This window comes from Camponotus vicinus, unplaced genomic scaffold (assembly GCF_025532165.1).
Source record: "Camponotus vicinus isolate PSW18456_S1 unplaced genomic scaffold, iyCamVici1.0 SCAF_2, whole genome shotgun sequence".
Classification (NCBI taxonomy): Eukaryota; Metazoa; Arthropoda; class Insecta; order Hymenoptera; family Formicidae; genus Camponotus; species Camponotus vicinus.
This window is the reverse complement of record NW_028141956.1, coordinates 15303322-15447500: the sequence shown is the minus strand read 5'-3', so window position 1 is coordinate 15447500 and position 144179 is coordinate 15303322. Positions and strand designations below refer to the sequence as shown.

General features: G+C 31.4%; 1 protein-coding gene across 1 annotated transcript; it reads right to left on the bottom strand.

Moving 5' to 3' along the window:
* Positions 1-41521: 41521 nt before the first annotated feature.
* Positions 41522-122660, bottom strand: LOC145967536 (cytochrome P450 4C1-like). The gene is made up of 13 exons (XM_083092531.1): positions 122380-122660; positions 47266-47568; positions 46709-46818; positions 46371-46461; positions 45651-45836; positions 45349-45442; positions 44771-44873; positions 44478-44580; positions 44013-44119; positions 43871-43939; positions 43429-43597; positions 42928-43107; positions 41522-42724 (listed from the first exon to the last, which is right to left on the bottom strand). The coding sequence occupies exons 2-13, from the start codon at positions 47417-47419 to the stop codon at positions 42531-42533; spliced, it is 1560 nt and encodes a 519-aa protein (XP_082948657.1). The 5' UTR covers positions 47420-47568; positions 122380-122660; the 3' UTR covers positions 41522-42530.
* Positions 122661-144179: the final 21519 nt, after the last annotated feature.

Here is a 144179-nt window from a genome sequence, read left to right as displayed (position 1 = left end):
ATATAAACATATTTATGTACTTGCATGTCATTTTCCTTTATTCATGAGATTGGTTGTTAAGTTATATAAAATAGCCAAAAAAACCAATTAAGTATAATAATTATTCCTTATTGTAGCCTTAATAAAATTGTAGAATCAAGACTAATGCAAGACAAGATAAGCGCAAGTATATAAAACATAATAGATTTCTCTTAAAATCTTCCCTCAGGAACCATGAAAGAACAGAATTTCCGAGAGACTGTGCTTAATGGATGTATTGTCTTTTAACCTGGGATCTACTTAAACTAATTTGCCTATTAATTATAGTGCCTTGAAACACTGGCTGTGTCTCTAAGAGCAATGCACTCAACATTCAACACATCCAATATATCTTATGTCAAACTTAATCCATGAAATAGCCTGTGTTCGAACGATATCATTTAAAGTGTTACTACATTAAATTTATAAAAATTTAACAATATGTAAGAGAGTGCTTGATAATTTATACTGCAGAAGATTGTGTGAAAAGCGAATATTTTTATAAAACAAAAGTATCTGCCTGCATTGAATAAAATAATCGTGTTACAATAAATAAATAAATTCGTGTATCAATTCAAATCCTACAAACTTTCGTGATGTGCATGCAATACATTTTGAATTAATATGTAAAAACAATAATACATTCTTATCTTTTTGTATAATTGAACATAGAATTAGAAATAAAAATACCATGTGTTAATAGGTGGAATTTAATAGGTGGAATATCACGTAATTGTTAATTAAGATAAAAATCTTTTTCATTTTAGATTAAAGAAACAGAGATTGCGGAAACATGTTTCATGAACGAAAACAAAACGTGAGAATAAAATATCACATTACTCTTTGTCTCAAACTTTCAGTGACGGTTACGGAACGCTCCAATAGTATTGATCCAGTGCAGTATTTCATCACGTGTAACTGTCTGAACGAGATCTACGGCTCCTCTTCGCGGAAGGCAGTTTTATGCGAATGTATGTCTCGAGCATCACGATCTCATTACAATAGAAAATATGGTATGGCTGGTAAATACAGTAGGAATACAGCATACATAAAGATACGAACTGCAAAGAAAACTGTAACAGTATTGTAATTTTGACCATTCTATTAAACGTATGTGTATGATGTAAAGATACATGTATGATGTAAAAACAATATTTTATATAAATATCAAGTGTTAATGATAAAAAACATTAATTTTAAAAATATATTATAAATATGAGATTACACAATATGATATAATATAGTTCTCACACACAATTCTTTATATTTAGATAAAACTTATAAATAAATTAATAATAATAATGATATTTTGACTTTTTTGTATTTAATATCAATAATATTCTATTACAATTCAAAATTAAGTAAAAAAAATTCTTATTAATAACAGTATTATACATGTAAATAAGGCAGAAAAATGTTTTTCCCTTGATACAACAACATTTAAATAGCCATTAAATTTTACAAGAGACACCGCTATCACATACATCAAAATCGATATTTCATATTTTAATGCAAACAACATTATTTTTACATAACATCCAATTTTCTGCATTCTTTTTTATTCTTTTCTTATTGCGTAAACATTTATGGGACAATAGCATGTGTATCATGTCGTGGAAAAAAATCATAAATAATTAAGAGTACTGGGTTTATTTCCAATAATTCTTGATCATTTAAACATATAGTTCTGGCCGTCGAACCAAACAGATGCCTCAGGACAAACTGCCATAAAATGCCAAGTTCACACCTTCCTGTTTTTTTATCCAATATTTTCCTTCCCAATTTTCGTAAAATTTTAAAAAATTTATAGTTTTACGGATTCTAAAAAAATTATATCTCTTTTAAAAGCAAGATACATCTATTAAGATAGAATAACGCAAACGCATATAAATATTGATATAAGATACTGGTCGCTTTTTAATAGTTTTGTCCAGTTTAAACTAGTTTTTATATAGCTTTAAGTATATTTATTCTTTTTTTATCCTTCTCTAAAAAAAGGGCATGTTATTGACATTGTTATCGCTTTTCCGAGATACCGATTGGATGTTGGTTGTCAATGACAATTCACTGTGACTTGCTACACTCGTGTTGCTGCAGTTGTTAAACTGTCAATTAATTAATAAAAGTTAACTGTCAAGTAATTAGTAAAAGTTTTAAAAAGTTCAAGAAAACGAAGAAAGAAGGAAGAGAAGAGAAAAGAAGTAATAGAGAATGGTATGTACATAAAATGTATAGATACATAAGTACAGATATGTATAAGTATGTGTGTATGTATAGAAAGAAAGAGAAAGAGAGATATTGAGAGAAAAAAGAGAAAAAGAGAATGACATAATGAAAGGGAAAAGAAAGAGAAGGAGAGGAGATGATAATAGAAAATAGTAAATTAATAAAAGAGAGAAAGATAAAGATTAATAAGAAAAAGATAACGAGAATGATAAAGAAAAAGGTTAAGAGAAAGAGAGAGAAATAATGAAATAATAGGAGAATATTGAAAAAATATAATTAATGTTTTTGCTTTTTATTTCTACTTAAAGAAGACGAAAAATTGTCAAAAAAAGAGAAAGAGACAGGAAGAGAAAAAAAAGAAAGAGAAGGAACAAAAAAAAGATTTGTAAAAGGAGAAGATATAGAAGAGAAAAAGAAGAAAATTGAAAAAAAAGGTTGAGAAAGATAAAAAGAGAGGGAAGACACAGAAGAGAAAAACAGGAACGGAAAACAAATAAAAAATCAAAAAAGATAATAAATAAAAAGATGAAACAATCGTATAATCTTTCTTTATCATCAATCTTTAACTCTCGATTCAAATTAGAAGATGTAAGAATATACTTAATATTATACAAGAATTATTTTAAAATAAATATAACTCTTGCAAATCGATCAGTGTTTCATATAAATACATAGCAGTATGTATGTCCTTTAGAAATAAAATAAATTAATAAAAATTATTTACTACTGTTAATAATTAAAACTTTTGAAAAATGCATGAATATGCTTAGAACTATAAAACAGAAATACAAAAACTGTTTTAAAACAAGACAGAATTTTTGAAAATCGAGCGTTTTATTTCAATATTTATATATATGTGTGTGTGTGTGTGTGTGTGTGTGTGTGTGTGTGTGTGTGTGTGTGTTTTATACGCATAATTATTTTATCTTAATTGATGCTTTTTACTTGTAAAGATAAAACTTTTATTTTTGCATTTATATATACAACTATATAACTGTAAATCTTTAAAAATCTAACAAAAAATGAGAAGAAAAACATCATAGGATGCTTCATGAACTTTACATTTAAGTTTTATGAAAAATTTTTTTAATTTAACGACTAGAACTAAATTATGAAGATTATACTATAATATTAATAAAAAAATGAAACTAAAATTTCTAATTACTTATGAGTTTCCACGAAATAATACATTAACTTCATATATAAGACAATTGTAATGGTCTATACCTGAGGCTTTCTTTATCTCGCCAGATGATGTCGATTTTCTAAAGAATCCTCGAATAATCCTGCGTTTGCGTACGTGGAAGTTGAAGGGTGACAAGGTTTAGCTGAGACCGTCGACTCTTATCGAATTTTCTTACCGTCTTAATATCCTTTTGTAAATTTACTCGCGAACTCTCCGACTATTATAATACTTCCCGGCCAGCGTAGAATATTTCAAAAAATCAACTTATGCCACGAGTTTGAGGCAGAAATATTCGCGGGCAGAACGCGCCTTCATGAACCAACAGCCAAACATTTAAATAGTCGAATCGTGCTTCGCTCGGACAGAGAGTATTGTCTCGCTTCAACTTTTGTTGTGAACGTACTTATCTAATTGTATGAGCAATACACGCATACGTGACAGAACGCGATGGTTCTACGTCGATGTAGATATTCAAATCACAGCTTGTTAATTCGCACACCTTCATTTGCACGGCGGAGAGCGAGAAAGCGAAATGTGTACGTATCACGCGCGACAGTACACATAGCTTGATAAATTAACAATAGTCCACAGTGCGAGCGCATATATCCCGCTTGGGCATTGTATCTCGATTCCCTTCGCGAATTATACTTCGCATTCGATATACGCTGCGAGAAATAAATCTGTAATTATTCATCATTTTGCGTATCATAAAATAAAATAAAATATTAAAAAATAAAATCAATTATTTAAATATTATTTTTTGAACGTGTAAATGTACAAAATGTATTCAATAAACATCATTGTAATACTTATTTTTTGAAGAAACTTAATAATAACTTAAAGTAAACTAAAAGTTGAAATAGATAAATACAGAGTTAAAAAGAGATGATTTATATCTGAATAGAGTAACAATCAAGATTCTTCTTCGTCGCATAAGTGAGTTAATTTCTTTAATAATAAAATTAGTAATCTTTATAAAAATAAGTATCAAGGAGAAAAGTGTATTTAATATTTATCAAAAAATCACGCATTAAAAAGCTATTAATTTTATTATTAAAAAAATATTATGTTATTTCATTTATTTGAAGGTTTTATATATATAATTATTTTATTATATTACTCTTAGCGAGTAATAAGAGTAATAATATTCAATAACTACAATATAATATTTACATAATATTTAGTACCGCGAGAGAATCAATCAACATCACTTCAATGAACTTCCAGATATTCGAGTAATCAACATGTTTTCTTTAAGAGAATGCATCTATTAAAAATTTGAATCTATTAAAGAGCATGATCGAGGCTTACATAAAATCGTACAATCACATCAAGATTCCAACATTTACTTGAAAATTACAGTTGCACGACGTTTTCAAGCAACTTCCGTCGTGCAATTTTTCCAACACAGATCACCTATCTTTCCATGCGAATTGACCCAAGTCCATTGCATTATTCACGATATCGAATGGGTACGATGGAGGCGACCGTACGCGGACTGTCCCACATTTATTCATCGTAGGAAATCTTTCAAAAAGGAATCTTACTGTTTAGAGAGAAAGTTTTGTGCCGTCTATTTCGCGATTTGAGGGTGCATGCTGTTTTAAAACACACCAAAATCTCCATATTATGAAGCGAGATGAACTTTAATCGCGCACAACTTTGACCTTTAATCCACAGGAATTGGCGTATGAGACGCTTTGTGTTGATTGATGAACGTTCTATGAAAGGAGAGAAAAAGCCACAAGCTTTGCGCATCTAGTTAGTTTACGCAATATGCAAAAAGTAACATCGTTTGATGTTGTTTGGCGAACTTTCTTTTTATATGTGTATACAATAAAAATGTGTTAAAAATAAAACTATTATTATATGAAAGCAATATAGAAATATAATATAAGGAAAAAGCCGTTGACAAATCGTATTAGTAGAAATCCAATTTATATTTAATATATTAAATCAATAAATTGCAAATATATGCTAACAAAAACAATAATGTTAAAGAGAAAAATCAATGCTCAATATGCATATTTTTAGCCACTGTAAACAAGAAATATTAAATTACTTTTATCTCTCATATTATATATATAATATTTAATAAAAAATTCTTAAGTTTTTAAACATAATGCGAAAAAAATTGTTTCTTCAAAGATTGTTTCTTCAGAATTATTAATTAATTTATTTACAAATTCTCATTATTCAGAGCTCTCAGATATTATTTTGAAAATTTTTTATATTTTTTAATTCAAGGGAAAGATTTAATTGTGCTATTATTATTGATATAAATGTCTCTTGATACTTCAAGATATACAAACATAAATTTGCAATCCTTATGAAAGCATTTATTGAAAGAAATAATTATGAGAACAAAGAGAAAGATCGTAAAAGAAGTTTTATAAAAGATACATATTTTATCTTTTTTGAAATAATAATTAAATTCATTTTTTCTTCTACATCGCCAATATATCGTTTGTCGCAACTAAATCGCATTATAGGCGTTTGTCCTAAAGCTGTCGCAACGTTGTAAAGCGTCGACCATCAAAACAGCGTGCCTCGAATCTTGCGTCGGACTTCGCCGGCAATTCATGTTAGAAGTCTTAACGAGGACCCATAAAAACGCGCTCAGTGAATGTCAATCCTGCAGTCCCATCTTCCGCGTTTCCATCCCGCTATCTGGCCCTCTCGCTCTCTCCCTACCCGTATCCTCTCGTTGATAGCTGTCTTCCTCCATCTAGCTACTACCACGCAAACAGAAATTAATTAGAAGTAGTAGAACGTTTGCTCTTCTTACGACTCGCAGCAGTTCGCCGGCGAGTCTGAAACAAGATTACCGGATTTGCTGTTTTTGTTCGGCCGCGTAACGTAATTCGTTTGCAGGCACTCGAATCGTCTTCGTTCTCTTCGTCGGCGTCGGCGTCGTCGTCGTCGTCGTCGTTGTTGTTGTCGTCGATGTCGACGCCGTCCTCTACAACATCCGTCGACGACGCCCGAATGTCGACGGCACCCTATCTCGCCCCCGCAAGATAGTATTCTACTTTCTGCCACACTGCGCGAACGCCGTGCAACGCGGGGCACGATGCCGGATTACAATTTGGCGAAAGAAGCACCGTGAGAGTTAAGTTTCAGATTTCTACGAAACTTGCAACCGGTTAATTGGTTTACTTCCGGTGCATACCAGCGGCCAAGCAACTTCCATCTTGGCCTGTTTTGCTCGGCGAAAGCTGTAAATTGTCGGCCCGTCCGTTTCTCTTTCTATATATTATTCGTTTCCCTTTATGCCAGCACTAATCGCAAAGTAAACGTCATCGAAATGTAATTCATTAATAAATTTTCTTTATTACAATTATATATAAACATTTAAGAATTTTCGAAGAATTTTTATCAGAAATTAATAAAAATTTTTCATGAAACAGAATATCTCTTTCTCTTTATTTTTTGAAATTAATTATTGATATTATTGTTATTTTCTTTGTTCTTCTGTTTTTTAAATAATTATATAAAATTTAATATTTAGTAATTAATTTTATAACATGTTACTTTAACCTTACAGAATAAAAAGAAATTGTTTCCGTAAACCGTAACAATATCCAACTGTTAACCACAACCGGCCAAGTACTGCAAAGTATAATTAACGTTAATTCTGAAATTAGTATGAAAGAACTTGCATTTTGTAACTTGCATGTTCGTAAAGCTTATGGAGAAGTACATGCTGTGAAAATGTACATGTTGTGATGAATTTGTGCATGTTATTTGTACGTAAAATTTTTCAATCTAATAAAATAATATTTACGACGGTATAATATTTTTACAAGTGTTGCTTACGCAAATCCATGATTGTATCATCAAATTAAAAACAAGCAAATATATTTAATAGCTCTTGCCTCATGTCTTTACATAGCCAGAAGAAACACTATGTTTTTATTTTTACAATTTATTAAAAATAAAATTTAAATTACTTTTTCCATATTATTTTATTTCCATTTTATTTAATTTCTCTTATACATATGTATGTATATATATACAGGGTGTCAGGGCAATCTCTTCCCTGCTCTTGTAGCTTACCTTGAGAGCTTTTCAAAACACTGTAATAAAGTATTTTCTCATTGAGTACTTTTCGAGTTATGAGACTTGAAATAATCTCTTAATTTTACATAAACCATAAAATATCTAGTAAAATATTCATTTTTCAATTATCTTACCTTAATACTTTTATGTACAAAATAATGAGAGGAATCAATTAGTGTAAAGAAAACACATAATCGTTTCGAAGAAAAAATATGTAATTTGCAATTAACAGTTACATATTTTTTTCGTTCTATCGTATTACTTTTTTAAAATTACAATTAATGTTAATCTATAATATAATATTGTTTATAAACAACAAAATTTATTAAAGATTTGTATTTATATTTATATTTATATTTATATTTATAATTATAATTTATTATAATTTATATTTATTTATATTTATATTTATAATTTATATTTATTTACGTGTCTTCCTCTTTCTTTTTTCTCTCTATACATTCATACTCGTATAGATTCATCAGATAGCATAATAATTAAGCTGTCTGTTGTAAAAACTTCTCTATATGATTACGATAATGCGCTTGTAGCGAACTAATTATCTGTATAATGAAGCGTATAATAACCTCACCAATAATAATCTTCCGCGTTTATTTGCCGGAAACGTGAGTATCACTGTATATAAACAGGCAAACGTAAATGGTGCATTGCACGCTACGAAACGTCCGTTCGCTTTTCTACGACGGAATACTCTTCCAAGAAAGTTCAATTACGTAATATAAAGTTGTGGGAAATTTTTTTGTTTAACCTCGAAAGCATTATACCTCTATTTTGCGAAATGCTAGATATTCACTTTGAGGAAATTTGCCGCGGCACCCACGTGAGGGTGAATGAGTGAAATGAAGAAAATCAATACCGCCGAAGAAATAACATCCGCGGTATAAGGGAAGAAAGCCGCGCCATCTAAAAATATTGATACTTTAACTAAGGAGGAAAGTTTTGGTCGCTTACTGCCGAGCAGTATGCCGGGCGGAACAGCAGTGGCGGCCTGGCATCTGCGGCGGCTGGTATTGACGGGTCTCCAATTCTATCAGGCTCCAGGAAAATATATATGTATTGGATGGCACATTATCGCATATTAGTCATAAAACTTTTTTTCTCCATGATATAAAGGAGAACGAAATAAATTTCGCACGCGTGTCCACGCGGATTTTCATCGTGCGGTGTGAAATCGCATCTCAGATCGCATTAATCACATCTGATTGTCATTTATATTGAAAAAGAGAGAAACGCAACGAATTTATTGTTACGTTTTATGAATTTCAGCAATAATTACCGCTGTATCCTTCAAATATTATTGCATTTTCATTCTTTTTGAACAACTGAGCTATTAATCTCTGAATATCGTTTTTGGCAAATTTAATTACTTAAAATAAATAATTAAAGAGCAAGATTCTTAAAAATACAAAAATATTCTTTTTTTTTTCATTTTACTTCGAATAATTTAGGTTGTAATGTAAATAAATAAGTTTATTAATATATTATATTTATTTTACTTTATGTTAAACTAAATATTTATATTTGTTTTATAATTATTTTCCATAATAAATGTACGTATTATTATACTCAAAATTATAATAAATATATTTATAATTATTAAACTCGATTTATTATAACTATGACCTTATTAAATTAATAATTAACGAAAATAGTTTAACACGCGCAAAGTCATGTGTATAACACAATATTTGATATGAAATAAAATTATTATATTATAACAATGATGCACTCTAAATTGCATTAAAATTATTCAACAATTAATAGTTTTTAAAAATACAAATTAAATTTGGTTTTAAAGTGAGCATATTACTTGTCAGAGAAGCTATTTTAATTATATTTATATTTATAATTATATTTTATTTTATAATTGTTATTAATTATATATTATAATTATTATTATTTATAATTATATTTATATTTATATAATTATATTTTTCGGCGAACCAATTTAGAGCATTAGTACTTATTACTTACATTCAGCAATTTATTTCAAATTGCTCGAAGCACTTTTGTTAAATATGACAAAACGCTATTATAATTTTACATCGTTATTAAAGATAGTAGAATAAGCTAATAAAGTAGAAGATTCAAAAAATGAATTGTTATAATAACAAAAAGGCGATCAGAAATATCATCGAAAATACTAATAAACAATATTATTTATTAGAAATATATAATAATTTTGGAACGCGCAAGTTTTGAATATTATAGAAATTGTTGTATGTCGAGTATAAAGACATGACAGTAACCGGGTAAGAGGCATAACTGTAGAAGATAATGATTGACAGGTATCGACAGTCGGCGCTAACTGGTCGGCGCTAACTTGTCAACGGTTGACAGCGATCACTTATCCCGCTGTTACGAAGTTTATCGTAGTGATGAGTCGCGTGACGATGCAAGATGTCACAATCCATGTATCGGCACTCTATTCGTATAATACACACAATGGAATCAAAGCATTGATAACATTACAAGATATTAATATTAATATGTGTAGATATATCATATGCATCAATAACATCATTAGCGGTAACGGGTACGATAGCTGCATAGGCAAAACGAAATTTGCATAAATTATGACAACTGCAAACATCGAGCTTTAAGCGAGAGAATGAATGTAATAAATGACATATATCCGGAATATCTCCATCGAAATGCGGCAGTGTATCAGAAATCATGGAAGTTATAATCCATACACATTATCAACGCATAAAGTGGTTCTAACACAAACGATCAGTACGACTCGGATACAAATGATTGTATTGCCTCGTTTGTAAATGCATATAAAATCATTTTAATAAATTATAAGATGAAAGATGATTATGATACGCAGATTGTATCCGTTAAATTGTTACTTAATTATCGTTAAAATTATTCGTATTAAGATTACAATGTCTATATATATAAAAAAAGATTTTAAAGAATAATCTAAATTTCAAAATTATCCTTTAAAATGGGAGTATATTTTCACGAAAAATATGAAAAATAATTAGTTAGATTATTAGGATTTCCGTCGATCCAATGAAATGCATTTCCGCGTTATAAAGAGAATTGAAGTCTGCTGATATAGGTAAAGTCTGCTCTCATGGAACGAGACGATAAATTTCGCTGTTTGTTAGCGCACCGCTGGAGCTGGTTGCCAATAGATTCTCCGTTCCTCCGCATTTCCGTTCAAGTTCGATTTTCGTGCACCTCAAAGAGAGGACGAGAAGGGTGAGGAAAGGAAGAAGAGAAGTCGGTATCGCTTGGGCTATTATCCGCAGCCACGAAAACTGTATTCCCGCTGCATGAACTGCATGACACTCGATGGGCTACACTATGAATCACCCGACCGTGGCATGCGGGACATCGGATTTCATTTATAAGGCAAATAAATCTTTAAGGCGGAAAACTATGCGGGTTAGTAGCAATACTGCCGACGAGAGTCGAGTAGCTTCACGAGAGTAAACTCGAACGTGCGCAACAAGATCGCAGATTAACACTTAAAAAATATAATAATTACGAATCGTCTACGTACAAACCGCGTATGATACAATTTTTTTTAAGTGAACAATGTTTATGAACAATAGTACATTAAATTAACATGTGTTTAATTCCCAGCGTAAAGCGTAAAGCTTAGAGAAAACTTTAATTTTTTTCTCCCCATACCGTTCACAAGTTTAAGTGTAATTATAAGTATCTCTGAGAGAATAGTTTTCATAGTTAATCATAGTAAGTTAATCATAATTGTTTAAATAATATGTCAATATTCATCCGAGTGATCTTCACTTTTATACATATAATGGCCATATCATATGCATATATCTATGCGACCGTGTGATATGTTATTACGTTATATTCAAATGCTAAATGCAAGAGACCATAACATGTAATTATCTCAACATAATAACTACGTCGGTAATTTGATAGAATAATTTGACTAATGTTTAGCTAATTTTGTTTATTATTAATCGAACTTTATTGACAACTCAGCATTATATTCTTTTCTCATGATTGTGCATAATTAATAATTGATTAATAATGCCGTTACTATCAATGGCAAATTATTCTATTTAAATTATATTTAATGACGTACCAATTCTGTTCCGATTAATATAGTTTATCGCGCGATAACATCTTTCGCCTAATATTCTCTTTGTATTTTAGGCAAACAGAGAATAAATCTGGTATAATAGTACTACATTTTACACGAGAATTATGTGTATTTGTTTCGGTATGTTGACTTACTCTTTTCTCCTCCCCTTCGATTCTCGGACAGCCTATTGATCGTGCTCGCATAATCACAATATCAACATAATCAGGCATTCAGATAGTAATCTCATATCCGAAACATTATAATCATTCAGGCGATTAATTAAGCAACAAATAACAATCGTAAATTAATTCACTAGAGATGGCTTAATTAGTAAACTGATCGATGTGTTATTAATTTTATGTATTGTATATATATAAGCTTATTTTTAATCACCTGCTTTCTCATTTTTAGGATTATATTTTTTAAATTAATTAGTTATACTAATTATAAGATATCTAAATTTAATATAAACTAATATTTACAAATTCCATCAAATACATTTTTCTTTCTTTTTTCTCTCTTTCGCAAAAATAAATTTTTTTAAATGTTACACGTATATTTAAAATCATCCAACATTTTTCGATTATAAATATAAGTTTTAAACATTATTATAAATATCTTGTATATCTAACGATATAAAATATTTGCTACATTATAAAATAAATATAAAGCATATTTTTATACATAGGAAAACATTCGTCTCCTCTCTCTCTCCCTCTCCTCTAGTATATTTAAATAATTTTAATTTAATTTTATAATTTTATTTTATGTTTTAATCATAAAAATAGCTAACGTAGTTTATTATCACAAACAATATATGTTACTACAATATAAAATGTAGGAAAGACAGAGGCTTTTAATCGCGAGTTAAGATTGTTATACTTCTCGATTGTGTCGAGCGGACGGCGTCCAAGCGTTTCGATGTCACTTTACCGCATCCAATCAGGCGTATCCACGTAGAAATAGCTGATTCAGCACGCTACAACGATTGCTGGTACGTGAGGTCGTGCTGGTACGTACACATATACTGTCGGTTCACTTCTTGAGTTTGTAATATCCCTCTCTCTCGTTCAATTCACGTCCCTAACTTTTCCTTTTTGCGCACCTCTCTCTCTCGCACTTCCTCAAAATCTAGTTTCCCTTCCTTTTTCTCGCCACACGTAGTCAGCGACCTCCTCTAAACTTTCACGATTTTCAATTTTCGTGGATATATTTGTCCGCTTAAACGATTGTAGGATCAAAATTGTCAAACTATCAGAGCCAATGGAAGAGAAAACCACATGTCCACTCTTTCTCTTCTATTTTCAACACCACCCTTAGCTTCGCAGTCTTTGTTCTTTATGAAATCGCTGTTGAATGCAGTACCGTATATTATGCTTTTATTCAATGCTTTCGCTTAGAATCGACCGCGAAATTACGCGGTAATGGTTTTTGCACAATGCTATTAACGTTCAACTAACGAAGGTCGTCACTGTGTTGGCTCGACGTTAAGACGGAAAAGTTGATGGGGTCACCACCGGTTCGCGTCATGTACCGGATACAATGCGAACTCCTGGCGAAATAATTGAGTTCCTCATTTTCCAACGACCGCTATCCTTCACGTCGCCGAACTGAAATCCGAATTAATTGAGGAGGTTGAGAAGGAGGCAGCCTTGGCCGAAAAAGTTCTTTGAACTCTCTCTTCTCTCCTCATTTTTTTAAAGCTTTTCATTCTTTCACAGTACTTTTCTTCTTGTCTAATTTTCACTTTTAATCAAAATTATACATTATTATGTAATAAAATATTTATATTCTATTATATATATAATATTGGATAAAAAAATTAATATTTCTGCAAGGTACAAAATAATATTTTCTTGTGAATATTTAACGAATAATTTATCATAGTTGTTGCGCGCGATTTCTCTCACAATGTAAGAATATACTCTTCTTCAACAACGGTTTATCTTCAGAAAAAAGAATGTCTCGACATGAAAATGACTTAAGAAATAGTAGTATACGCTACAGGCGATATCATTTAGCCATTTATTCAGCTAGATATCCTAATCCGACTGTAGAAATCCCCTCGGGGAATTCGCCTGACGCCAAAAACAAGCTGTTCCCATCTGTTGAATATCCGCGAAAAATACCGTAATTTTAGCGAAAACGTGCCGGAGAAAGTATAAACGTTGAGATTTTGTACACACTCTCCGCTTCCGCAAGGCTCATGTCAAGGGATCAACCTCTGACCGCCGGTTAGCAAACGATACGTGACGTCGGTCCTGTGTAAAGAGCACGGAAATCCTGAAAAAGAGCTTTATCTCCTAAAGAACCGCGGTGGTGGAGAAGCTTGATGCGAGGATAGTTTCTACAGCTGAAGAAAGAAAGAGGGAAAGGATAAAAAGCGGAAGAAGATTCGCGGTCGGCGTCGAGTCTCGCCTCGTTTCCATATCGAGCGACTTTCGGAAGGGTAGCAGTGACATCGTAACTCAATATTCACCCTCGCGCTCTACGAAACGGGATGCGAAAAGGGAAGAAGAAGGGGGGGAGAGAACGAAAGTTCCCTCGACGCCGACGACGACGCTAAAGGAACGTCGTGAGACGACGAATCGATCGACTGCTCGTTGATGCTCGATAACATTTCGCGCCTCTATGCTCTTGTTCCTTTTCTCGTCCCCTCTCTTTCCCCTCTGTTCTTGGCACGGCGATGCTTCACCTCTCGGCTTATCCCGTTCCGGAAAGTCCATTAGTTCTCAGATCGTCGTTACCTGTAATTCAATTCCGACGGGTTTTCCAGGTGAGGCAAGGTGAGACGGCAAAAGTTACAACGAATGACGGCGAAACTAAGAGGCGCAAAATAAAATGCGATGCCGAAACGAGCAAAAGCGCGAGGTGGAAAAGTATTTGAGCACGTTTAGAAGGTTTTTCTTAGTACTTCGATATATTGGAATTTATCGGCTAAGAAAAAAAAAAAGAGAAAGATTTTGTAAATTTTCTCAGATACACAACAGTTTTGTAACTGGCTCGTAAATTTCTTTTATATTCTCCAGAGATATGATTTACAAGAATACAAAAGTGTTGTGGTTCACCTACTAATTATGAGTTCTTGTATGAACATTGTTCCGTATTTTTCTAAAGTTGTAAATCTTATCATGAGCCACGAACAAATTGAGTTAGCCACTGAAACATTCCTACGATTTCCTCGCAAACTTTTGAAGTATTTGTGGTATGCATACTTTTCATGATTTTCTTTCTGCGAGAAAAGGCGTTTTTTTAAATTAATTATAATTTATATCCTCAGAGAAAAATAAGGAAACAACTTTTTTATTTAAAAATCAAGCACTTTATTTAATTTTAATCAGAAAGCTTCCTCGCTTTCTCTTCTCTAGAAATATTTTTCTTTAAAGAAAAAAATTATAATCTCTCTCTCTCTCTCTCTCTCTCTCTCTCTCTCTCTATATATATATATATATATATATATATATATATATATATATATATATATATTCATATATTCTTTTAAAAAATATTTTTTTACAGCACTTAATATATCGATTATAAAATTTCGCAAAAACAATTAAATCAAACCGGAGTAGAAAGTAATTCAAGATGTAAACTGTAAATTGTAGCAAACAAGTTAAAATGCAGCAATCTACGGAAAACAGGATACATGTTGACAACGAATTTAGATATACTACAAATTTGTTACCATACGAAATGAAGGGTGAACTACGCATCGTCGACCATTCGCGATATAACACGATAATGATTGCCGGAACTTCCATCCTATCGCGAAATTAGATCGGGTCATATCAGATTCTAACTTTATTGCCCGGCCGTAAGCTTTCCACCCGTCTCGTCGTCACCACACACCCACCATAGTTTACGCTCCATACCCGTGGTACCTCCTTCCACTAACATCCGTAGCCCGTCTACACGCAGCTCAGTACCACGGTGCTATGCTGCGCCATGGTATTAGCTTAATAGTTTCTGGCCAGCACGCCATTACGAAGAAAATCTAATTGTTTTGCGGCTCCACGACCGGCTGAGCACCCTTGCGACTGTGCGTCTTAATACGCGCTCGCCCCGGATCCCGGATGCGGGACACGAGCGCATCGTGAAAATTTTACGAGCTTACGGCGATAGATCGAAAGTTCCATGACTTTTCACACCTCGACAAAAACCCAATCGTATTGCACGTGTACCTTTGCGACGCCTTTCATCTGGCGTGATTCGGTGCGAATGAACTTTATACTTGTCCCACATAAAACATAATAATAACATGGACTGTTTTCCGCAAGATATGTCATGAGTTTAAATACAGTGAGCATACTTCTTCCTAAAGTGCATTCTAAATTCTCGTGCAATCTGGACTCATATGTAGAAATGATACTATTTTCTGTTTTATAACTATATGTTAGTGCTGCAAGAGAGAAAATGAATATGAAATACTAATTACATACTTGTCCTATTAATATGGATCAGAATTTAAAATGCAACATTTAAGTTTCCATTTATTAAATTTTTTCATGTCTCATGTTCGCTTGTTTCTATTTACTATACAATTTAGCAATGCTGAGTTGTTTCGCAAACACATGAATATTCATAATTTCCTAGATGCTACGATAAAATTATTGCTTATGTCACAATTCTTTTATCAAATTGTGTGAATAGTGATATAAAATACATAATAAATTGATCCTATAAGTTTTCTTATAAGAATAAAATAAAAGAATTTTCTTTTGTTTCTTGATTATTTGAAATATTTAAATTCGAATATGATATATCAAAAATTTTTCCCTATAATTATGTAATAATATATATTTTCTCGCTCTTCACATTCTCCTATTTCAACCTTTGCACATATTGAATGGGAATATAATTTAAAGAATATACTGTAAAAGAGATCTTTCGCATGCAAGTTGCTGCGCTGATGCATTCTGTGTTACTATTTTTGCGTGTTTGAAGTTACTTGTATAAATATATGTGTAAAATTTTTTTATATACACAGAAAAAATTTCTAGATATCTTGTACTGAGTTATTTTTATAAACCACAGATTTTCCTCATTAATTCTAAATCGATTTTTTATTAAAACTTGCTAATTATACAAATTTTTATTACTAATATTGCATTACTAAATAAATATAAAATTATAATAAAAGATTTTGAAAATAAAATTTAAAATCAAACAAAATATAAAATTTTGTGATTTACGGTCAAGCTTTTGAAATTAAAATTTTTAAGATGCCTTAATTCTCATTCTTAATTAGGAACTTTTATCTCGATATTGAACATGTCATATTTTCTTTAGTCTCTGGTATCTATAGCATGATGGATTTGACATATCCTGCATACGTATCTAATGAACTAGAAACATATCTAATGAACCATATCCATTCTATGGACACGGACGTAGTACTGTTTCATTGAAAATTTCAGTGCATTGCTAACGCATCACTGATGCATCTATTCTGCAATCAATGCACCAATTATAATTTCATCAAGTCGTATCTATGTTACAAATTTGGCAGCTAGATAATGATTATATACAAGCAACAGGATGAAAACAAAGCGAGAGAGATGCATAATATTACAGACTACAAGAAAGAGAAAGAAAGAGACAAAGAAAAAGAGAACGAAAATGTTAGAATTAATTTAGTATTTATTATTATTGTCTAATAATTATCGTCTAATTTATTATTATTGTCTGGCCACACACATAAATGTAATGCGCAAAGCGTGAGAATTATTAATAAAATTATAATTTGTGTTGTGACCCAAAGAGTTAACTTTTGAGTAAGTTGCTCTATAGCGTGTAACACGATAGAAAATTCGCAATAAATCGTCGATAACGAGCTATTAATAAATATTTTAACAAGCAAATTCGAAATTAGATTCTGCATTAAAGAATAAAATTTACGCAAACATTTAACGTCAGATTTTACAATAAATAACGAGATTCATTAGAATGATCGTCTGCTAAATGTACAATCAAAAATTAAAAGAGTAATTTCAAATTAAATATTCTTATTATGCTTCAAATATTTTGTCTATAATAAAAAATTTAAAAATAATTACGAAAAATTTTAAAACTATGTTAAAAATATAATCTCTCATTTATTGAAACTAAGTATTTGTTTATCATATATAAAATATTTAAGTATATGCAAGTTAAATTTACATACACATTTTAAATTATTTATAGCATTATTACATTTCATACGGATAATTGTTTCGAATATTTACTAAAATATACAGAATATTAAGAGAATGTCATAAAGACGCAAGATGAAAAATTTTTTTTAATTTTTAAATTTGTTTTAATCTGCTTGACATTCCTTAGATTCTTTTTAAACGTCTTTTAACCTTGAAAGACTTCAAAAATTTAAGTCGTCTAACATTACTGAATTTCCTCGCATTTTTCGAAAGAAACAGTATCTCTCGTAAAAGTATTCTCTAAACCTGCAGAGCGCGTCAAGATCATCTCAAGTGGCTGATGCATCTCCTATCCGCTCAAGCCATGATATCATGATACAACGATGTGCTTTACTACCACCTTTGACACGTTCCGCTAGTAATAAAGTACTCTTCGTATGAACAGGCTAAACTTGCCTCGAAAAATATCATACTATATATTACATCTCATCCAAGATATATCCGAAGATAAAATCCAAAATATATCCGAAAAACTTGATAAGATAAATTTTTAAAAATATAGGCGACACACTTTTTATGTTTTATATTATTGACGAATCTACTCTCAATCGAATAATTTATACTTTTTCGATATGCATTGATAATATTTTTGCTATTATTATTTATGGATAGATAAGTTTATTTCTACAACTTTATCTATTTAAAAGCAAGAACTCTTACTATTCTTGTAATATCTTTATGGCAATATTATGTCTAATATTGACAATATTATGTCTAGTGTTAACACAGTTAACTCCATATGTAAGACAATCAATAAATTAGATTATTAGCATATTTACATCAAGAATATAATCCATAACATTGATTCTCAGTGGAGCTTCTAATTTTATCCGCTATATAATCAAGCCTGATTAACGATTTCCGGCGAATTACCTCAAATTAATTGATTAACTCTTGTACTATTGCGTGGCACAAACATATGCGAATATTTATCAGATATGTATTATTCTAAGCACTGGGCTCAATTCCCCACATACATTTCATGATTAAACTTTGTTATAATTATGCATAAGAAGATTGAAATTATTTATATGTAACTAATCATTTCTATAAATTTTCTCAGTTCTAGATTTATCTTACATTTTTTCAGGATAGAGTGTAAGAAAAAAATGACAATTTATTTAACAACAGCATTATATGATTTCCTGCACATTGATAACAAATTTTATCCAATTGTTTATTACAAGAATCTAATAGAAAATGTTATAATACTTTTGTAATAATTTCACTTGAAAATATGCACCATACATTAAAAATGTTTAATTTCTTTAAGCAAGCAGAAAAATATAAATTGAAGATAAGATATGTATAGAAAGATACATACATATATATATATATATATATATATATATATATATATATATATGGATTGTTACAACATAATATGTGTCTATAAATATAGTATGTTAATATATTAATACTTACTTTATCTAATATGTAATATAATTTTATAATAAATTCATTTCTGATGTTCAAAAATATTTGATAACAATACTGATTAGATTATTGCTGTATCAAAATTGCGATGACGATTGTCAAAGTTACATTTATTAAATGGAATATCCATTCTCGAAGATGTATGACACGATCATAGCGCAACACTAATTTATATATACATAATATGTATGTAATATAATATAGTATGATATCAATTGAAAAGATCATGTCATACTTTTTGACCAGCTTATATCCCTCGAACAGAAAAATCACAATTTTTTATAATTGATTATACTTATAATTATAATTGATATAACTGATTCAAATAGCTACAGTGTATAATGTAATTTATTAAATGTAATCTCTTGAGAAATTCACAATTCTATCAAATTCATCAAACTAATAAAATAAATATTAAATGTATAAGAACTATCAGTTTAAATTGATTAAACTATATATTAATTTCATAATTTCAATGAAATCTTTTCATAGAAATAGCGTATCAGAAAATAACCATCATGGTTAATACCGCGCTCAACCTTTTTTCATCTGTAGGTCTTGCGAAAAGATATTCTCAGTCGCTTTTCCCACAGGCTACCGCACTCTTTAACTTCCGGAGACGGATCGCGCTTGTTTTTCCAGTTCTTAGTCTTTGACATCAGAAACGGACAGTTAGATTTGAGTGGACAGAAATGGGTATCCTAAGAGGATAAAATGGTCGGCTTGCCACGAATTGGATCACTCACTCTTTAAACATATCTTTGTCGGAGTGTTCTCGCAAAATGCAAATGTATATTTTTATTTCCGCAACCGCTCAAAACGCGTGTAAAATTTAATTCCTCTCTTTGAGTTACTTCCGGATATAATATCATACATATAAGGCATATACACGCAACTATTTTCGTTCTATAGTGGACTTATCTTTTGACGAACAGTTATTTTAAAATATTATATTATATTTTATCTAGCTATACTTTTGTAAAAAAAAGTGAAAACTTTTCTTTTACATGGAATATATAAAACTATGTAGATTGAAAAGTCGAGTTTAAAACGGCACTATAATATCTAAATTTGTTCAATTGTTTTATTGAATATAATAGAAGAAAACAAACAAATGCAAAAACTCAGTTTGGAAACAAGAAATTTATTATTGTTCGTTGTAAATACTGTTTTTGCAGGATCTGATCACGTTTGCCTCACGTTTGTACAAATAAAATTCCGTTTTACTAAAAATTTTGTCTGGTTGAAACTACGAGGAAAAAAATTGATAGATATGTCTTGCTAAAATTAAGGATATAGTCCAAATACTGAAGTTTTATTAAGGGAAATCTATATATAATATTTCTTTATTATTCTATCATTATTAATTTATAATTTTTTCAGTATAAAATAATTAAAATACATTAAAAGTATCGATGTTATAAATTCTAGGAATAATCAGGCCGTTAATAATATCAATTTGCCTTTGCTCTTATATATTTTCTCTAATGATACATATACAAACCTAATATATATCTAATATATATACCTAATATATATATACATATACAAGTCGAATAAGAATATGGTATTTCATATTGACAGATAATATGTTCTCAAAAGAGCTTAATGAATGCTTTCATGAATATTTAGATCTCAGATGAAGAATTCGCAATCGTACAATTTATCAAAATAAATGAGTCATCAAAAAATTGGAATACAAATATCTCTCATAAAAAAGGTGATAATATAAGCCAATTTTCTCTATACGTCGTCTTCGAAAGTCTCAAAATATTCCAAGAGTTCCAACATTGCGAAAACACAAATGCATTGGATACTTTCTTCGCAAGAGAACATTCCATTGCAAAAATTTTGAGTGTTCAAATTTGAGCGTTTTATACGTAGCTTGGGAATATCTTTTCCATACGCGCATTGGCGAATCTTCGGAAAACGGCAAATATGCAGTTACAGGTTTTATTGCAATGGTTTTCATCTCGAGTCTATGCGAACATACTATTGGAACTTTACGATGCCCGCATTTTATGAGTTTGCTTTAATAAAGACGGCCAAAATCTTTCGTGGCAATTTAATATTACTTTTTAAATTTATCGACAGAATTATATATATATATATATTATATAATATATATATTATTCTCATACATAAGTGTTGTACAGTTGTGTTATACAAATATTTTGCATGTTAATATTTTATTTAACAAAATATAATCTTATTACAAAATAAATTGTTAAAATTTATTTGTATATTTAATTTTTATATATTTATAATGCGAATATATAATAAAATATTTTTTGTAATAATAAAAATTTTTATTTTACATAAATATAACGCAATATGTACATATGTATATTTAAGTAATACTTTTAAAATAAAACACATACACATACATGTAACATTCACATCGTACAGTCGAAACGCGATGATGAATTATGACCTATCATTCTGTGCGAAATAGCTTACATGAAAATGCGGTTTTTCACAAATGAAAGTATTCCTACAATTTCCCACCACGTGCACAATGAGCACCTACACATTCCTATTTTGCTAATCTTTTCACAGATGTTTCAGAAAAGACATACGCGAGTGACGTATGTGTAGTTTGATGCTAGTTATTAATTATTAAAATGTGCATGGATTTAATTACTTTTTAATTATGAACTTAATTTTAATTTGTTTATAGTTCTTATTATAACTAATATTATTTATTATATTATAATAATATTTTTAGAACAGTTCATGAAACCAAACTGTAGGAAAAGGAAATATTAAAAAAGTATTGACATGTTTTTTTTCTGCAACGCACATACGTAATTATTTAATTCATATATTTGTTTCATATGTTTTGATCTAAAATAACTTGACTTATATGCATAAGTTCTTTGATAAACAAGTCAGCGCAATACCGTAAACGTGATCCACATTAAAAAGCAGATCGCGTCGCATTGTTAGAGAAATACTCGTAGCTCTGAAATATGCGCGGCATGTCCTGTCGTTCGTTTGCCCGGCATGTACCAAGTGTCCTGAGGCCGATATCGATTTTCATCGGTAGATAATCCTATCGTTGGAGAAATTCACGAATTTAGTAATAGAAGTATCTCTTCCCTTTCCTGAAACAACTATGCTTTTGTGATTTGCCAAATTTTAATTGTGACATCAAATTTTTACATTCACGTTTTATTTTTTTTACAAGACTACTAAAATACATATATTGTTAATGCTATATATAATAAAATCCAATTTCTTATATTACATTTTTTAAATTACAAACACACTCATATATCCTATCATTTAATAAAAGTAAATACAAGTATAAAGTATATAAAATAATAAAAACACTTTATCTATAAAAACTTTATCTAAAAACACTATAATCTATAATAGAAATCTTTCATAATAATCGATATAAATTATTTTAATAATTTTATTTTTTCATTCTTTTATTCCTTTTTGATATCATATATTTTTTATTATAAAGTATAATTATACAATGTAAATTTTATATCTAAATTTTAAATTAAAGATTGCATGTAAGAACATATTCTTGTGAAAGAAACGAACATGAAAAGTTTTCCAGTATTATTATAAAGGATATTTGTAACAAGCGTACATGTGTTAGTAATAATAAACAAAATATTTTTTACTGCTTAATCTCTATTTATGAACTTTTCAGTAAACTTTAATAAGCTTTGCTCTGCTTGAACGCTTTGTGATCTGACAACTGAAATTGAAATTTAAATTGCTTTTTATATAATAAATACTGTACATATATATGTATATGTATATATATAGCAAGTAAATATAAATATATATATATATATATATATATATATTTTTTTTTTTTTTTTTTTAATAATGTTATTTTCTGAAAGCGAGATAATACATGTATATATATATATTGTATACATGTATTATCTCGCTTTCAGAAAATAACATTTTTAATTAGATGATTTTTATAAAATCACGTAATTAAAAGTGTTATTTTCTGAGCTTTGAACTTATTAAACGGTTAATTGCGCAAGTAAAACTAATTATGTAATCTCCACTCAGCTTTTGAAAAATCTTTACTATTTATCTTTATTAATAAATTATTTAATTATAAAGAGCATAGCTCACACACAAAGAAGTTATTATATTTTTTCTCATTTCGCATGTGTATCATCTTTTGCACTGCATTGGCATCAAAGTCGAAATTTAATAGAGTCAGCTGCTAACATCTTCTTTTTCTCGTCGCAATCTAACACATACCTAAAGGCGTTAATCGAGACTAGCCTTGATGGCGTATCGTGATTGCAGACATGCGTGTGTACTGCTGGAGCAATTAAAAAAAAGAGGTGTATTCGTTCTCTGTGTGAGAAACACGACGAATATCAAATCGATACAGTGACCCGCGTTGCGCGCGCATCCAATAGTCACGCATACTTTACTCGCACTTAACGCGTATTGGTAAATACTCAAAGTGCGGTATATGAATTATTTGAATTCAAGAAGTTATCGGTTAATGTATCTGATAACGAGGCAGCGTCTTTCTTATTTTCTCCGAAAGTACATCTGTTCTTTACAATATTAATGTTGCATTAATAAATAATATGATTTATCATTATTTCTTCTTGGTATTCGTTATATCCTAAGTTACCCCATTTGCCATTTCTTTAATTGCGAATTTGCATTGCAAAAGTTTATTATGTCGATATGAGCTATATTGTCCTGTTCCATATATATATTTGAATATAAGCATTAGCAAAAATTTTATAATATTTCAACGAAATAACTTTCCATTTTACATGATAATATATAAACTAAATTAATTTAAAATGTATTTAAATATGAGATTTTAGTTACATATACATATATATTTATATTATTAATCTAGAGATTTTTTAAACATTGTATAAAGTGTGCATATAATTCCTCGAAAAGTCAATAAACCTTGAAAATTTGTTAGGCATATGAGGTAAAATTTTTTTAAATTGTTTATTGTTTGTTTATGAAAACAGTGAAAAATTATGTATTTTATATACAGCTAGCTTATTCAGCTAGCAAAATTTATATTCATGAAAGTATAAATGCAATTATGGATATATATATATCTTGTCTATATATTTAAAATATGATAAACAATAACTATATTGTTAAATATGATGTGCCATATCAGAAAAATGCGATGAAAAAGATAATTGTACCTATACAAAACTAAATATAAAAGTTTCTCATTTGTTCTTATATTATGTACATAACTGTGATATAAAAAAACATATTTTTATTGCAGAAATTCCGCAATATATTCAGTGCTTGTTCGCCATCAGCATAAATTAACGTGAACGGGAAATAAACGAATCATGGAGATGCCAAATTCTAGTAATTTATATCCCTAAAGCAATCCTTTGTATACTCGTAATGCGCTTAATTTAGCAAAATACCCATTCAAACACTATGTACGCTCGCTCCTCTATTCATAAAGATGCGACGTATATATAATTAAGATTAAACAAAGCATTGCGCGTTGTCTATATTGTAGAGAGGCAGCGTCTGATGACTTTTATATATCGTATTTTTCCAAATAACGTGTTATGCATTTCATTCATTAATATTATGTAAAAAAATTTCCATGGAGTGCGCAGTTGCACAATTGCTTGTAATTTTAATTAACTCTGGAAGATGCGATCAGAACGCAGAAAATGTGCGTACGTATATGTCAGAGTACAATACGTCGCGGTGCAGACGTCGTTGCTATTATCGGCGTGTCTATCGAATATGCAGCGACGCGCAAGCCTATCGGCCGGCTTTTTGAGATGCAGATTTCATGCCTGTGCTCGTATATTTTGTCGTGTTTTGCGATAAACGTGCCACGCAGCTATGCGCTTGCGGTATCGCCCGAGCGTGCCGCGAATTTGCCGGTCAACGGTGACGACTGCAAATAAACGCATGTGTCCATCGAATCGACTCCATTGAACATAAATCCCCTATTTTCACGACGATAGAGAAAGAAAGAGAGAGAGGGAAAGAAAGAGAGAAAGAAAAAATGTCATCCCAAAGAGCACGATGAGACTGCCCCCAGAAACTTTTCCAATTAAAGTACTCGCTATCCGAAACGATCGACGGGATACAACACCGATCTGCCCGGTCTCATTAACGCTTTTCCAAGGTGGATACAGCGCGACAGCCGTGGAAAGGGCAATAGGTGGATAAAGAGAGATCGGTTCGGTCGGCTATTTTTCTTGGCTCCGACCATAACGTCCCAATCGGAATGACAACACGCTTCTCGAGATACGTAGCGAACGTTCCGATTCCTATCAGCGATCGGGCTGCTGGTGTGTATCGCGAAATCGGTGTGTCGGTTAAAGGAAAAGGGATCGAATAGACCACACACACTCTCTTTCTCTCTCTCTCTCTCTCTTTCTCTCTCCAAGGCTGAAGCAATTTTATTCGAAATCGTCCGAGTGTTAAACTATGCTCGATTGAAAATCGATATTTCATTCCGGTCGAGCTGCCGACACGCCGAGAGAGTAGACCGGCAGATTTTATACGTCGAGTGGACGGCACGTATGCCAGAACTCGCTGGCGCAAAAATTCTGATGCGCCGAATAGTTTTGCCGTCTGGCCGGGATTAACCGCGCTCAAGACGCGGCATGGTTGTATTTCCGTGCATAGCCGCAACCGGCTGAATATTTTCTGATCGATCGGTGGTAAAAATATCGACAATACGAGCAAAAAGAAAGAATACGCATAGAGAAGGCAGAGTTGAGTCGTTAGAATTATAATGTGCTCGTTTATAAGCAGCATCTTACAATTAGATTTTAACGTATCACAGATCGTAATCATTTGTTATAAAAAGATGCTTCTTTATTGTTTTATAATTGTCGAGTATCGTTTAATTGCACCTTCTTCCGATTACGATAAATCTGTAGTAAATTTATTCATTAATTAATTAAACCATATTGCAATATAATATCCATTAGTAAGTCTATGTATTCAAATGCAAATGGGTTAGATACTTATGGTAAATTATTTGACAACGAGAACATGCAGCTCACTTTGTCAGCGTCGTGTTCGTAGTATCCAAGGGCCGACCTTATACACGAAAATACGGTAGACAGTCTTTTAGTGCGAGCACTAAAACGAAGTAATAAAACGTGTTACAACGGGGGTTATTTCGCTGTTATACTAACGATAGTTAGCTTTCGCAAGATTTACAGCTTCTAGAGAGAATGATTCTTCATTTTCTCGCGCTTCGAACTCTCGAATACTTCTCGTTTATTTCGAGAAGATGAAAGATGAAGACATACGGCGGAGTGGAAGAGATTTATGTTGATATTTAATGCTGGCTACATTACCGGCTACATTACGAGCATCTAAACAATGAATAGCTCAAGCGTGTACCATAAAACGGTTTTGCATTTTTATTCTCTTAAGCTTGGACGGGATTAAAAAAATATTCTTAACAGCAACTAGTATTTCGAGATGCTTTATTTTTATTGGATATTGTGTTAAAATTTATATCGAAAATATTAATACACTACAACGCATACAATAAGTAAAGAAAATATAACATTGATAGTAAGTGGAAAACGTTAACACAAATTGCTTAATACATATTTATTGGTCCTCTCTCTGCTGACGTATACATGATATAAGTTGCATTCTACTGTAGAAATATTTTCGTTATTCACAATGTTTATTTTTCGCATATACTTTAAAAATACGCTGCATGCAACAAATAATAGATTTTGTGCCGCATCAAATAAAATTACTCTGTACCGTGCGATCTCCTCTGATCATGATAAATTCTTTGCGTTTACGAATGGTAGGTACTGCTGTTACTTATTGCTTGGCGAATGCCACGAGTGTCACTGTGCCGTAAATCGGCTAGACTTGCACAGAGCGGATGCAATTACGGATCTCCTATGCTATGCAGTGCATCGTAAGATATTAACAGCCGCGCGCGTGTAATTTTTGTTCCGACGCGTTTTATCCAGACACGTTATTGTCTCGCTCGTGAGCATGCAAAGGTAAACAAAATAAATTTAAAAAAAAAAGGAAAACGCGATGCCGACATTGAAAAATTTACGGCTTGTTTGCCGTGTAGAGTGTAATTTTCTTAATTTCGCTTAATGTATACACCTCACTGTACCACAATAGCCAGATATTTCAAGGTTCTAACTACTTTTTTCGCACGCTCTGTAATCATGACGGACAATCAATTTCCTTCGTCTTACTCTTCGTGTTCACAATTGCCACGATATCCATGTGAAAATTGTTTGATGATATAGCTAACTTGCGAACAGCTAATCTGCGAAATAATGTGCAAATTTAAACAAGGATTTATTAATAAATTTAATAATAGCGTAAAATAGTAGTAAAACATATAAAGAGGCTTTTAACTGTAATTTGATGAGGATTAATATCTGAGAAATTTTATTATAAAAATTTAGTACATCAATTTATATATATATTATTAATATTCATGATAATATTTTGATGTAAGATTTTATTAAACTTTAATTTGCGCATTTATATATTTTAATCGAAAAATAAAGAATCTATAAAAAATATTTTTAAAAAATATTAATATCTTTTCTATAATAAAAATCTTATGTTTTTCATAAAAATATTGAATATCAAATTTATTTTACTTCTTTAACAATTTTTCAAACTATATTTTTAATATATACGTAACATATTTTGCTACGTGTTTATATTTTCCTCTAAAAATAAAAATATTTATTCGTTTATATTTCTAGATCAAGTAGACCTTGTTAATGACAGTAAAATACGATTTTTAATTTAGTGAGATATTCTACCAAAGGGATATTGTGCGAAAGCGACTTGCATCTCCCCCTCTCCACAAATAAAATATACCAGACATATGTGTTTGCTAATCCTTTGAAATATGTAAAGGAAAATACCAGGATATCTGTCATAGCATAAAGCTTGGATTACTAATGAGTGTAAGAAGACACAAGGCATAATTTTAGATTTGCACTTTTGGAATTAAAAACATTCTTTAATTTAATACAATAAAAACAATAAGACAATATTAAAAAGCAATTAATTCAAAATAATAACGCTTAAAATTCCATAAATCCATAATCCACTGACTAATAAATAAATTATGATGAACTAATCGTCTGTGTAACTTCGAATAACATAATGATAAAAATTTTTGGAATTGATATGAGATATAAAAAAACTAAAGCCTGCGAGAAAGGAATGGCTTCCCAATGTTACTAATTGCACTTTTGCCAGAGATTTAAATCAAACATATGATTGATAGAGGTGCGCTTTTTGGTCGAGCGGCAACAGAGAGACAGCTTCATAGGATTCCAGTGGCTATCGCTTCGTACCAGTATCGAACCGCAACGTCACGCGGTGATTGACAAAGGGGTCCGAGAGAGAGATGGAGGAGAGAGTAATTAGTCGCCCCTAACGAAAATTATCTGCTCGCGTACGCGTGACTAATTAATTGTGCATATGTTTGTCTTCGCAACACCTTTACGAGAAATGTGAACTACAATGTATGCTATTAATAATCATCGCCGAATATTGTATATGTCATATTAGTAAAGTGCAATGCTATTATTCACTTATTTGTATAAATTGAACACGAATATACAACATTACTTTGAATTATTGTTAATCAAAAAATGAATCATGTTGTCAGGATATTGATATATGTATAAAATTAAAAATAATATCTCATTTCCTATAAATAAAAGAGAAACATATATGCAGTTAAAAGGTTTTTCGTTTAAATTTGTTTTATTTTGCTACAATTAATTATGAAATTTTTTTTATTTGCGATCGGCTCATCTCGTAAAATCGTATCGCTAAGAGAACATTTTCTGGTGGCAGGAAATGTTAATGTAACGAGAGCGCTTTCCTTCAACGTGAGAGCTTGACCTGTTTAACCTACTACCCCCTTTGAACGTATCAATCACTGACCAAAAGCGAAACGGTGGCAATATTACTCTCTCTATTGCGCAAAGAATCCTTATGTCACACTCATAACTAAATTGGATGCATCATAATCAACATATTGCGCCTCGTAAAGACAACATTCTTTGAGGTATATGTGAGAAAAAAAGAATATTATAAAATTATAAACTATAAATTTCTGTAAACGCAAGTTCATACATGCACTTCCAGAAATATTTTCTATGACAATTCTGGATATATTAGTTTCGGTTTTACCTTTTGCGATCGTCACGATAATAAGCGTTAGCATAGACTTCTTGTAACTTGCGGCAAATGCGATAATGCAAAGTAGAAAGCGGGGAGAAAATAGCGCTATAAAATACCTTCGCCTCACCAACGACGGCCCGCGGAAACAACGACGGCCCGCGGAAATGACCTTCAGCGAAGAGTAAAGAGCCTTTTTCTTCAGCAACTAACGTTAAATTGCGCTCTAATTGCGAGCACGCGGCGTGCCTTGGATGCCGACAGAATTATGAAAATACGTTTTCTGATCCTTCTTTGCATTTTATCACGAGCCGTTGATTCTCGGTACTACGTTACAATCTGCCACGTCTATGTCAAACGGGTATAAGCGCGTTATGCGCAAGAAAATATCGCGGTTTGCCGACCCACGGCATTTAATTATATTTTCGCAATTCACCGAGCGCGTTCAAACTATGTAAGTAAAATATCTAGATTGTGACGCAATTGCACACGGGTTGTGAGAGAATTTTCACGTGTATATACTTTTTTTCTCCTTCGTCACTTTTCTCGATGACGTTCAGAATACACATAAAAACGAAATATACACAACAGTCCTCATTTTCACTATACATTTAACGTTAAATGTAACTGTCCAAACTTTAATTCGTGTTAAATCTTTGTATTAGAAAAAATTACATGGCTACATTTAGCAATTAATAAAACCATAAACAGAAGTGAATTTTTTAAATAAAGCGAGAAATTAAAAGAGAAACAGAAAGAATGATAATTAAACAAAATTTCCAAACATATTATTATTACTTTTTTATTTTTGTTTTATTATTTAAAAGAAATTACTAACATATTTTAAATAATGAAACAAAAATATCTATTAATTATGAAATAACATAATAGAAATTTTTTTGCTAAAAAAATTGCAGAGGTATTTTATTTTATAATAAATTATAATTAAAATTGTAATAAATCATTTTGCGTATATTTAAATAATGAAAGTGAATACAATAATACAAAACGTTAGAGTTACAAACAGATAATAAAACTATTTCCTTTTTTAAATTTAAATAAATTTTGCTATAATATTTGTACATAATATTTGAAAATTAAATATTTACAAGATATTAAAATGAAAGTGTAAAGAATTATATTTTCGACATGACGATATGTACGATTATGTATTTTCATTAAAGAATTGCTCTTTCGAAGTATGAAATTGAAACTTAAATGCGATAATAAGATAGCATATCATAAGCGCAATTAGTAGATCTGTTCAGTCAGACTCCAAGTAGAAATTTCAGAGTTTAGTCTGGCGCGTGGCATAGACTTTGGAGCGTACGTGCCCGGAACTCTTTATGAGCAAACGTGGTCGGCTCGATTACGGAACATCTGAAGGGGTAAAGAGCGCAGTCACCCTTAAATTGCCCCGATGAAACGGCAAATCGTCGGAGATACCAAGACGGAGAGCGGGGGTAGAGGAGAGAAAAATGAGCCGGCCATTTTACCGGCTTTTGCGCGAAGCATCGTGACACAGAAGACGAAGCGCAGCGTTCTTCTCGTCTTCTCGACGTGATAATAGATCGAAGGACGCGATCCCGATTCTCTATCAATATCGAACGGATCAAGGAAGAAGTCCTTAATTTCCTATTCATATCTTCTGACGCGCGCCAATCTATACGACGGAAATGTAACTGCCTGTGATGCATCTGTTCTATGTCGCGCGTTGCGAGAGAGCTTTGCAACGTGACGATGTGATGTGTGTTGGTTGGACACGCTATTGGCGAGTTCATCGGTAGGATTCAACGTCGGGCCACGCATCCGTTCCGATGCCAGCGGAAAGCAAACGGCGTACAGAGACGGGACATACCGGCCCATTCATGTTTATGGAAGCTGGTCCATTTGCCGGGATCACCGATGGAAACTATCCGGCATAAGCTTTAACCTCGACGCTGAAACGCCGAGCTGTGCCGTTGCTTGGCGATAATACGTTCATATTTCGCTGGCAGAGATGCACATCTTATCCTAAGAGCCGAGAGGATTACAATTTTCTCACCACTATAACGGTTTGATTGTTGTCTTTACAGCATATTTAGAGCTGTAAATATTAATTTATAGAACTTCGTAAATGTATTTTACGTGATCAATTTTTTCTATTAGAATTATATTGTATTTTATAGAAATATATACAAGGCAAAACTAAATTTAAACAATTTTCTCTTTAATATCCTGTTAAATTTTTTCTATTAAATGTTCTATTTTATTAATAAAAGTACATGTAATGATTTAACGTAAATATCGAAGGAAGTGTAACTACGTATTCAATTAAGAATATTGTGTTATAAATATTAAAAGCAGAATCGACAATTTTGCCATTTATTTTAATACTGCTAGCCAGTCGCGCTGAATTGATCGAAGTGATTAACATTGTCCGAACGCTAGAACGTTATTATAACGATGTCGTGATATTATTACCGCAAACTTGGCACAAATATCGATTAATTTAACGGCATCGTCGTATAGTGTGAATTATCGACTGGTAGCTTACCTAAGAATCAATTCACCAAACTATTATAGCTACGATTACAAAGCTATCTAACCTCTCGTGAGAGAGCGGAAGTTGATTTGGCTTGAGGCAACAGTGCGGTCATAGATCGTCCGCTTGCTGTCTCGACGGTCTAATTAACGAGACTAATTGATAAAGTTCCTCATGAAAATTGTCTTGTCGATCTGGCGTCCATAATTGGAAATACATTCCGCAACCAAGTCGATGTCAAACCACCGGAACACCCATCGATATGTTTGCTTTTCAATGCCATTGTAATAATATCTACACGTGTTTATATGCTTCTGTATCAAATTCAACGATTCATGATTTCTATAGCGGTCTTGTATCCACATTCTCTATGTATATTCTATGATTTTGCAATATTATATTTACACCAATCACTGATGAGAGACTTGCGCATATTATCTGTGATCGCAAAGGATATAAGTATTAATTATACAAACAATATACGAAAACTAACATGCAATCCGCTGTTCAAAATATATTAATTAAATGGATCGGATTGTTCTAATTGATTACCTAATTTGTACATGTGTTGATTGATGTACATTTACACATATTTTATATAGATAAATACAGAGATGATTTATGTATTGTTTAATACCGCTGCCATTTATCGACGAATAAAAATGCAAGTAATTGTTGGAATTCTCGTTAAAAAAAATCTATATACGGTTGATTTTATCTCAATTTTACAGATCTACTCATAATAAATCATACACACGTTCATAATTTATATGCACAATAGAAATAAAAATGTCGCAATGCATATTTACTATAAAATATCATAAACCATTTATTTGATGACTTTATAATACGGGTCTTTTTTCGCAATGTGATATAATTTATCAAGCAAAAAAGTTTTGAAGAAAACGGAGCAAATATCGCCTCTTTTCTAGAATATCAAGCAATGATTTTTCATGCATTACAACAGTCTATCATTCAAGAAATCATTTTTCCTTAAAATTATCTTCGTCTACTTTTAATAAAATTTTAAGGCTTGGCCTACATTGAAGGTGACATCAAACAGCTTTGGAGAAACTTCCGATTTTCCTGTCAGTCGACCTATTCGCCGGGACGTAGCAACGAGATATGAAAATTGCTCGGCCACTTTGTCTCCGTGCGAAAAGTAGCTACGACGGCGTAGACTGCTGGGGGACACGGACCGTTTCTCACGTCAAGACGGGCTATAACATATGGACACGAGGCGCGGAATAGTGTGTGCGGAAGCCTTGCAGAAAATAATAAGAACCCTCACGTGCCAAGGGGAGTCAAGGGGCATTTGGATTCGCGCCACGCCACGCTGAAAGAATAAAGCTGTTCACTTTTGATACGTACACGAAATCCATTGTAGAGGTGAGCGCTATTGACAAAATGAATGATGGTTATATGGCGCCGAACGTCCCCGCCGTCCCCTTACCGATGCTATAAATCGTCCCTTGCAGAACCGACCGTTTTCAATGTGGCGGATACGCTGCGCGTGCTGCCTTTCTTCGTTTCCTCTTTCGCGTTATCATCCAGGCACGGCGATCGATGAGATAAAATCGCGCCGGCTCGGCAGATTCGGGCTGGAACCGATAGTTTGTTAACAAACTAGCTGAAGATATACTTTTTATCAAGTCTGATATTTGTATCTAATACACGTACTTTTATATATGTGTCTGACAGTTCTAATATTACTTTTATATATTCGCGATTTACACGGTTTATTACACATCCACGTTCTAAATCTTGCCTCTTATCCTATTTATATGATACGCACGCTCTACATATGTGTTAATATAGAATTAGATGCGGCCAACCACGTATACACAGACATTATGAGTTGCATACTGAAATTGCTGCTCATTATACACGTAACAAGTGTAGCCACCGGAATAAATTGCCATTATTTCAGCAATTACATTTGTGGCACAAGTAATTGTATTTGTATACCGCGCGATTTTACTCTGAGAATTTGCGAGAGAGAGATCTGCATCGGCCCGAGAATCGAAAACAGACTATTTGCCGGCCACTTGGAGAATCCCTGAGCTAAGACTATGTCATTCCCTCCACAATCAGTCTCTCAGCTCACAAAACAGATCGCAATGATATAGTACAGATTCGCACGATGATACGATCGATGCATCAGAACCCATCAAAACGCGCCATCGGATCGTTTTACGATCATCGTTTACATTTCGAGGTGCTGTGATAACGCCCGCCGAGGAATTGTCAAAGTTACTAATGTCAGGTAACAAGCGTAATACGCGTTCGTACACCAGGTGCGCAGCGACGAGCCGATCGATATACGTGTAACGGGGAACAGCCAGTGCAAATAACAATCCCGGTGGGACTCTGAAACGTGGCCGTTGCAACGTCTGTCACTGATATTTGCCCTGCGGTAATCCTATGTGCGTGTATTTGCGTTCATATCATTTCGGAAATGATTGCCGCCAAGAACGGATATATCTTTGCGCGTCAGATGACTCGTCACCAATTCGTATTTAAAATACCGTTCATTATCCTACATTTTTCCGTGTTATTCTCGGATTCTCCTTTTTATTCGCTTTCTCATTGTTTTTCTTTTTTAATTTCTCGCGTGATACGTCGTTTCAATGCGCGAAGAAGCCATTCCATTTCGTAAAATGCATGTCTGCTTGATAAAAATGATAGGTGTGCCAGAGTATATGTATATATACATACTATTCAAGAATCAAAAAAGATTGCGAAAGCATTTTAAATTGCATTTTTATTTTCCTTAAATGCTTTGAGGGAAATAGTTCCCATTGCGCGTATCCTATATTAAAATTCCACGCGTATACTGGCAAAAGTATGTAAGTAGATATCAAAATGTAGTTATACAAACTCACGGAATGAGAAAGCATGATGCAGGATAAACTACTGACAATTTGGCGCGTCGTAACATAAACATGACAAAGAATCATACCATCACGATACGTACAAAATTCAGTTTATACTTTCGTAACCATTAAATGGGGTGAAAATCATTGCCTATAATGCATATAAATACATAAATTTGCAATATTCATAAGTACACTTAATATATAATGGCGTAAAAATTGAAAGCACATTTTCTGTATTAAAAACTAAATTAAAAAACGGTTGTAAAAATATTAAATAATATATTGTGTATGTATATGAGTGTACATATGTGTGTGTGTGTATTCGTTATTAAAATATTCATAGCAATTTATGTAAAAGCAGAAAATAAGAAATTTTAACGAATTAAACAATAAGAATATAAAGAAATAATTCTATTATTGTCAACTTTACACATTTTAATAAAAATTTAATTTTAACTTGATTATTAAAACAATCAGAAAATATAATGAATATTTATAATAATAATTTTTTTCTTTTGCAAGAGTTTTTTATCGCATTGATTATTAATGACAGTTTACAGAAATATAAACAAAAATAAAATGTATTTAATATTCGAAATTTTGTCGATTTAATAGCTAACGTTTAACATTAACCATTAAGATCTATTATTTCCAATTTTAATTGAAGAGACATTAACTATAAATTTACTAGTATATATAAATTTACAATCAAAAAGAAATATGCAGTTTTCGAGGGGTGTATCAAATTCATCGCCGCAGATAATAAATTTTGACGCATTTCAATACCGCAAATATGTAAATGGAGAAAATGGGACGAAGAATAATAATGTCGAAAAGAGAAGAATAGCTGATTATTTGTTCGTCGTAAATATCATTACCAATACTATCGAAGAATATTACTATATGTAATTCCGCGCAATCATAAAATTTTCAACGAACGCTAATAGCAAATATTTGCACGAATTTCCGATTTCAAACGGAACAAAAGTGTTACTGCACGATATCATCAACGGAGAACAAGAATCGCAGTGACGTGGAAAATGTGGGGAACTTCAAAGTGACAGAAGCGCTCGTTTTATCTATGGCCTCTGTGCCTCGGTTCTTTCTCTCTCTTTCTCTCTCTCTCTAATTTCATTTCATTTAATATAATTACAAGAACTAGTGTGTCATGGACATCGTACACATACGACCTCGCGGCTGCAACCTGAATTGCTGAAGAACACAAACGCGTTTTATTATAAGGCTAATTTGCAATCATGCAATTTTATATATTATAATAAAAAAATAAAAAGTACACAAGTAGTTAATAATATAACAGCATAATAACATTATACGATGTCATTCTTCTAATATCTTACTAATTGGCAACAGCAGAAAAAAGTACAAAGAATTACAAAAGAATTAATACTAAAATAAATAAATCTAGGATAAATAATTCTGTAATAAAAATGCATGATTTATAATCGTATAAAATAGTTTATACTATAGTTTATAGTTTATGTATTATGCATATTGATTAGTACTGCTAATAAACATTTGAAAACGATTAACTCTTGTTCACTGCAAAAAAGTTGGTCTCTTTTATTTTAATTTCTTTTTTAAATTTAAAAATATATCTTTTGCGCATTCTGCTAAATCTGACCTAAGGGAAAACATGCATCTCACAAGTACTATCCATCATCCAAGACGGAGAGAACTTTCTTGAAAAATTCGTGAACTATAAAGTCTGGCACGTCAGTATCACACATTCGCGTATTGCATTCGTTTGGAGATGCACAGAGCGTCGATGTATCGAAACATAGAAGATCGCATGTAAAACCACAGATGTCATGATAAAACTACAAACAGAAAAAAAACTTGAATGCAAGACTATAAGAAAAGCTCGCACAAAAATAAGTACAGAGCTTACCTGTCGAGAGCAAATGTATATGTAATATTTAAAGATAAATTTTTCGCTCACAATTTTGACCGATTATACGATTTGTGTCACTTTTGTAAGCTTTTCATTTTTATCAAATACTTAATGCTAAATAAAAATGTATTTCCCGATCATTAAACGTGATTTTATTAAGCAAATAAAATGGGAAAATTAAATAATATTTAAAATTATACAGGGTATATTGAACTCGAACATGATGAAATTTTAACAACGGAAATATTTCCTAAATAAGTCCTAAAAGTGTAAAAACATTTTTCGCACTTAATTGTCATGTATATGACAATGTCCTAATATTAGGAAATATTTCCGTTGTTAAAATTTCATCATGTTCGAGTTCAATATCCACTTGAACATTACATTATATATGATGTAGATATTGTAAGCAAAGTTCTAAAAATCAAAGTAAAACGACATCTCAGAAGTTTGAAAATGCCGATCGTGGAAGACAGCAAATCAGTTTGAAAAGACCGCAAGTTTGTATAGTGAGTGTCGACTATTCAAGTCGAGTGTATGAAGTTCACGTTCGAGCACGGCCAACAGAAAGATGAGCGACTGGATTTTCTGTGATATGACCGATGCTGCTGCTCCCGTTAACTGTCAATTTTTAATCTTTTCCATAAGAAAAAAAATATTACACATTAAATATAAAATATTTTGTATTGACTTATGAAATAATATACTAAACTATTTTAAGATTAAAAAATACAATTGGAATCATGTCTAATCACATCTGTGATATCATTCGATATTGAAAAAGTTGATCAATTGTTGTTATGTGTTTTAAGATATTTTAAGAATAAAATAATTTTCTTACAAAAATATATTTTATCGTCTGATAGGATAAAATAACGGATCCAATCATTAATTGTATAGAGGTCAGAGTTAGAATATCCTGTCTGAAGAAAGGGGTTCCTCGGCTATATGCTGACGCATATCGAAAGTATCTCGATATATCAATATCAGGCGTGCCAAAAACTTTGAATACACCGCCCATCTTGACGACGTGCTATGTACGGCGGAAGTTTTCCTCACTTCGAGAGTGCTATCCGCAGAAAGGTATTCTCGCTAAACTTCTTCCTCGAACGAGATAAAGCGATAGCAAAGTCGATAAGCTGATTTGATCGTAACAATAGAACCTGGCTTACAATGTACATATTGTGTGATAACCAGCAGTTTCTACTACAGTTGCGGCATATATCGATTCACGAGAAACGTTATAAGATAAAGTACACGCTTGGGACCAAGACGATCCCATATAAATATGCAAACACATGAGATGAATAAAATGACTGAGAAATCTTTTGTAATACAAAAAAAATTTATTTTTAAAAATAATTTAATTTATTTTATATTATATATATATATATATATATATATATATATATATATATATTATATAAATCGTAATATAATGATATTTGTGTATATGTACTTTAAATAATATATGTGTACACATGCGTAAATATAATGCAATACATATATTACTCAAATTATATTTGTTAAAAAGAAAGAAAGAAAGGGAAATTAACAAAATAATTGTCAGATATACCTCTATATATTTCGCATAATTAAAATTTTATATGAATGCACATCTTTTAAAAATACTGCTTAATTTAATTTGAAATGTCATAAAATTATATATTAAAATTATAACAACACATAATATTAAAATTTGTGAAAAGTAAAGCTTAAAATGTGATAAAAATATAATCGTAACAGTAATAAACATTTTATTGCGGATGTACATCAAGGATATGTTTGTGTGTTTCATTCATTATTATTATTATTTTATTCATTATTACAATAAAATTGATTTTAATTAAAATTAATGTCGAAAATCAAAAAATATGTTACAGTCTGTATTAAAAAGAGAGTAACAAATATAAATATACACGTAAAGAAAGATCATCGAAAGCAGATTTGTCAAACATATTAAATTAATTATTGACTTTTCTCAGCGGATGCAACGTACTTTTATCACGTCAATATTCAGCGATATAACCGGCATAGTCTACATTATTAACACCGTAAATGTGCAACGCAATGTGCTACGGTTGGCTTGCGAAAGCCTCGCAGTCTACGTAAAGTTTGCGCAGAGAGAGATGTAGGCTCGGAAAGTGGAGAACTCAGGCAGGTACTTGGATCTGGTTTCTCGATCGTCTTGTTCGCCTGATGCAGGCGAGAAACCACTGGATCGTGAATGTACCGGCGATGTCGCTGGTTTAACGGCATCGTATCCAACGGCGGCTGTGTAATTTAATGAGCATAAAAGCCAGAGGCACGATTAATACGCGCGCCGAAATGGGGACGACAAGGACGGCGTTGTCGACAAGACACGGCTTATATGTGCAGCATCGATTTAGAAGATATGCGGTACTGGCATAAGATCGCAAGGAAAACTGCTTTTGACTTTACGAAATTTGATAGTATATTCTTTAACTTATTTTTCACCATCGACGCAAATTTTCATTAAACATTAATGAGAAAGAATATCTTAAAAATAATGATATAACTCAAGATAAAATAAAAAAAGTTGAACTAAAAATCGTATAAAATTGCTTTTCTTACTTAAGGATAAAAAATATGAGAAAATCTAATATTATTTTCTTCAAAACAAAATAACGCTTTTAATTAACAGAGACATCTTTTTAATCACTTTATATAAAAAGCCTGATGATTATTATGCTTCTACCTTTATTACTTGTATAGAGAAGAAAATACAACATGTTCGTTTACTGTAGCTTTATTACATATATTTGAAAAAAAGGAGACAGTAAAAAAATATATATTTTATAGTAGGTCACTTAAAAATCGAACATACATTATCGCTCGACATGAGCTGAAAAAAAGGACGATACATCTCACAATATCACAAGAGTGCGCGATCCTAGCTTGCTGCATGCGAAACGAAATGATGTCGCCCCGACTTGCAAGTTTGCGCAACCAGTCGGCCCGGAAAGGGAGTGGAAAAGTTCAACTTCAGAATTTACGGGCTGACGCGAGGAAAAAAGTTTCGACACACATCTGGATGCGGCCGACCGATAATCGATATGTGCGGCCATTTTTGCCACGTCGCCCGCACACTTCGAAATCTAAATTTTTCGACTAATTTGGCTCCTTCCTAATGCTTTTCCGACCCATTTGAGAATGCTGCGAAAGTAGAAAAGTTGTTGCGCATGAAGAAGATAGTCACTTATATTACTTATATTGAACTTTATATTGTTCTTCGTTTTATTTTTCTTACACTTGCGATTCAGACAAGCATCATTAACCTTTCTAAAAGTTTCCATTATTCTCTCTAATCAATAAAAGTAATACACATATTAGTTTCCCTTCTTTTAGAATAAAAGTTTGATATATAAATTATAATTCTACATCAAATTTAATTAAAATAAATGTGTTAAGGAGCATTTTAAACAAAATTAAATCAAAATAAGTATAAAATTTGTTTTATATGTCTTTAATAAATAAGTATAAATTTTAATTAAATATTTACATATACAATTTGGCCCAAAAATTTCTAAAAATTTATTTCGAACAAAATGCATTATTTCTAAAAACAATTTAGGGATAATATATAAAGTAAAAAACAAAACTAAGAAAATATTTTAATAATATTTTCGAATATCTAATTCAACCAGTAATTTTTACCAGTAACTTAGTAATTTTTTTATAAATTTGCCGAGTTTCCAGAAAACCACGCACTTTTTTCTGTTATACTTCATTTCCTGTATGCTTTCTTATGTTCTTCGAGTATCCTCAGCTAGACACTTGCATTCGAGTGTGCTACAACTGTAATTTCCGCGTAGGAATTACGGAATTCCTTCTAGATGTTTCTCCCGCCGATATGCACATCTTCATATTTGTCCTCCACTTCCTTTCTGCCATTTTTCTTTTTTCTCTCTTTTCTCTCCTTTTAACGTAAAACGTCGTCCATATGTTCAAAAACTCGCTTTCGAATACGTATGTATCACTTCTCTTATTTTGCTTATCGCAAAAATGGCTTATTCGTGCAAAAAGAGAATAACAGAGAGACGAACTAGCTGGATCGCGCGCGTAAAATATACAGATAGGTCACGCACGTATCGTCGTCTGTAAATCAGTCGCAAGTACGCGCGGGCTCTCGCGAAATATTTAACGATGATTCCTATCCTCTTCATGCTTCATTCCTTTGAATTATGTCATCCCATCGACCTCCGCTGAATTTATTGTGTAATTTTAAAACAGCTCGGCACTACCGTGCCGATCGATGACTTGTTGCAAATTGCACGCTCCCAAAAGCAAACAATAAATTAAAAATCGTGACATAATGTTTTCTAAACTGCTACTCACTTATTCCATAATCTGTTCTGAATGATTTTTACGGAATAACAATAGATAAAAATGTATGCTGAGATTTCCTCGCATCTGTAATCGTATCATAATGAACGATAGACATGTAATTTATTATTAAAAATATTATATAAAAAAGAGCTATAAAATGTTTTTTTTAATATCGCCAATTAATTTATTCATATGTATCATAATGTTTTAAATTTGACATTAAATAATAATTCTTTTGCATTTTCAAATTAAGTCTAATTGTATTTAATCACTAATTCAAATTCATCGTGATAAACAATTTATTATAATATAAGCAACACGCAGTAAGTAGATTGATAAATTACAATCAAGTATTCTCATATCTTTTGTAAGATATAGCAGTAATCGAATTAAAAACTATTTGTTAATTTGCTAAAATTAATTTGCTTACGTTTCACTGTTTATATTTTTTTATGTATTATTATCTTATCAAGCAATTCTTTAATATTATCAATTATAACGTAATTATAATAATATTGATTAATATTCTGTCATTAAAAAAAATGCTAGTTTATATTTTCTTATCTCTATAATATGTGAACGGAATAAGAACTCTTTAGATTATATTATAAGCTTATATAATTTGATAAGAAGTATGAAAAGCTAAATGTCGAAGTTGTTGTAAATTATCATATAGATTTGTTAGAGTTGTTATTGTTATATTATGTACAGCTATATAAAATGTATTACAATCGGTTAATATTGTTAGACGTAATTACAACGGAATAAATTAAAGATAAAAATTTCCTCCTACCAAACATAAGCACTGACTTGACTTACATTATAAATAAAGCATACATAGCATTTATACATATATTAAGACATATTTTATTCACACATAATATTGAATGAATAATAATCATAACTAGTTTTCAATTATTTGTTACTCAGAAAGCGTACAGATATTTGAAGCAAATACAAGTTCCGAAAGTGTACAAGATCAATCTTATATACACTTTCTCATACGATTCGCTCTATTGGAGATGAAAGCTATGATAGCACCTCTGATACACAACTTTTTCTTAGAGCCTATTGATTATTTAAAGGATATTCAAATGAAAACTGATATAGTGCTTCGTTTTAGTCCAATTCGTATAAAATTTATTCCAGTCGGAAGATTAATCTTGTACACTTTCGGAACTTGTATTTGCTTCAAATATCTGTACGCTTCCGACTGGAATAAATTTTATACGAATTGGACTAAAACGAAGCACTATACCAGTTTTCATTTGAATATCCTTTAAATAATCAATTGGCTCTAAGAAAAAGTTGTGTATCAGAGGTGCTATCATAGCTTTCATCTCCAACAGAGCGAATCGTACAAGAAAGTGTATATAAGATTAATCTTGTACACTTTCGGAACTTGTATTTGCTTCAAATATCTGTACGCTTTCTGAGTAACAAATAATTGAAAACTAGTTATGATTCTTATTCGGAACTTGTATTTGCTTCAAATATCTGTACGCTTCCGACTGGAATAAATTTTATACGAATTGGATTAAAACGCAGCACTATACCAGTTTTCATTTGAATATCCTTTAAATAATCAATAGGCTCTAAGAAAAAGTTGTGTATCAGAGGTGCTATCATAGCTTTCATCTCCAACAGAGCGAATCGTTGACCTATCATTCAAAATGTATCAATAAATATGCGTAAAACTGTGTCACATTATTAGCACTTTAAAATTATAATTATTTGTTTGCGCGCCAAAAACAACATTCTGGCTCTTATTAACTTGCTTTTTTTTCTTTAGTTCTTTACTTCAAAGCCTTTCTTTTTATGTTAAAATCATGAGAAGATATAAAATTCATCTATTCAAACTCACCTATGCAATTACGTGGTCCTGCACTGAATGGTAAATAGGAATAAAGATGACGATTTTGGATTCTATCGGGTAAAAATCTATCTGGATCAAATATATCTGGATTTGGCCAAAAATTTGGATCTCTGTGAACTCCATAGATATTAAGATGTATAAATGTTCCAGCGGGTATCAGATATGATCCTGCAAAGCGTATTATAAAATAAGATACAATTTATAATTATTTATCGTAAATTTTATTAATAATTGATATGTATTATATAGATATTTACGTATATATTTACAGAATATTTACAGATATTTACAGATATTATAATAAAACTTGAAATTTTTCTTAAATAAAATATATAATAATAATCAAGTACTTCTCTAAGATTAAAGTACTGAATATATTTTCATACATTACATGCCCCCCCCTATAACGCGTGACATATTTTAATATTCAAAATATTTAAAAATAAATGTGTGTGTGTGTGTGCAGAAAGAAACTGAATAATTACGCACGTAATTGTACATCTTCTGTAATATATCGCGATATGAAATATACGCTAGGGTATAAACGCAACGCTTCTTTCAAGCATCTATCTAAATATGGTAGATCGTGCAACGATTTCATAGTAAGTTTTTCTCCATTTTTTCGCATTACAGCATCAACTTCTGTTCTGACACGATCCTGTATCATCAAATAATTAATTACAAATTATCGCTTTCTTTTTCAAATATAATTCTTTATATACACAAATAGATTCTGTGAGAATTTCTATATATATTTGAAGGATTTTAATTAATTTCATCGATGTAAAAAAATTGCAATTAAAATTTAATATATACTTTAATAAAAATTTGTCATTATTTTGATGGAAATTTCTCACAAATAATTTATTAAATTAATGAAATTAATTAATTCTTTTGTGTAATTATGATGCTTATCTATATCGAAAAATACCTGAATATCCTTATGTTCAGCTAATAATGATAAAGCGAAGCATATAGCTATTGCTGTAGTATCATGACCCTGCAAACATAATATATGAATCATTTTATATACAATTTACGTATAAAATTTACGAAAAATTAAAAATACATACCTCAAACATAAAGGTATCGACTTCTTCTCTGATGTCTAAATCAGTTAAAAGATTTTTCCGAGATGCCGCTATTAAAAGATCTAACATAGCGAGTCGCTTTTTTTGAACTAAATCGAATAAAATAGGAAGTATAAATCTCATGGTACAAGTTTTATAAATCATATATTCTGATTAACAATCGATTTAAAATTCTACTTTTATTAATATTAACATAATTGAATTTCATAATTGAATTATATATATATATATATATATATATATATATATATATATATATATATATATAATTCATATTGTAATCAATTTGATGATATTGTAATCACATAAAATGCAATATGTATATATATTGCATTTTATGTGATTACAATATCATCAAATTTAAAATACTACAAAAATAATACATGCTATCACACAAATTTTAGTTAAATTTAATACTTAAATTTAATGCTTTAATTTGTTACGTACTATCACTTCTTACATCATCATTTATCTCTGGCGCATTATTTTCAAAGCTTTGCAAATATCGATCATTAGTGCGTTCATGGTAAAGTTTTCTTTCCGCAATAATCTATATAAGAATACGATATTAACTATTTTTTAATAATTTTAATAATTATATTCTTCTTTTATTGTATTAATTAATTTATGAATTAATCTATAATTTTTTATATAAAGAAATTACATGATCTGTTGTAACTTTATATGAAAGTTTTTATTAAAAGTATAAATTAGATAACTTGATTTTTTTTTATACATACTTTTTCAGTAAATCCATGCAATATCTTTAGAATCTTTTTTTGCCTTCTCCCTTGTGGAAATAACCCAAATATGAAATCATGATGCAACCATTGTCTCATTAATCTAAATTGCAATAACATAATGAAATTTAATTCTAAAAATATAATGTTATTTTATGAAAATCTTATTTAATTAAATCACACATATAAATTCTTAGTAATCTTTATGCAGTCAAATAAAGAGAATATGGATAAAATTTAAAATTATGTAGGAAGGTGTTTATATAAAATTTTTTTATAAATGTATATATTTTTTTCATCTGCAGATTTTTTAGTTGAAAATAATTTTTTGAGATTTGATTGAACATCATTTCCTTCACACAGGTAGTTTTTCAATATCTAATATTTTCGAACAATTTCTATTTAGAAATAAAGAATATGTTGCGCAGGTTATCAATTTGTCGATTTAAATATTATCTTACATTAAGTATAAATACTTCCTTTCGTAAAAATATTCAATAACTATATTTCTCAAGACGTCATAAATAATATAAAAAGTAATAAATAATATAAAAAATCATTTCTATATTTTAAATTACCTATAAACAATAAGTTCACTAATCTGGTGAATCGCTTCTCGATATTGTTGCTGAAGAATGCCGAAGTCTTGCAGAGAGGTACCCATTGCAGTTTCTACAAATACATTTACTAAAGTTATAATACAATTAACAAGTAATATAATTAAATTTCCAAATTTCCTTTATAAATATAAAAAAATTAGATATTATCGAATTTTGGTTTATTATAACATTAATACTTTACGTAGAGATTAATTTAGTTCGTATTTAATTAATTCGAAATAGAATCCATATAATTAATATAAACACAAGGTATCTTTTACCGCATATTGCATTCAGCGTGTGTTCACTAAGAAATGGTAACAAATCCTTTACAACTGTTTCTCCTGCATTCTGCAAAATCTTTGTCATTTGATCGCCTTCTTTAAGCAAAATATCAACAAAATGTTTTAATATACTAAAATGAAATGCGGGTGTTAGTATTTTTCGTCGCAATTGCCATTTGGCGCCTAAAATAAAAACAAAACAATACAAAATTATGATAAACCAATTAAATATTGCATTTTTTTACAGTACAGTAGGCGTCAATAATACCTTAACATATGAAATTCGCATTCGGGACTAATAATAACTAGATAGATCACATCAAGCTATTCATGCATCATGACTGTTAACTCGAAAAGGACCCGACATTTTTTTGGAATTATGTCCACACACATCTATTTAACAATTTTAAATGCAATTTGTAAAAAATTGTAGACATAATTTCAAAACAAATATTGTCGGTTCCTTTTCTAACAGTTATGATGCATGAATAGCTTGATCTGATGCGTTTAATTATTACTAGCCCCGAATATGACAATTTCATATGTTAAGACATTATTGGCGCCTACTGTACATCCCACTTTTCGATTTAATTTTTTATCAGTCAACTTCTTTGAATAAGGTATTAATTATTTCTGATTCTTTTTTTGTGCATTCTAGTCAGTAATTAAAACAGAATATAATAATATATATATTTGTGTATTTTAAATCATTGTTACCTCCGCTCGTAAGAAGGCCTGTGTTGAGCCAAGGATGAAAAACATCATACACTATGCTCTTTTCAATATACTTTACACTGCTTAATATTATCTAAAATCATAGCAGATATTAAATTAGACATTAGTTTATTATAATTTATTTCACAGTTAGTTTTACACAAAGATGATTGATTAATCATCTCAGAAAATATCTCACTCAGATTTGCTTTATTTTTAAAAGCTCATTTTATAAGAAATAATTTCAAAATATTTTAGAAGAACATATGTAAAAGAAAGAAATTCTTAAATTGCTCTATAGTATGTAGCTACAAAATTAAATTTCTTTTATATTTAATTACCTCCAGATCATCTGGATGACGAATAGAAACTACGGGGATAAAGAATGCCCAGATTTTTAAAATAGGATAATATTTGTCAGTCCAAGTACACAGAAGTTTCCAAAGCACATCTAAAAAACGTATAAAATATAGATACAGAATATAGATATAGAATTATAAATATAGATACAGAAATTTTTACAATTATTATGTTTAATTATTTATTTAATTATATGTATTTTATTCAATGTATTATAAAATATAAAATATTAAAATTATTATTACCAAAATATTAAATATTAAAACAAACTGCGATAATTAACTGTGAAGATGAATAAGATTTGTATTATTGCGAAAACAAGCGTGTACTGTTGCAGAGAAAAGCGAATTGTGATAAATAATCTTATATATTAAAAATATTAAAAATAATCAAAGAGAACATGCAATATAATGTTGATAGATATACATATGTAATTTATAATATATTTAGAATTTATGAATTTAATTTGTTAGTTATATCTAGAAATGAGAAGTAAAAAATATTAATTGATATAAATATATTACATATTATTGCTTGCCTGGAGTATTATAGAGCATATACGCATTACCAACAATCGGAATGCCTGTTGATCCTGGTAAAAGATTGATAAGTCGCCCGTTTCGCCCATAATGTACATAACAATTATATACCAATAAAATGAAGATAAATAATAGCAATATAATAACGATCATTGCTTGTTGGCGTGATATAATCTAATTAAGTATAATTTTCTTCAGTTTCTTGTTTTTTATAATTAGTTTTTGAATAATATATGTTACGGAATATATATGTATTATAAAATATACTTTTTTGTGGAAAAATTATTGCAGTTTTTGATACCCTAAAAATTCATTAAAAATGCATTAATAAGTTGAAATTTGCTTAAATAATAATAATTAAAAATTAAATCAAAATTGGCAAATTACAGCCACAGCATGCTGGTTGAACGCAGGGAAGAAGCAACACTTTCTTCTTTCTGATTACGTATGTTTCAAATTAAAAGTGACATTAACAAACAAACGTTTCGAATCATCTTTTGATCCTTCTTCAGCGCGATGTTAACAATATATATTACAAAATGTTATACAATGACACATTAAATTATAAAAATATCGACGCGTAGATGATGTTAAATTGCATCCCGCAGAGATCTGATAAGTACATTGTTTCCAATAATTCTTCAAATTCTTGTAATTGTATTGTGCCAATGTGTTAAGTGAAACCTAACAAATCGAGTAAAAGTATGAATACAGAGAAATATTACACGTGAATTAATTTTTTATGTTTTAATTAATATCAATTGTTAAAAGCGCGGAATCACCAGATTGTTATGTATCTCTTATGTTGATTCGTTCAATAATGATATATATAAATATGTCTTAAATATTGTTATGTAAACGTAGACGAGGACAAACTCGGTTGATTCGATAATAATAAACATATAAATATGTGAACGAACACCTCATATTTTCGGTAAATTATCGATTATCATCGCAAAATGCTCTCTGTATAACTCTTAAGTCCAACTTATTTTTTTGTCCCTTGATAAACAGCATTTCAGAGACGAAATATACGAGTAATCAAAAAGAAGGAAGTGTTGTTTTTTCTCTGCGCTCCAATTACAGCGCTGTAGTTTTAATTTGCCAATTTCGATTTAATTTTTAATTATTAATTTTTGTATTTTATCGCTCATAACTATATATAATTGATTTTATTTATTCTATTTGTCATAATGAAGAATGCATATCTCATTTCTCTTTCAATTTCTCTCTCTCTCTCTCTCTCTCCCCCTCCCTCCCTCCCTCCCTCCCTCCCTCCCTCCCTCCCTCCCTCTCTCCCTCCCTCCCTCTCTCTCTCTCTCTCTCTCTCTCTCTCTCTCTCTCTCTCTTTCTAATAAAGAATTTTTTAATTAAAAGAAAGAAATTTTTAATTAAATATTCATTAAATATTCATTAATGTTTGTAAACTGAAAGTAGTTTCTGTGTATGCATATGCTGCTAAAATACTTTAAAAATGTTTGTATCTCTCTAAAATAATCTAAATAATTGTATATGCATATATATTTAAAATTTATTTTTATATTTAACTTTTGTAAATTGACTCTTTCAATCTTTTATTTTGCAAATTATGTAAAAGTATATAGTGCTTGCAATGTTATGTCTAACCTATGACATAAAAAGTGTAAAAACGTATAGGATGTAGATATCTACATCCGTACAGATTTTCGTAAACGAAAATATTGATAACGTGAAACGGATTTCAAATGTTATCAAGCGACGCGACGCCAAGTACATAAAGACTGATAAAAAATTGGATCCGAGCATTGAGAGTCACTGTTCTCGACGCGGCGCTACCAAGTAGCTTATCCCGAATTTTACGTTAAATGACGTCACATAAACTTTCGATTGAAATATTTCAGAAACTAAAGCCGTAATTAAAAATCTAACGGCATTTTTCTCATATAATGTGAATACAAGCTTTCGATTGCGACCAGTTTGAATAAAATCAGTGCAGTCAATCCCGAGAAATGATAATCGCATGTCAGAATTGTGACAATTTTCATTTTCCTTCATAATAAGGACTCAGACTCATGAACGTATCTTCGCACGCACACATTCAAAGCGATTTTGTCCCTCAAGCTGCGTTCATACCGCGCATATATGATTATTCGCTTTAGTGTGCAAAAATGCTTTAAGAAACAAAACCATTTATGTACATGTGTGTGCATACGTGTGATATATGTATATGTGTGTGTATACGTGTGAGAGATTAATTTATCGCATAACAATTTTCAAAAACCTCTTGGGGGTAAAATCTAATCTATCTCGAAAACGGTATCACAAAAATATAAAAACTGTGCCGTTAGATAAGACTTCTAAGGAGACTAATTTATCGTATTATAACAATATTCAAAAACCACCCCTTGGGAGTGAACTCTAATATCTAGAAAATGAAACCTTGTAAAAATACGCGACTTACACTTAGTAAAGATTTTTAAAAATGCGTATATATTTTTTGCAGAAATAATATAAATTTTTACAAAAAAAGGTGATATCCCTCTAGAAACAACCTTATAAAGGTAAAATAAAATACGTCAAGTACATAAAAAAATATCTTTAAAAAATCTAACATATATTTTCTGCAGAAATAATATAAATTTTTACAAAAAGCAGTGAGATCCCCTAAAAAAAACCTTATAAAGGTAAAAAAATACGCCAAGTACATAAAAAAATCAAAAAATCTAAAAGAGTGATAAAAATAAAATATTTAAAAACCGATATGAGATCAATACTATTAGTCAAGTACAATAAATATTTGATATTAATTCGTAATCGATACTAAATGAGTTAAGATTACTTTAATTCCTAAAGCATTTTTTATATGATGTATATAATTTAAAAAAGTTTTACACAAATTCTAAATCGCATAAATGACCTTCAGGTCGAAGTAAGATATGAAAACTTGGCGTGCCCCCCCTCCCGCTCCGTCGTTTACATATCTTGAATAAAATAAAAAATTTGATTATACAATATACATATATACAATATATATTTGTTAATCCTTTCATTTAGTAAGTACAATTTACATTTTTATAAAATAAGCTTTAGACTACGAATATGCAACAGGCAGCCTGTGAGCCAGAAACGACCTGCGAAGCTTTTCAATCCGACTTACAACAATTAAACTTTACTTGCAGAGAAAATAAAAAAACTCATAAAAAAAGAGATTTCACTTTGCCTAATCTCTATGTGATGATTTCCAAGTAATACAGAGGAGACAAGATATATAAGTTCGAAATTTAGCTACGCGCGTGCGCGATCCGTAGTGTAATTTTAAATTTTACATTGGGCCCATCAAAAATCTAGCTTTTTCCTGTTTTAAACTATATGATTTAAATACGGGGCACACCAGGTTTTCATATCCTACTTCGACCTGAAGGTCATTTATGCGATTTAGAATTTGTGTAAAACTTTGTTAAATTATATACATCATATAAAAAATGCTTTAGGAATTAAAGTAATCTTAACTCATTTAGTATCGATTACGAATTAATATAATTTATTACATAATTTATTGTGTTACTTGACTAATAGTATTGATCTCATATCGGTTTTTAAATATTTTATTTTTATCACTCTTTTAGATTTTTTGATTTTTTTTATGTACTTGGCGTATTTTTTTACCTTTATAAGGTTTTTTTTAGGGGATAAAAATAACGCTAGTTGTATACAAGTTAAAGTATGAATATTTACATAACGCACAAATGATACAGTTATTAATGACTTAAAAGAAGATGCGTGCACACACAGAGAAAAATATCATTCTACTGCCAAGAAAAGCGATTGCTTAATTTATTTTTCTTTTTTAATAGTTTTCTTCAACAAAGAAGTCTTGATAATAGCATTCTTGTAATAATATTCTTGATAATAGTCTTAAAATATACTCACAAGTGTTGAAAAATCTCATTATCATATACTCAAAAGAAGAATTTATCTTCTCTTCAAGAATATTATAAAGTTGTATCAAAGAAAAATCAAACTTACTTTACGCCAACTCTATATAATAAGCAAACCAAATTTTTGTTTTAATTTAATATTCTTGACTAAAATATCGCATTTACTAAAATTCAGAATATATTCAATTAAATTTAATGCTTGTGGTGAACTTATGATATATTTGCGGATATACAAACTTATGATGTATTTAAAATAAATAATATTTACTTGAATACAGTATACATTTTTTTCTGTGCATGTGTAATATAGATTAGCCTTTGGAATTGTTCAAAAATCAAACAATCAAACTTCAGTATGATTTCATTCCATTTGAATTGCTTGAACTTTATTCAATGTTAACTCTAGTATATACTAATTTCTAAATCATCAGTTATTAACAGAATTTTCATATACACTCAGTTCAAAAAAAAGCGGTATACTTGAAATTTGGAAAAAAATCACCAAATTTCAAATGATGATAACTTTGTAAATAATAAAGATAGAAAGGTCTATAAAAATGAAAATAAAGCTTGAAATCTTTACTTTAAAACTAGGTTCTCCGAAATGTTGCGAGATAATATTTTTAAAAATGACGGATGACGAAACGAGAACATGCAAAACTGAAAAATAATTGTTTGAGTTTGTCATGACACATGGCGAGAATCAAATGTCGCAGGTTAATGGAGTCAAAAGCATATGATAATACAGAGATTCCTCTTTAAAATGCTTTTTTGTTCATCTCGATACGATGATTTTTCACCAAGTTATACGCATTTGAAGAAAAAAGCGGCTTTTTACTCGCTGTAAAAAGCACACACACACACACACACACACACACACACACCGCAAGGAAGGTTTGGAGTCTTAAAATACTGTGGAGTTGACGAACCACGGGGTCCTTATCCTTGTGGTATACAAACACACACACACACACACACACACCACTTTGGAGTCTTAAAATACTGTGGAGTTGACGAACCACAAGGTTCTCATTCTTCCAATTCAGCGTTATTAAAAATTCAAAATTAAATGTTTCAGCATCTAATACAGCTAGCAAGATTTTTAAAAAAGCATTTTAAAAGTCCGGATGTCTACTTTTTGAAATTTTATATCGCAATTGTGTGCGACAATTTTTTAAAAACGACGGATGACAAAACGAGATCATGCAAAATTGAAAAATAATTGTTTGAGTTTGCCATGACACGTGGCGAGAATCAAATGTCGCAGGTCAATGGGGTCAAAATATATGATAGTACAGAGATTCCTCTTTAAAATGCTTTTTTGTTCATCTCGATACGGTGACTTTTTGCCGAGTTATACGCATTTGAAGAAAAAAGCGGCTTTTTACTCCAAATGCGTATAACTCGGCGAACAATTATTGTCTCTGTACTATCATATGCTTTTGACCCCATTGACCTGCAACATTTGATTCTCGCCATGTGTCATGGCAAGAATCAACTCAAACAATTATTTTTCCATTTTGCATGATCTCGTTTCGTCATCCGTCATTTTTAAAAATGTTATCTCGTAACATTTCGGAGAACCTAGTTTTAAAATAGAGATTTCAAGCTTTATTTTCATTTTTTATAGATCTTTCTATCTTTATTATTTACAAAGTTATCGTCATTTGAAATTTGGTGATTTTTTTCCAAATTTCAAGTGTACCGCTTTTTTTGGAACTGAGTGTATAAGAAATATAAATTTTTTAAATAAATTAATTAATATATAAATCTACATATTCTTAAAATTGATTTTCTTTAAAAATTAATACGCACATATGTGATATTAATAATATCCATTAATTATATCTGTCGATCATTAATACAATGTTCGTAAAAATAGAGACCAAATTTATAGAATATGATAGTGAGATCGAATAGATGAAAAATTACTGTAAATTTACATCCAAAAATGCTTTATAAGAGTTATAAGAGTTCAAAGATTCGCAGGCAAAATTCTTATAACTTTTTATAATTAGACGAAATGTTATACATAATTCATATAATAATGATAATAGAAAACGTGTAGTTGTTCATTATAATTACAAAAATAAAATCCAAATGGAAGTGTTTCAAACATTAAAATTATTACACTGTACAAATAGAGAAATAATAAATAAAATAGTAAAACCTCTAATAAAAGCAAGAACATGTGATAGAAAAGAATATAAGTCAAGATATAACAAAAGATATGAGAGTTTCCGAATCTCTGTTCTTGAATCGATTTCGTTTATAAGTTATAAAGATAATTTTGGTTAATCTTTAAACAGCTATTAATACTTATAATTCTTTAATAAAGCATTTTCAAACATAGATTTATATAAACTATTTTCATTTATTCGATCGCATTAAAATATTGTATAAATTTGATCTCGATTTTTATAGATTTAAAATGTAATAAAATAAATCTTACCCAATTTTACGTTATATAATATTGCCGATTATATAAATTCTATAATGCGATAATAAATATTGCACCATTTCAAATATTTATCATTGAAATTTTCGAAGCAATTATATATGTGCTTTAAGACAGATTCTTGTAGACTGACACAATAAGTATGATGCTCGTATTTATAGTCGTCTTAATCTCGCTTCAATAGATAAAGGAAACGAATGAACTATATAAACATATTTCTTGATTTATGTTGCATCATATATGATTGTACCATTATAAGCAATTGTTAATCTTAAAAATCATGTATTTTTGTGTGGTAATAATTTTATTCGTTGAAAATTAATTTGGTGATAATTTTATTCGTTGAAAGAAATTTGGTGATAATTTTATTCGTTGAAAACAAGTTTTTATATCTATTAATGGAATATCTAATAATTTGACATAATATCGATCATAATTTATTTCTGCATGTATATTTTGCTATTGCACACATCTTCAAAAATAATATCTAATAAAAAAATTAAAATTCGTAATTAGGTTTATGTATCTAATCGATAATTTTATTAATTATTTTATTAGAAATATGTGCTATCATCTCAGCAATAATATAATTGTGATATGCATATCAATAATATAATTTCTTTTATAATTTATTATATTAGAAAAATACCTATCAGAGAAACACAAAAACGCGCGTAATGCGCGCACGTTGTTGTACTCTATCTTCTTAAAGAAATATCTATGAAATATTAAAGTATTAAATTTATCTTTTTTTTCAAATATGTGTCCATAATATGTTACTAACATTATATATTATCTAACAATATTTTTTAACTCATACCCAGGAGTAATAAAACAATAATAAAAATATTATTGTTTTATTATATTTTCTAAAATAATAAAACAATAATTAAATATATACATGAAACATCTAATATATAATGTTTACATATGATGATAATAACTGTGCTTACATTTAACATTGCAATTCTCCGTCGTATCACTTGTATTTCACGACTGGGTCAAGTCGGCAGAGTGAATACTGATACATCTGCACGCAGCCCAAGGCAACATGCAATTCTCCCTAGTCATGAGATGTATGACGGTCTTTAAACATGTCAACGAAGCAGTTTATACACAAGTCCATATTCCTTCTCTGTATAGTGCTTCGTATTCTCTGAAGTCCAACGAAATCGTTAAACCGAACGACGTGGCCGCGCCGCAATTGGAATTCCTCCAGCCGTATTACTCTGTCTAATGCACCAGTTCCTATAATGTGGCACGAGCACAAAAGGATCCCCGAAGGCATATACATACACATCTCTGCGGATTATGTGTATATGTATATGTGCCGGGCACGAGGAACGATAAGAGATTTCTTTCTTTTATGGACGAAAATTCGTCTCGTTTCTCTTTCCTTTCTCTTCTCTCATCCTCCACTTCTGATGCCTCGAGCACATCCTAGAAGCTTCCCAGGATCTTTAGAACAGTGGCTTAATCGATGTCAGTAACGATGTTAGAGTCTCCGATATGTGATGTATCCGATAACGCGCAGCCCGCAACTCTGTGCAAACTGCAACAAAGTTCTAATATCGCTTGATATGTCGTAGAAGATACATTATCCCATTTTAGGCTTTGTCATCTATAACAGAATTCTTAGTGCTTCAAGCATATTTTAATCAACCGTCATAAAATAAGATCAATATATCTTACGCAAAAAATTTTGTGTAGCGTAATAATATTGCATTATAAGAATACAAAATATTTATTTATACCCAAAAAATGTCAGATGATATAATAATGTTGTTAATAATGTAAAATAATGTAACAGAAAAAATTAAATACTTATTTTATTAAATTTACTAAATATCATTTAATTAATAAATTTAAAAGTCAAAACGAATGCACTAAAATAAAAATGAGAATTATCATCTTTATGGATACAGGCAATACAATGTTTTTATATCCATTAAACAATAGTAATTAACGGCTTGCCAGTCGAATACTATTAGCAGAAGCCTGGCATTTTAACATCGTTAGTTTACTTTGATGTATGGTTTCGTCACGATGGATAAAGGAAGTAACGTTCAGTATCCCGGATAATGTCTAACAATGACGAAGAAGAAGTGCACGACTGTTCGGTAAGATAAAAGGACCGAAGTTACTGGTTTGCAAGGGATTTAACGACGAGGAATGACGGAGGACAGCTTACGGCGAGGTTAATGGTGAAGTACAAACAAGCATTGGACTAGCAGATGACAAAAGGAATCAAGGGAACGAAAGGAGACGAAGGAGGAGATCCAATAAAGAAGAAGGAAAAAGCGAATGAAAAAGGGCGCAATGGACGAACGCAGAGGAATGAAAAATGAGAGGTCATGACTCCTCGGCGAGGAATTCGTATCTGCATTTTAGCACAATGTATAATCCGGCAAATTGCGCCTCATTTCCAGCGACTCAATATAATAAAAGTCGAGCTTCTTCCTTGCTCGTAGGTTGTGAACTTCTTCGGCCCTTTCATTGTCGGGTTTCGTACATCTTCTGTTCTCTTTTCGCTTTCAACTTATCCTTCCCCCCCTCCCTCTCTCTCTCTCTCTCTCTTGTTCTCGTAAAGCTATTGTCCAAAAAACACGGGACCACAACTAGCGATGCAATGGCCACGCCTTGCCCTGCTGAGAAAGAGAGGTTCAATAATCTTTTTCGTTCGAGATTTTAAAGTGTCCCCTTCAATGCTCGATATGGAAAGTTAGCGTGGAGTACCCTGTAAAAGGATCAAAACTTAAATGAAGTTAGCGGTGGGATAGACAACTCCCGCTTGCCTAGTGCGGTGAGAGCCACGACGAGAGATTGTAACAGTGGCCGCGCAGGGTATATTCCTGCTACCTACATTTCATCCCCTATTCCTTTCTCCCGATTCGTTGTTACCCCTCGCACGCTCCATCGTCCTTTTACTACTGCTTTGAATAATATTTTGCACAACAGTCGAGAAAGAGAGAGAAAGGAATAAGAGCATAGTGAGTTTCGAGGCGTGCTTCAGTATTTTACTTAACCCACCTTTCCTTCTTTCGCATAACTCCGCTACCTTTCTAAGAGTCCATTAAGACTGTTTCTCATCTTTCCATACAATTTGTTTTCCCTTCCCTTTTCGAATGTCGTTTTCAAGATTTCGCGGGACGGACTGTAGAAACGTCGCGGAATAGAATAATCGCGCGAGTTGTGAACAAATTTAGCTCGCGAAAGGATACTGCAGTGCGATTTACGGGGCAAAACGACTAAAGTCCATTTGCAAATGCAGAAAATTTTCTTCCTAACAATAATGAAGAATCCAGGTGTCTTTTATCGTCTATCACGACTTCGCGGTATAGCGGAAATACATATTTATTGAAAGAATATCGTGTATCTATAATCTGTGAAAAATTGACAAAAGAGCACTTTTTCGCTCTTAATAATAATAATTTTTCTTTACGAGAAAAAACGATAATATAAAACATACTTTATTGTATTTATCTCCTATAAACTTAGTAATTATTAAAAATCAATTTTTTTTTATAATTAATTAATACAATTCTATCATATTTTGTATGATTTTGTTCCTCTAAATTTTGTCCCTTTTTATTGCTCTTACAATTTAAAAACTTATTATTATTCATCTTTGTTATTAATATTTCATTTGCAAATTAAATGGTCATCCTTAAAATATATTTGTTCCATAAAAGAAACGCTTATCATTAAAAAATATATTATGATAACATTTATTTAAATATCACAAATTTTCTAAATGGCTTTGGATGTCAAATATACATAAATATAACATCTCCAATAATTACATACTGATTCCTTTAGAATCCTTATTACTCGTAAACAATTTACTAACTGATTTTCTGTCCAATTTGCCAGTATTAATTATTCCAGCAGCTTTCGTGTTCATTATTTCCCAACAGAGAAACAGTGAATACGTTTATTAAGAAAGAGGAACAAAAACAATAAACGAATAATTGAAGAAGAAGAAGAGAGAAGAACAATGCTATTATTTCTGGAACAGTATAGCACAGTTTCAATGGCAAATCTTTAATACCTTATGTTCTAATATAACCAGCACGATCAGAAAGACAAGTGCCTTCTCGTAATACTCTAAGATCTGTGACATATATCTTCGCCAAGTTCATTTACGTTTTACCCTTCCAGCCTGACTAGACTGTATTTATTAATATCCTTTCAATTACGCGCTAGCAGAAAGGACACATTCAAGCAACTGAGATTATTCAAGATCCTTTTAGCGAAAGGGATCCTATGCTGAATATTGTCTTGTAAAACTAAAAGTTTTGCATAGCATGTTCTTCTTATTCGAATAATAAAGCGTAATATATTAAAATTGCCTTAAGATACACAGAGAAAATGTATACTGTAGTTAAGTAAATATTACTTGTTTTAAGTATATCATAAGTTTGTATATCCGCAAATATATCATAAGTTCATCGCAAGCATTAAATTTAATTGAAATGTATTTTGAATCCTAGTAAGTGCAGTATTTTAGTCAAGAATATTAAATTAAAACAAGAATTTGGTTTGCTTATTACATAGAGTTAGCATAAGAAAACTATATATTTTAATATAGAAAACTCCTTTCTTTGTGATAATCTCTTTCTTTCTTTGAATAAAGTATTAATATTACTCATTTAAAATAATTATTTTCTTCCAAAAAGAAAAAAATGTTTTCAATGTGAGAATGTAGTTTTCATAAAAAAGTAAATTATTAATTTGAAGCAAGAATGTTATTTAATAAATATAATAAATTTTGTTATTTTATTAAAATAAATAATAATGTTAGAGTATATATTCTTTTACTTTCTATAAGAATATGATATATTTAATTACAATAAAATTTTAATAAATCAAGCAAAATATCAATTCTCATTTTAAATATTTCATTTTCTCATAGCAAACAGCAAAATCACTTGAAATAACATTCTTTTAAATATATAGCATTTGAAATTTTTCATATTTATTAATAAAATTTAATTTATCTCCAATATTAGGAATAAGCTCATTTAACATATCGTTACTTGCTATTAATTTTGGTAGATGATCTATTAGAATTTTATGTTCTGTAATGAAAAAATAAAACAGATTCGTATACTTACTATTTCGTATACATCTTTTTTATATGCATTTATATTATCATACAGACTTATAATTTTTGTATTAGTTGTGTTAGTTTAATTATATATAAAAAATAGTTATTTATTCATTTTTATCAGAAAGTGAAATATAGTATCTATAATTTATAAGAGCTCAAAATTTCTAGGTTAGTTTATAATATGAGAAAATCTTATCACATCACTTCTGTATTGTTTAAACTTAGTAAAATATAGAAAATTTCTCTATGTTAATTACATTAATCACGATAAATACACTTACCTTCAAATCGTGATATCAAATGATTGCAATCAATCTGTTGTAATAGATCTGCAATATTAGGCACTGCAGGATTTTCTATGGCACTAGTATATTTATATTAATTAAGTAATCTTTTACTTAATAGAGTCAGTTAGCAGTATAATAACTACAAAAAAAACTTAACAAATGACAATATGATGTACCGCGTGCACGAGGAAAAGTTGCTATTACAACTGCACATATGTGAACGATACAGGAACGAAAATGCGCATGCTCAGCAAAGAAATGTTGATTTCAAGTATTTCATGTTCTTCACTAAAGAATTATAATAAACTAATTTATTGGAATAAGAATAATTATTTGTTTCAAGAAAATATTGATTGCACAATGTAGGAAATCATTTCCGCAATGATACATCTTGTTCCTACAAGAAATATGTCTCTTTGAATTAAGAATATAAATTTACTTTCTCTTCATAGTCCTTTTGTTCGTTTCCGAACATGGTGATCTCTCTCTTTCATATACCTGTGTTGCGCACCAGATTATCACACGTATATGGGACCTACAGTTTAATGCCGATTCCGAACGACTGAAAAATAGAGAGATTCTCTTGGCAAGATTTCTCGGTGGTTTGCCAGTGCCTTCCGAGAGAGGAGCGAGCGTATACAATTTTTCGGTTCTATCGGGAATCGAACCCGGGGCCTTTGGCTTTGTAGACTAGTGCGCTATCTACTGTGCCACGCTTCGCTCAGATAAATTTACTTTAAAAAAGAAAAATTTCTTCATTCAAAACTATATTTTATTTATTCTGACTCTATTATATTAAGTTTGAAAGAAACATACTACTTTCTTTATAATCTAATATAAATATTCTTAGATTAATACATTATAAAATATTCAAATAAATAAATTTGGCTTTTCTTTGATACAACTTTACAGTATTCTTGAAGAGAAAATAAATTCTTCTTTTGAGTACATGATAATGAGATTTTCTAACACTTGTGATGAATATATTTTAAGATTATTATCAAGAATATATTCTTTGTTGAAGAAAACTATTACTTAAAAAGAGAAAAGTAAACTGAGTAATCGGTTTTTTGGCAGTAGAATAATATTTTTCTCTGTGTATTCGTATTATAATCTATTGTTTTAAATTAAGTCAACATTTAATTATTATATCATTAAATTTTCCTCAATTATTAATAATTATTAAAATAAGTACTATCCCAATATCTTCCAATGTCATATCTGTCACTCAAAAATGAAATATAAAGATCATGAATGTCATCTCATCTTCTGCCAGTAGCAGAAGAGGAGATTAAGCGAGACTCTACTCTCTGAGCAAAACACTTTCTCACGTTGATACAGATGGCTTCTCGACAAGAATCCGATAAAAGTTCTAAGGATTATCCTCCGACTTAAGAACGACCGGGCCAAAGTTCTCCATAATGCGAACATATTGACCACGATATGTGAGAATAATGACATAAGTGTGAAAACCAGAGAAATTCTATCGTAATGTTTTTTTCCAAATTTATTGCAACTGGTTAGCTTTTATATCGGCAACCAAACGCAATAAAGCAAAGCAAGAAAAAGAAAGATATAAAAGACAGAATTGAAAAGAAATGTAGACCAATCGTTAATCAGAAACCGTGGGAAATCTAGAGAGCTGAGAAATGGTGAAAAAGATATAAAACAGAAAATATAAGAAAGAAAGATTTATATCACAATGAGTAAAATTGAAAAAGAAGCTATTAGAACTATATATAACTAACAATGGGAAACAAATCGAACTTAACGTTGCCGATTAATACGATAATTACCATACATAATCGATAATTAGATTTTTTTCTAGAAGAGATTTATACAAACGGCAGGAAAGAGTGCAGGAAACAGAAAAAGAAAAATAATTAAGTCCATTGAATATCGAGTCCATTGTTCGATAATGATACTCGTGACATATCATAGTAATTTATTTATACTATTAAAATAAATACTCGTTTATTTAGAGATGTTAATTTAGTGATTAAATTGGCGATATGCTAACAAAATAACGTCCATATGACGTTATGCAATTAATTGTGCTTTTTAATTACGATGATTTTACATGTTATATGTCATACTTTTCATTTTTTTCCAGAAATAAAAAAAAATTATAATATCGATAATTCTGATTGGAAACATCTTCGTATAATCTCTCTCGCATATTAAATAAATAAAATACTACCGTTTTAACTTCAAAAGTACATTTTTTATTCTATAGAGAGATTCTAGATAATGTATTAATGTAAAATTTAACAGATCTTGTAATGTAGAGCATTTAATTCAGAAATAAAAAGAGATAATTATCTCTTTTGTCACACTTTATCCCCGATAGTTAATTAAAAGGAAATGAATATTACATATAATCTGACATACAATATTTTTCCTTATTCCCTTTTTCATTACTTGTATTATTTCTCTCGAAAAATTCTGAATTTTTTTATTGCGCGCGCTTCTTTTAGTTAAGCAGCGCCGCGAGTGTCACAATGTACGCAGCCACGCAAAAATGCGTAAAATATGCGTGCGAACCGACGTAGCTGCGACGACATTGTTAGACGTTTGCATGGAGATTACGCAGAATAGAAGCCGAAGGAAGCGCCACACACGCTCGTCTATATACATCTTGCCTCTCTACATAGACGTATAATAAAATACTATCCTCCTACACGGCGACATAACACAGGTAACACTACGAGGAGAGCGTCGCAGCGGTACGACGTTAAATGTGATAACCGTACTTTATAACAATACTTCGTCGTAGGGATAACGCGCTATGCTATACTGTGCAAAGTTATCTCGATTCTATGAGACGCAATCCATGTTCGAGCAATCTCACGAAAATCTGTGTAACGCGTTATCCAGTGGCGGTTAAGGTGCTTCATCCTCGTAGAAAATTTCAATTTCTTATTATTTATAAAATTATATTGGATTCCGCTATATATATACAGGGTGTCCTAGACCACCCGTACACCCCTTTTCTTTCAAAAACTAAGCATTTTAGAGAAAAACGTTTTCGACAAAAATTGTATGGTTTTGAGGGGAACATAAGATGGTGTCATTGGTTTGACCTTGGATGGCATCGTTAAGATGAGGTCAAGGACACCTTTAATTTCATAAATGGAACCACCTCTTTTTTATTGCATATTCTTATAGCTTATCTCGAGAGCTTTCCAAAACACTATAATAAAGTATTTTTTCATCAAGTACTTTTCGAGTTATAAGGCTTGAAATAATTTCTTAATTTTACATAAACCATAAAATATCTAGTAAAATATTCATTTTTCGATTATCTTACCTTAATACTTTTATGTACAAAATAATGAGAGGAATCAATTGGTGTAAAGAAAACACAAAATTGTTTCGAAAAAAAAAATGTAATTTGCAATTAACAATTACATTTTTTTTTTCGAAACAATTATGTGTTTTCTTTACACCAATTGATTCCTCACATTGTTCTATGCATAAAAGTATTAAAGTCAGATAATTGTATCTTCTCTCCTTTTCTTTTTCTTTCCTTCACCTTTCTTTCTCCAATATTTAAGTGACATATTTTAATAATCAATATAAAAATAAAATAAATCAGTCTAAAATTGGCACACAGCTTTATTTGAAAGTCATAAAAAATGCATGTGACAAAATATTAATGAAGAATCTAAAAGAAGAGAGACTGAAATTTAGCGAGTTTATCCCTATTATAGCCAACGTTGGTGCAAAGTACCGATGTAGCAACAGCGTCGCATGCGTGCATGCATATATTATCGCGAATATATAAACTATAAACAAGAGCTTGCGGTAGAATATTTTAAGCTCTTTGTGCTAGAAAATAAAATATTTTTTTTTCTTTGAACGTTATATTACAAATTTTACATGAAAACGTATAATGTGCAGCTCATTTAAAATAGTGCTGTTTATTCCAAGTATGAATTCTATTTATTTGAAACTTCACATCAAATGAGTTAGCTCATTGCACTCTATCTGAGAAATAGAATGATAGATATATTTTTTAATATATTGGAAATGTGCATTTTAATAAATTATAATATGTATATATGTACTTCCTTTTGTGTATCTTAGAAATATTATTTTGTTATTATACCATGTATTTCTTTAAAAGTATGTAAAGAAATTATATAATAATTCTAAAATTCTAAAATTTATATAATAATTCTAAATTATATAATATTTCTTCTATTCAATGATATATATAACGTTATATCGAATATTGATAAAAATAAACGATATCTGTTATAAATATTAAAATTATAATAGTATAAATCTCTCCCTCGCGATAATTATATATTATTTTATAATCTACAGTGTACAAATTTATAATAAGTTTCAAGACATACACACAATGAATAATCTGTTACAAGTAAAAAAAATAAGTCTATGCAGCGTGACATTTTATCTATTAAGGTCGCCATCTTTATACATCCAATCACATAAGTGAAAATACGAAATGATGTTTTTTTGTAATTTAGTATAATCAACATCAATTCAGTATAATCAATAGAGCTTGATTATCCTGGTGTTATCTTCCTAGAACAATTTTCGGCATTTTCCGGAGGGTGAATACGCTCGAACCGCTTTTTCTGGCTGATCGTAGCACTTATTTGTGCGTTGTTGGCAAGCGACAGGATGAAATGTGCGAGTTCGTAAGATTTCGAAATCCTGGTGCAGCGAATCGACGATCGTACAGCGGAAACGCTGTCACCGAAAAACGATTGTGTTAGCACTCAAAGCAGAGAAGAGGAACAAACGTTTATCATGAGTTATGACGTGTAAAGATTGGAATCCGGAATGCCGAAAACATTTCCGTTCGCAATTTTAACGCAGCTGAGAAAGTGCGATTCAAAGACGCGATAAAATTATTGCGATCTCAGATTCCATTAATCGTTGATAATAAAATTAATACGAATAACAACAAATCACAATAAACGATAAAGAAATTGAAGACGATCAAATGTTAATATTACTAAAAGCAACAAGAACAGTTCACTATTGTTATACTATTGTTACACGTCTCGACTTAGAATTTACAAGATGCGTAAATATATATTTCACAATGTGATATATGTTTACTGCAAACTACGCAATTAGTTGTCGAGTTAATTACACTAAAGCATCAGCTTTTGAGGAGCGAACTTCGAGACAAAGTTCTAAAGGAGCCGCGTGAGGTCGACGGGACGAGTTACGGAAACTATTTCTCGCGGCCGTTTAACCACATGGAGGAACTGTCATAAATAACTATCAGCTTACTTAACTATTAGAAAACGGGAGGGAAAACGTTGCTCGCAGCGTTGCGGATGACTGTCTTGACGTAGGCAAACGGTGTAACCCACTTGAAAAGTTCCGCAGTAAGCAGGACCATTTTTCAAGTTTTCCATCGGGAGGGGTACACGGACTGTTACATTTTCAACTCGCGGCCGTGCGGCTCTTCAGCTACGAGCGAGATGGAAGAGTAGGTGGCATCCCGGGACGAACGAAACGCGTCGAGGCGTGAACGAGAAAATCGATGTGAAGTGAACGCCGAGGAATCGAAGCGGAGGAAAGTTTAAAGATCCGCTACGACAAAAGGGCAGCATCGGTTCAGGTGACAGTGCGGAATAAGGGAGCGTATCGGGGAGAATTGATTTTACGCGAGGACTAAGTTCCGAGAGTTCAATACGAAGTTTTCCGCAGAAATCAAATACTTAATTGATGCAGTGTGTAATGTGCGCGAAATTAATATATCAATATGTACTCAATTACACGCATTCACAGCGAGCAATTAGAGAATGTTTTGTCTTTGATTTATTAATCAGAATTGTTTATACGCGAAGCATTATATAAACAGGGAACCTATGGATTCCCCATGAATTTATGGATTTCTTTCAATTTTTTACAAAAATTATCAATGTTAAAAAATACATTAAAAGAGTATTAAGACGTTGTAACCAAAAGAGAACGGTGGTTGATTCGGGGGGATGTTTTCCGCGCTAAGATCGAAACTTACTGATCTTGGTTTAAAATAAATCCAAAGCAGGAAGTGACATATTGACAGCACTAAATTGAACGAAAAGAAGGTGCGCTACGATGGAGATGTCTCAAACGATGACGGCGACGGCGTTACAACATCACGGCGCATCCAGATAGGTATCGGAAAATGTCTTGAGTGGTGTCCCCGACGGTACCATACGTCATTTGAGACAATCTGCCGTAGCGAGGTTTCCTCATCCGTTACCTTCGATCCTGATTAGTTTTCAACCTCTCGCGAGTATCATCGTTGATCTACGTCAGCGCAAGCGTCGAGCAGAACTACGCGGACTGAAGTGGATAGGCAAATCGCGTTCTATCAGCCACAGTCAATAAATTATGTCTGTTGTAAAGATATATTCTTGTCCTTTGGAACATGTATTGAACGTACTAAGCATAAACTGCTTGATCGTAAAGCTGCATTGTAATTTGTAGCAGTGAGAGATACTTCACGAATATAAAGATTTCTTGAATTAATCTGAATGTGACTTAAGCTTTTTGTTTGGTGCATATGATTATATAACAAAATGTCAAAAATATGTCAAATCATTTTTAATCCTCTTTGATTGATTCATTTCAAATCTTGAACTATAAGTAATATACATATTTAACAAAAAACGCCAAATCTATTAAATACATAATTAAAAAAGAGATCTCTTTTTCAACCGTATAATATAATAGAACAAAAATATTCAAAAATGGTGAAATACATTAGCAAGATTGCTATAAATGTACATGTATAATAGACATCTAATTAACCCGTTGCTTAAATATTATATCGCAGAAAAAAATATTACTCATTACAATGTTACAAACCTCCCAGTACTCGAAATTTATAATAGACAATGCTTGGTAATATATGCGATCACATTTGTTTGCATAAATTCACTTGTTAAACTCGAAGTCCAACTTGCTAAATATCACCCATTACATTTTCGTTATTAAAATGTCGCTTCGCAAAAATAAATTGCGCGTTGCGTGTGTTCCGGAGACTATGTCGAGTGTTGCTCTCAGCCAAAATATCCGGCAGGGACATTCAGGAAATGAATAAACGCACAATAGCTTGTCGGCGCAGAAAAGACGCGATCTGATTTATCGCGCGGCGTTCATTTTAAGCGCGTCCAGCGATTCCAGCGTCATTTAACATTTTGATTAATGCACAACGTTACACCTTTTTATCATTTATAGAATGCACGCGAAAACGGCGACGTCATTCGCGGCGTTACCGAATGAAAACGTCAATCGCTACTGTTCGTTGAATAAAGTTTCGATAAAATTGCTCCAAACATCCGTGAGAAATTTATATTCTAGTTCTGTATGCAAAATATATCGACGAGCGCGGCAAGAAGCGGGAGAAATGTTATGCTAATTGTAGTAATTGAGTTTGGTTGAAATGGGGTATTAACTAGGGTCGATAATATATTAACATCGATAATGTATACTTCCGTGACACGAGCCGCAGGTGCGCATATAATTATATCCGCGTGTACAGGTGCAAACAGAAACATTTCGAGGGTAGAGATGTAATAAACTACAGTTGTCAACGATTGATTTGTTTATCGACCAACGCGAGAATCTCCCTTTTGGCCGGTTCCGAATACATGGGTCATGAAAATTTTATATAGTTTCAATTTATTCTCGTCATTTTGAAGCTGTACATCTAGCAACAGAACGTGTACCAACGTTGTAAATGGAAATTGACAATAGGCATCTATTGTTTGTTTCATACAAACGAATGTCATTAAACTCTCTACCGAGATTAACCGGCATGCGGTAAACCACTGATAAATAAATGTTTATTGCATACGTTAATTCTCCGAGCTGTGGTTGCATGAGTAATATGAATATATTTAGATGTGCGAAATTGTTTAATTGTTATTTAACACAAATTGTAAAAAATAGGCCAGCTGAATCATTTGCACAATTACATATACATATTTTTATCTTTAAACAAAAATATTTTAAGTTAGAAGCGTGCGTTATGATAAATATTTATACAAATAAATAAAACTATCCATATAAAAAAGATGCTTGTTTACAAACTCTCTTATTAATCTATCTAATATATATTTGTAATTCCATAATGTAGGCATTAACATAAACTCACTTGCACCTCATAGCATTCATAATACGTGTCTTACATTCTGTACCTAACGAATAAAGACATAGGATACGTACATTTGTTCACCTTCTCTCACGTTATATTATATTTCATAAAAGAAATCTTTATCAGATATTTTTCTTATTCATATAACTGGATACATTTCTACGCATAGTGGACGCGTAATTAGTTTATATTAAAATATAATACAATTTATATTATCTAAATATATATATATATATAAACAAACTTATTTTATTATAAATATTTTTATGTTTTAGGTGTACAACTTTGCTTCCGCCGTTTTTTTTCCGAAATTCGAGGCTTTATTGTAAAAAACTGGTTATACATTTATGATTCAAAGTATTGTCCATCGCTGGCCACTACTTTCTCCCATCTTTCGGGCAGCGTACGAATCCCGCGTTGAAAAAACTGGTCATCTTTTGAAGCGATCCACGAATCGATTCAATTTCTTACTTCTTCATAAGACCGGAAGTGCTGGTCAGCCAGGCCGTGTGCCATTGATCGAAACAAGTGATAGTCAGAGGGAGCAACGTCTGGAGAATACGGCGGGTGGGGTAGGACTTCCCATTTCAACGTTTCCAAGTATGTCTTGACCACTTTCGCAACATGGGGTCGAGCATTGTCATGCTGCAAAATCACTTTATCGTGTCTCTCGTTGTATTGCGGCCGTTTGTCTTTCAATGCTCGGCTCAAACGCATTAATTGCGTTCGATAACGATCGCCTGTGATTGTTTCAGTCGGTTTTAACAGCTCATAATACACTACGCCGAGCTGGCCCCACCAAATACAGAGCATGACCTTGGAGCCGTGAATATTCGGTTTGGCCGTCGACGTGGAAGCATGGCCGGGATATCCCCATGATTTTCTGCGCTTGGGGTTATCGTAATGAACCCATTTTTCGTCCCCAGTCACAATGCGATACAGAAATCCCTTCCGTCTTTGCCTTTCAAGCAACTGTTCACAAGCAAACAAACGCCGTTCAACATCTCTCGGTTTCAACTCGTACGGCACCCAATTTCCTTGCTTCTGAATCATTCCCATGTCTTTGAGGCGTTTTGAAATTGCTTGTTGAATCACTCCCAATGATCGTGCCAATTCTTCTTGACTTTGACACGAGTCTTCATTAAGTAATGCCTCCAATTCTGCGAAAACTTTCTCTCTTCCACCGCTATGCCGGTCTTCGACGTGAAAATCACCGTTCTTGAAGCGTTGAAACCACTCACGACACGTTCTTTCACTAATAGCGGCCTCACCATAAGTATTTGAGAGCATTCGATGATCCTCAACCGCAGATTTCTTCATATTGAAGCAGAAAATTAAAACCTCCTGCAAATGACGAGAATTTGGCTCGTAAACTGACATTTTCAATCGAGAATAACTTTATAATGCAGACACAAATCGACTAATGTTTCTATGGGGTTATGTTGACAGATGCTCAAGTTTATTGCATGACGTCTATGATCTATTTATTTCGACCACTACTTACCGCTAAAGCCATCTATAGGAAAACGGCGGAAGCAAAGTTGTACACCTAATATTATATTCCAAACAAATTAATAAAAATTTTACTAACTGCTTTAATAAGGAAAAAAGATAAATCATTATTAGAAAAGAATTTAATTTTTTATGAATTAGATTACTCTTTCTGATAAATGCAAATTTTGCATGACAATAATATATATATATATATATATATATATATATATATATATATGTACGAGTACATTTAAACAATCTCAAAGAATGATATCGTAGAACCAAGTTTTGTCCAAAATCGGACTATTTCGGAGAATGTGTCAATGAAATCTGGGAAGATCCACGAAAATTGATCCACACACCAACAATTAGCGAGTCCACTGTGGTTTCAGTTATATTCTGCGGAAGTTTCTGTATTGGGTCGTAAAAGACCCCGATGTAACCTGAGATAATGGGCCGACTTGGTCCACTTAAGGCACTGAAACTTACGACGCGCGTTCGCGGGCAAGTACCACGGCACGGCTCGTAACACTTGCAGTCGAAGGGTTCAAGCACGGGTCCAATTTATACGTGTGCCATATTACCACCGACGCGTTATGGTCGAGGTAATACAACGGGACAAGACTATAAAAATTTTGGCTCGTATAACTCACGTTAAATTACTATCGACTGATTGTTCAGGTAATAAATATGATCAAAAGCGAAATTTTTAACAATCTCTCTAGAACAATAATTATGTTGTTGCATTAATAAAAGTACCAAATTAAATTATGAAATTTCTATGTCACCTTTTGTGTCGCATGTTGCGTTGAATGTATTAGTTTTATTAGATGCGATCCAACCTTTTTATAGTTTATAAAGTAAAAAAGTTAAACACACGCAGCCGCGTAAAAAAGAACGGTACATTTTTAACGCAGTTTTACAGTAATAAAAATAAAAACCGTAATTGCAATTAATTAAACGCAATACAATAGATTATGTACAATAAAATCATGTTTCTTCTAATTCTTCTAAATAATGACAAAAGTCTACAAAAATTCAAATTTGACCGTTGCAAGATCGATAACATTATATTTTAGCGGAAAGAAATACAGAAATGCGAATGCAATTGTTGGCCCGTGTCCATTTTTATCGAAGACGCTGGAGCCAAAGACGATGTAAGAAATCCAGTCGTATCAGCAGAACTCAAAAACGGAAGCTGATGATTACTTCCGAAACATTGCACTATTTTCTAAGATCCCTTTTCTTGCACTCCAGTCTCTCAGCTGAATAATATAAATTTTTTTCTTGAGAAAATTTATATCCTTGAACATTCTCGACATTATTTTTCTTGATTGCAAAACTTCGAATTTTATTTCAAGAAAATTTTATTTCATGAAATTTTCTGGCTAAATATCCATAAAAAATATACTAATAGTACAATAAAAACAATATCAAATAATAAATTGAAAAATTGAAAAACTTTTGCGGAAGAAGGCACGTATAATTTTCCACGAAATTTTATAGAAGGCAAATCAGAATAAAATTAATATTTAAATCATGCTTTTTTTGTCATAATCAAATTCGTTCGCTATCGCGTTGTAATTTACAAACAAAAATTTCAACAATGAATAAATAAATGATCACAAGGTAAGATAGTAAATACTATTTGTAATACTATTTATATGTATAAAGTTCAAACTTATTTAAAAATATAATTAATTACTTTAATAAGATCAGCTAGATCATCTTATGTCACGATGAAAAGAGAATGATAGCACATAAAGATCGCGCACAATAGAAAAGCGCACTATATCGCAAAAGAGAAAGAATCTTCTCGAGCCGCTGCTTTCCTTCTCCCTTTCTGCCGAAAAATACGCAATGTCTTTTATTCCTAAGTTTTCATGATCGTGAAAGTTGCAGGAGAAACAGTCGAGTTTGCCAAAATTTAAAGTGGTTCCAAAACGCAGTATCGTGCAAAACACAACGGGGCAATTCGTCGCTTCCGTACGGAGCCGACCGACTGTCTGCCACGCTAAAAAAGAGCACGCGATTCAGCCGATCTGCCTCGACGCAGGAAGTCGATGCGCACTTTTTGCCGACGAGAAACTTCTCTTCGCGAGTACTCGTTTTCTGAGTGATACGCAGAGCTTCTAACGAGTGACAGTTTCTGTTGTGTCCCATGTGCGTCCCCCTCTAGTAGTTCTCCTCTCCTCTCTCATATTTTCCTTTGAACTCCGACTGACGAGCAAATTTAGAGCAGTGACAAAAGAAGAATGAAAAAGAGGCCAAGTTTTATCTGGAAATATAAAAACGCTCAAAGACTATTGTAACTTTATATCTTGACCAGTGCATGACTACCCTGATATGACGTTCATATGATTAATATGCTCTATCGAGATGTGATTTTCATATTTTGAACATATATTTTAATATATATAATTTAATTCTAAAATGTAAAACGTTGATTGTTTAAACAAAATAATAATTAGATGCTGTTAATAACACAACAATCTCTCGAAAAGCAGAGAGTGCATTAATTTTAGAATGATAAAGTTATCTGTCATCTCGAGTGGTACAAGAAACAATCGACCACGCTTACAGAAAAGATAAATAAAATAATATAATTTTTCTTTTGGACTAGCTCGCTCGGGATGTTGCCTTTCCTTATTCACCGCCGTTCAAGTTAATTTCCTCATCCACCTCTTGCGGCAATTACAACCCCATCTAGTTATTTTTCAAGCCAGACATGGCGCTGCTCCGCACGTTTAAGATCGCTTCGGGTACGACTTTAATTTGTTCGTTACATGGATAATTAGCAGAGGCAACGTGCCGTGACCAGGCCAAGCCAGAAATTTTGCGAGCATAATTATTCCAGTTAATGCCCGAAGTATCCTTTAAATGCGCAACGCGTTCCTAATACATATCGCGCACATTAAACCGTATATCTCGAAGGATGAAAAGCGCCGCGAAAAATATATCAATTTGTCTGGCGGAATTTCGTGGTTGACGTCCCGTGAAAAACATAAAACTATATAGTGTGCTTATACAGTGGCAGCAGAAAGACGACTTCTCCTCACGTCCTTAATAATAATAAGAGAGCCGGGCGAATAGGACGAGCAAAAGTGCCGGAGGAAACGCGCCACGACCTACGTAGCACACTGATGCCCGACCGTTACTTATGCTCGGCATTTTGCCAGCAACAATGAAAAGCATCTCGGAGTAATGTAACTTGTGGAAAATGACGAAACGCGAATATGTGTACCTATCGTCATCTCCCTCTCTCGTATGGCTCATAAGTTATTCATACATGCTCATCATAATCCTGTATATGATCAACGGATCGCCAAAGCTTGATAATGCATATGCGTGGCTTCATTCTGTTATCAATGATATTGATTACTCGAGAGAATCAATAATTTTCATTGAGATTATCCTTGCGATTTGGCCAAATTTCTCCTATTCATAGATCGATTCACGTATTATCGGTCAATAAAAGCTGAGTGCTCATACGCCGAAAACCGCACATGGGACCGTCGCCTGCCAAGTTACAGATTCATTTGCGTCAGCAAAAAATATCACGGAAATATTTTTCTCTCTCCTTGTCTATTCATATGCCACATTTGGAACGGGCTGAATAAATCTGGTTTTCTTTTTCGAGAAAACGATTTTTCAACTAAACTGAACAATATGGGGTGCGATGGGAAAAAACTGCCGCGTGCAATTGTGTAGCAATGAATTTCAGATTTATCGTCTGCTGTTTTGGCCTTTACATCACGGTAAAATGTAGATATTTCTACGTTGATAACTATTTCAAGAGCTGTAACAAGTACTGTACACATATAGAAGAGATACATCGGTGGCGTATCTCAAATCTATTAAAATGACATGTCGTAAAAAAAAGAAATTTCGGCGAAATACGAATAAGACATAAACGCCGAGTAGGTTAATGCCAATTTTATGATTTCTGCGTAAAAAACGTAAATGATTCAATGTATAACAGAAAGAAAATCGCGCACCTAGCATTGGGATACGAATAAACCGAACGACCGACATCACTGTCAGAGAAACATAAAACTCAGCTACAATGTCACTCGTTTAATGAGTCGGGGCGAGATCGGAATTTCGTGGGTGAGCATCTGTCACCGTTTGCGGCGGCTACAGAGTCGATGCACCTAGGTACAGATCCTTTTTTTCAATGGCTCTCATAAAGCTTGGATGATATCGCATGGTCGACCAACTAAATTGTATATCCGGATAAAGTGTTATAAAGGGATGTCATGTCATTCATAATACGCGTTCTTTTTCGCGATTGATACGTCAAAATTCTACGATATAAAGCGATATAAATCATTTATACAATATACTTTAAATTTGATTTTCTAATTTAGAGGTATTATGAGTATTTTGCAATAAATATGTACAATAATAATAATAATAAATTCAATTGCATTTTTCAATGTTTTCGCCAGTAAATATTATATATTAGCGTTTTTCGGAAATGCACTAGTAATTTTAATTATATATATAATTGAAGTCTCCTCCAATTACATAAATGCATTAAATATTATGGTTATATGCATAAACTTTGCTTATGTTTAAAATGTTAAAATTTATGCAGCAAAAGTTTTGTTTCATATCTTTTCGTATCTATTCATCGTCAATACGAGGTCCGATGTTAGTAATTGACTTACGCTACATTTTTGATTTTCTCATATTTTTAAAATGCATAAAACAGATTTCGTTAAACAGAGATTTGACGAAGCGCGGTGCACTTTGAACTTACGGCGAAACCAAACTAATAACATTTTCCGATGTTAAATTCAAACGGAATCGTAGAGTGTCAGGCTCGTAAATAATTGTTTTCTGTCGGTGTAATTTACATCTCGTCAAACATACAGCTGCGCGCTGTACAATTATTTGTATTATGCGAAACGTCAAACAGAATTTCTGTTTTAATTAATATTTAGAATATAAACAACTAAGAATTAATTGTGAAATATTTTATGCAATTATCAGCATAAATTATCTATAGTTTGACATTATTCTTATTATTAAAAATGATAATTAATAATAATAAAGAATGATAATAATCAATTAAAAATTAAGAGTTTTGTCTCAACAAAAGCTGACTTGACAGTGTAAAAAATATTGCAAGAGAAAGAAGCAAGCAAAACCAAATCAAATTTTTATTATGGAAACAAAAAATATTCTAACAATAAATCACTATTACAATTTTAACTAATCTCTCTCTACTCTTTTAATTATATAAATAAATAATTGAAATGCGTGTGTGTGTATGTAAATAACGGATAAATGCATAATCAAAACTTCCTTTGAATTTTTTAATAGATCAAAAATTGTTTTATAACATAACCAATTATTTGTTAAAAATCAACAAACGTTGTTTTGAGCACATACATTTACATCAAATGATTAAGCTTCGATATCACCTCCACAAAAGCATCTATTTTCTTTAAAAAATCTTTTTTTTTGCGTTACATTATATTTTGTCACACAAATCTCAAGAGGACACGCGTTGCAACAGAGATTGCCTGTCTCTTTCCCCTATCTGGATGTCGAGGTCGAGACTGCGCCCGCTGAAATTCTGTGTTACGCAAGCGACGTCCATTAATGAAAATCGATTACCCATCAGGACTAGTGCTTACACCAGCGCGCGTCAAAAGCTCGCGTACACACACTAACTCGTGGCACTAGCCGACCTCATGGCGAAAGCTATACATTGCTCAGCTTATATACGTTAATTCCGGGGATTTAGGAAGACACATTAGCTCAACTAAAAGACGAGTGCCCATACTTATCCGCGGATAAGTGCATTCAATCACCACCATGTAATTAAAATAAAGTTAATAATAGATAAGCATACAGATATTGATTTCAAAATAACAATGATAATAAAGACTAATCAACCTATTTTAATCACATATATTGCGTTCATTATAAACAAATTATTGTCATTCTTATAGAAATTCTTATAGAAATTGATTTTATTTCGTTTATGATATATTTATGATTCTTTTATGACTTTAAGTCGACTATTAATTAATAATAATATGCTATAAAATGTTAGTATATAATTTTGATTTTATGAAAATATGTCTATTTCATAAATGAATATAAAATAATTAAATATTATATAAAATAATATAGCATGAAACTTACATTTATTTAAAAAATTATTGTAGTGCAGTTATAATTGGTTTATCATTACATAGTTACAATTAATATATAAAATTACGCTTATAATTGTACTATATAATTTTAATTACGCAGTATAAAATTTAAAATTGCATTAGTATATGTTTTCAAAAATCTGTAACTTATAATAAGTAACATTTTTATTTAAATTTACTGACAATTTATTTACAATAAATTAAAAATAAAATCTGCTTTTCAAAAAGAAGTATAGAAATTAATAATTAATAAGTATAGAAATTAAAAAATGAAATCTTCAAAAACATTTCGCAATTATAATTCTATTAAACTGTGATTTATGTTCACAAGTCGTTTGTACGTTTATACACAGCTATACATTTTTATATCTTTAAGCTTTAGAAAATTTGTAAAAAGATAGCGTCTTTACTCAGACGGCTGAATTCTTATTGAGTAAGTTTTCTCAGAAGGATTACACGGCACCAAAGCTTGCTGAGCGGCAAGTTTCACATTGAGCTATAAAATTCTCTAGAATGACGCAAGGGTAAGGGCGGAAAAATCAATTAGACTGCCTTGGACAGCCACATTGCCATGATTCAGGAAACCGATAAATCTCAGCTCGACGATATCAGCACCTCGGCTCAAGTCTCGAGTATCTAGCACTATTTTTACGTTCTTTTCCTGTTCTACATTGGATCAAAGACAACGAGCGTAAAGTCTAACGAAGGTAAAGTGTGATACTCTTTATCAGTGTTTCATAATTCCCTTAAATAAATAAAAAAAAAAATGACAAAGATTCTTTAAAAAAAAACTGCGTCGGTGAATAAAATTCATGTAGAGAACCACATTATGCAATATATAAATGTCTTTCTAAATTATATGTATATATATATATATATATATATATATATATATATATATGTGTGTATAAAAAAATAAAGAACATAAAGATAGATATATTTTAAGAGAAAATAAAAATATATATAAATATATATATAAATATTAGTTACATATAATTTTTGTCCTAAATGCAATCATACAGTTTATTATAACTATTTTAAACAATTCTGTTAAACTTGTTTTAAAAACATCCATGTCTTATTGTTAAAATGAGCTGCAACGCGAACTTCTAAATTTTTCATTTAATATAATTTATTAATCATTTTTATTTAATACAAAAATTTATTTCAATAATTTAAATAAATTTATATTAATATAATAATATAATAAAATAATTACAATGAAAATTTTCAAAAATGCATAAAATGTGTTTGCTAGAAAAATATTTCTCAAAATTAAGAGATAATTTTTTTATAACATTTTAATAACTTTTTAAATAAAAGTAAATTCAAAATTATATATATTCAAAATTATATGATACTTTAATTAGTGCTAAAAAAGATAGTTTAGATCACGCCTGACATATTCAATGATTGACTGGCTAATATATTCCAATCGTGTTATCAATAGTAGTTTATAAATGCCCGATATCGTGAAGAATTTTGAACAACCTCAGAATCAAATCGATAGAATCTGTATAAATCGCAATCACAATGTCCGCGGCGACTTTTCCTCCACGTAGATATTGTCAGTGCACGACATAGTAGGTGCAGATAAGAAATTACTACCATATACCGAATGAAAAAGGTCTTCCATGTTCTCCGAATGGATTCTTACCAGGGGAATATGTCAGCGTATTTCTCGCTCTCTGAACGGTATCACGTGGAAACGAATAGCTGCATTATAACGATTATATGAGTTCGATTTGCAGACTTTTGCAAATTTAACTTTTATTATGAAAAATTAAAATTTATTATAAAATTCTTTTACACGCGTATATTATTTAAAAACAATTGCTTTCTTGTTTTATATGCATCATGAATCATCAATATGATTATATATTTACTTGGCTAATCATGAATTATATTAATATCGAAATCCACATATTTGAAGGGCATTATTTAATTGTACTTATATATCACTTTATTTTTTATCTTGTAATGTGCAAGATACTCTCATTGTCTGATACTTCTCATATAGTTTCGACGATATTTAATATTTTCTTCCACAGATTCCATTTTCCGTGAAGAAAAGTTGGTAGCTCGAGAAGCTTCATAGTGCTAATTGAAGGACGATTGCGGAGCACTTTGACTTCTTAGCACGGCCAGCATGATGCAACTTTATTGTAAAAGTCACGAACTCTTGTCAGATAGAAACAAAGGGATATATCGGAACGAGAGATAGATTTGTATCTTAAGAAAACTTCTGGTGGATATGAGGTGAAACATTTGGAGCTAAAGAATTTTTAATTTCTTTCCACATATATAAATTATATCTTTTGATATCATTAAATAATCTTTTTCTAAGTAAAAATATTTTTGTAATGTAAATGTAAAAAGATTTAATAAAATCTTTCAATTAACGTATGTTTTATTTATAAATCAATACAAGATAGCATTACTAAAAATATATCGTTAACATATATATAATTTATCTTTCAACAATTTTTTAAATATTTTTATTAATTATTAAATATTTTTATAAATATATATAATTTTGATTATATAAGGAAGTTAAAAGTAATTTTTTAATGAATGTAATACATTATATTTGTACATTATATTATATATTTAATATTTCCAACTCTTTGTGCTCCAAATATTTCAATCTCTTCAAAATATACTAATCAAAAAATATTAATTATTATAGTAAAAAAAGAATATAGTCTTAATAAAATTTGAAATTAAAACTATAAATATTTTAATTCTAAATATATTTTAAAGATAATAAAGCAAATGTTTATATCAATTTTGATAATATCTATTCTTCTATGAAGAAAGAATTAAAAATTAAGATCACATCATTATACTTCTCAGCACTTTTATAACCAAAAAATTATATTTTTTTCTAATTTTAATAAATAGATTGTCTTACAATATTACTAAAGAAAAAGAACCGGTTGCGAACAAAGTTCCTCTATTAAGTTCTAGAATGAAAGTATAGCTGTCCAGTGAACTTCGTACTTCATCTTTAGAGACTTTGTTTCGAGGGTTAGAGAGAAAAAGGGAAAGAGCTAAGTGGAAGGGCGATTAAACCAATATACCAGAAGCTCATGTTGTGTGTTCGAGTACGTTCTTCGTTTCTCTCCTTCATTTTCGTCGCTTTCACCTTCTTCCTTAGCTCTCTAGAGATAAGGAGCTGACGATTAATTGCGTAACTTTGTTTTCAGTACAAAAGATATTTCCGCTTGTCGATGTCCAGCGTGTAAATGTCGAAAATCACACGTATAAAATATTGCGAACGATATTTCATTACTATTACTTATTACTTTATTTTCATAAAATTTTTCTGTACGATTGTGTATATGTATATATGTACATAAATTTTACCAATTTACTAATTTAATATTTGACAGCAATTATAATCATATTCCATATTATTAAAAACACAATAAAATTATTTAAATATCGCAGATGTGAAAATCAACCAGTCAAATCGGTACAATATCAAGAGAATGTCATCTAATTTATCTACGAAACTTAATTTCCATATTTCTGTTGCATGAATATTTAAATGGTACATGTGCATTAAGTGTAGATATCTTTTTGATGTATGTACTTTTATGCGTGATAAACCGAATGCGACATCTGATCTGATGAATATCTATTATATGTTTATAGATGTCCATTAAACATCGTTTAACGTTCAAATGGATTTGTTATCAGTCGCAACTGTCTTTTTATGATCACATCTAGTCGCAAACAATTAAATTATCCATGAAATAATCCATAGAAATTTTTGTTATTAATTTATAAATTGAGATATAAAGTATTAAGTATTTAATATATCTTCCTGTCAAATAATTATAATTATATTTTGAAAAAAACCCAATTATAACCCAATTAAAACATAAAACTATAAAAAAACATTATTTTATATATATTTCATTATTTTATATATATTTCAAAAAATAATTTTTAAAAAATATCAATGTAAGATTAAAATGCTATCGGCGACAGTAGGAAAGTGGATTCTATTACAAATCATCAAAATAATGTACTAAATATTTCCTCTTCTTTTTTCCGTTCTGAATTCGCTTTATTGAAGCATACTAAGGAATACTGAAATATTTTCTGTTTCAAACGTGCGGTCTATTACGATGACCCCATTTTATTCCGTGCGAAGGATTACAGTCAATTTCGAAATGAGTTTGAACCCGCCGTCTACTCTCACGCATGAGTCGGCAACTAATAGTTTAATGCTTCTTCGATTTCGCGCTCCATCGTGCCTGTCTACCCAAGAGAAACCTAATGTAACTAAGGAAGCCTGGCAAAGTTTGCGCTGCAGGTAAATGTTATGGAAATTCCTTTCAGAAATAGCTAGGTATAGACCACTTTTTTTCTTTTTAAATTTAAACTGTCGTAAAAATAAGAAAGGAAAATTGTTCTTAAGACATACTATAAATACTGAGAATTAAAATGTCATATTATACATATAAATGATAAAATAGTATCTCTTTAATAGTATCTCTCTAATGCTAAATCGAGGGAGAATTAATTAAGAATTAATAGATTTTGATTACCTTTTTCTCCGTTTTAATTTACCGTGCTTAACAATATTTAATATTTATATACACACAGCATTTAAATTTAAAAATGAAAAAATGACATATATATACATATATAATTTCCGTAAGTATATATAATATGTTTATGAAACCAACCAATTTTACTAAATATAATTTTCTAATTTACTTCAAACAACACAATATTACTTTCTATATTGTTTCTATTTATACCATTTGTATAGCATGAGTATAAAAATTAACCTCTTTATTAAACGTAAAAAATAAATAATACGGTTATAATAGTACATGTAACAGTAACCTGCGCTTTTCCGTTTTTTCAATATAAATAAATTTTCACAGCGCAGTTAGCAAGTTTCGCGTTAAGCATTTTTCTATTGTGGACGTTAAATGAAATAAAATACACGCAATTTTTCGTAGTGGGTAGCCGTTTTGACTCGCTATATCACATAGTATTTGAAAGTTAAAAATGTATTACACGATATGATTATTTGAAAGTCAGAAACACATTCGGATAATTTTAAAAAAGGCTTTTTTGAATAAGGGAGTTAAAAAAGTGATTTTAAAATTTATTTTAATAATAAACCTTTACGTGTACAATATCAAAAATCGCACAACAAAAGCTGTCACATATTATATATGAATGCACTGTACAAAAATGCATGAAGTTACAAAAAGCAGCATATACATGAAATGTGTACTCCATATGACGCCAGATAAACTGTTACATTTCTAAAGGGAGAGATACGCGTTTTAATAAATAATTTCTAAAGAGAGATATGCTTAAGCTTGCATAGAAGATCAGAGTTTATTTTGTCAGATATATCAGAAATTTGCAGATATGCCCCTGAAGTTGAATTGCAAAAATATCTAGACGTGTGTCAACTTGTTTTGTTTTTCAAATATATTAAATATGATATCATTATATGTATGTACGTACATATCATACATATTTCTGCTGAGCATTGGCAGCAAGTTCTCTGCCGATCTCGATAACGCGTGCATTTCGCAGTTTATAATTTTTTCGGTGCAACGAACAAAAGAATACGATTTCAGAGTCGGGGAAATAATTTAATTAGCCGATACGAAAGAATCGCTACGCACGATCGAATGTTGGGGAAAGAGATAGGCGCACAAAATGGAAAAACATGCGAATAATTCATTTCAGAGCGGTGTGACAAATTTAGAACTGCTGAATGCACCCGTCATTCTGTGCGCTCGCTTCGATTACCCTGACATTCGTTAACAGAAACCGATACACATCCATTCGCTAACTCTTTCGTCTGTACTCGCAAAACTAGTCGGTAAGGCATTCGTTTTTAATATCAAATATTATTATACATTTCACGACTTTTTCAATCACAGAACTTATATTTCTCTATTTTATAATTTTAAAAGTTATACAAATAATTATATTTTAATATTAAACAGTTTAACTATACGTATTAAACTATATGTTATTATTAATAGTAACTGTTAACCCCTTCGCGCTCAACACGCCATGGTCTGTTCAGTTTACGTCAACAGAATTAACTACCGTCTGAGAGGATTAAAAAAGTTAATTATAAAAGCTTAATTAACATTTGAATAATCTCTTAATATTATAATAAATGCGTAATATCAAGTATGTGATGAAACAAATTATGTACACATATGTTTATTAATAATAAATAAATTAACATTGCATAAATTATATATCAGTTATCCAATATATAACAGACAGCAGTCGATTATCGAAAAATAATGATTAATGTAAATATCACAAGTATAATTAAAAACCAATTTGTAAAAACCAATAAAGTAGTATAAGTAATAGATCGCAGTTATTTCATTTATGACAGTTTGAGATGAATCACAATATTAATGATATGATAACGCTAAATGACATGCAATTTCCGTGATCTCGTCTTTCATCTTTATCCGTCAAGATAATCTGTCTGGCAATGGCAGTACTCATGCTTTGTGCTTTCTTCTTGAAAAGGAAAGATTAAATGTAATAGAAATGTGAAGTATATTTTATATTTCTTTTAATATATCGATTACATTATATCCTTTTTCTGCATTTGTCATATTTACTTATATGTAATTGAAATACGTAAAAGAGTTTTCTAGAGAGGGATATCGTTCTTTGGATTCAGATTTCATAAATTTATATAAATTTTCGTAATTTATAATTCTTTGACAGTATTGTACATATGTGTTAAAATAGTTCGCTATTGCAATATTATTAGACGATGTTCCTTCTCGATTCTATTAAGACAAGAAAGAAGTATATATAAGAGAGAGAGAGATTATTAAATCGCATACATAGTAATTTGTTACGCAAGATTTTGTTCAAAGAAGACTACAATGATACCATTAAACATCGATGTCTGCATTCGTTCTCTTCTTATCTGTGGTGGTAATAAGGTATAACATTCTCATACCTCTCTACATCAATGATAAATCTGACCGCCATATTTAATGACCCCCTCGTAATTTAATATCTAATTCTATAGAAGATCTACCAATTATTATGGAACAATATTCTACTTGAACGCATAAATCTCATCGATAATGCCAAAGGATAAAGCAAGACTTGATGATAATTCACTGTATATTATATTACGTTTCACAATGTGTTTTATAACCTGATATCGACTGCACCGTATTATTTTAATATCTTTTAAATAACGTTTGAATAGTCAACGTTTTTTTAAGAATTTCTGCATCTTCGGAATTAATTAAATTATTATCATCCGGTCTTAATCAAACCAAAGGAGCCTGTCTATCGGTCCTTGCACACTCGATATGACTATCGCTTCCAAACTCCGGGCAGTTGCAACGGAGCAAGTCAAATCGGAAGACGGCGAGTCAGATTGAAAGAGAAATGGGAAGTAGAAGTTCCTTAATAATTAGTCACTGCCGACAAGAGTCATGTATAGCTAGACCATTCTATTCTCTCGTCTTCACAATCGCCCATGTTGCGAAAGCCTCATTAAGGGCCGCAACAAAAGATGAAATTAATTAGGATAGTACGATCACACGTCGGTACTCAATGAAATCCAGCTGGCAACGGTCCAGTAAACAAGTAGGTATTGATTTAGATGGCGGAGGCACGAACGGGCGCGTAACCGGCCCGGAGGGGTGAGTAGAGATTCAGGGTGAAACTCGGTCTCGCATTAACCGGCTGTCGTGCGTATTTATCCGCAAATTTATATCTTTGCGCATATGTGCCGCCATTTAAACACAGTGGCCGGCGCAATGAAAGTTGAACGCGTGAAATACAACAGGCGCGCCTCTCGTGTGTCAATTAGTATTCAATTTATGACTGCCCTGCCAAAAGCAACGGGATGCGGATTCACCGCCGCCGCCACTCGGTATTGCTATCCGTTTATCGACTCTATGTCCGCAACCTGGGCTCTTCCGAAATAACGATAGGTTGCGCACAGTTACGCTTGAAATGAATATTGGCGTGCGAGCTCCGATAAAAGGTAAATACAAGGCTTCGATGCGCAGCCCGTGTATTCGCATGTACTCGCTGTATACGTCAATTCGTGTGAACGATATCCTAGCTACGAATTCGACTTTGTCAATTCGCACATGATATCCTGTATGGCATTTTCTCTTCAAAACAACGCGCTTCGTCACTTTCTATTCGTCGTTTTCGAAAACACAACTTTTTTCACATTTATTGCATTGGATATAATTTTAATATTGCAAATTTGATAATATTAGTATGCATATGTTTATAATAAATACATAATGAAACATATTGTTCTAAAAATTCCAAACTATATATATTAATATTAACAACTATGTTAATATTAATATTAAAATGATTTTTCAAAAGATGCAACGTACTTATGCGATTTTCTCCGCATTTCAATAAAAGAATATAACAAAACTTAAATGTACGTGTTAAGATATGAGACGAATAATACCGCATTTTCGCACAAAGTGGTAAGCTCGATAACGTTTGAGTCATAATGTTCCATTTCTAGTTCAAAAGTCGATCTTATAGCAGCAATTCCGTGTATCAGCAGTATTCTACGTTTTCAAACTTTTCTGCACTGCATGCAAAAGTACAGCATAACAATACAGATTGTGACTATAATCGTCCAGAAAACTGTTCTCACCTTGTTACAATAGAAATAGAAGCAATCGACTTTTGTGTAAAGAAACGTGTAGAGAAACCGTTTTTTTACTATTTAAAAGAAAGAAAATTTTTGCGGTCAAAAAATAAAGAAAGATGCATATATATAAAAAATTCTATATATAAAAATTCTATATATAAAATTCTTTCTTTATCTTGCTTTAAAAATTATTTAGCAAGCAATTTATAAAACATTAATCAAGTTTATAAGAAAAAAAGATGGATACGAAAATGCTATTACTATAAATTAAAAAAAAATAAAATTCGACAAGAATTATGTAAAATATATTCTGCTCATTATCTCGATGTTGTTTTGTTAAATTTGTCTAATCCATTATATAAAATATTTCCTTTTATTCGAGAACCAGCATCAGCTTTATATCAGTAATAATTATTTTTCTATAAAATCTATAAAATAATCTATAAATTTCTATAAAATAATTATTTTTCTATAAAATCCATTTTCCATTTAAAGAAAGAGTAGAATGATATCCGCGATCGAGATTAAATATTTGTGCCATTCTTATACTACAAAAATCTAACTTTTCGCTAAACTATGCCATTAAAATCGCGTTTGAAAAAGAAACATAGCTTCCACAGGATTTCTTCCTGCGCTTGGAGAACATTTTCTTGGTATCGTTACAACAGAAGGCGAGCTTATTCTGTATGACATTCTTCGACCTTCATTCTCTCTCTGTCCAACTTAAACCCCACATTTACGCTCGGGGGCTCTTCTTCCTTTCCGTGGAGAACACTCTGAGAACGATGTTGCTGACGTTAGTTCGTTTAAAAGAGTTTCCCGAGTTTGCAAGGCCAACCGCGACGCTATACTACGCTAAACTTCTCCAATGGCTCGCGACATACGCGTCTATTCCGTATTTTCTGAAATTTTCTTCCTTTTAGCGACTTGGACTCTGACCAAACTTCGTCCTCGAGCACAGCCTAACTTCCGGCTCAGGGAGACGAATGATCCCGGCCTCGTTTCTACTGTCGTTCTTCTCCTCCTTTCCCCTTATATACGAGTGACTCCTCCTCCACCATTTCCAGCCCGATTCCCGACTTCCGCCCTTCTGCTTTTTCACCCTTACTCGGGTGACCCGTCGCCGTCTCCCTATCCTCATACCTCTCCTTATCGAACCCCACCGTCCCAGTCGAAGTTACTTATAAGTTATGTTTTCGAGTGAACTTTGCTGGCACCGCGGAATTTCGAAACTTTGATATTCAATAACTCCGCCTCCGCGCACGGAATCCTCATTTTTCGCTCTTTCAACGGAAAAAGACCACGTCCGTTCGTACCGGCGTTCCCATCTTACTCCCTCGCTTCCTACATCCGCGCAAGTCCTCGCTCAATCCGATTCGCACGACGTCTACGAACGTTTCCCCTTGCTCCCCGAGCTAAGGTTTGATATCCAATCCTTGCGAGACATTCTATCGCGTTTCCTCGGACACGAGCTCGTGAAGAAATTAAATTTCGTCGGAGTGAAATTCCATCCAGTCGAACGCCCGTTGCCGACCATTGTGACTTGCTCTCGCTTCTCGTCAACATGGCACACCGTTCACAATAGTTCGTCAACGTTCGCGGGCGCCAAGAGACCGCGGCAAAAGACATTTCTTTCTCCTTTCGTGAGAAAAGTAAGGAGTCCCACAATTGCACGATATTAGCGATGTAAAGGGTCCCACTCGCTCTCGCTGAATTTTCCATCAAAATACTGGAAAAGGAGGAGGAGGAGGAGGAGAATGGCTTGGTGAACGTTCCACATCGCATTTACGATCAATCGTAAACGCGGGCAAACGCAAGAAGTGCGTGATAACTTACGACGACGATCTTTCGGCTCTCAAGCATAACCGTTGTACTTGATCAATTCCCCTTTCTCGAAACGCACCCTTCACTTCCGCTCGCGCAACTCTTCCTTCCGTTATTGCGTATACATTCACTCGGTCTCGTCAACTTCCGCTACATTTGATAACCGGCGTAAGAAGAAAAGATAGACGGTGATAAATTTTTTTTTCGCTTTTTATCGCAGTTGTTTTGCAAAGATATCCCTCTTATTTTCCCTCAATTATTTGGTCTTGACATTACCGTAGACATCGTTGAAGAATAATTGCTTTACCAGCAAAGTGACTAATGGTATATAAGAGTGATTGACCTTTCCAACGCTAATGAGTCTTAAACTTGCGGTACACTATTACTTAGAGGAAAGGTATCCGCGCAAGATTACCGTGAACTGCAATCGATCTTAGACTAATAGCTCAATCTGCCTTTATTCCTTGTCCCTTCTTTCTTCTTTCTATCCTTTAAGGCAGAGATAAACGATAATTAATTACACTAAATCAAATTGCTTTATATTGTTGCTCATTAATTTTACATATTGAGCACTTTTCAATTTACGTAATCGCATTTTATTTCACAATCGCCACAGCTCGGCAAACGAATTAGCTACTATTTAACCTGGTAAAGTTCAAAAGAGACAACGACAAGGCGCGCCCCTCACGAGACGACGAGGATCCATAGTTAGCGGCGCAGAGGAACTAGGCTGAGGTCGAAGTAGGACGGAATGTGAGAAAAGAATAGGTAGAGGAGACCCCAATTATCCATGTAATCTCGACCAACGGGACAGTACCTCCGGGGTATAAGTTGGTTTCCTTTTTGCTCGATGAGACGAGGTTAAATATAGGAAGGTCGTAGTCCGTTCGTCTCTCGTGGGATGTTCTAAAAGAGAGTTGTATTAATGTAAAGTCTTATCAAATCGCGCTTTCTCTCCCCTTTTTATTCATTGTACCCTTTTTGTTTCTCTCCTTCTCTCGTTCTTTCTCGCCTTTTTCTTCGTTTCTTCTCTCTTCCCATGCTCCGCTATCTCGCTTGGATATAGCAGATATCCTCGTCAGAGAATTACTCTTTCTTCTCGACGAGACAAATTCGTGCTTTATCGATTTTCTGCTCTTAAATTTAACTTTAATTATCATAATAATTGTGTATAATTAAAATCAAGGAGGCAGTAATGTATTCAAATATTATGTACTTATTATGCTGTTGAGTCATATACAAATCAAATAGCTGTCGTAATCTTATTATATAAATACAATACATCAAAATATAAATCTTGATACAAGAAAGTAAAAAAGAATAAGTACATAAAAATAATACATAAAAAATATGTTTAAAATCTTTTTTCATATCTATTATTAATATTTATTAGCTGTTATAATTCATTTATAGTAATAAATTACTGCAATGACTACTTGTTAATTATATAATTACTAAATTCTTTTAAATATAAAATTTCTTTTAAATTATTTATGTAAATGTAAATATATATACGTATATTATTTTGATGATTACAAAGCAACCAGACAGATAAATCATAGCTAGATAAATTAATGGCTCTTCAAATGTCTTAACAATTAATATTAATTAAATTATATACATATAAATTTAAACAATAAACATGTGTAAAGCAATAAAGATAAAAATAATTTTAAATATAAATTAGTTATTACTCTCTCTCCCTCTCTCTTTATCTTTTTCTCTCCCTCTTCTCCCTTTCTCTCTGTTCCAGTCTTATAAATATAATGCAAAATTCGTATGTAGCTAGTTTAACGAATTAATGACAAGTTTAAAATACAATAATAGACAGATATATTATATATTATAGTTTAAATTGTGCATAATGTGTATAATTAATATTACGAACACATATTCTAGATCTATATTTCTTGTAACTTAAATGACATTGAATTTATACGCTTAAATTTTTTTATTGGTTTTAATTAGATTGGTTTCAAATATAAATGGAATATATTTTTATCAGTACCTAATTTATGCATTAAATTACATATTTTTATTTTATTAATTTAGAATTACAAGCATAAAATTTTTATGTGTACAATGGAAAAGAGAATAATATATTTTATCTAAGTAACTCATTTTGATAGAAAGCAACAATAATGAAAAAAATCCACCTATTATTATTTATGTATATTTTGCGGTCAAAATGTACTGTACTCGGAAATTATGAAAACTTGTATTTTTAAAACGTTAAAGAAGAATTATATGGCAGGGCAAAAACTGAAAATAACATTTTATAACACAGTTGAGATGCACGTCGGTGAATATGACAGCAAGCGCAATGCTGGATACAAAATTATGTAGCTGTGTCTCCTAAGGGCGTGAAGAGAGTAGATGACATTCATTAAAGATTAAAAAAGATGGTCGTCAGAGGAAACGGAGATTAAACTTTTCAAAGACTTCGAGTTACTTTGGCCTCATGATTTTAATTGCACGCGGAAATGAGAAACGAAAAAGAATTGAACAAAGCAGATAGTATATTGTAACTCAAATGTGCTGAACTTGAATGTGCTGAAAAAAATACCTTTATTTATCGTACGTTTAAATGAGAAGAATAGTTGACTAAGTAAACAAGAAAAGAACTAATAAGCTTGAACAAAAAAAATACGAAGTGTAAAGCACAAATATAAGAAAGAAAGATTTTATGTTATTTTCCTTAAAAACATCATTAATATCACTAATAATCTGTCATAATTAATCTGTAGTAATTAATTTAATTATTGTATCAATATATACTCAATATATGCAAATATATAGACGTTATCAGTTTATTAATTTAGTAATTATTATTGTAATGTATTCCTCAATTAATAGAAATACCAATATAATACATAAATTTGAAAAAAGATAAATAATATATAGAATCTTATATATATATAAGATTAATATAGAGATATGTTATAATAAAAAAAATTATTTAAGTACAACAAAAAACTCTGCATTTATTATAATTAATAAGATTATAATATTAGTATTTTTTCTAAATATTGTGAAATGTATTAAACACAATTATTTATAAATATTAAATTTCATCGAATTACATATCAAGCCAACTCCATAACTTGCGGTGAATAATTTATATTTTCTACAATATACTATTCCACTTATATGAAGCGTTCATTCAAATAATTTCACATCATAAACTTTTGCTGCGATGCGTTTTCGTTACATTTCGTCGAATTTCGCCGTTCAACGTTGAACGCCTGATACTCGTGTAAACATGGAAAAAAATTTCCTCTACACAACAAAATTGCTTTCCACAAAAAGATCGATCCGAAATTAATCATCCACATAAACGATTCGGCATTTTGATGAAAGCATTATAATTAAATTTTCCACTAAAAGAAAAAAAATATTAATCCTTACTTGCTAAAAACACTGATATTCTAATAATATCGTACCGATGATACGAAAGAATTAAAAAATAGTAACAGACGTCTCAAGGTCTTCAATAACGATTGCCCAGTCGAAACAATTGCACGAATAAGCTCGAGCCAAATGAATTCAACAGATGAATCCAGCGAGAGGTAAACGTCATTGTTAGCGCAAAGAAACACAAATGTGTATGGATACTTTAGGAAAGAAAATAGGTAACGATGAAGAAGAAGAAAAAGAAAGACAAGCACGTTCCCTCGCGATGCCAGCTCGTCAAAGTGCCAAATCCCCACGGATAGGGAAACTAAAGTTCCATATACGCTGCGAATGGAGTCGATCAATGAGAACAACGCGCCGTGTTCATCGACGACTTTGTGTTGTCGACGACGTGATCGAATCTTCTTCGGAGCGTTCCTTGCTCCTGCTTTCACGTCCTGCTTCCACGAAATCGGCTGTCTTCTCACAACGATGGTGGAAGGCAATCTCTCTCTCGACTTGCATATCCGCAGACTACCTACGACTTTGCACAAGTTACACAACTCCTACGTCAACAATACATACACATCGACTATATAGCGATGTCGCAGTTGATATATTCACTTAGATTCAATATGCTCTAAATGTTGCCGTAAAATGATTCTAAATTTTCTATAAATAAATTAATAATTGTCTCAATAAATTAATCTTCTATAAATCTTCTATAATCTTCTATAAATAAACTAATAATTGTCTTAATAATAGAGAAATAATTAAAATAATAATTGAATAATAAATATAATTAAATAATAAATATATTCTTATACTTTTATTTTATTCAGTTTAAATCAGTAATTATTCATTTCAAATCAGCTACATTCTCGTAACTTAATTTATATAATATTTTTTAAGATTTTATTATAGATAAAATAAAAATATTGTTTTTAATGTATTAAATTGAATCTCAATGTCATAAAGTGAATCTCAAATATCATAAAATCAATTTATGCTTCTCATTAAATTCATGTAGAATGAAACAAATCATTAGAGAACGTATTCCATATGTCTTACGATATATCATATTATCAAAGTATACCATTCAGCGATCGGTCACAAAACACTTCAAGATATTAAGACACTATACGTAAAAGACCTTTTTCATTTTCAGAGGTTTGTTGTCCAAACTAATTGCAACTAAATACTGTGTCTCCCATCTCATCGCCATTATTTTCGCTGTGTATGTGTTTCCTTCATTCTTGTCTTCCGATACTGTGGCACATTTCCCTTTTCTCGAAAACGAATCGTCTGTTCCCCCCTTGAAAGCGACTTCGTTATACCGTCTTAGACGGGTGAAGAACGCTATGTACGAAACGTAATTCCCTGAGAAAATGGGGGAGAAAAGTGCCGAAAGCGAGACGAAAGACACGCCGAGTTCGAGACTGCGGCATTTACGTACCTTACTTATATATCTCGTCTTCGACAATACGGTTTAAGAATTTAAGTGCACTTCGCACTAAAACTCGTGCCGTACTCATGAATATCGGTCGGTACAACTAACGGGAATGCAAATTGTTAGGTAAAACACAATTTTCAGACAGCCTTCATTCGTTGCGTTTTACATCAACCAAAAAGTGGTTTTGGAAAATTTTCGTCAAAAAGATTCTACATCGAATTATACGAGAATATTCAGCTCAATATACAAATTGCGCGCCTATGTACTATTTCCATATTACATTTAGTGTTTGGAGCATTCAATATTTAAAAGATTGTGTCGCTAAATGTAAATATAACTCGCTAGGCGAGCAATAATACATATGCTAATTCTTTTTACATTTTTACCTAGATTAACTTTACTTACTTCGCGTTACATACACATGTTATTTAAACTTATTTGTCATTAAATCATTTTTGATGTTTGTATTATGAAATAAATTAAAATTTAGTATTATAAAACATAATTTAGTTACTAAAATGTTCGCGTATTAATTCGAAATCGTCGTAATTATTAATTTGTAAAGTCCAAGTTATAAAATCTATTCAATATCCAACAATTTACAATCGAATATTATTATATATAATGATTAATTTATATATTTATATATTATGGAAATAATATTTATTATATGTGTGTAATATATAAATTATAATTATCAAACAAATTAATCCAGTAAAAGATTATACGAAACTAAAAATGTGTGCATGTTATAATATGGGAAAGGTCATATATTATAATTAGAAAATTTATTTCTGGATAAAACATGAAAACTACACAAGAATTAATACGATTTCCATATATAAATATAAATATAATTAATAATAAGCAAAATGAACATTTTAAATAAGTTTTCCAAATAAGCATCATAAATTTACATGTAAGTGTATGGAATATTTAAGCAAATTAAATGCGATTACAAATGCGTTTAGATGTTAAAATACGTACTTGCGACAGTTAAATATCGAAATCTGGAATATTGGAATTTTAAAGAGAGTCTACGTGTCAGAGAGTGTTAAATCGTAATTACAATTTTAATTGGATTCTACCTGGTACGAATCACGAGCAAGGTGCTCTCAAGAAGAAGAAAGTTAAAGCAAATTCGCTGAGCCATGCAGATACAAAATATAACGTACTACAAGCGTAAAGAGATGACACTCTGTAATATTGGAAATGATAGAACTTTTGGAATACTACGCTAACAATCTTTATATATCATTCCATACAATACATATAGACGAAATATAGAAAAGTATATCTAAGTTTTAAATCCAATCGTCTTTTCACTTTATTGGCAACTATACGAAATTGTCCAATAATTTTTCATGATCTAAAAATCCTTTTACTGTAGTTATTTATATTTTAATACCATTCATACATATATATTATTTACGAATATTATTTATAAATATAAATAAATTTACTTTCATTTTTCGTATTGCATTAAATTAACTAAGGTAGATTAAGAAAGCTGTGGTATCCGCGTGAATTTGGACTCTTGGAAAAATCACCTTTCGAGAGGAAAAACGTGCAAGCAGTAGATGCACATAGCAGGTGGCCGTACCACTCTTCGCGAGAGAAAAGCTCACTCTCCTGGCTCAGAAGGCTCAGAGGGCTCACCGGGCCATTGTAAGAGCAACGAACCGACCAACCGGGGGTAAAGACGCCGGGCGCCTACTTGCTACTGCGATCCTACCAATCATTTGTGCATTCAAGCAGCTACACGGAAACCCAGTGGTTCTCCCCGCATCAGTCCGCACGACCGATCTAATTCATCCAGGGGCAATCGAGCGATATTATTATTTCGGTGCCGTCGCCGGAACATCGGGTCGACGCTTCGAGGAATGTAATCATTGGCTTGGGTGCTTTCTGCTTGGAACGAGAATGCGTGCCGTTGGCAAACTTTGGTGCGCTATAAGTTAACGTTTTAGTCTTCTTCAAGTACATCAGTACATTGGTTCCAAATTTGAGAAAATTAAGAATCTGTAAAATTCTTTAATCTTTTATCGAGAGATATGTGTTCGTCGCAAGAAAATATACAAATGATAAATACCAAATATATATATAAATATGTAATTATAGTTTTGCCGGGGAAAAAAGAAGACATTCTAAAGTAAAAAATTTATAAAAATAACATATTATTTCAGCTTGTAATATATAATAATAATTGAAATTAATAATGATTTTTGATTGACAATATCTGTCTTAATAAATGTTTATATAAAAAATTTTAGCATATATATATACACAATCATGTTAAATAATATGTTGATTCTAAATTTATTTCAAAAATATTATGTATAATAATGTATATTGCACCTGAGTTAAATATCTTGTAATAAAATGTAATTAATTAAAAAAAAGAACAATACAAATTACTACCTATAACTAAACTTTCTATCAAAATTGCAAAAAAAGTATGTGTATTAATTTATGAACGAAAATATACATATATTGTTTAATCTTCTTGTTTATTATTAATTAAAAATATCTCGTTGAATTTCTAGCATTATATTTTACCAAATTTAGGTCGTATTGCAATACTGTCTATGCCAAGCTGCAAAGATACACGACATTTGAACCGTACCTGACATATGTGCGCGCATAACCAGACTTACATAATCCTGAGACGTGCCGTACATAATGCACGCGAGGAGAAAGCAAGATGACGAATGAGGCGAGGTGAAGAATTATAATCTTTCCGCAAGTAATGCATCATGTCGGTATAATTCATCAGAATAGCACTTACAAACAATGTGCGATGAGATCTCATCGCTTTAATGCTAGAAAACGCAATGTTCTTTACTGATCAGTTGCTTGTACTGGAGGATTATTAGGAAGTTTACTATCTGAAAGATATATTATGATGTTAATGATTACAAACAAAGTGAGATAATAAATATTTTCAATTCAGTTACAATTAAAAATTTAATAATTTTGAAATAATCTTGAAATAAATTTTAAAATAATTTTGAAAATAATCCAACAAAAATGAATAAACAATATTAAATTAATATTTTTAATATTTTTAATATTAAATTATTTTAAATGCTGTATTATTTCAATTTATAAGATAAATGCTCCATTTTTTCATTAATTAAGAAATGCACAAAATATTATTCTAAAATAAATAAGAATAATATTTATAACTATCTTATATAAGAATAATTAAAAATAAATTCTTATTATAACGCGTTGACTCTCACAACACAGTTTGCAACGATTTTGCTGAAAACCGTTCATAACATTTTGCATTCATTTATTCCCGCAAGCTAACTCTACGCTGTATTTTTATTGCAACATTTTCCATTTGCTTTCATTTACTTCTCGTAATTAAAACCACGTTCACAAACGCGTCGATCATGCAACGCCGTTTGTGAGAGACGGCAAACATATCCACAGACGCCGAAGCGTTCCAATGATTCCAGGCGTCCCGATTGCACGCCAAGCGTGTATGAATTAGATCGACGCGAATTCCCGGCTTCATTCTCGCAACGAATCCCTCCTTCCTCCCAACACCACCCTTGCCGCTGGAAAGTGGAGCGGGGACTTTATTTTAATAATTGAACGAGCCATCTATCGCATGCGCTCAACTTCCCGGAGTCTAGCGCGCCGATTTACTACCTCTTCATCATGGATGCAGATAAGGGTGGGAAAAAAGAGTCAGCTGAGGAATAATCATAAGCACTTTCTTCAATCAAATCAATCCGATTTTTATCGATCAACGTCGAGCAATGTTGTCACGCAAAGATACTGATTGATAGTGGTAAATTTTCGCAAATATTAACGCGACCGATTGTAAAGGTCGGGACTTCATTACGAAAGTTTAAACGTCAAAAGTTTAACTGGCTGATGACACGAATGAGCAATCATCATCGTCGCAGGCATTTTGCATCGCCATTATGCGTGGATTCATCTGAAAAATTTGTCAGGCCGTCACTTACGTCAATAAATGACGTTGTTTAAAGAAGCAACATTGAAACGCAGCCAAGTGTGCGTTCTCGTCCGATATGCGAGGAAAGTTTAGGGAATACCTCATTAAAAATAACTAGCGTGCAAAAAAATATCCAAAGAAAAATTATTGATGAAATTTTCCAGTCATCAGATTTTATAACGATTTTTCTCTTTCCCTCTTCTCCATCGTTAATTCAAAACTCACGACAAAGTTCCGTCGTACGATTTTATTACCGCTAGCATAAAATTTCACTTGTTTTAAAAGATTTACAATTAATTTGTTTACAATGGCACGAGAAGAGAAAAATATTAATTTATTTATTATCAAACAATACAAAGAGATAGAATGCGTTTTAATGCGTGAGATTAAAGCATGCCAAGTTTTTTCATACTTTATGTTCGAAGACTATTTCATACAAATTTGCATAAAATTTTCTTTCAAACTTCTCTAATATGCATATATGTGTTTTACGAACTTAAGAAGTTTTAAAGAAAGTTTTGATTATAAATTGATAATAAATTGATAAGTATAAATATATATATATATGCAATACATACATTTATTCTATATTTTCTTAATGAATAAATTATGGTATTTAAGATGATAAATCTATTAAGTATGATATAAATAACGTGAAATACTTTGCAAAAAATAATAATGCGCAAACACATATATGAGTATATCAACAATATATGTAAGTTTTCGAATCAGGAACTGTTTCGCCATCAAACTTTCCGCCCTTGTAGGATCTTCTCGATTATTTTGATGCACTGCAATATTAGCAATACGTCTGTCCGTGAATAAAAACAGATACGCACATCTCGTGCAACAATATCAGAATCATTTGAATCGCGATCCAACGAACTCGAACGAATCGTGCTATTGCTCAGTATTATAGCCGCATCGTCCAATGGTCTCGTCCATGTTTTCAGTGGTCAGCATAGGGATTCGCGGAATATCGTATAATTAACATCCAGCCATGTCATTAAGCCGCGGCTGGGTCGCGTTTTAACCACCGCAGAACGCTAAAGCTTTACGTTTACGATAGGCGCTGCACGTGTCACAACATGGAAGTTAACGATCTAACACATGATATTGCACAATCGGCTTACCGGAGTTTAGATAGATATAAACACATATACACACTGTTGTATAGCATGACTGGAACGAAAGAGAGCTCAAAGAGGATTCTATTTATGTATTCACATTTATCTCTTTAAGCTTGCGATATATTGAACACAATGCAATGACATACATAACAAATATAAGAGAGTTTCCAACTTTACACACATTATATCTCCATGAAATCAAATTTCCCTTCAATATTATGTAATTAAAACAATAAACTCAATATCATCATGAATGTTGAAAAGATAGTGAAAATGTTATTCAATGTTTTTTTTTCTTCTTTCAATAATTTGAAAATGTCAAATATTTATGTACATCTTTTCAATTATTCTTATAATATATGTATGAAACTCTCATTCAATCTAAAGAATATTAACTTTAATTATATCAAAGATCATTATTTAGTTTCTTATTAATATTTTCAAATTCTTGCAAAGTGAGTATATATAATTCTCATTCATTACTTATCTATATTCATTATATTCATTACATATCTATATACTTTGTGAATTTACACACATACATTTACATATTTCCACGAGGTAATACTCGAAAGTCGTTCCCTGAATGAAATTACATTGCGATCACCCATGAAATCGAGAAAAGTGGAAAGAGACGGAGAAGGGATAGACGAGGGATCGGTTATTGGCAAAACGCGCAATCTCGAGGTCAGACTGTAAATCTATCGGAAAGTTTCGAAATTGAAAGCTTATCGATTTTGCGTGACTGTCCAGGAATTATGTACATCGATGGAATCGGACGCCCTAATGTACGTCCCCGCAGATCGACAAGGGGGTTCGCACCGTTCGTGTATTGTTATCGCGCTACATAAAACGATCGCCTGCAACTGCTCGTCGCCGCTTATATCCTCGACTGACAAATGGACTGTGGGTCACGCGAAATGACAAATCGAAACATTCCAAATTCCAGACGCACGCGAGACGAAATTACACACCAGCGAAAAGGACTGGAAGGAATTTCCGGATCTATGGTACAATATTTTTCCGTCGATCATAATTAACTATTAGATTAGACATGAAATTACGGTGAAATACAATTATCGTGAGATATGTCTTATCATTTTATGCATACGTTGTTCCCACGATAGTTCTGTCTTACACGAAAAATTGTACGACGAATTGGTGTAATGTTTCGCGAGGAGGAAAGAAGCTTATATTTTTATATTGAAATTATTTACAGTCACAGCAATAAATTTTACACGATTTTATATTTACTTTATGCGACTGTCTCCAATTGTTTATAGTTATATACATATAAGTAAATACGATATGTACAAATCGACATTTTTGTGGATATTTAAAATTTTATACATATAATTTTGTTTTCTATTTTCAAAACTTGCTGTATCTAAAAATGCACATATTTTAGATCATCTGCGAAAAAAAATACAAAATGCTCCAAATGGAATTTTTATATTTATTATTCATATATTCATCACATATATGTTTTTTTATTCGCACAAGTCAGTTTATTTAAAAAATACAGTATGCTAAATTTGTATTTTATTTTAACATGCAGAAAATATAATTATATCAATTTTTAATAAATATTAAAACAAAAGATATATTTTTATAATTCGTATTATCAATAAAAACTCACGTTAAAAAAGAGAATAAAAATTTACAAATTAAAATTTAAAAATTAAAGTTACAAAATGATACAAATTTCAAGAAAATTTCAAGTACTTTTTGAGAATATTTTCAGGGGACACACTATTTCTAAAGATTTTGCACAGAAAAAGAGTCTGTAGATATTTTGTTACTAAAGTTATTTCTGAGAATTTTGTGTTATTTAAGAATCAAATTACATGATACAAGATGCTAAAGAATTATTAAGAGACTAATTCAAGTAATGTAATTTTTCTGTAATTTTTTTTAATGTCTTTCTTCCATGCCTTAAAAATTACATCTATTAATAAGCATTACATGTTCTGATATATTTCGAAAACGTATCTTTTTATCTACGCTCATAATCTGTTCTTATCGATTTTAACAATTATATGTGATATCTCACACACACATTTATAATACTTAATGTATTATATGTTATAAATGTCAAATTGTGTACTACATATTATATATTTATAATATATATGACCTGCGCCTTATTTATTATTGATTCTATCGAATCTAAATTTCTTGTCATTATTCTAAATTTATAAGGCATACATGTATATTTCATACAATTAAATCTATTCACTTGCGATAGAAACTACCAGCTTTTCTGTTTTCTCGGCAAAGTTCATTTCTGTCACCACATAAATATCATTCTTAAGTCTCTGTCTCTTGACAACGTGTTTAAAAATAAAACTCGGAATCGTTTCTTCTTGTCATCGTAATTTGCTACTATTCCTAAAACCTTCATTCACTAGAACGCCAGCTCTTGTTGTTGAGCCCTTGGTTTTATTCCGGCGCAATGAATCTTGGTTATAGGCCTAAGGTTAAAGGAGTAAGGCTGAGGTGTCGAGAATCATGGTGGTCGTCTCGGTAAGCCGCGTCCACCGAGAACGAGAAGAGCACGCGCCACGGAAGAGGAAAATTGGAGAACAGCGACAAGGACGACGTGCGAGAAAGCAATCGTGGGGAAGAGGAGAGAAAGAAGGGGGAGAAGTAGCCTCAAAATGTGTCCCTCTCGGCTTCCGCTCGGATAGAGTCTCGGAACTCGGCAAGTAAGGTAGGTGGCCGAAGTAACTTATCGCCTAATAAATTCCAGCCATTAGACTGCGGGGAGTAATGGATGTACCATTTGCACCCTCTAGTACGCCTCGCAATGGGTAGGGTAGGCAGGTGGGTAAACGACGGAAGGAAAGACGGGTCGAGGAAGGGGAAAACCCATGGGCGGGGATCTGCTGCTGTGCGCATTGTGCAAGCGAGATGTGTAAACGAAAATCCATGATATCGATTTAAAGTTTGGCGTTACTCGAGCGTTACTCGCCGAAAACTCGATTAAAGGCTGTTTAATCCTCTGTGTTATCGAATCAAATCGGAGACGATGGCGGAATTAAGGAACATGCATGCTCTCTCTTATTCGGAATACTAGGAAATAAGGGTAAAGGCCGATTGTCATCATCCATCTAAAGACTTGGTTTGCAGAAATTAGCAAATGAATCGAATCGATTAGGAAATATTGGCTCGCAATACGATAAACGTGAAAGTCGATTGTTTATTTGAATAGCATTGGCAAAAAAATATCTTCTTGATCTTATCAAGTTTGAATGACACTCATCGGTATCGTTCCGATCGCCACCGCAACTATGAAAGACTTGAAAAAGTTGGAGCTATGGACCATCTGTGCAAAGTACAATATAGATGGAGAGTTCTTAGCTAATGTTGCGACCTCCTCTAAATCCGGATTGAAAAGTAAGAAATGGAATATACGCATTCACTGTGGAATTCACGAATGATTTACTCGAAACAAATCTTTGAAAATTTTCAAATGGATAGAAATGATTATTGTACTTGATATAAATTATATATCAAATATAAAATTCATATCTAACATATATATATTAATCTGTAGTTATCTGCAGGCTTAAATTCAAAATGGTTGATTGCTAAATTTTGTTTTTCCCTTTCTCTCTTTCTCTCACTAAAAATATAATGCACTGTGGGAGGATTATGCAATTTTATTCATCTCTCAAATGAAATAATTATATAAATCAGCATAGTTCATTAAAATGGTATCATTAAAATAATGCAAATGCAACAGCTTACAGGACAATTTGAATAATTTGCATTATAACGATACTATGCAATTAGCTTGATTAAAACAAAGTTCTTTTGAAGAGACGATTCTCTCGACGAGACATTATCGAATAATAGAAATATAATAATGACTATAAAACACTTTGACAAAAGCCGCGTTATTCCGTATTTGCAAATGAGCATTTAATAGTCGGCGGATAATCGCGGATGACGGTAAATGCATGATGATGAATGACGATGTTCTCACGATCAAGCGACAATGTTAGCACGCGCGACTTACAAACGCGTTTAACATAATTTAAAATAAAATGAGGCAATAGGTCATTGGAACGGTAAAAAAGCTAAAGGAGAAAGAAATTTTCAACGATAAACATTTCCACGCACACGAAGCGTTTTACGGTCTTTCCTATGGACTCTGCTTTTATGGGATTTTGGATCCTTCGAAACGATCATAGAACGGAATTTTTGTAATATCCAGCGGCATGAAAACTCAACTTATATGCGTGCGCACATTCATATATTACATTAACTCATTCAAAGGATACTCAGTTAATAAAATATCTTTTATAATATATATAAAAAAGCAGGCTATTTAAAAATCTCTTTAATAATTATTATTATAAAAGAATCTTCTCTCTTCTTTGTATAATAAATATCAAAATCTGTTAATTTTTTTTCTAGAGAAATTGCGTATGTGATCCAATATAATTCTAACTTGTTTCTATGAATAACTGCGCATATAATAGTGATAGTTATTTGATCGAATAGCGGTCTATATGTCAAATTCACATCGAGTCATGTTAACCACGTTAGCCATGTTTTATTGTATCACATGCCACTGATGGGCATTCCATCAATCTGTCCAAACAACGAATATCCAACAATCATTCATTCATAACGACTAAAATAAAACACCCGCGAGTTTCCCATGAAATCCTATTGTCACGTTTCGATAATTTTTGCGGCATTTTACTTGGCTGATCGTTATTTTATGAGCAAACACAATAATTGGCCATCGAAATTGAATATCGAAAAGAATATATTCCATTAATTTGTTAAAACAATATTTTAACTTTTCAGCTGTTTCAAGCTATTTCTTTTCATATCAATAAAAGTTTAAGATTTAACCCATACATAAAATCAATGTAATATACGTATATAGTATTAAATTTTATAGCAAATTTTAATTTATTTAAATTTTAATTTAATTTATTTAAATTTAAATTTATTTATAAAACGATCTAATGACTACTGTTAGATTTCGATTATGAACAATAATTTTATTTCAAGATGTTCATATGACAATACTTGTGACGATTAATATCCACGTAATCCATTATCGCGTATCCATTTAATTAACTGTAGCGTTGTATGGCAAACACAAGTAGAAACTACATTGTAGTTGGTTTCGAAGAACCAGCAACTATTATTCTACTAAATACAATATATAGTTAGACGCTTCGCTGGTCTCAAGGATTGTTTATTCGCACTATCACACTATAATACAGAACCGAAACAGCATAAGCGATACTTTAAAGATCTATCCTCGGTACACATGTAGAGACGTGTAACCGCATTAGGGGTTCTTTGCACTATTCTCGCAATATCTTCTCGTCATACATGCCAATAACTGAACTCATACATGAATGTGCAGTCGTTGATACGTTATATACGCGCTTACATGTACACACTTGATGGGAATACATGTACACCAAGCCGGATTTTACGGCGTAGATTTTATGGTTACATTTATTACACTGAGTTTCTACACGGGCTCTCCGCTATCGCAAGAAACGATCCCGACATAAGTAGTCGATAAAGCAATTCTCAATGAACGCGGAAAACCATATACAAGCACGTTGTATCCGCTGTATCCTGTCGGCGCAAAGCTCCTGGAGGGAAGCTGGTGCAGGCACGGGCTACGCCATCAACGCGATTGGAAACGCGACGAAGTAATTAATTCCATTATGTCTCGTCGCGACGACGTAAGCCTCTTCTTCCCAATTTGTCGCGAGCGACGTTAAGGAGGACGTCGCGTCGCGTCGCGTTCCGCAGACTATCGCAAATCGTATCAGTGTCGATCGATCTCCGCGGATCTCGACCGCCGTTTGTGCTTCCCGTAACATTCCGCACGGGTTTCTACACGACCCGTGGGGGTCCTTCGGGCTGTATAGCTCGGCGCGCTATACTTCGAAAGGCCGAGCGAACTATCTCCTCGACGTCACGATGCAACATCACGTTTCCTTTATACACGCCCGATGCCGAGCACCTTAAACAACAATAGTCTACGCGGCGAGTATCTAAATTGTCACTTTGTACGTGACCGCGAACTAGACATGTAGTAAAAAGTAATCGCTGCCGTTCGCCCTTTACACGTAGACGGATATAGTTTATCTGCGAGATGCTCGAACTCGTTCGATTTTATAGTTTAAATGTATAATTTATAGAATCTATTTTTTTTTTTAACAAAGACAGTTTTACGATATTACTAATTATTTATTCGCTACTTTGTTTGGAAAAAAAATTACATGAAATGAATAAATAACAAATGCTTATTTTTGGTTTAGGGTATACCTGTCGATTTTTTATAAATTTAACAAATTTTAACTTTTGACAAAAAACTATGCCTTTTATAAAGTATTAATGTACAAAGATATGATACTTTATAAGAAAAGCTAAGTTGTTTTGTGAAAAGATTAATTTTGCAAAAAGCTTGCAACATATTTATTAAAAAATTATTATAAGATATTAAATTATATTCGATTGATAAATCATTCTATAATCGCTTCATTGTGAATAATATAAGTAATTGGCATCCGTTTCTCGAGTTATAAGTCAAATAGACAAACGTGTTTAATCATCAGCTTGCAAAACATAAAACTCTTTATAGATGAAAGAAAGAGATTGCAAAATAATATATAATCGAAATATCGTAGACTAATAAAAGCTTTTCCAGCACCTTTATCTCGAGACATTTTCAATAGTTTAGAATCGAAAAGTGATATGATCGTTAGAATTTATTTGAATATATCATTAAGAATAAGCGAATCAACGAACGTTCAAGTAAATGAATATTCATGGGCGTGACAATATGTTTTAATGAAAAATTCAATCTCAAACTCAATCTTATAGATCATTCATCTCTTCCTTTTCTTCTCTACCTTTCTTCTGACGTATTATAATTTATTTAATATTTGTATTTTTATTTTATATCGAATTTTTTTATGAACTTTTTGGCTGATGTGATGTATTTATGATTACATTTATAAAAATTATAAATATATACAAATCTTTACCTCTCTCTATCTCTTTCTTTCTCTCTATCTTACTTATATTATAATTAATTACTACTTTATTTTTATTTCACTGAAACTATATTCTAAAAAATTTTTAATATTAATTTGTTTTCTAATTAAATCTTAATTTTACACGATATAATAAGAAAGATAGAAGCATCTAACGTTTATTATCACTACATAAATTTTCCACAATACTCAAAATATTATTAAAAATATGTAAACCCTTTAATCAGTAAAAGATAATATAAGAAAGAACTTGACACATTTAAATACGTCTATGGTTCCTTCGCAATCCGTCACATCCATTATATGACATTTAGATCAAAATATTATACAGGTGTATAAAATTTGGTTTATCACTGTTGCAGATAGAGACAGCGCGGTAATTCGCTGCCAAGTATCTTGCAATAGTAGTTTGGCTGATACAGCGGTAATTTCGTAATTTGTACGCCTCTCGTGTGAGCCGCGCGCGTGTTCGCTTCGAAAATCAAGGGAAACCACCAGGGATCACCTGTGTGTCCCAGTTTCTATTCTCTCGGTCCGGTAAGCTCTCCCAGGCTTCGCCGCAGAGTTCCTGAAAGCGCTGGCACCTCCAAGACTCGCCGTCCCTTCGAGCTGGATAAGTGGGTATTAGGTGAGTCGAGGGGCGAACAATAACGCGGATCGGTTAACTTAATAATGGACATTAGGGCGTTATACCGGGGAACGGGGAGAGACGAGGTTGAAACTTGTCTGCCGTGATGTGGGTGATTTGCTTCGAAGATTTTCTTAAAAGCACTTCGAGAAGTCGAGCTTCCTCGAGACCGCGAGGACCTAACGGCTCCCACAAGTATAGTAAAATACTTGTGACTATCTTCAAATTTGCTAATTCGCATGACGAAGAGCTACCATTTTCTCTTATACGTGATTACCTGAATAATAAATGAATGATTGCTATAAGATGAAAATCATAACGATATCATCAATTGATATGTTGACCAAAAGAACCAACAATTTTTGTATTATGCCTTATCATTAATAATACCTTATTATTTATATAGATAAATTATAAATAAATTATATATATATAGATCAATTATACTAATTAGATTATTCAGATAATGAATTTGATGGTGGTGATGGTGGTGGTGATGATGGTGGTGGTGTTGATTGATCAATAGTCATGATGCGCAAATATTTAGAGATAAAGAATATTTTTTCATTTGTTCTTCTTTAATCAAGTTTAAGGAAAAGGCAAAAGGGCATATATAATCATGAAAAATATATAATCATATATATAATTATATATATAATTATAAGTAGTATGCGCTTTATAATGTTTTAGTATATTTAAAATTCAATTAATCATTTATTTTATTTAATTAATCTTTTTTCTGACAAATGTCTTATCACTTTATTGTAACTAATATATATATTTCCACAAATAGAATGTTATTTCATTAAACATCATGCCAAGTACCCGCAAAGCAAATTTAGATCAATGCTTTGAGTGAAAACTACCTTATTTGGTGATGAGCACAGTGATTACTGGGCCATTCACCGAATTTACCAATGTCATTATAATTCCAACGCATATCCATCGCTTTGTGTTAGAATGAATAATTACCTCTAACACAATCATCCCTCAAGTAACAATTTTCTTCCCTGACAATTTTTACGTAGAATTAAAAAACATTGGCCTCCACAAAAGCCAAGCTTTTTTAATAAGATTTTCTCTTAGAATATAAAATTCTAATAATTAACATACTTCTAAGAAAATGTACAATTAATTGCATTAAATTTTGGAAAGATGATCTTTTTTGAACTGGATAAAGAGCAAAAATATTATTATACTTGTATAAGCATTAGAATCTCCTTTAGAATCGATTTTTTGCGCCAACGCACGAAAGAAGAGGAAAATTTGTACATTTCCTAATACATATATTTAACTCTATAATTATACACGCATGTAAGACGAGCCGAAAGATTACAGTTTATTACGCGTGAGAAGTATATAATTGTTACACGATGAAGAGAAGATCGGTTTACAGCAGAGCAAGAGCAAGCGATGAAATATCAGCGGGATATGTCGGCGCTCATGCGCGATTCACGAGATAAAACCAGCATAATTAACACGGCGGCGGCGGCATGTCGGTGATAACGCAATCCGCGGTACTCATTGACGGAGCGGAACGGCTCGGTCGGTGGAAGGAACGCAATCAGCTTAATTCAAGTTTCATTAATGTAATGCGTGCGGGATCACATCCGACCTCACATAATGAGGTAAGTGCACGTTGTAGCAGTCACGCGACACACGTCGCCTCGGTGTCCGTTGTACATTTGGTCGCGTGACAGTCCCTGATAAACCGGAAGTCGGGTTTCAGACGGCGAGCTGCTTTGCATGCCGGCGATAACGCTTTTTGCCCATTAACGTGATTAAACGTCGCGCAAAATTACCGCACGATCTTTTTCAAACATGAGAGCCCGTTCGCCGAGGGACGATAAAGTCGCTCCCCCGTCGACACGTTGCGTAGAACGTCGGATTAATGACGGAGAAATATGTATTCTTTTGTCCTGCGACGTTAAAAGGTTAACGTCACACACGCCCTTTTTTAATTACAGCACGCATCGCGCTCCCCCGAGTACGTGACTTACACGTAACTCTGATTTCAATCTGTGATTTTGCATTATAATAACATCTTCTAAATAGTTTAAGATTGCCTCGTGTAATTTGATTGTATCTAATAATTAATATAATCGTCTAATAGCGTTATGTTTTTATTTTGATTAAAATTTCATAAGTCAATAAGTAATTTCATAGAAAAATGTTAACATGATAAGTATAACAGAAACAAGTGTCTTCAATATGTCAAATGTTTCGTTGGTTTATATTATATTTAATATAACTATATAAAATTAATATAATATATAAATATAATATAATATAATATAATATATATTAATATAATATATATATTAATATAATATATATAAACAGATTATATATTACAAAAACTATTAAAGATATGTGTCCTAAAAATGTTTATTAAATTCTTCGATGCACATATATTTATTAACAATAGTTTTTAGAATATACTCATCTCCAACCTGCAGGAAATGATATTACTATTTACTAAAATGAAACTGTGGTTTATTAGTGCATGCACTATAATATATAGTATTACGGAAATTACAGTAGCGCGTATATCGTTACCGCGAAATGATATTTTATTGTAGTTGTCAAAATGATACATCTCCGCACGAAATATACGATTAGTTTTCGTACGTGAGCTTTTAGTGCTGCAATAAAATAGCAAATTTGCGTCAAATATATGTACCAGATATCCTGGTGTCGACATAAATGTATAAGAATAATGTTGTGGGTGAAGTTAATAAAAAATATTAAATATAAATGTATTACATCAAAAAATATTAGATTTAGGATATAAAATATGAATACAAAGAATAGAATATGTCCCACGTAGATAAAATCTTGCAAATCATTTTTTCAGAAATTTATGTCGTTTCAAAGAATCAGACGACAAATTGATAACAAAGCACGCAGGGGCGTGCCAGATTGTAAGTCTATAAATAATCAGATGTACTTTTCGATAATAACGTGATGCGTGTCAGAAACGATTCAGTTAAATTATACCCTAGAACACTCTAACAACTACGCTTATCAAACTTAAAATTGACGAACGAGACCTTGTGTTACCCTTCAATAAGAATATCACGAGTTTTTGGAAAATTACTAAAAGTTCCTTTACTTTTCACATTGCTCGCATCGCCGAGATATGGGCAAAATTAGAGTTAACGTACTGTGGGAACACGTCTCATAAAATTTAATATTAATCGATTTCCTAATATGTAGCAATCATCCTCTCGTCTCTGTCGTCTCTGTGCGATCTTTTCTATCAATGTCCTGACGAAAAGGGATGTTCGACCATGTGATAGGCTTAGAAGTTGACCGTTCGCGATAAGCACATCCCCATGCACTGGCCCTTGCGAAGTCGTCCTAGCATTCCACACCAGAAATTTCATTTCCTGGATATATCTCCGGAGACAGATCGATCGTTCAGGAAATCCCCGTACAAGCTGCGAGAGATTCACTTTGACATGTCTAGCAGGATCAGTGTGGACCGCGCGAACTTTTATCCCTTTCCTTATAACCACCCACAATTTCAATCTCGAATGCTCCTTTTCCTCACGTGCTATTCTTGAGATGAGTAGCCGAAAAGAAATGAAACGCCGCTCGGAGTGCTATCTTTATAGCTATTTAACGAATTGTCAAGTTCTTTAATATAATATGTGTGTATGAAATATAAAAAAATATAAAAAATTCGTAAAAATTTGTAAACATTATTTGAGAAAGAAACGAAAATTATTTCCTTTGTGATATGAAATCATGTTTCTCTTTTGCGCATTTTTATAAATAATATTTATAGATCTTTTGCACATGACACTTTTAGATATAAATAAAATAATTGGATATATGAATGTACAATAAAAATTAAAAAATCTTTTGCTTCTTTTTTTAACGTATCAATTTATTCGAAAAATTGGAAAATATTGTTTAGCATAGTAACTTGTCAACGATACAGAGCTTTATCAAAATAGAATTCGCCCCAATTCACGAAATTCTCACACTACTGCCATTGTTCCCTGCAAGTCGGTCGACAGAGGGGCTCCCATGAGTATCCTTTCCACTCTTCCGCCGTTTCAACTCTCAGTGGATGTTTGTGGTTTGTTAGAAAGACGTAACAAATAAGGTAATCTTCCACACATATAGTCGGCTTGCTGACGCCGAGTGCCGCGTTGACTCTAAAATAGCGCAGAAACACACAGACAGTCTCCTTTTTTGTTTCGTTCTTTTTTCGTTCGTGCGAAAAAGCGAGAAAGAGCCTCGAGGAAAAGGGAAAGATCTTGCTTGCAAGTGGAGAAAGGCTTTTGAGACTATTTTTATAGTAGTGTATACACGTGCGTATGGTATATATATTGTACACGTGGGCAGAATGACATAGATGTATATGCCTACGAGCTTATACGGATGGAAAAAAATAGAACACATGACATAGTAGTTGAAGGATGGAACCATAGTTGAATGAAGGTGTAACTTTCAAGATTACTCTTATGATAGTGCATATAATATATGTCATATACGTGTACAAAATGTAACGTAGAGATGTATGTGTAAATATCTATAACATATATAATTTTTATAATAAAATTAATATTTCAAAATACTCATATAAATAACATATAAATATAAATGTTCAAAGCTTCTCCTGAAATTAATTTAATTTTGCGGCTTTAAATTGTAGTTTCAAATTTTAGTATTCTAATAGCCCTAATATTCCTATAGTTGTAATAATAATCCTAATTCACTGATATCTTTAATTTTCTTAATTATATTTTAACTATAATATTTCTAATATTCTTCTAATATTTCTAACAATTTTAATGGCTTAGCTATCTTATTTTACTAAATCAACGGGAATTTGCGATTACGTAGGATTTAGAGAATATTCTCTAATTTAATTTGCGAATACACCAATAGCACTAGTTCTTCTGTCTCTATTATCAATTCACACATAAATATGCAAAGAAATATGCTTTATCTTTATGCATATCTCGTACATTTTGATTAGTATTGGCTACTTATCTTGCATAATTTAGATTATTTAGTTTTTAAATGTCAAATTTTATATTTAATACGTACAATAATAACATTTTGTAATTATTATAATATAGCGTTGTATAATATGGATCTTATTGTGTTATAAATAATATAAACGAATAATGAAATAATTAATGGAAGGAACAATTATATCATTTCCGACAAAAAACTATTTTCTTTAAGTATAAGCTTTTATAAGCAAGAATAACAGTTTATTTCTCTAATTTTTATTTCAATTACCTGAAATATAAATTAAATGAACGGGAACAGACGCATGCATGCAGATAATAAAGAAAGATAAAAATAATATGTAAATAATGTGAGTTATTCATTCCAAGAATGTTCCAAGATCAATGTTCTCCTCCTTTCCTCCCTCTCTTCTCCCTCTCTTCTCCCTCTCTTCTCCCTCTCTTCTCCCTCCCTTCTCCCTCCCACCCTCTCTCTCTCTCTCTCTCCCCCCCCTCTCTTTCTCTAGGTCTCCTTTTTCTCTTAGATTATCAAAGCTTGTTTTACATTCACTCACGAAATATAGTTTATCATGTTCATTATACAGCATGATAAAGACGGACGTACGACATTTTGCACGGCATTCCCAAACTAATTAAGACGCGACGATCTCCGGCACACAATGGAAATGGATGTGCGACACTTTATATAGTACTCCCGAATTCCACAATCACGAATCAATATTCCATTTCGTACGAGAATCGCACTTCGAATCAACGAGTTTGGATATTAACAATAATTTCGAACAAAAGTTAATTTCGAATAAGAGCTTAAAGCGAAAAAACATGGAATCGATTGATAGTATTGACGCAAATAGAGTTCGTCCAATTTAACTTAGCGTATGTACATCTCATTGCCAAAATGATTCAAATTTGTTTAACCATGATTAATGATAATTATTAGTTATCTATGTAGCATCAATGTATGTAAGATAATGTTTATTTATAACAAAATTATATGTGTTTATACATGTATGTATATTTTAATATTGTACATAAGTATTGTATATATTACTTTTATTTGCGTGTGCATGTATGTATATATATGGTATATATATATGCTGTATATTTGATATAACATAAATCAATTACTTTGATCATTTAGCATTCATCAGTATTAGATATGTAACAGTAGAGTTGCAATACATAACATTGAGATTTGTAAGATATAAATATATCTATTTTTTTAAATAATATAATCGATACTCAAATATATTAAATATTATCTCTTATTATCTCTTCGCGTTGCGTTGATTTTTTATGACTGCTTATTTTATGAGTAACTCTTATAGGTAAAATTGCATATTTTGATAATTAGAAGAGAGTTTAATTAAATAACAATTTTATTCGTTTAATGCAGATTTAATATTGTTTCTCAGAAACGGAAAAAAATTGTAATATACAGTCTAAAATTAATAATTAATATTTCAAAAAATAATTACGTGTATAATTGAATGTTTGAATTTTTCTCACGAACTTCACGTGACTGAATTTATTAGTTATGTACATGCTGTACTACGTATACATATAGTAGCCACTACCTATCCCATTCCACCCGCACACGACTTTTCCATTCATAAATCGAGTACGCTCACGAGACTTACGCTTGTGCGGCGATAATTCCACGAAAAATCGATGTAACGGTGCACGATAAAAACAGATTTCCAGGACTTGTAATCGCATACTCCTCGTACATTTCGTGGGTACGCTTGTTGTTTTGTTCATCAAGAGAGGTGAAAAAATGTGTAAATTATCATCATACATGAAATAAAAGCTTTTTTTTTATTACGAGACTAATTGATTAATCTGAATCTGATTTTCGAAACTAATTAATGAAGAAGAATTCCAAAGAAAAAAAAATTTCAGCCAAAAAATATCGGAAAAATATTTCATATAATAACAACATTTTAAAGTTAAACACATGGAAGAAAAATTCTTTTTGTCGAGTTATTTTAAGCAACAAAATTGCGAAGTAGAAGAGAGAATGCACATAATTTATTTTATTTGTATGCGAAAATACACTTTTCATGACATCGATTCCATTGTGGAAAATGTAATTTATATATCATTGTGTATATGTATATATGTGTGTGTATGTATATATATGCCTTTTTATGCCAATTATAACGCCAATTATATTCCCGCAAAATACTACACTACTATATATATAGTTAGTAGTGTAGTGTTTTGCGGGCATACAAATTCGGCGTTATAATTGGCATAAAAAGGCAAATAAAACGAAAAAAATAGAAGAGACTGAGTTAGAAATTACTAATAGAGCCTGAGCGGGACTTTTCTTCACGCCTCGGAAACTTCCTGGAACTACAAAAACCGCCTGCGTAGCTTTCTCGTTTTGCTTTTATTCGCTGGGAAAGTCGGAAAAACACTTAAACATTTATAACTCTGAAATGCAAACGGTTGCGATTCGTATGAATGTCATCCGCTTCTGCGACAGTATTTCCTATCTTTTTGTCACTAGAAAATGCGCGCTATTAAACTATTTAATAAAGATATTTAAAGAAAACTATTTACAGCTAATAATTTTTCTATGATATCTTTTAAAATACAATTAAATCACCAATGGTTTCAATGATCTTTAATGATTTTTATTTATAATTAATATTTTCAATTAATCGCGTATATACGAAATTTTTCATATACAATATTTCTTATATTCTTTTATACGCAGATTGTTCAGGAGAATCAGTTTGAACAAATTTAACTCAATATTTACATTGAAAAAAAATACAATTACACTTTTTTATGTACATTATTCAAGGACAAAATAAGATTATAGAAACGTAATGATTATGCTATTCAACTTTTTTTCTTACTTTTTTTCTATTGTTAATTTTCAAAAAATTATAGTGAACGGTCGCTTTGTAGATCATTTTGTATATATGGAAGAAAAAGATCGCACACAATACAGTGGCCGAAAAATGAAACTGTGGAAGCGAATTTCGTGGATGTCTTTATAATAGCGTACATATATATATATATATATAAAATGTGTGTGATATATATACATGTAATTACGTAGGAATATGTGTGAGAAAGCAAGTGAACATGTAGAGACATTGAAAAAGTTCATGCGCAAAACAGTGGCTGAAAAATGAAATGTGTTGTGGAAAGGAGAAAAGATACGAGAAGCATGGAAACGAGAAGATGTGAAAAGAAATGAAAGATAAAACTGCAAGAGAGAGCAAAGAGAAACGACGAATTTAAGCATGCAAAATGCCGACGACTTTACGTGGCGAGAAAGTGCAAGACATTGGATGGCTGTTGTGGATTTCTTCATTACCGGGTCATCAAAATATAAGCGGAATTATTTATACGAATTATGCAAAATATATGCATACTTCATCAAGCTCGAATAATTCTTCATGAGTAAGCTGCGTTTACACAGAAGGAAAGAAATTATTTTTGTTTGACAAAGAAGTATCATAGCGGATCATAAAATAAATAATATTTCGTTAAATGTTTGAGAAATTAATTATTAATAATTAAATTTTTGAAAAATTAATTATTTTAAATTGCTTTTTTATATAATATTTTATTTTTAATTAATTTTCGCTATGATTCCGCTGTTTAAACGTAAATTTATAAATTTTAATTTATATACTTTTTCCTATCTCTTTATTTCCAAACATGAGATATATACATAGATTATATTTCTAACACACACACAGATATGATTCTGCATATTTGTCAATTAATTCAAAGCAATTGCTACTTCATGATATATAAACTTACAAATTAAACAGAACAGCGACTATACACATATGGACAGAGTGAATGCATACTTATGTTAACTCGAAAACAATCTTTTGATGAGATCCATCAGATATGTATTTTATGACATATTTAATCATCTCCGTATTGTCAAACAGTTAATTATTTTCAGTCTTTCTTTTTTAATTAGCATGTTGTTAAAATTGCATGATGAGCATTGTTGGGATAAACTCGTGCTATTATACCCTTCAATTATAAGGACTCAAAAATTATAAACAAAACTATTTTCTTTAAAATAAACAACTATTAGTACGTAAACACACATACAAAGGTATGGAAATCAGAATTTTGAAATTTCCGCGTTAATTAACTTTTTTCCTTAAACAATATTAAACGAGATATATAAAGAGAATATAAAAATATATAAAGTAACATTCTAATATGTAATATATATTTTTATTTGATTTGAATTATATAATAATTCTATTAATTTTTTATTTGTAAAATAAAATAATTTAATAAAATAATTTAATAAAATAATTATGTTTTATTACATTTTATATCCTTTATATACATCCTTTTGCATAAAGCAAGTAAATTTAATAATTACCTTGCTACTTGTATACAAAAACTTTTAATAATTCTAATTTCTATTAAGAAAAATCTTTATAATCAAGGTAAAAAATATATGTTCTGATTGTGATAAATTTGTCACATTTACGGAATCATTAACGAAAAAGACTGGGCTTTTGAATATTATTTCTTTGAATAACATAACAAACTATATAGCAGCAAATACGAGTTTGACAGATATTTTTTAAGATGTTTCCTCAAAGCTCAATGAAGATATTGAGTTTCAAAACGTTACAGGCTGCCGCACCACGGAAAGTAATTTCATCGTTTGCTCTTAAATTAATTACGGAACTGGAATTTTCGCGAAACCTTTGAACTCATTCGTTAGCCCACTCGTTGGGTCCCGAGCAAACACTAACTCTTAAATAGCAAAAAAACTGTTGAAACCTGAAAGACTGAAATATCAATATCATTTCAGTTAATGCTTTCTAAAATAGAATTTTTATTATAGGTGCTTCGAAGTAAAAATATAAAAAATTATTATATTTTACCCTAATATTAATATTAAGATTCACCATCTGTTATTCTTATTCATATTTGTCTCGATAAATGTATAAAGAGCAATAACAGTAAGTAAAACATAAAGTGCAATAACAAAAATATATATTTTAATTATCTATGTATAAACTTATACTGTATTCAGAAATCTAACTACATTAAAGAACAAATTACTGTCAAGTACTAGAATATCAATGTGGCCGCATTAAGTTCTAGTGCGCAGCATTATCGAACAATAATGTCAACATCTCTGCGACACTTTCAGTCACGCAAATTAACAGCGTTAAACTTGATTTATGCCGAAACAATACACAAATGCACGGAATTGGTCCTCAAAACGCGGCTGACATATATGTACATGTAATCACAGAGAAATCTACCGAAATTCTCTCCTATACATCCTATACATATCTACACATATGTGCATTTCCATGTGCACACACTTTTACCTACACAATCTACACAACTGGAAATTATTGGTCGCTCACGAAGGATAACCACACGTTCAGCGGTTCGAATCTCGCACTATACCCGTACAACGATTATTTCGTTACGCCTTCGCGCTCCGTAAACAGTCGCGGCTCGTTAGAAATCCGCAGTTAAAGCTACGTGCGAATTTCCTCGCTAAAGTGAGAACACGACGAAGGTAGGTGTAGAAATGTCCCCAAGTGTGTAACGCTATCCCTCCCGAAGTAATGTGTCTATACGAGGGTGGAGTGCCAGACGAGTCTCGGTTATCATCATTTACTAAGAAGGGTCGACGCAGCGTCTGCGGTATCACGGATTTAAGCGGAAACCTCGGATTTCGACGATGACTCCATCAAACATAGTGTTACCTGGGGACCAAAGTTGAGAACGAGACACAAGCTTTGAGCAACTTCATATTTATGTGTGGACTATTATTTCTTCTGAAAGGATTCTACCAAATTAAATTGAATAAATTATTATTGGAAGAGTATTAATTTTTAATTAAAAAATACGTTTTTTATTTTATTTCGCTACACCCAGTTAAACTATATACTCCATTTATAACTATGTAATCTATTTATAATTTACTAAAATTAATTAATTTACTTAAATTATTAAAATTTATTAAAATTTATCTTTATGTTAATTGTAGTAGCATTTATATTTCTTTATTTCATTATTTTATTTATATTTCTTTATATTTTCTCATTTCAGTTTTTATTTTCTAATTAGTACACTAATAATTAATATTTATGCTATTAAGAATAATATATCTTAACTTCAGATTCGTATTTTTTTATTTATATTTAATACTCTCTCTCTATCCTTTTTCTATTAAATATTATTAATAATACTTGCTATGAAATATTAACGCACATATTATTTCAAAAGTAAATAATTGTACTTTCTTTTGTATATTTGTTTTCTAATATTTTTCTCTTTAATAACTTTAAATAATTTTGAAAATAGATTACAAAATAGATTACAAAATAAATAGATTTTACAAAAATAAAATTTATTTACTAAAAAAATAAGCAAAATTTGTCTATAAATAATAAAGAACATTCTTTCAACTATCCATTACAATTAAAGAATTTTTTTCAAGTGAAATATATACTTATATTAAAATTTATTACAATATTGATATTCAACATTAATAAGGATTTTGTAAAGTTTTACTGATAGCTAAATTGATATTTTATTCATATATATTTGTTTACCCTTCACCCAAAACGCAATCTCACAGATTTGATGGCTTGAATTTATTGAAAAGCAATCGACTCGGCTCTTAGTCATAGATGTGATGCCGAGCAGTAAAAGATATTGTAGTTGATGAAAACTTTTATTGAAATTTTCCAAGGCAGCATTCACATCCCTCGAATCAAACCGCACGCACGCCTTAATCCGGTCGCACCAAAAAATTGTATTTCCATCTGCCGGCTCTGTTGGCGCGCTAAACTTCGAGACTCTCATTTCCATACAAGAATACGAATATACATATTTCACGCGAAGAATTCCAACAACGGCATCGGCAAGCCGATATTGCCACGACTGAGTGAATATATTCAAATGGTCGCATTGACTAAAGATTAAATTCGCAGAAAGATAAAGAAAGCACGACGATACATCAAAATTTCAACGCGCGAACAGAGTCTATTGAATAAGTGATAATATTTTAACACATGAAAGACTTTAATAAATAAAAATATATAAACTCAAATTAAGTGACAACCGACATTATTGAACCATATGTAATTTAAAGATATAAGCATGATATATGATTTATAACTTATTATTTGTCTATTTTATAATTTGAATTGTTTTTTTTAATATAATTAATTATCCCGTATGATAACTTTTCAATAGAAAAAGTTATATATTTGTAATATATAATTAAAAATTCTATAGAAAAACAATCAGAGAAAGTTTAAAAAAATTATATTACTACCCATTATTGAATATATTAATTTATAACTTTATCTCTATTGGTTTTTGTAAAAATAATGATTGTAGTTCTTGTATCTTTATATTGCATGTTTGTTTTTATCTAGATTGCTTTGAACAGGTAATTTTAAACATTATATAACAATAACTTTAATTTAATTATTAAATTTCATTTCTCGTTACATGAACTGAATCGAGGAATTTATTACAATTTATTGCAAACTCAGAATTATACTTCGTAGCGTATCAATCCTATTTGATTATCGTAAGTGTCACACTTAAGCATAGATGTATAACTTGAACAACAATAGAACCGTAAATTTATCAACGGACATCAGCAACAAACTTTTAAGAAGTCGACAATGTACCAATCGCAGTTAAATCAGGGTCCATTTTCCAAGTGGAAGTTCCGATTCACTCCAATTGAAACTACCGTGAAGAACCATTTCGATCAGAAAGTTCTAACTGCTTTCCGACGTAGATCGTAGAAACATTGACATCGTTAGGCAATGATTTCCGCGTCCACCATAGCTCGAAAATCGTTAACTCGAAGGAATTTACGAATAGATCGCGCGAACTGATTCGATATAAAGAAACCGACACGCTTCTTCTGCTTCTGACGATGACTTTCACTTCTCCATGACGGGAGTGCTTCGATAAAAACGTGCACGAAACTTTAAGCGACGTCTTAAATCACTCGAATTGTCTATCAGGGAAATACCTGAACTAAGTTAGAAGCTGCAAAAGCAAAACTTGATAATGTCAGAACGTATCTTGCTTAAATATATACGTATATAAAATCTATAATTAATTAGAAAAAAAAACTTGCTTATTTCATACATTAATAACAAGTCCAAAAGTTCCTAGGTATACATAAAAAGTTACTTTACAGCTACAATATAAAAGAGTAAGTCTTATCGTATGATGAAAAATCTCTTATTTATATATATGCATAAAAAAATATTTAAATTAAAAATAATAAAAAAAATTATTTATTAAAAAAAATATTTATATTAAAATATCTTCTCTTATATTAAAAATTTATATCAGCAAAGTGTAATTAGAAAACAGACCATTATTCCCTTACCTTTTCCCTCTCTCCAGTAATAAGCCATTTAATTATTAAAGAGTAATCGCAAAGTCTATTCTGTTTCGTTATGATGTAACGTACAATTCAGATAGCTCTCTTTGTCAGAAAGCAAAGAGAGAATGTGTCCACTCTTTCGATTATCTCCGGAAATAATTAGCGCGGTCGATCAGCGTGTCCGCTCTCGCTGAGTGAGAAACAAGTAAACCTATAAAAATGCCATTAAGCGGGTGGCGCAAGTGCAACATTTCGCACACACTGCGACTAAGGGAAAATGAGACGCGGACAAAAAGGGGAAGAGGGAGGATAGATCGTGAAAGAGGATAGAGGAGAACAAGACAGAAGCATAGAGAAAGGAGAGGATGAAGAAAATAAGGTCCGTTAATGAATTTCGAAGCTGGAAAGCGCTCTGTTCCCTATATCCTGGAGACTCTCATTACGTGAGAAGCTTTAAGAATTCCTAGTACTCGTAATTCACTGCAATTCTGGAAGACTGGGGGAACAGTGGCGTATCCACGACGCCATTAGAATGCTCGTTCGCCTCCCAATGTCTTTTCGAGCATGGTGATAATCTACTAATTCAACGGGCAAAGCGACATCATTCGGATTCGTTCCTGCTCCATCGGGCGTGCGAATTCTCTTCGTGCGTCCAGCTCCTTTCGACGAACGCTTCCGGATAATTTCAAAACGATGAACTTTGTAAGAGTTTGAAGTATCCTTTCCGCGTGGGGTGCTGCGGTGTAAGGGCGATTAAGCGGAATTTCGAATTACACGGTGATTACGCGGCGGCGTTAGCTCGTAGTGACTGACGTGTTAGTAAAGCGTTAACCATCTCGGGATAATTTATGCAAATATAAATCTTTTCCTGCGCGAGAGAAGAATAATCTGCGTGCCAGAAGCGAGGAATTTCGTTAATAAAAGCTTGGTTTGATTATTCTGCGAGTTTGGACATTTTTCTCTTTCATATCGAAAATGTGATCACATATCGCAGTTCAAACTTGACTGGATATTTTAATTACACTGTTATTAGCAAAATTAAAATTGGTTATTAAAATTGCATACTAAAAAATTGCATATTATTATAAAATATTAATTTTTTATTAGTTTTTAAAGAAAAATCATAAAAATGTTATATATATTGTTTTAAATATGAAAGACACGAGGATTTTTTTCTCTCTCCTCTAGCTCGTATTATTACATTATATTTATGAAAGGAAAGCTTTTACTAGTATATTTCAAACATTTTCATATAATAAAATATGTACGACGCTTGATGTATTCGGTATACGTTACACGGTAAATATACCGCGCAAACATAGAATAAAACTTTAAAGGTTTTTCTTTTACCGTGAGTGTATTTAAGAATCGTCCTCGTAAAAAAAACATACCACCCAACTCTTGCATTCATGTCAATCGCTAAAGTACGCTTTGCGTACGGACACGTGCAATTACGCGATAATAAACCATGGATGATACAATAATAATTTACAGACATATGTATCACTGAGGTGTCACTGAGTGATAAAGCGATCGCTTCGGAAACGAGCCGTGAAATTTCATTTCACGTTTGGCCTGTCGCGGTCTAAATGCGGAAGAGTCTACACTTGCATACGCATTAGGAAAACAATACGAAACGTGTTGCGCTTGAATTGCGTGAATTCCCGTGCGAACGACAATCGAACGTCCATGAGAGCTTCGTAAAAGTACCAGAGGTTCATAATGAAGCACCGATTGTAAGATAAATATTATTCCTCTACCCGCGATCTTGTCTATCTTCTCTCCTCCTCTCTATCTACGCGCAAGCAAATGGAAATATTTCTGTGGATATGCAATTCAGTTCGCGATCATTGTTGATCATACATGTATGCAGATTGGCGCGTTTATGTATACCCATTCTCTGCTTCATAATTTAATGCACATAAATAGACTCCATTGCTCGACTGACGTACCTCACCACGGTCTCCGTGTTAAAATCGTATTTCTCTCTCCAGCAGCATCTATATGCAAAATGAAGGGATCATAAAAACTGTCAAATGTAAAAAAATTTTATATTTTATTAAAAGTCAGTCTTTCTCTTTGTATATATATATATATATATATATATATATATATATATATATATGTATGTATGTATGTGTGTGTGTTACAATCAATATAAATACGCGAAAATAAAATAATACAAGACCTTATTTTGTGAATTTTTTTAATAATATAATATAATCACAGAAGAAAATAAAAGATATCTAATGCAATAGATATAACTCTAATCAAATTAACGGAATAAATGTCATACGTTGCTGAAATAAGTTTCCAATTTAGGTCAATTGGTTAACCTATGATATAAGGAACTTTTTGCCACTTTCATGTACAATGCACTTACCCATCGACATGTAAGAGAGATGTTCAATAATGAGAAATACGCGCGCGCGCGCGCGCGCGCGTGTGTGTGTGTGTGTACGTGTATATATGTATATATGTGTATTATGTATATAAAGATTTCAGTCTTAATATCCGGCAACGAATTACACCAAATTCAAACATTTCCACCTCAACGGAAAGTAAATAAAGTAGTTTGAGTATTTACGTAGCAAACACACTTTTCTTTTTCCAAAGAATTCTTGCTGCTTTCCACAATAGAAAAGGCCATACGATATTTTCTATGTCTTAGGATTCTTTTATTTTCGCAATTTTCTCCTTTTCGCTGTCATTTATATGTGAATGCGTTAAAGTCGACACAGTAACAACTCCATCGCGAGTCCAATTTTAGTCATAAAAGAAGTCCTCCCTGAAGCATATAATAAACATTGCGCTTATCTTTCTTTCGTTCCTTCTTCGTCTTTCCTTTATTTTTTTGCCTCATTTGTATGTCCTTTCTGCTCTGCTCTTTCAAGTAATGTTTTAATGCTGCGTTTTCTCCCGAAAAAAAAAGGATAATAAAATATAAAAATAAGCTGAATATTTAACGAACAAATATATTCGAACGTGATTATGCGAAGATTATGTGGTTTATGAATCGACTGAAATGATTCCTCTCGAGAATTCTCTTTCTTTTTTTTTATCCCGAAGACACGACGGTGAAAATAGTCGAACGGACACTCTCGATTCGTTACTAGGACGACGATAATCGATGTCTTCGAGAAAAAGGAATTCTTGCGCACCTTTACTTTTTTGGTTTACGAGAAACGCCCTTGAAACGAGATACCTTATATGTGTATAAATTTAATCTCGCACATGTAAACTAATATAAATTGTTTATTAAGATTATTTATTAACATATTGTTATTAACATTTATATAAGAATATATAAGAATTTATATAAGAATTTAAGAATATAAGTATATAAAAATTTATATAAAAATTTATTAACTTATATGTTTAATTTTCTTGCATATCATTATGATATATATCATATTGATATCATATTGATATATTTTTGAGTTAAATAGTTAATTCATTCTGTAAAATTATTGACTTTTTCCATTGCCGGGAAAATATTTTCTATAAAAGTTTTATATTTCTACAAGTATAATACATCATGCAATTCATGCTGCAAAAGGTGATGATATGATTTAAAATTTTTGTTTTATTTTTTTCGCAAAGGATTCCGTCTACGATTATAGGTATTACTTTCGAGAAGTGACCTGAATTTTTCGCTTAAAATTGTGCGTTTTATGAAAAGAGGTATTTCCAAAGGTTATAAAGATAAGAAGTCTTTAAGATATAAAACTAGAAAGTGGTCCAAAAATTTGATTGTGATATAAAACAAATATATTGAAAAGTATCGATTTGAAGTCTTATAAAAATAAAATTATAAATATGATTAATAAATATATATATATATATATATATATACACATATATATATATATATATATATATATATATATATATATACATATATATATTTATTTATTAATCATATTTATAATTTTATTTTTATTAGAAAGTTGCATAAATATATATATATATATATATATATATATATATATATATATATATATTAATGCAACTTTCATATAAAATATATTTAACTGTATTCACTGTTAAAAAAGATATAATAATTCAATACTCAAAAATGTATAAAAGTTCTCTCGAAAGCCTTCAAGTTTATGCTTCTTTTTCGTGATCATTGGCTTTGTCACTGTGAGCAATTGTTATTATATAATTTTATTCTTTTCGAAAAAATATTATACATATTTTGATAAATATTTGTCACTTCAATAAGCCTACAAATTATTAATAATGAGAATTAAATTATTAAGTTTATTTATTTTTTGAATTTTCCCTAAAAATATTTAAATTCATTTCTTTTAAATATAATCTAATTTTAATTTTTTATAATTTTTATAATTTTAATTTTAACTTTCAATTTTAATTTTTCAAAATTTTTCTAAAAATAAATTTTATCTTACATGTCCTATGAAATAATTTTAATTTGATTTTTTTTAATTTTCCTAAAAAAATAAATTTAATTTTTATTTTATTTTTATTTGTCACTTTCAATAATCTTATTTTTTTTCTTAATTTTCTAGTAATTTTGATTACTGGTTAAGGCATCAGAAATCTAAGAAATTGTGTTCTAAACATAATCATCGAAATTTGAGAAATATATTCTAATCGCAATTTACAAATTCATCAAAATTCCTGATAACTTATTATTACACGTAGATCAAACGAAAAATATTTTCAATACCTTACATCTTTTGCTACGTCTTCTGACCATTTATTATTGGTCACTTATCGTACATCACTTATCAATTCTTTGGGCCTAGTATTAAACCTATTTTTTGTTGATCCTGATATTTATCTAGCTAGCTCTAGACATTTAGCCAGTTTTAATTTTATTTAAAAGCTAACTATTTAAAAGCTAAGGGAGAAAAAGAATTACTTTGATTAATTATCATCAGCGATAAATATCGCATAAACATAAACATTTTATACTCCTTCATGATGTGCGATTTTATGATCGTTCCTTATACGTTTATTTGAATTTACTTTACTTTCTATAGCTAATATAGAGTCAAATTATCGCACAATCAAAATTGATTAAAACGTTTATAGTAACACAATATAATTTATAATAAAATGTAATTTGTAATAAAATAAAATTTATATTAATTTTATAACTTATATAATAATAAACAAACTTTTATATGGTTTATTATCACATTACATGTCATTCAATTAATTGATAACTTAATTTTACATTAGTTAAAGCAAGGTTTTCTAATTCTGTGAATATAGATAAATAAGAGCTATAAGAATTAGAATAGAATCAGCGCACATTATAAAAATAAATTATTATGTAAAATTAATAAAAATAATATTTTTTATTAAATAAATTAGATAAATTAGATAATACTTATCAATTAAAAAAATGTTTTTTAGTCCTTTTTATTTTATTTTATGGTCTAATTAATAATCTTATTCTTGCAATATACGTGTGTTTGAAAAAAAGCTATTAATAATCATTCAAATTGATCTGTTAAACCAATCTAATCTAAAAGTATTATTCCATCTAATTCGTTCTAACCCATCCATTGTAAAGCAACAGATTTATCTATAATTCATAACCTACAATCTATATCTATGGCTATAAATTGCTATAAATCCATTATCACAAAATAAAAGTTTGTCACTCACTGATTAATACGCCGCAGCGGAGTTGATGACAATAAAACTACATTGATATGTAACATACAAGTACAAAATCCAATTATAACACTCAAAATAATTAACATTTTAAAAAATTATTATACGAGTCAAATTTTTTATTTGATGCATACCATAATAATCAGATATATATTGAAATAATTTTAAATTAATAATTTTAAATTCTGTAGGAAAACTAAAATTTTTAAATAGAAAAATATGTATACAGAATTTATATACAAATATTTCTCTGTAATATTCTTTTATGTTTAAATTATTCTAATAAACGGATATCGAATTAATGCACGGAGAGGACTTAGGAGTGTTTATACATATAACAACTAACATACAAATACTCACTCCAGGATTGCTCTGCTGGCGCTCGATGCCTTTCCTAAATCTTCTTTTCGTCAGATTCTGCAGATTGATTCACTTTTTATACTGGCGAAAAGTTCATTATTACCCGCGGCACTTTGCACGGCATTCTCGCATTTGAACACGCGACACTTTGCATGACACTTTCGCATTCCCAAAATTCGTAATCGCGAAGCGATCCGTTTTGTGCGAGAATCCTACTTTGAGTTGACGAAATAACTTTAAGCAAGGTTACTACCACACAACTTCACTGCTTGAGGGTCGCCGACCGAATAATAACAGAGTCGTATCATGTAAACAATAGCGCGCTACGTCGTCAAGGCCGAACACAGTTAATTCCCGTGTTATCAAAATTTCATATACTATAAAATATATATATATGTGTGTGTGTGGAAGAGAGAGGTATATAATGTATTTTGCATCTCATATATTAATTATTAATTAAACGATTAATAAACACATGATGCTTTTCATTACATTAATTACTTGATTTTGTAATTTGCTTTTACTACGCATTCTTATTATGCGATCTCAATCCAAATAGCAAATTAAATTTAAATCAGCGAAAAGTTTAGTGTCGAAAAACATTTGATTTCAAGCATTGTTAAAGAAGTAATTATTATCCGTAAAGATTGCAACAAAATAATTTATTATTTTTATGCCTATTTATATCACGCGCTTTAATTCTATTTGAAATAATAAATAAATCGTGAAAAATATGTACTTGGTAGATAGGTTTAGCATCGCGATATATAATAATTATGCATCGTTTACGAAAAGTTAATTAATCATTAATTATAATGATCATAGCAAATTTGCCACGATACGTTTCGAAAAAGAATTCAATAATAAACGGAGAGGAGAAAATCTCATATTATTACCTTCTCGTTCAAGTCACACAACTCGAATGACAACAAGACGGTTACATGTCAACAACGTAACATATCAAGAAAATCGATAGTTTTATGATAATTTATTTGTTATCATCTTAAAGTATTTTCTAATATATAAATTTAATATTTAGATTTAATATTTAGTTTAATATTTAATACTAGTTTAATATTTAATATCTTCTGTGTCTTTTCGCATTTCAAATTAATTTCGATTAGCCAACATCGCATATACAATTAATATTTATTTAAAAAATATAATTTAACTTCGTTTGATCTAAAAATTGTTTGTGTAAATTAATTTAACATTATTATTTTACGTTAAATTTTTATATTCAAAGAAGGCATTTCTTTTTTTAAATTTTTGGACGTTCTAAAATTGCAATTTATTAAATAATATATGGAAATAAATGTATAAATAAAAGGAAATAAATGTACTTTGTAATATTCTAGTATATAAACAAATATGAAAAATACAGAAAAATTCGTTTTCTGCTTCTCTCCCCATATATTAAATTTTAGTTTTATTTAAATGTAAAATGGTTTTTTAATATAAATACGTATACGTTATGTATACGTTATACGTATACATATTTATATTTCATGTGTTTTGTATTTGTATATGCTATATACACGCGCGCGCGCAGACACATACAACACACACACACGTATATATGCATAGCATATAAATATTAAATGTATAAGAATAAATTTTAAAGCTTTTTTATGACATTTCTCTTTTTCAAACTATTAAATTTAAAAGAAATAAAATCTCTTTGCAAGATTTCATATTCATAAATTTGTTTGTAAAATGTATTTTGGAGGAAATTTTAAAAATACGTTTAAAATTGACGCGTTTACTTTAATAACTAGTGAAAAGAGAAAAGACAACTTGATATATCGACTTAATGTATAATTAACAAGAATGATCTATTTTCGTCCGAGATCTTTTGTCAAAATAAAGTGATGCAAAAAACTACCGAGTATATTTCGTGTATACCATCAGTGCTATGGTATTCTATATAACCAGTAATCAGTTACTATTCTATCTTAAAATCCGTACACGCAGATCGTTATATCTACGATCAGGGACGTTTACGATAGCGAATTCACAGTATTTAGCATATCTTCAAGCGATGAATATTCCGATGAATATTACTCCTGTAACGGGGTGTACACGCGACGGGGTTTCATCCTCTCTTATTATAGCTGCCACGCCGTTTCTCTACACCGTCGTCCGCGGGATTTACTAATACCAATCCTAGGCACCACTAGATATTCCGTACATTTCAATTCGTGTAATTATTGCTTTTGAACGTACGTCGCGCAAGTTCCCACTTACACGCGAATTATTCCGAAGCTTTTGCGTTACATAGATAATAACACCGCTGCATTCGCATATTCCAATTCGTATCGACGATTTCATACGCAAGGCATTACGCGTTGACTGGCAATGAAATTACACATTACAGCAGTTCCTCACATGTTTCCGGCTGTACACATACATTTCAATGTGTTAGGCAGTATCTTAATTTCGATAAATATATATTTGTGTGCACGAAATGAAATATTATGAAACAAAGCATGCGGTTTATGTCACTAATGATTACATTTCGTTTGATTTAGATAAATATTGATGTGTAATTTTTAAACATTTCTTGTATAAGCATGATAAAACTTATGTAAATTGTTTTTTAAGAGATTTCTACGTATTGTATTATAAGATAATTATTATAAATCAAAACTGTAAAGCTGATTATTTTCTTAAGCTAAGCAGTTTCTTCAATTCATATATTTAAATAAAGTGACGATAAATCCATACATGTTCTTCGTAAAAAAATATTTTTGATTAATTTAAGATTAATTGTAATCTAAACATAATGAGCAATTTTAAGTAAAGAGAAAAAGCAGCTCGCGGGCATCAATTTTTTCTTCATTAGTATCTTTTTACATTTATTTTCGTGCTTTAACAACGGTGCGAAGAGTATGCAAACTATTAAAAAAAAGAAAAAGGAAAGTGAGCAAAAAAAAACGATGCAGAAAAGAGCAAGTACGAAACAAGATAGCCCATGAAGGATAAATCGATGGATACAACTACGATCATCGATCGCAATTTCTCGATACGAATGGGTGAAAGAAGCGCTTCTCATCGTGACGCGGACGAAAATCTCTCGGTCCAAAAGGCCAGCTCTCAACTCGGAAGCAACAAATTGCCACGTCTAACGTAACAAACAGGTTGCGGCGCCTGGTATGTCGGCCGCATAACACTCCGGAGTGTTACTCTGTCGGGGCAGGACAAAAAATCATCACTTCAAGTGGCAATTTCGCGACTGTACACTGCATCATGTAGTATACATAGAAATGTATAGAGAAGCGCGTTCGTATACACGCGCTCGTGCTCACGTGCCGACGACATGTGTATTGTATCCCGTAGACCCGACCCGATGCGCGTTGCACGTCAGCAATAGCCATTTGTCGTTGGAGGGGGCTTGGAACGGGCTATTCGCTTAACATCGAGTCAACAGCAGATAAAACCAGGATCAATTGTCGTCGTATAAATGGCCGATCGGAGTCCAATCTCGCGTAACTTCGCATTAGCTTTTTGCCCTTAACGAAGGGTAACCGCCCTATCTTCTCGAGAAAGCGCGTCGCATTTCTCGGTAGTGAACTCATTTATTTTTTTCTTTCATTCTCTCTGTCCTTTTTCGAGAGCGCTAAAAAGAAAGACGAGGGAGCAGAATCGTTGAATACAATCACCAAGTTTCGCTGGAAAAGAAAGATATACAAGTAACGACGGCGATGAGGAAAGGAACGAGGAGCAAGAGTTACGATCATCACAAACAGTAGTATAAATATTCAAAGCAAGAAGCATCATCGAAAAATCGAGAGGCAACGGAACGTTCCTGCTTCTCGAGAGGTAAAAGCTCGATCTTTCCTGGTTGAATCCATGAATAATGAAGGAGAGCAACTTGTCTCGATAAACGCCTACTTTCTTCAGCGAGAATAATTTTTAATACTGCTTTAATATGGACAGCGAGAATGAAACTTTAGGGATCGTTTGCAGGTTAAATTTGCTATACAACTGAATTCGTAATTTTAAGAAATAAAAACACTTTCAAGATAGTCAATCAGATCGCTGAGTTTTAATATTTCTATTAATTAAAATTTATATTTTATATCAAACACACATTTAAATTTGTATATTTAATATTTAATTTAAATTTAAATAAATTTTAGGATTTTTCTGCTTTTACATATAATATTTTTCACTAGAATGGATATAATAAAACAGCATAAATATGGCAATTGCAATAAACTTTTTGAACTGAAACAATCACAGAAAATACATATAATAAGATTGTCATGTATGTCTAAATCTGTCAATAAATGCGCACATTCCGGTAATATATGTTCCATTGAAATTTCTATATTTGAATAACGCAAATTATACATGATATATACAACATGTGTGCAAATAAATGAGATATTCGATGGAAAATATTTTTCGCATGCACTTATTCATGATATTTAGTTGACGAAATATAATTCATATTATTGTATCGGTTGAAAAAATGTTAAAAGAAAATCTTCGATTCATATTCGCAAAAGTTTTATTTCTGCTATTCAAAGATCCAAAGATGTTATAGAAATAATAAAGAAATTGTTATATCGTAAACGAAATCTAGATTTCGAGATATCATAAAAGTACATAGAAGTTCTTTTCCAGATAAAACCCGATTGGATAACGCGATAAAAAGAATAAAAGAGATTATCAGCTTTACCCTTATCCTTCATTCAGCAGTACACGATACAGTAGCCTATCTCTACTACAAAAAAAAGACACATCTATAATGATCCTACGAAGACGAGCATTTTATACAAATCGTTACTAAAAACTGCGTTTTTTCTTATAATATATATCAGCGCAAAAATATAAGATAAGAGAAGCTACGTACACGAAGTAAAACAATACATACGGCGGAACAAACTTCGCGTTCACTACTACCACTTGCAATCGCAGACAGGACGACGAAGATGGCACGGAAGTGACACTCTCATTTTTGTTTTATTTCTCGTGCGGTTACGTAGCTACTTCCGCGTGCGCGAGAGGCTGTCTACTTCCACAGCCAGGGGTTATATACGCGTACCATTCATGCTGAGAATAGGATGCGCCACGATAAAGGATGTTCGAAATAACATCTTGGCACGAGGCGAACGCTCGAAAATTGACTTACAATTGAGAACTACGCGATCTCTTATCGCTTACATAAGAAGGCTACATTTTATAGTTGGTTATATAGCATCTTTCTGAAAAGCAATATTTTTGACAACAAACGAATAATAATATATACTACTTACACAGTAATAATATTACACTATGTATATAATATTTATTCTAATTGTACGATATTAGGAAACAATGTAAAAATCATTGTAATACACAGTGTAATATTTTTTCTTATTTTTGTGCAAAATTACTATTTTTAAATATTTTAATTAACTTTTAAATTAACATTTTATTAAAGTAATACATATTTAAAAATAAGTAATCAATATGTAATTATTTAAGAAATTTCTTTTATTCTTAAATAAAACAAATTCCGTTATCATGATAATGAAAATTTGATATATCGATTTTTCTTAAGAAAAATACATTTCACGTTGACTCTCCACAAATATGGTACGCTTGTATATTTCGGTACATCGTTTTGGACAAAGGCTACACGTGTCAAACATGATAGAAAAAGTTCCGATCGTCGAGATTGACGAATTTCGATTTCAGGATGTTGATTTCGCGATATTGCTAGAATGTAAACGGACATATGGTGTTGCCACGATATAACAATGTCGTCCAGAGCGAACAGATGGACGCATCGAAAAAGGAATTTGCAGAAAAGATGACTTTTTCTGCGATGCGAGCAATATTTTAGTGTGTTTTTTTTCCTTTATACTTAGTCTTGGCAAACTTTCTATCATCCTACCGCAAAGACTTTAATGCTCTCAGCACGAGGAATATCACTTGGCGACCCTTGAGGATAAGCATGCGCTTGAAATCAGAAATGTGTGATTGAATGAAGACGTTAGGCGGATCAAATCAAATATAAAATAGATTCCCGCATTCCTTTTGCTACACACTTTCTTATTTTCTTTATAATTTTAAATTCTTTCTGCGTTCTTCTTCTGAGTTCTTCTTCTTTAACCCCTCGTTACGTATTCAAAATTATTATCACGGATCATAAATACTTATTATACTTCTAGATATTATTTTCATAAAATAATCTCGATTAGATATATTTCAAATATACGCAAAGTTTATTAATATATTCTACTAAAATTCGCTTATGTAATTAAATTCAAAACATTAGAATTTCTAATACCGCAGATTATAAAACAGTTGTATGTATGCGTGTGTGTCTATATGTTTTCAAACACAAAACTCAGATTATATTTAATTATCATAATAACACATCACAAAACATATAAAATATATTCTATTCTGATTTTTTTACTTTTATATAATATTTGAGCATATCTGAGATAAATTATAATCTTTTAGCACACTGCATAAACAAAGTAATATATATTACAAAACTTTCATTAGCATATCTCTTCTTTAAAAAAAAAACAGCTATGATACTATAATAATAGCTAAAAGCATTATATGGCTTCGCTCATAATGCTGCAAAAATCCATCGAAAAAATAAGATGACAATATGTTACTTGTGATAATATCTCACAAAAAAATCTCGTGCTTGAATTAAAAAAATCACAATCATTATCGCGAATAGCTCTTTATATTTATGAAAATACGACACTAGACAATTTGTTGTAACTTATGCGTTAGGTAAACGTTCATCCGACTCAAAACATTTTACGTTACTAAAGATAGCATTGAATCAATATTTTCTCGATCATTATTTTTAGCTCGAAATAAAGCACAAGAAAAAATGAAGATGTAAGCTTGATTAGTCGATGTATCTCAATCAAAGAAAATTTATTAGAAGACAAAAACAATCAAATATAAAAAAACGACTTTTATGTAATATTACTTCATGTATTATACTTTTTGATCAATTATTATAGCAAACTATTCTGTGATTATATTTAATATTCAAACAGTAAATAATAAATATAAATATTTCTTAATATCGAATCTTCCCATCATTTCATTATAAAACATTTTTCAATAAATGAGGCACATAAACTTTTGAATAGAAATGTGCGCTAGGATCATATATTTGCATTGAGAGATATATTATTTAAAAAAAGTCAAATAATAAATAAGAAAGTCAGTTATAATAAATAACTCAAGACTAATACTTTATAGTGTGAAACAATGTGCAAAACGTTTTACACGACGGACTACATTCATCCTCGTTACAATTTCCATTATTACGAAATAACATCCTTTACATTTATCAACAAGGAAAGATGCTAATTGCATGTCGAACGAAAATGAAGAATTCTTTGAAAGCGTATAAATACATAATGTTATTATTCGTCTTTAAGAGAAAGAAACAAGAAATGTTTTCTATGAGATGCTAATTAATTTTGGGAGAATTTCTGTATAATATTGTCTTTTTTTTTAATCTACAATGTTTGTATATACAATTTTAGCTTCGCAATGAGTTGCGCAAAAATATTGGCAAGATTCTGGATAAGTAAATTATTCTTAAAGAAATAGATAGGATTGTATTATATGTACAGTCAAAGCCAATATAAAACGCAAATATCCATATGCAAGATTTGCACGATTTAACGAAATTAAACGGAACGAAAATCAAACTTCTTTAATTTGCGGTTATGCGATTTATATATAGAGAACGTAAATATATGGATGCAGAGTGCACAAAATCGAAACCTGACCATTTATCCGTACAACTTCCCGTTCCGGGGTTCTTAACGAGTCGCTAATCCTACGTCTCGTTCACCTACTACAAGCGCTGCTATTTAGAAGTTTGCTTTGCGTTAAATATTTCGGCGGCTGTCGAAAAAACATTGCTTTGAGAAAGTTGAAGTAAACGACATAGGGTGAGGTCGCTTCGTGGGGTTACAGGCAAAACAGATGGAAAAAGTTTCGAGTTAAGCCTCTGATTAACGGGAAATATGTCGGGGAGTTGTCGAACGAAAACCAATTAAATAGAAAGTGAACCTTAACTAATTTGTCACTTTGCAAGAAATTCCCGAAAGGCTATACATGCACTGAACATTATAAATTTTCATAATAAATGTAAACAACAAATATAGTTATTTTGGTCAATATATGATCCAAGCAATGAATCAATTCAACTAATGAATCAACACTTAATTAATGCAAGTGCGAAAATATTTTTGCGAAAATATTATTGATCTCTCAACATATTTTTATTACGTAGCACAATCTGATGTGCTAAATCAAGCACTACTAAGATCTTGTACTATTCAATTTTAATATAATAGATTTTTGAAAATAGAAGATATGATTTATCTATGTTGCAAAAAAATAGCCGTTAGTTAATGTAGCTCACCTCATCACGGATAGTTTTCTAAAATACTATAAATTACAGATTTCATCATACGATATATCTTTCCATATATCGCATCCCAAGACTATTCTAATATGTCGAGAATTTATGACTGCCAATCCGTTTATATCATTTAAAAAAATACATATTAAATCTATTAATATATTAAATCCATATATTTCTCGAGTTCAAAATCTCAGCAATAATTTAGCAAAATTAACACTTATTGCCAAAAAATTAAATTTATGCAATTTTAAATATTTGTATAATTATAAAAAAACAAAGATTATAAAGAAATTTAAAAAAAAATTGCGAAAAGATGGATTTAAATAAAAGTAACAAATATATACGAGTAATCTCTATTTATCACCATTAGTTTTTTAAAAACAGTTTTTATACTTTTTTCCAATTTCTTAATTAATTAAAGTAAAATAACGTGATACAATGATTTTATTTATTAAAATTCTTTATGTTGCTTATTATATGTTATTTTAAATATTATATTTAAATTATATTTTTATATTTTTATGATAATAAACGATAACAGAAAAAAGAGAGAGAATTTATTTTTTACTTTATTCGAAAAATTTAAAACTAGGATTGAATAGCTTTTTGACAGTCTAATAAGTTCAATGTTCTATGTTATTAATAAAATTTAATTTTTGTAAATAATTGACAATTTAAATATACAAAATCAGTGCGATTTAAATATTGCATTTTAGATAAAGAAAAAGTGATTAACTAATAATTTTCAGATATTAAATAAGACATTTATAATTGATATAAAGAAATAATAATAAACAGCGGATATACATACGTATATCATTAAAAAGAAGATTCGTATATAGTTATATTATGTTCATTTACAAAATAATCTTTGCTTACGGAAGTTTAATTTGCAGCTTATATTATAATATTATTGTACATAAATCGATGTCAACAAATGTGTAAGTACGACAGCATTTCACTGCTCGTGACACTCAAGATGATAGCAAGGAGAATCTTTGAATAATTAAACTTTATGTCTCTCGCGCGGCAAACTCCGTTTTGCGCTTTAGCTGCGTGCGAACATCTTTGTGTTGCCTTTATGCAGCCAAAGTTAGTTAACGAATGCTCAAAGTTGTTGATCATCAAAGGAGCTTTCTATATAAACACACACAAATATGTCATACATACACACACACGTATGCATACACAACGCTGACAAGAATAAAAACACATCTCGAGGAGGTAAAAGGCGATGCCGTATTTACATATTCATGCAATAACGACACGCATCGTTGCGGACATTTATGCGCGTTTATGACGTGGCATCACTCGTGGAAAAAGCTGTGAATAAAGTCCTACAAAATTCCATCGATTCGTGTGCATGGCCTCGTAATTAAAAGCGAGCATTGTCCGGCATCGCACGAAAAATTATCAAGAAGAATATTATTTTACCATTGAAATATCTGCTAAGCATACGCCCACACATACACACGAAAGCCACGACTCTTTCTATTCTCTGCCGCAAAGGGGCTTTATTTGATTCCTCCCAGCACACCAGCTGGCTTAACAGCGCCATTGAATTTCTGTCCTTCTATAAAGAAATCGCGTGAATGGCTACCTGCAGAAAAATATTGCGGTACGGTGTATTACATTAGTGCGGCTATAACGTCTAGCCGGATTCGCAAGTTGCGCGGCAAGTTGAGTAAAAATATTGCTTAACCAAACGCAATTACGTTAAACCCGTTCTTGAACTTTTCCTCCTTTTTTCCCTCTGTAGCGGAGTCTCGCGCTGCCTTAAGGAACCTCGAGGAAATTAGAAGGCACTCGAGGCACTGGCGAGAATGCAATCGCGAAAAGATGTCAGTTTTCTGAATATTATCGCTATATAACACGTTGCTGCATCCGCAAAAATACACATAGATGAATGTCGGTGGACACGAGATAGAAGCCGACCGACAAGTAGATTGCGCGTATATTTTGCGGATCTGGCAATAAAACAATCGGATATACATCTCTTCGTTTCGCGTAGCGGCGATTATTATTTGTGTCGAGCTTAAATATAAACTCACGGTCAGCGCGAAAATGGCATTGTTTGTAACGCGACACGTAAATCGGTTCTCATTTAGAATTTCCATTATGTCACATTATTCCGCCGAATAAATAGCTGTGGCCACGTAAAAGCGTGATGCGTGAATCACTTCGATACGCGATATTCCGTGCTAATATATTGGCCAGCGTAATTACATAGATTGTCAATTACAGGGGGTATATTTAGCGTCACAGTTGTCGTTAGACTTTTGTCGAAATGATGTTTAATTACTTCATGGCGTGATGCTTTTGGTCGATCATATGGTATTATTAATACTGATTGTTTACGTTAGTTAGTAATTCGCAAATCATGCGTGTGACGCATTACAAAAGAGGTACGTCGATTACGAACTATCATTATTCAATTTACCGCGTAGTATGCTTATTTCAATTGTTAATGAATAGCAAATTCTGCAAAAATAAAACGATCATTTGTACGGCTGTTTATTAAAAATTAAAAATTATATTCATTACATAGAATTAAAATCTAAATTTAACAGAAAAAAATATGTACCATTTTTTAAATATTATAACAAATTGCACAAAAATTGTTTTAGTTACATTTTAATGTCAGCTTTTATTTCAAAGGACGAAAGTAGACAAAATTATTATCTAGTTTTTTTATAAATAATAATATTGTAAAGACCGATCTTGCATATATTTCGATTGTATTCCAAGCAAAGGTAATCTCGAGTATATTATACGGCAACGATCAATATTAAAATAAATATATATAAACAAAATTATATAATTACCTGCAAAAATTTTAAATTAACATCTTATCTTTGGGCATTTTTGTCGCATATAATTTTACGATAGCAATCGATTTGTAATAAGTTTTCCATTAGAAACTCGAGATATTTTCACACGGAGAGATAAGCTAAAAGATTTATTTCCAAAAAAGGATCGCGATGGACCATTCGTGAAAAACACAGCGTCACCTGAGCCATTTGAGAAAATCGATAACGCTATGTTAACAGAACAACGTTGCAAATTGTTGAGAACTTTGCGCTGTTCCAAAGTATAGAAAATGCTGACAAAGCGGAACAAAACGGATCACGTCGGTTCACTTTTGAAACTCGAGTCTGGCCTCCACTCAAATGACCCTCGCATCGAGAAGTCCGCAGGTGTCAAATGTCATCTCTCGAAAACAGCATTTATACCTTTAAACGACGTAAACCGCGAGCTAGCTAGAAGACGGTGCTGTTTATTTTAAAAGTGTTCACATTTTTCAAACACCGCTTCGTTATTCTTCGTTCCCGTCCCATAATTAGTGGAAACTATTTACGAGCGCTGGCATTCAAAAATAAACGCGGTGACAAGGATACTTGATGCAGAAGCTATTTAAATCTGCGCTGCGCGGTAAATGATTGTATACATATTAATTATCGAGAGAAGTATATGTTACAGATTTGTATTAACGTTATATAACGTATAATTGCATACGATTATGCAATATTATATAGATTTTAATTATGATACTAGACATGTGAATGCGCGATACCACGATGGTTCTTGCAAAATTTTTTTCAAGCTAATTTTGTTTATCGATTGAATTATATGCACGAATATAATTAAAAATTTATATTTTAAAAGTTTAATAAATAAAAAAAGTAAAAATAAAAAGTTTAATGATAAATCTCTATATATAAAAATGAATGTTTGTTTGTTTGTTCCTTATGCATTCCTAAACCGATCATCCGATTGCGATGAAACTTTGATATGTTGTTGTGCGCATGCCCGCGAAGGTTTCTGGAGCACAGAATTGTTATAACGAGTTCTCTTTAAATTCGATTTTTGTAGGCGTAGCAGCGCGCGCAGGGTACAGCTAGTAACAAAATAAAAAGTAGATGAAAAAAGTAGATATAAAAAAGTAAAGAACATAATAAATAATAAGATAAAAAGTAAAAAGAAAAAAGTTTAATAAGAAAACAACAAATAAAAATCTAAAATAAAAAAATTAATTAAATAAATTTAAAAAAAATAAAAAAACAAAAAGTAAATAAAATAAAACAAAAATATTAAGTAATAAATAGTTATTACCAAACTAGAAAGACACGCGCAAATGTGTCTAAAATATAGAGACTCTCATCAACGTGATTTAGCCAGATGCATGAAAAAGCTAATGTGTGAAAGGGAATTTCGTCAGGTCTGACACAAATGAGCACAATGCGAGAGGAACAAAGCAGCTGGACATAACGATGTCATCGCACAGACGTCTCTGTTGGCGCACATACATTTCGTTGCAAATTCGAGTATAGGAGAAATCAAGGAAAATCTCATTTCGCACATCGGGACCGCGCTTGCATCATGCCAAGTGTGTGTACCTAAACGAGACCTGCGAGAAATCCTTCGGGAACAGCGTGACTCGGATGCACCGATCGCAGCGTCGTTCTTTACCCTTGGTGAGTCGAAACGAAGTTTACCGAGTGGTCCCCGAAACTTCGAAAGCCTCTTGGAGGTTTTCCTGCTTCGTGGAAATACGCGATTCTCCATTTTCAGGAAAAACGTCTGAGTGGCACGCGATTACGTGCGCGCCAAACGATCCTCATCGATTTGACGCGAAAGCGAATAAAGTCTCATGTAACCGATGGATTAAAGTGATTTCGCATCTGAGCAGTCACAAGTCAGCTCGTGCTGATGTAAAAGAGAACAGAAATGATTGACGTGTGTCTTCTAACGTCCCGCAAAATCTTGAGATTTCAAATATTGGCAGATCAATTTTTTCTTAAATCTATATAATTTCCTCTCAACGCATAATTGTAACATCAACTTTAAGAAAAGTACCGCGAAGTACACAGTTTGAGTTAACAAAGTATCATTATCGTCCAATTTTATAGCATTTTCTTTTCGAGATATCTTTTCAGTTTCTTTTCTTCTTATTTTGATTTAATTATTATTATTATTATTATTATATTTTGTATGACTGCAAAATTATATAATCTCTCATGTAATCAGCTGAGACAAAGTGTATCGCAGTTTCTATATAACTGAGTTTAATTCCCCTGATACGAATTGGTGAAGATAGAGAGTCTGAATATCGCCCACTTAAGATCTATGCATACACGTATTCAGATGATAAATTATGTAGAGAAATTCACTGACTAAAGTCTAATATATTCTAGATATACATATCTTTATAATAAAAACTACATATATTAATCAATTACATTTTAATTATAATAATAATAATAATATTACTATCTCTATAAAAACGGCAATTGCAAAGAATGAATATAATTGAATGTTTAGGAATAAATGGCTAATTATTTTTAATAGGAGAATTTAATGGATATATTAATTTCTCTAACTTAAAATTGTGCAAAGTAACTGATAATTAAAACATGCTAATATGGTAAATATTCTTATTTTGTTAATTGCAAAATTATTATTGGCGATGTAACATACAGACTTTGATTTTAAAAAATATTTCAAATATTTTCGCAACTCAAATGTTTCAAAAAATTTCAAATATATTATTAAATATTCTCTCAACTTTATTATGCAAATAATATTACTAAAGTTGTCAATATCATAATAAACGAGGAAAAAGATATAAACAAGGTTATCAATGTCGTGATAAATTCTTTGACAGCTATTTTACGATAGCGCAAACCAGTATTAATTGCAAAACAGTATATATATAACACTCAACTTAAGAGATAAAATTAGCATAGATAGATAGAGATAAAATTGTTACACTTACAGATCATGTTCTCAATGTGATCTGCACATCTGTACTATTTGAAATAAATTCCTTCTCGCCCAAATCCAAATGCTCTTTGAGAACCGAACATACGGAATTCACGTTGATTACAGATGTGCGTTTGACCAGCGCTAAATTATTCCACTGTATGTGTACATTTCAAAGCACACATAATTAGCACATCTATATTCGTCATTGAGCAATTAAACCTTATGAAAAATGAGAAAATTTTCTTTTTAAGTAAATACTTGATTAATAAATTTTATAATATAAAATCAATATTTTTTGTCGTAAAATAATAAAAATATTTATAGTGTATTCAAATAGATAAAATAAAATAAAAATATATAGTTAAATACTGATATTACATAAGTAAATAAGATAGAAAAGAGGTTAATATAAATATGCATAAATCGACAAAGAATGAATAAATTTGCATATGTATATTAAAATACATTTTATGTTACTGTACTGATTTATGACTTATCAATCATATAATAAAATTTGAAAAAAATGAGATAGCTTAACTTTTTAATAATGATTCTAAAGATGATAAATGCATTAGAATATGCATTCTGCCACGTCAAATATTTTTTTATTATTTTTATTACATATACTTCTTATAGAGTCAATTAAACTAAGTAAGGTTCACAAACTTCGACGTTTCTGTCAATACTTGCTGAAGTGAAGAAAAAGTGAAGAAAATGCTTTGATTTAGTTGAAGTGCGAATAACTTGAAACTAATTTCGAATTAATAGTCAAGCGTCTTTTCATAATTCTTAAGAGCATAATTAAAATATTATATTAACCTTTCTTAAAGTTAGAAACTGCTGCTATGGACTCAGCTCACTTATATGTATTCCTTAACAAACAAAATTTTTTTATATTTCTATTATTTTGCAAAATAAAAATTTCGAAAGAGCAATAAAATTATTAATATTCGCACGTTAAATTTTATCTAATCGTAAAGCTTCTATGGTGTTAATAAAAAATTTGCAATAATAAATCCCGTACAGTTGTTATGTATCTAGTGAAAATTTGTTTAGCATACAGTTAAAAACATTTTATCTCGGCAAGCCTCTCGAGGACTCGCCAATGGAGGTCCTAATAGTTACAAAATAGCCTGCACTCGTGAGCGTGTAGCGAACGACGAGAAAATCGATCGGAATCTTATTTCGTCTGTCGAAAAAGCAACCTATTTTATGAATATACGTGTATTAGAGTCCGCCGGGAATATTGTGATTCGGATTCAACGATTCCACACACTTTTTCCGTATGTGTGTGACGAAATGAAGTTTGCAGAACAGTCCCTTTGGACTTTCAGACTCTTGCGGTTCCCAGCGTACGCTCGTGGGACTTCGCGGTTTCCCGTTGTAAGGAAAACCGCCAGGCTAACATTCGAACGGAAGGAGCGATCCGAATAAATGTCGACTTAACTTCGACGTAAAATCGAAATTTCAAAGTTGAGGCACCGTGGGACTGATTGCGACAGTACATTTCCAGCATTTACGAATATATCAGACAGAGCTACATGCCGAAAAATCAATCGAGAAAACTTTTACTTATGTATAATCTACGAATTTATAAATCAAAGATCATTTAAATATATTCAAAATACTGATGAGCTACAAATATTAAAGACCAAGGAACAATAATTAATTTAATATAAACATTTGCTAGAATTACTTTATATCATAGTACTATTGAATTATAATATTTGTTTTCTTATATCTTAAAAAATAAATAGGAAAAAATTTAATATTCAAATATATTGCCCTAAAAATTGTAATTATAATAAAAAGTAGCGACATTTCATGAACGATTAAAAATTTTCGCATTGAAAAAAATGCAAAATAGCATTGGCAATTTTCTCTTAATATCACGCAACACAACAAAAGAGTCGAATTAATGGTTAACTAAGGCACGATGGAATGTTATAATACAACTAAAATATTAAAACATACACAATACACGACATTGTATTATTCTTTTTTATTATACACAACTTTCATCATTCAATCAAACAATTTAGATATTACTTCGCGTTCTATAAATAAATTATAATTAAATTTGCAAAAAATTTAAAATGTAAATTTTATATTTAAAATTGTATTTAAATCCAAAATTGTTTAAAAAGATGATTACTTACAAATATTGTAATAAAACAGTAATTTATAGTTTCTTCCATCGCTTAATGTATTGATTTTTATTTTAAATAAATAAGCTACATAAAATATCTATTTCAAAAATAGAGAGTGGCTGCTTTCAATTAAAGTAAGAAATAATGTGATACTTATTATATATGACGTGCAATGTGCAGAGTTCTAGCACACACATATACAACGTTGTTTTATAAGATACAAATATATTTAAGTGAAAATGGCACTAGCCATTATCGCAATATTTTTATGAATCATTTATTGCGACATTTTATCACGACAAACATGGTTTCTCTAAAATATTATAATAATGTAAAAATTATTGCCATATCTTTTTTTCTTGCTTACATTTTTTCTTTTGCACGGTTTTATATGTAAGAATTTTATGTATATACAATTATTCTTTTGATCCTGATATTTTGTTTTATATGTGCATCTCCGGTTAGAGCTAAAAAAATTGCCTCTCATCATCTTTATAAATCCGTGAGTAATATAAAAAGAAGCTGATAAAATGAGAAAGAGCAACTGCGAGGAAGAATGGCAAGATGAAGCAAAAGGGTTTATGTCCAGTGTTATTATATGTCATCCGTTTTCCGTTTATAGAGCGGCAGCAAATTGGCCGGGCCGTTTCGGCTGCGCAAAATGTGCAATTCACAATTTCAACGCATGCACGGTTGTTCGGACGACACCTTCGACATGCGGGAATCACGCTTTTCGTAGTTGCTAGCCAAATTGAAAAAATTACACTTTTGCGGTCGCATTTCGATGGTGGGCGGCACAGCAGCGAAAATGAGAGCGAAGAGCTTGAAATTGATGTAACGACGGTGGCTCGGAACGACTCGCGCGTCTAGTCGCTTTATAGCTCGTAAAAGAAAAAAAGGAAACGGGCCGTAGCGTACGGATTGTCCATGAAAATAAATGCATCAGCAACGGGACACGTAGAGAGGAAACAGGGTTAATTGCACTGGTATGTCGTAATTATCCGACATTACCGTTCGACTGATGAATGCCGGGAAAATACCAGTATAGTCTCGGGATGTCGCCATAAAAGAATCAGTCGGGGAAAAATTAACATCGGGGTAAGTAAATATTTTCTATCGATTTTTGAAATAACACAGCGCGCAAAACCGTGGAGCAAAATAATTTCCCACGATTGCGAGGTTTTCATGCGTAGCTGGGAATAGATTGCGCGCGAACGATCGGACGTGATAATATCTGATTTTCCCGCTCGTTTTTCGCGGTTTGATCGTGCGCGCCATGGCCACGAGAAAATTGTGAAAAAAAAACACACGGCACACAGCGCGCTCCGACTTTTATTCATTTATATCATCCGTAAGTTGGTTATGTTTTATTTAACAACGCGCGCGGCGCGACTATTTCGCATCTGAAAGAAGCGACGGTATAAAAAACGAGGATTTGTCGCTTCGCCCATAAAAATGTGTCGCTGCAAAATTTAATCTAGCTTCGAACAATTTCGACGGAAAATATTTCCCGCCACAGCGGAAGGAATGATAACGAGTAAAAGTACGCTTTTTTGCAGCATTTGTTCTGCAACGCGTTTGAAACATTCGACGCGAGCTACTTTAATCATTCTTTTTTTTTTTTTTTTCATCAACGAGATGTAATGGAAAGTCAATCGTTGCGTCACGATTGCAAAACTCTTTCGTGTCGTCGATTCCTCGAACGCTGGCGAATAGTAATCGATAAAAAAAAAAGAGAGTGGTCTGCCTTTTGAGAGAAATATCGAAATTAATCGATGTGATATATATCGAATTATCGAGTCAATGCGAGGCTTAATGAGAATTTGTCCAGTTTAAGAATGCTTTTCTTCGATAAGGAACTTTTCATCAACTACTTTATTCAATGAATTATATAAGTTCATTTCCGGCATTTACAGAGCTTGTTAAAATTTAATAGTTCAATAGTGACCTGTGTAAAGTTCGTAACATTGGACAAAGATATGTTAGTAACGTATTGTTTTCATCAAAAATAATAGAAAATTTATTGCTATAATTATATAATTGTTGTATGTGTATCTCGTAAAATATTCTTTCAGAGTATCTCGATTACTCTATTATTTTTTATTGATCAATGAAAAAAATTTCTTTTTAAGAGAAAAATGCTTAAATCGAGCATCATAGTCCGACAATGGGTATCAGTTTAATACAAAAATAATGAGGAATTGTAGTAAAATAATTAAATGTCCAATGGTTTTAAAGATATTTTTAGTAAACTTTTTGTTAATTCTTTTAAATGCGTAATTAATTAAATGTAAGTTTTTTATCAATATTTATAAAACCTTTTCGAAGTTAAGAATGCATTGATAAAAGAATCTGTAACTGAAAGAAAATATAATAGTATTGCAACACTTTGTATAACGATAAAAGACAATTATATATATAGATATATACACTTTTAATATAAAATTAAATAAACTGTACATTCCTTTAGATACATAATGAATTAAAACTCTTGAAAGATCTTGCAAGCTTTCTTATTATTCGCATAAATTCTTAAAATTCATGTTCTGGTTATTAATGATCATTAACATTTCTCTCTTGTAAAATTCTCTGTAAAATAAGATATTTCGACATCTAACAATATCTCTTTCCGCTTACTTTTGTTATCATTATTCTCTTATTATTATATCTCCATTTCTTGTACATTATATCTCATTCTGCATCGCTTTGTTTTATCTGTAGAAATCCCCATTTTAATGCGCACTCCGTTTATCTCCATTGGTGAGTAGCCGTTTTTGTAGAAGCTCTGTCGGAGCATCGCGATAACTGGAGAAATTATTCCGGGGTGCGCCAGCTAAGCTTTTCGAACGTCGTTTCGGCCGTGTGTTTCAGATTCAGTCCTGGATAAAGTATCCATTCATTTTCGCGAAATCGGCTCCAGAAAGTACATAAGGGATAGAAAAGACGAACAGCAAGAAACACATCTGCGCGCGTCTTAGCGATTGCAAAGACCCGTTCCTTATCGGCGTGCGTTTCCTTTCGATATCTCGGGAATAGGATCTCGTTTCTCCTTCGGGCAATTTGACGGATTCGGGGCAAAAGTACCGACGAATCCGTGGTACGTTTTGGTGATTTTTATCGCCGATCGCAATTTACGAAATAGAGAGAAAAATAAAAATGGAAAGAACGTAATTTTTACGTTATAAAAGCGATGTAAGCAGCATTTTTCACGAACATGTTGTCATAAATATATTTACACTATCAATGTATACGTTGTACATATGGAGTACACGGCGACTGACAAATAGTCCATTTCTCTGCATTTCCAACCCTGCAGTTATTTATCTAGAATTCAGACTGGATTCAAAAACACTGAAAAATTCTGGTATAAAGATAATTTGAAAAAATCCTGAAATGACACTTGAGATTTGAGTCCGAGTCACTAAATTGAGGTCCGCTTATCCTTGAGATCAACAGTCCAGTATAGTTGTTATGTTTCTTGTATATAATCACAATTACAATGATATCTTCTCTCATGATATCGTGAGAAATAAATTGTCTTTACAATATATACTCGAAATAAATAAATACATTTTTGCTATAAATATATATATCTCTCTCTTACATATTTTTATAGCGTTTTGATAACGCATTTCACAATAATTAAATTAGTAAAAAAAATGTAGAAGAATTTTTAATTTAATAGTATAATAGTAAATTTTTTATTTCAAATCCTATTTTGAGTATGCTGTCTCTCCAATTTATAATTTATTAATTGTTTAGGAATTTAATAATTCATTATTTAGATATCCAGTGTCATTAATTAGATGCATTGATATCTGTATATTGCAATCAAATCTTCGTCAAATTAAAAAAATCGATATTCAACATGATTTTTCATTGACGTTAAATTCGAGATAAATAATTTCGCTGATTAATCTTCAATATGTGCAAAAAATATCTTCCATACATTCTCTTGCGCACAGATCTGCATATTAACAAGATACCGATCCCGTTATTGATTCGATAGTATGAAAACACTAATGCGAGTGCAAAACGACGAAATGAGCTTTGCATTATGTGCGCCAAGAAGTTGTTCTTATGCACCAAAAGCATTGATCTCCGCGGCAGACATAGCAAGCGGCAATAGCGTAATGGGCTGTTGATTTAAGGACGCAATTAAGTAAAGTGGAGGGCCCCGTAGAGAAGTTAAGTGTTTCTAGTAAGTGTTCCGGGTGTTTTCGCGCGTACGCTAATTATCCTCCTCTAGCGACCCGCGTCTCTTTTTTTAACCGCGCCGACAATCAATCGATTCTCGAGAACGTTTTCCAAACGCGATTTCTATCGCAGTATCCCGGATAGTTTGACGGGCAGATCTTCTTATATAGACCATACATATTTCTCGAGAATAAGTTTCTCATCTTGATTACACTCACTTTGCTGGCGGCAATCGAGAAAGCGGACTTCCTTATTATTATTCGTGTGACAGGAGGGTTAAACGCAAAGGCATAGGTCGACGACGAAGAGAGAACGATCGAAAAGACGAAGAAGAAGCGGCACGCCTAAAACGGGGTTGCAAATGGGGTTGGCGGGACGGTCGTCCGAAATCTTTTTTTTCCAGGTATACGTAGATGCACGTACGTGGAGGCAGCAACACGTCGCTCGTTTTATGTCGCGAATACCGGCCTCTCTTGCGCGATTAATCACTGCCATCCGCGGTCCAGGGAAAAGGTACGCGGAGGCCGCGTAGGAAGGAAGCTGGGTCGCGGAGAAAAGCAAAAGAACGAAGAAAGGTGGAGGAGGAGAAGGAGGAGGACGGCTTGAGCGGTGTTTCGACTCTTGTACCGCTGTCGTTTCGAACGAGAGATGCTTCATTGTCGCTCGGACGGGACTCGGGCGTATTTTCGATCGACTCGATACACCGCGGGCATTTGTCGGGCATTCGTCGGGGAAACAAAAAAAAAAGATAGAAACTGCAGCACTTCGTCCGAGTTGACTTTCCGAATCGTTCTACAGCGTCAATTGACCTTTTGCGATCGCAAGCTAGGATCCTCGCGTCGTTTTATCGAGCAGCTTAACTTACAACTGTAAAGATTCAAGATCTATGGATGATGAGTGGCGCAAAATTTATGTCAAAACGAAAAGTAAAGTTCTGTACTTATCATCATATAATGATAAACGATGAAAGAGAGAAAATAAAAAGGAAAGAGAGAGAGAGAAACAGTGAGGAAGGCGACGGATTGTAAAAGCGTGACGAAACAATTTTCGGAATGAGACACGGGACGATAAATCGCCATTGCGGCGCGCACGAGAAGACCATAGCGAGAAAAGAGTCTCCCGAGCATTTGTTATTCCGGAATCGTGCGCGCAGTATGTCTATAAACCTGCGTATATCGTCTGAAACGCCACTTTCAAAACTGTTGTCGTCGCGACTCTGTGACATTAAAAATTTGCACGCGTGCCGACGCTTTCAATATCTCTCTTCTTTT

Bases quoted from the DNA above. Each gene is read 5' to 3' on its own strand.
- LOC145967536 (XM_083092531.1), bottom strand. From the start codon at position 47,419: ATGATCGTTATTATATTGCTATTATTTATCTTCATTTTATTGGTATAT. The intron at 44,120-44,477 runs GTACGTAACAAA...TATTCGATTTAG, and splicing joins TGATGATGTAAGAAGTGATA to TTCAAAAAAAGCGACTCGCT. The intron at 43,598-43,870 runs GTATTTTTCGAT...TTGATGATACAG, and splicing joins CTGAACATAAGGATATTCAG to GATCGTGTCAGAACAGAAGT.